Source organism: Lacerta agilis, chromosome 1, assembly GCF_009819535.1.
Source record: "Lacerta agilis isolate rLacAgi1 chromosome 1, rLacAgi1.pri, whole genome shotgun sequence".
NCBI lineage: Eukaryota > Metazoa > Chordata > Lepidosauria > Squamata > Lacertidae > Lacerta > Lacerta agilis.
Window position 1 is genome coordinate 10851317 of NC_046312.1, and position 144179 is coordinate 10995495.

A 144179-nucleotide genomic window follows, 5' to 3' on the forward strand; every position below is an offset into this window, starting at 1 on the left:
CTCTGGGCGGCTCCCAACAGAATATTAAAACAACAATCAAACATCAAACATAAAAAACTTCCCTAAATAGAGCTGCCTTCAGATGTTCTCTAAAAGTCAGAGAGTTGTTTATTTCATTGACATCTGATGGGAGGGCTTTCCACATGGTGGGTGCCACTACCGAGAAGGCCCTCCACCTGGTTCCCTGTAACCTCACTTCTCACAGTGAGGGAACCACCAGAAGGCCCTAGGAGCTCAGTGTCAGGGCAGAACGATGGGGGTGGAGACACTCCCTCAGGTATACTGGGCCGAGGCCATTTAGGGCTTTAAAAGTCAACAACAACACTTTGAATTGTGCTCGGAAATGTACTGGGAGCCAATGCAGGTCTTTCAAGACTGGTGTTATATGGTCTTGGCGGCCACTCCCAGTCACCAGTCTAGCTGCCGCATTCTGGATTAATTGTAGTTTCCAGGTCACCTTCAAAGGTAGCCCCACGTAGAGTGCATTGCAGTAGTCCAAGCGGGAGATAACTAGAGCATGCACCACTCTGGCGAGACACGTCTGCGGGCAGGTAGGGTCTCAGCCTGATGGAGCTGGTAAACAGCTGCCCTGGATACAGAATTAACCTGCACCTCGATGGACAGCTGTGAGTCCAAAATGACTCCCAGGCTGCACACCTGGTCCTTCAGGGGCACTGTTACCCCATTCAGGACCAGGGAGTCCTCCACACCTGCCCGCCCTCTGTCCCCCCAAAACAGTACTTTCTGTTTTTGGACGCCTCTCAAGATATCATCGCCAAACAGTCTTCATTGCCCTTTAGACACCAGGCGCCATTTTGAATCAAGATGGAAGACTGAAACGTGACTTGGGCATGACTTCACACATTTTTGTGTGTGGCAGAGATTCAACTGCCACTTGAGATATCATCACCAAGCTTGGCACAAGGGCTTTCTGTTGATGTCTGGATGCCAGGCTCCATTTTAAATCAGGATGGCAGACCAATACATGACTTTGGCGTGATGAGACCAAACTCACAAATTGCTTTATCCATTTAAACAAAACAACAACAACAACAACAACAACAACAACCAAACACCATTATTCTTTGGTTTCTTAAAAAAAAAATCCTGGGAAGAGCTGGTTGCTACTTATGAATGTTAATATCATATTATTAAAAATATTGTGAATAATTGTTCCTTAATTTCAATTAAGATTTAAGTGGATTTTCTTAAGGATCCCTGCCTGAATACTGATCCAGCTGAACATTCCCATTGAAATAAATGAGGAAATTCTGCAGCTACCCTGAAGTTGAGCCTTTTTCAACCTGGTTCATAGAATCATAGAGTTGGAAGAGACCACAAGGGCCATCCAGTCCAACCCCCTGCCAAGCAGGAAACACCACCAAAGCATTCCTGACAAATGGCTGTCAAGCCTCCGCTTAAAGACCTCCAAAGGAGACTCCACCACACTCCTTGGCAGCAAATTCCATTGTTGAACAGCTCTTACTGTCAGGAAGTTCTTCCTAATGTTTAGGTGGAATCTTCTTTCTTGTAGTTTGAATCCAAGTTTGGTTTGCGGAGGTAAAGGCTAGCAATGGCCCCTATCCACGATTCCGGCCCTCTGCCTCCACATTCAAAGGCAGCAATGCTTTTGAATGCCAGCTGCTGGGAATCACCAGTGGCGAGAGGGCTTTTGTTCTCGAATCCTGCTCCCTGGTTTCCCCCAGGCACCTGGTCGGCCACTGCAAGAACAGGATGCTGGGCTCGATGTGCCGCCGTTGGCCTGATCCTGCAGATCTCTTCTTCTCAATAGTGCCTCCTCTTTCAAATAACATTGCAAACAGAAGAGGGCAGCAAAGATAAGGAAATGGAGAAAAGTAAGCTAACTAGGTCAGTAGTTTTCCAACATGACGGCTTGGGGATCCCTTTTTGTATTGATGTCTGCCAAGGGTCTGCTGTGGCCCCTTGTGGATTGTGGAAGTCTGTAGGTAACAGTGTGTTGGGTATTTATCTTCCCCTGATTTTATGGGCTATTTGATTACTGTATTATTATTTTTGGTTTTTAATGATTTTCCTAGTTTACAAAAGCACGTGCATTGTCTCTTTCTTCAGGCTGTGTTTTCTACAGATCAGTTACATTTGTTGTGAGACATTGGTGTTATATGCAGCATAGTTTTGGGAAGAAAAGAGAGGGGGAGACGAGAGGGCTGTGTGGGGCAATAAAGCTTATGTTCTTTTACTTAGTGTATGCGTGGGGTTTTTTTTTGTGTCAGCGTCACTTGGGTAGGTTCTCTTTCTATTCATGGGCTATTTGTCTCCTGCAGGACAGCCGGACAGTTGTGTTCCATTTTACACTTTTGCAACTTGGTACAGGATCTCTTGCAACAAGGGCAGGGCCTCAAATCCCATAAACAAAACAAGACTTTTCAGTTACTCTTCAGGCAAATGTTAAGAACGATCAGGAAAGCCGCGCCTTCGAAGACGTGATGGCTGAGGATTTTTTAAATGCCATGATGTAAACGTCGTTCCCTGGTGTCGTAATTCTGCAGCATCTTCGGTTAAGTCTGGGAGTGCTGCAGCCACTCAGTGTGTAGACAATACTGGGTGAGAGATAGACCAAACAAACATTGTATATATATACCATTGTAATAGCATTATAATACAATTAATCATGAGAACAGTCCCTGCCCTCACACCTTTAAGACGCCGTAGATTATTTCATGGCCGAAGGCCTGAGTAAAGAGGAATGTTTTTGCCTGTCGTGATGGCACCAGGTGAGCCCCTCTGGGGAGAGCATTCCACAGTCCGGGAGCCACCACACAAAAGGCCCGTTCTCATGTTGTTGTTGTTGTTGTTGTTGTTGTTGTTGTTGTTGTTTTAAATAATATTTATTAAGATTTTATAACATAACAAAAAGAAAACAAACAACAACATAACAACTATAACAACAACATACATTAACAAAAAAGAAAAAAACACAACAAAATAGCATCTTATTAATTCAATTTTTCTCTCATCTTAGTGGGACTTCCTCCTATCTCCTTCTTCTGCGTCCCTTGTATACCCTTTTTCGTAACTTCCAAAATCTACAAAATTCTAATCTATTTTCTAACACCAACTTCTCCCTTGATAAATCTTATTTCATTGATTTGTATTATATCCTTCTCTAGTTCCTAGTTACTTGTATCTATCTCTTATCTTATCCTCATCTTAAATATAAAACATCTAATTACTACTCTACAACCTATCTCGTCATCAAAATATCTATTTTTTAATCTTACAATGCTCTTTTAAATACAATTTAAATTTTCCCCATTCTTTTTCCACCGCGTCGTCTCTCTGGTCACGGATTTTCCCAGTCATTTCTGCAAGCTCCATATAGTCCATCATTTTCATCTGCCATTCGTCAATTGTTGGTAATTCATCTGTCTTCCAGTTCTTGGCCCGTTCTCATGTTGTTACCCTCCGAACTTTTCTGGGAGCAGGGACATAGAGAAGGGCCTCAGGTGACAAGCACAGTATTGAGGTCCTGAGCAGTGTAAGCCTTTATGAGTTAACCTATTCAGCCACATTCATGGTTCTGCTGTGAACTTGATACAGTATGTAGATGAACTTTATAGCAGCCCGTTCTGCAGTGGTACCTGCCCTGTAGAAGACCTGCCCCCCGCACAACCTGAGAGGCATCAACTGTGACATGTTTTAGGCCCCCATTCAAGGCTTGTTTCTTTCAGACTTTTCCTGACTCTTAATGTTTTGAGACTCTCCGCTGCTCTGCATTTGGAGTCTGGGTTTTTACTGGCAGCAAGCATTTTCGTTTTGTTTGCGTCCTGGTCTCGATTTTATTGGGTTTCGTGCAGGAGTCTCTCTGCGTCTCTCACTCTCTCCCAGCCCCACCCAGAGATGCTGAACGCGGAGCCTTCTTAATTGGCATTCATTTACTTATTAAATTTGTATACTGCCCTTCACCTGAGAATCTCAGGGCGGTTCGCAGCATAAACATACATAATAAAAACACAAAACGCAAAATAAAAACAAGAACAAACCGGTAACCGTTGCCCTCCCACAAACGCATTTAAAATGACATCGAATGCTAGTCAGTCAGAGGCCTGGTTGGAGAGGAACGTATAATGTATAATGAAGGTGCCAGGTGAGCCTTTTTGGGGAGTGCATTCCACAAACGGATGGAAGGCACTCTGTGCCACTGAGGTCACCTGAGTCTCAATTAACAAAGGATCCAGAAATACCCGCAAAGTGCGTACTTGCCGTTTCAGATGGCATGTAGAATCATAGAATCCTAAAGTTGGAAGAGACCACAAGGGCCATCCAGTCCAACCCCCTGCCAAGCAGGAAACACCATCAAAGCATTCCTGACAGATGGCTGTCAAGCCTCTGCTTAAAGACATCCAAAGAAGGAGACTCCACCACACTCCTTGGCAGCAAATTCCACTGCCGAACAGCTCTTACTGTCAGGAAGTTCTTCCTAATGTTTAGGTGGCATCTTCTTTCTTGTAGTTTGAATCCGTTGCCCTGTGTCCGCTTCTCTGGAGCAGCAGAAAACCCCTTCTGTAACCCCTTCTGTCTGCAAAGCAGATGCTCTACTGCTAAGCCATCTCTCCCCTTCGTCCAAATCACATGCGGCAGACAGATGGAACATCTGTGGGTGGAGCTATCAGGGGGTGGAGCCTTTGGTGGGTGGAGTCCAGGGAAGGCGTGGTGCAAGTGGTTTAGCAGGATGCCAGGACTCCACCTTTTACGTGCAACTCCTGCGCTGTCTTTCTGCAGCCACAATGCATGCCTTTTTATATAGTGGGCCTCAGGGGCGGTGGGCAGGGAGGGGTGCTGGCCTGATGTCAGCCACATCACTGTCCTTGCCAGGAGAAAGAGGAGAGAGGAGGGCTCTGGTGGTGGGAAGGCCAGCATGACGTGACAACAGTGGCAGTGGTGCACTGCACTGATATTTATACCACAGCACCCTTCTCCAGTTAGCACAGCAACACAGCAGATGGGAAGCCTGGGGTCCAGGGAGGCCTCTCTTCGCTGCCCACCCCTGAAGAAGGCCTCCCTTTGTGTTTGGCAATGGGGCACCACAGCAACAACCGCAGCAGGGTGCATGCACAGTGTTCCCATGGCCATGCAAACGTGGGGAGGCACTTGCTCCTGTACAGCTGAAAAAACCTTCTGCCGTTTCCCACATTTGATCAGCCGGCTCAAATGAATGGCATGTGCCGCTGTGAGAAACTTCAAGCGTCCACATTGTTGGCGTTCTTGTTTCCCAGTCGGATTTGCCAGCGTTCAAATTCCAAGCCGGCGACCAGACCCGTCTCCACTTACCGTGTGTGCACAAAATACGTCTCACGGTTTTACTACAGAGGCTTTGCATCCCTGAGCGTCCTATCGGCTTTCTTAGACCCTCCAACCAGGACACTCTCTGCCTAATCTGGGTAGGTGCCAAACTGCAGAAGACTACTGAGGAAACAAGACGCTGAAGACACAGGAATAGGCGCATTCTGGACATTCATTTGTGCACCATTTAACCCTGGAATAGTTCTGTGTCAACTGTGATGTGTGCATTTTTAAAATAAATAAATAAATTTGCAATGCAACGAGCCAGACAGACATTGAAGCTGAGTCCCAGGCATTGTCTTCAGACTATGAGAGAGATCCTCCATCCATAGAGTCTATTGCAGGGCAGACTTGAGGGTAAACCATACGCGGAACGAGTCTGCCCCCGCAGCTTGATGGAGGTAGAAATTGTTTCTCATGCCCTGTTACGCTGCCCTTTCTACGGGGATATACGCTCGGTATTTATTACCCCTGCTATGCAAAAATCCCCAAATGAATCCAAACTTCAATGCCTAAAAGGATCCTGAGATCACGTTAAATGTAGCCAAATTCTGTGTGATTGCCATAAAACTTAGGGAACAAGCTGTGTTATCATAATGATTAAGGCCTTAAATGATAAATTTAGGTTATATATATATATATATAAAACTATATCTGTATTTTCCCTGTTATTGTTGTTGTTCAGTCGTGTCCGACTCTTCGTGACCCCATGGACCAGAGCACGCCAGGCACGCCTATCTTTCACTGCCTCCCGCAGTTTGGCCAAACTCATGCTAGTAGCTTTGAGAACACTGTCCAACCATCTCATCCTCTGTCGTCCCCTTCTCCTTGTGCCCTCCATCTTTCCCAACATCAGGGTCTTTTCCAGGGAGTCTTCTCTTCTCATGAGGTGGCCAAAGTACTGGAGCCTCAACTTCAGGATCTGTCCTTCTAGTGAGCACTCAGGGCTGATTTCTTTGAGAACGGATAGGTTTGATCTTCTTGCAGTCCATGGGACTCTCAAGAGTCTCCTCCAGCACCATAATTCAAAAGCATCAATTATCCCTATTGTGTTTTATGACTTCCTTGATATTGTATGTGAGCTGGAACTGGTCTGTGACCGAAATAATAAAATTCAAAATTCGAGAGTCTGTTTGAACCATTTTGTATCTTCTTCCTTTTTTGCACCTGTCACCTCCACAACCTGTTATTGCTGCCCTCTCTATACTGTATTAGTTTCTTTCCATTGCTAACACCACAACGCCTTCCACATGCAGTGCATCAGAGAGATTTGGGACATCACATGGCAGGACAGAGTCTCAAACAAAGATGTGCTCTCCCAGGCCCACATTCCCAGCATGTTTGCACTCCCATCTCAGCGACGTCTACACTGGCTTGGTCATATTCCACAGAATGGAAGATGGTAGGATTCCCAAGGATGTGCTCTATGGAGAGCTGGCTTCAGGCACACAACTCTGTGTCACAAATATGTCTGCAAAAGTGACATGTAGGCTGGCAAGATCAACCGTGCCATGCAGGCATCCCTTGCAGATGACCGCAGTTAGGGGTGATGCAAGTTGTAGTCCCCAAACATCTGGAGGGCCGAGTTTGCCTATGCCTGTCCTAGTTCCTCTCCAGGTTAATTATACACCTACTAGGCTGACCTTTTCAAAGTGTTTAAGCTAAGATCCGACTCCTTACAGCAAAATCCTATGCATATTTGCTCAAAAGGAAGCCCCATTGGGTTTATTGGGTCTTCTTCACTAGTAAGTGTGTTTTCAATTCCAGCTTCTACTTTTAAAAAAAATTAACAGTCTCAAGTCTACCAAAAAGCTCTATTTGGGTAAGCAGAGTCTACAAATGATCTCCTTATGTGTCATTTCTGTAAGTTTCTTTAAAAAACAACAACATGCAAGTGATATGCAATTCATAAAATGCAAGGGGAATAAAATAGCATTTTATTTATTCATTTCTGGGTGTGACAACATGCAAGTGACATGCAATTCATATAATGCAAGGGGAATAAAATAGCATTTTATTTATTCATTTCTGGGTGCTACTTTAGGTTCTATTTCTGGCAGAGGATGCAGCCAAAACATGCTATAGCTAAACAAAAGGACATTTAGTTGCAAGGGTAAAATAAATCCTACTTAAAAATAAAAATAAACTCACATTGTTATTGAACTAATTTAATGATGATGAAAAAAACAGCTTCCTAATTTGGGAAGGGGCGTTAATATTTCAATAAAATATACCCACATGAAAGATATCCAGATTGTTATTATATATATATATGCGGATGATGTGATTCCAACATGGAAAACATTCCTAGGGTGAAACATTGTTTAGAACCCGAGGGTCGCTTTGGAATGTCGGCAGCCAAGACCTAAAATTCTTTGTGTCGGAATAATAACAACAGGAAGCTTAAACAATGGCTCTGATCTGAAACAAGAAAATGTTTCCTCTCTTGCTTTTTAAAGTGGAATTGCACTGCATGGCTGGTCAAGAGGAATGGGGGAGAAATTCAGTTCCACTGGCATTTAAATGTGAATCTACCAACTTCAGAATTCCTGAAACTATACGCACGAACTAAAACACAGCCTTCTTCCTAAATTCATACTACCCCAGATTTGCAGTGCAGCTTCTTCAGCCAAGTATTGTGTAGAAGGTTGCGTTGAATGGGGTAAAGTGTGCATTTTAAAATGCACATTTAGTGAAAATAACATACAAACATGTATTATTTTAAGGGTTCATAATTTTATTTTATTTGGGGGGGGGAGATGCATCCTAGGCAACATTGTTTACAAAGTTGTACATAGTGTGAAAATTCACATTAAAATGCGGGTGAATTTTCACAAGGACTTAAAAATAATATTCGCAAACTGGTGTGGAGAACGGAACTGAAGATCGGAAAAAATAGGAAGCAGAGAGAACAGTGTGGGTGCAGCAGCTACGCTGTCTTGAAAACCGGACCATTTCCCAACCCATCTTGCACACTTCTTCGACAATGGAATTTGCTACCACAAGATGGTGATGGCAAACACAGATGGTTTTAAAAGGGGCATAGAAAATTCATGGAGGCTAAGGGAATCGGTGGCTGCTATTCCTGGTGGCTATTTATTACCTTCCTTGTCAGAGGCAGCATGTCTCTGAAATCTCTTGCTGGGGGTCACAAGCAGGAGAAAGTTGCTGTTTATTATGAGCTTCTCATAAGTATCTGGCTGGCCAGTGTAAGAAAGAAGAAGAAGAAGAAGAAGAAGAAGAAGAAGAAGAAGAAGAAGAGTTTGGATTTGATATCCCGCTTTATCACTACCCGAAGGAGTCTCAAAGCGGCTCACATTCTCCTTTCCCTTCCTCCCCCACAACAAACACTCTGTGAGGTGAGTGGGGCTGAGAGACTTCAAAGAAGTGTGACTAGCCCAAGGTCACCCAGCAGCTGCATGTGGAGGAGCAGAGACCCGAACCCGGTTCCCCAGATTACGAGTCCACTGCTCTTAACCGCTACACCACACTGGCTCCTAAAGAGGATGTTAGAGAAGACAGTCCTTTGGTCTGATCCAGAAAGGTTCCATTATGGTCTCATCAGCCGGTTGGCCCTGCGCCCTGGGGAATCCCTGTACCCAGCCATTGACCAGTCTGTAGGCAGGCCTGCAGTCCTCCCCAATCAGGCTCCAGATTGCTGACATGAGGCCGTGGCCAAGCCACAATGCTGCCTCACCGTTTAAAGTAAGCAGACCAACGTATTTCCTTAGGATGTTATAAGCACTGCTTTTGCTGTCATAGGTACTGTACATGCAGGTCCTGCTCTCCACCTGCTCGTCATGCAAAAATTCAGTTATGCAAGCATAAAGAATGATGCCCAAACCTCACTTTACACTTTGCAGATTCAGATATCTGAACAGTGGCGTAGGGAGCCGCTTTGCCGCCCGGAGTGGCAAATGCGGGCGCACCCCCTGGGGGCGGGGCGCCGCTCCCTAGCACGCGCACGCCCTGACGTCACGAGGCATGCGCAGTCCACCCAAGATGCCGGGCGCAAGCGGCTGGCACCCCGTCCGTGCAGGCGCAGCGGCGGCAACTTTTAAGGCTGCAGCATGTGAGCAGCAGCAGAGACGTCTGTGCTGCTGCTCACATGCCGCATCCTTAAAAGTTGCTGCCACTGGATGGAAGGGGTGCCGGGCAGTGGCTTGGGAGTGGGAGTGTCACCCTCCCCCCAGGCTGGCACCTGGGGCGCTCCGCCCCAATCGCCCCCCCCCCCTCGGTATGCCACTGTATCTGAACAGCCAGAATTTCCCCACTTCCTCACTTGCTTGTGCTTTGCTGGTTGGTGGCAGCCATTTTCAGGCAGAAACTATGTGGGGAGGTGAAGGAGGGAGATCAGACAAATCAGAGAGCAGGAAAGATCAGGAGAAAAAAAAGTTTCCCCATTGCCTCCCTTTTGCTGGTTGGCTGAAGCCATTTCAAGAAGAAGCCATGGAGGAAGCGGAGAGAGAGATGAGACAAAGGACAGGTTAGAAAAGTTCCCATGGGAATCAATGGAAATTGTGGGACTTCTTATGTGATCACTTACCTAATGAACACTTTCCAGGGAACGCATTGTGTTTGTTAAGTGGGACCTACATGCATATAGGAAGAGCCCTGTAGCTGAATCAGTTCAACAGAACTCCTCACCCTCTGCACACACATGTGCGCACACACACACACACACACACACACACTTCTGATTCCCAGCAACTGCCTCCAAACCGTAGAGGTAGATCATAGCCACCATGACAAGCCGCCATAAGATCAATAACAAGCAAGCCAACCTCTGCCTACAGTCCTATAATCTAAAAGACAAGACGCAGGCTTCATTCTGTGCACATTCAAAGGTGAATCTGCCAGGTTCACATTTCCCGAAACAATACGCCAGCTGAAACGCAGCCCATCTTTCAAAAAATCAACCTCCTACAAGTTTTGCAGCGCGGTTTTCTGGTCAAGCAACGTACACAAAAATGCATATATTCATGAAAATAACATTCAAGAAATTCATTACATCGGAGGAAAAAAGAAAACATGTCTATTACGCAAAACTGCATACGAATGTATACGTTAGGAGATATGTTGCACGCAAACGCTGGTGAATTTGCACAATGACTTCTTGTTGCTTTTTAACTGCAAGCGGATGTGGAGATGAGGAGAGCTGGACTTGAGGCCAGGAGAAATGAGAAACAGATAAACCGAAACTGGCGGATTCACCCGTCCCTATGTACGTATGGCCGTGTAGCTGATGTACATGTTACAAACTGCAATGTGTGGGGTTGGGTAAGCCTGTGTGCTTGAGCCCCACTCCATTTACAGCTTTCCTCCATCCCCGACTGTGTGAACCAAGCCTTATTATCTCATTGCAATCCTTGAGAAAACGGGGTCCTCCCCAGGCTCTCCCGGAGCCAGTATCAATTCAATCGCCAGCAGTGACAAGCCTGAGGGCGCTATTCATGAGACCATAATGCTTGGGCGCAGGCCTGATAAGCAATATCAGCTTTCCCAGCAACCCAGCCTAACCTTATGAAACTGCAGAACAATAAATTTATTGAAGGCTGCCCTAAAATAGCAGGAAATTATTACTCATTTGGATTATGTTCACGTTAAGGTCAATCCGCTCCCCCCCTCCCCTCTCCCGGACTCTGATTGTTAATATTAGATGAAAGGACATTTCCTTTACATTGTATTTGGCCCAGCCACCGCTCCAAGAAACGGGAGAGACACATACATTACACCCCAGAAAACAGTTCTGGGCTGAATATTGTTTCGCACTTCGGCCGTTAAGTCATTTTTTTCCTCTGACCTTTACACTAATAATGTCAGGTTTCTATAAATGACAGGTAACAAATGGAGGAACCGAGGCACAAGGAGACAGGGCGTTTTTGGACATAATCACACAGGAAAACCGAGATGGAGCCAGAGAACGTCGTGGGGGGGGGGCAACGAAGCAAGATGCCCAGCTAATCAAATGCATTTGGAATGATTTGGGGGCACCAAGGAAAAGCAATGTCACAGACTCTTGGAAGGAAGGCTGGCTCCTTCTGCCACAATACTAGAACTCATCCAATCAAGATGGATGTTGAAAGGTTTGGGGCAGATGAGGGAAAGGACTTCTCCACATAGTTAAATTATGGAATTTACTCTACAAGACGGAGAGTTGGGTGCCAACTTTGATGGCTTTAAAAGTGGATTAGACAAATTCATGGAGGATAAGGCAGTGAGAGATTTTACTTTCTTGGGCTCCATGATCGCTGCAGGTGGTGACAGCAGTCACGAAATTAAAAGATGCCTGCTTCCTGGGAGGAAAGCAATGACAAACCTAGACAGCATCTTAAAAAGCAGAGACATCACCTTGCCGACAAAGGTCCGTATAGTTAAAGCTATGGTTTTCCCAGTAGTAATGTATGGAAGTGAGAGCTGGACCATAAAGAAGGCTGATCGCCGAAGAATTGATGCTTTTGAATTATGGTGCTGGAGGAGACTCTTGAGAGTCCCATGGACTGCAAAAAGATCAAACTTATCCATCCTTAAAGAAATCAGCCCTGACTGCTCGCTGGAAGGGCAGATCCTGAAGTTGAGGCTCCAATACTTTGGCCACCTCATGAGAAGAGAAGACTCCCTGGAAAAGACCTTGATGTTGGGAAAGATGGAGGGCACAAGGAGAAGGGGACGACAGAGGATGAGATGGTTGGACAGTGTTCTTGAAGCGACTATCATGAGTTTGGCCAAACTGTGGGAGGCAGTGGAGGATAGGGGTGCCTGGTGTGCTCTGGTCCATGGAGTCACAAAGAGTCGGACACGACTGAACGACTGAACAACAACAACAAAAGGCTATTGGTGGCTATTTGCCATGATAGCTACTGTATGTTGCAAGTCCACCATTGGAGGCAGTGTGCCTCTGAATACATTTCGCTGGGAACCACGGGTGGGGAGAGTACTTTTGCATCCAGGTCCCGCTTTCGGGCTTCCCATAGCATCTGGTTGGCCATTATGAGTACCAGAAGCTGGACTAGATGGGCCATTGGCCTCACCCAGCAGGCAGGCTCTTCTTTATAGAATTACAGAATCATGGAACTGTAGCGTTGTAAGAAACCCTGTGGATCCTCTAGTCCAACCCCTGCAATGCGGGAATATGCAGCTGCCCCATGCAGGGATCAAACCGGCCACCTTGGCATTATCAGCACCATGCTCTAACCAACTGAGCTACGTTCTAATAATTTTGGTATGGCCCTAGGGATAGTTTGGAAGCAGTATTTTTGGATTCGGTGCAAACATACCTTGAACATTCTGCTACATTTTTGATTCATGGATCAGAAGTGTCGACTCCGGAGCACCTGCAAGAGAAATAAATGCAGATATTGCCCAACTAAGATAAACTCGGAATTCTAGAATCTTATGCTGCAAGACATGGATCTCTTCTGGATATTGCATACCTGCTACTTTTCCAAAATAAAATTTTTAAAATGCACATTGAAATCTCCCTGATTGAGATCTGGGGTGTGGGGAATTAGCTGAAGGCAATATTAACAGCAGACGTTAACAGTGCACAGTGCCAGTTGCATAGTACCCATGCCGTCACCAAGACCCCTTCCAGGCCAACCCCCAGAGCTGTTTTGCAACTGCTCTCCCACCCCAAAAAGTTCTTCTTCTTCTTCTTCTTCTTCTTCTTCTTCTTCTTCTTCTTCTTCTTCCTCTTCCTCTTCTTCTTCTTCTTTTAAAGGCAGCTCGGTATATATGATAATTATTGAAAGAAATTGGACAACCTACCTGGCACAAGACAAACAGGTGACTCAGCATCATTGATTGTACAACCATTCAGCAAACTGTTACATTGGGAGGAAGCCACAGGGAAGTCTCTTTAAATTTAACCTTTGTCTCCAATGTAGCATTTCAGAAAGCAACATTAGCCGGATGCTGTTGAAGAGTTTTGTCAAAAACTGTAGAGAGCCTGGGAAAAAAGAATCACCAGAGAGGAGAAAATTAGGCACAGCCTTGCTAAGCGACATAACATCTATGTTTTCCCTTTATATTTCAGTTGCAATTATGCAAGGCTGTTTTCAAGCTGTGAAACATGTTCAAAAGATGATAATATCACCTTGATAACTTCCCAAGTGTTTGCATTAACATGTCTCCAAATCCCGCCCCGGGGTCCCCTCTCATCTGAATTAGCCACACATTCTTTCCTTGACTCATCTTCTGTAATGAAAAATTGCGCTTTTTAAAAAAAATCTATTCAGAAAAAGGTCTCCACTAAACCTTGTGTTTAGTACATGCAGGCTTCTCATTTATTTTTTAGAAAACAAAAGTCTGCTTGTGCATACAGATAAGCCCTCTTCAGATATTCTTAAAATTTAGTTGGGGGAGGGCAGAGGAGCACCAAAGGAAGTTCCTGCCCATCCACCCCAAGCACATTGAATTAATTCATTTAACCATTGCATTTATATCAAGGTTATTGATGGAATCCTCTAAACAAAGACACTCCTACCTTCTGTTCCCGAAGTGCCGACACATACCTTGGTTTGTATTTCCTTGGAATGAAAGTCACTGGACTAGGTGGTGCCTTTATATATACACATTTTAACGTACACACATTTACAGGTTGAGCATAAGTTGCAAAGGCCCACCAACATTAATACCGATCTTGCCCCCCAGTTAGGTTTCTATGGGGATCCCCAAAACAATAACTTTGGGTTAAGCACAGGGAGCTAGCCAGATCTCTTTGTCTCTTCGCAGTTCAAGACAAGATCTCTCACACTCACCTTCAACCAGGGATAAGAGAAGGTATGACCCCCTCCCTTTAGCCCACTTTTTGGAAGCAACTCCAGAACTCCAAAAGCAACCTTTTGTGGTACCTATACATTATTATTATTATTATTATTATTATTATTATTATTATTATTACCCTACCCATCTGGCTGGGGAAACCCACTCTGGGTGGCTCCCAAGAGAATATTACAAACACAATAAAAGATCAAACATTAAAAACATCCCTAAACAGGGCAGCCTTCAGATGTCTTCTAAAAGTCAGAGAGTTGTTCATTTCCTTGACAACTGATGGGAGGGTGTTCCACAGGGCGGGTTCCACCACCGAGAAGGCCCTCTTCCTGGTTCCTTGTAACCTCACTTCTCGCAGTGAGGGAACCGCCAGAAGGCCCTCGGAGCTGGACCTCAGTGTCCAGGCCGGATGATGGGGGTGGAGACACTCCTTCAGGTATACTGGGCTGAGGAAGTTTAGGGCTTTAAATTGAATTGTGCTCGGAAATGTACTGGGAGCCAAAGCAGGTCTTTCTAGTTTTGCAAAGAAGTGTTTTCCAGATTTGGCTAGACCCTGTTAAGTTAAATGTCCCTTTTCCTACATAATCCCACCAAACCAATAGGAAAACACAGCCTTGAAGGGGATCCCAAAATGGCATCCAGGCCCATCCCTCAATCCTATAACAATATGCTCTACCCTGAGTATTCTACTCCCTAACTGGAGCAGTGCTTGGTGGCAAAGAAGGAAGCAGAGCGCAAGAGAGCCACCATGCCTCCTGCCTTGCCCAGAGACAGGGAAGGATCTACTATGAAAATGATCAAGCTTAAGCTTCAGAGGCCTTCATCCCAGCCCCAGAAGTGACTTTAGTTCACATTGCTTTAAAAAAAATGGGTCTAGTAAATGTAATTTGAGTCGCATTGATATGAGCCAAATTGGTTAATTTTTCATTGTATATATTTCAACAATCTCAAAGCTTGAGATGTTGTGAAGGTGTGGTGATCTGTCATGGAACAACCTTATTGAAGAAGATAACAGTGGTTGTCCGGGCCTTGTTGCTGGTTGTGAAGGGCCCCTCCTGACAGTTTAAGCTTTACGGTCCAAAAAATGCAGGTCCGCCACTGCCCACAGAACACCCCAAAGACTCCTGCAGTATCACAGAGGTGTGGTGTGAACCCCCCATTTCCCAGTCAGAAGAACCTTGGAGGAAGCATAGGACAACTCATTTGTCCTCATTTCAGCGCTGCTGGTACCAACGAGGCTAAGAAGAATGTGAGAGAGTCATGGTCCACTTCCTCCAACAGAGGAACAAAGGAAGCTGTCTCATACTGAGTCAGACCACTGGCCCATGGAGCTCAGTAGTGTCTATATAAGGGTGGGGAAGTGGACCAGACTGTTATCTTCCCCACACCTGCCAGGCCAAATTGGACAGGGAGGAGGAGGCCTCCACCTGTCTGTCACCTGACATCACAATGACATCAAGGGATTTATTTATTTTTGTCTACAGGGGTCTTCAGAAGCACCTCTCCAAACAATATCAACCAGCTCATCGTTGGCTCTTCAGAAGCCCTGTCCAAAGCGATGTGCAGCATCTTATCCTGTACCTTGCAAGGGGCTTCGCAAGCACTGAGTAGTGGTGGTGCCCACAAAGCTCCTTTTGGCTGTACCTTCCCACACCTTGCATAATATACGACATCAGGTAGAAGGTAGGTGGGCATAGCTGGGCTGGAACGGCCTCGTAGGCCAAATGGGGAGGCCTAACAGGTCTAACTAAGCCCATGGGCTGGTGGTGGCCCTCCAAGGTTATACAGGCAGGGGACATTCTCATCCCATGCTCTCCCCCTTTCAGCTTCAGTCCTTCCTATGAAGACAGCTGAAATTGGAGGAGGTCCAGAGAGTCTTTCGCCCAAAGGCTAAGAAGCAAAACAACGCAAAGCAAAAACCAAACTGGCCCTGCAAGGATATTGATTTAGGTGCTAAGCGGCCAGCACCCAGGTAAGACTAGAAACCCAGCCTGTCTGTCCAAAGTCTTAACTGTACACCTATCAGTCCAGACTACCATCCACCAATTGTTAATTCCATTTTGCAATCTGTCCCAATAAATCCCACGTTTCTTTTGTGTCAGGAGATTCTTTCTTTCCCTCCCCTCGCCCGAGACTTGTTTAAAATACCCTGCCCTCTGACCCCGCTGCCCTTCCTCTTGTATGTTGAGAGGCGTAAAGAATTCGCCAGAGTGACTTTGACTAGATCCAGGGAAGGGAAACGAAGGAGGAACAGCTGGGTGGGGAGAGGGGGGAGGTGGGGGGTCAGGTTGCATGTGTCTCATCAGGAAGAGCCACAGGTCTGACCTGCAGGAATGAGGAGGACAGCTGACTGGTTGTGGTGAGAGGGGGAGAGAGAGCTATTTAAAGGGTCGAGAGACCATATTCCCCAAAAATGTTAAAATGAGGTGGGCTTGATGTACAGAGGAAGCAAAGCGTGGTTTATATTTATGGACCTGAGGGCTCAGACAGAAGGTCCATTTAGTCTAGCATCCAGCCAACACATGAACATTCAATGAAGCTGGATGTTGAAAGATTCACAGCAGGTAAAAGAAAGTCCTTCTTCACATAGTGCCTAGTTAAAGTATGGAACATGCTCCCACAGGAGACAACTTGGATGGATTTACAATAGAATCATAAAGTCATAGATATGTGGAGCTGGAAGGGACCCTGAGGATCAACTCTCTGCCACACAAGGAATATGCAGGTGTCCCACGTGGGGATCGAACCCACAACCTTGACATTGTCAGCACCATGCTCTAACCAACTACGCTCTCCAGGCTGGCTCAGGATTGGAGAACTTCATGGAGGATAAGGCTGCCAGTGCCGTGATGTCTATGCTCTGTGTCCACAGTCAGAAGCAGCCACACATCTGAATACCAGCTGTTGGAAGCCAATGGAGGTGGGGCACGTAGGGGCTCGTGCTCAGGTCTTGCTAGAGGGTTTCACACAGACATCTGGTTGGCCACTGTGATAACAGGATGCTGGGCTAGATGGGCCATTGCAAACAGAAATAGGAGTGGAAAGGTCAACAATTTGCATGTTTGTCTGAGGTCAGGAATGAAAATTTTGCAAGTGAATATGAGCAGCTTTTGCCATCTTGTCTGCAAAGTTTATGCAAATAATTTTTGCATTGTTTTTTATTGTTTTTCCTTCCGCATTGAAATTGATTGTGTAAATAATATCTTTTGGAGTGGCGAGACTACAGTGCCATCGCCAGCCTCTACAACATTTGTCATGCTGCACAACATTTATCATACCCCCTGTGGCAACTCTCATGTTGCAGACTGGCGAGACTATATTAATCACATCTACGCTTAACTTTTGTGTGCCTTGGGACCTTTATCTGTACTATGTGGATCTCGTGATACGTATTGACATTTGATGCCATAGAATTTTCGGTTGAATATTTGTACCTATGTATAATTATGTTCTAGTTCTATATTATATCTGTTTATATGTAAAAACGATGCAAAATTGAGACTACTTTATCAGCCGGTTTCGACCCTTACAACCCCATACCGATAATAGAATGAGGGTTGCCTTTTATAACTGTGATTGTGTCAAGCCCAGGATAGCCCTCAACCAAATGACAGAGATCAAGTTCCTTTTTGTGATTTTCAATTTTATACATTTCAATAATTTTACAATCATTTTAACATTTCAAAACTTGACTTCCTTCCCCCTTTCTGCGATTCATTAAATTTACTTTTTTAAATATTTTCTGCATATCCAAAATTAACTTAATTGACTCATTTATTCATCTGCTTCAAATCTATACTTTTATAAAACTGCAGGTTATTACAATAATCCTGCCAATGTTCTAATCTGTTTACAGTTTGTTTGTTTGTTTGTTTGTTTGTTTGTTTCAGATGAAGTTCTTCAATCACCTCTAACTTCAGTAGCTGCCAACCACAGGAAAGGTGTCCGAAGGCCCTTTACTGGCGAAAACAACAACAGGGGTTTGTACAGGCATGGTGACCTCAAATAACTTTTTACCTGGCCCACCATGGAGAATAGTTAGGAATCTTCCATTCCCAAAGTAAAGATCATTCAAAGAGAGAGGCAAGACGAGACAAGCTTCGGAGATAGCTGAAGACTGGCATTCTCCGATGCTTCCTTGAGGTTCTTTTTCCTGTTTCGGGAGTCTGCCTGAATCGCTGTAGGGAGGGCACAGCAGGATATCTTCGAGCAACAGACTCGTGGCACGTCGTCTTACTCATGCAAATCAAAGATGGAGAAGAGCTTGTGAGGTCCGTGCTGGGGCTGCAAAGGCAGCTTCAGGCAAGACCGAGGCTTGATCTGCCACCGATAGGATTCTGCTCATATAGCGAAGTGAGCTGAGTGAGTCAGATGCACAACAGTCGTTCCAGATGCTGCTCTGTTGGTTTGGAATGGTTACAGAGGCAACAGTTGTGAGCTGGAGCTGGGACATTCACAAATCTGAACCATTGTTTTTTGAAGGGCAATAGGACCTGAACCAGCAGTTGGTACTTCCAGGAAGCTCAGGAATGATGATGATGATGATGATAATAATAATAATAATAATAATAATAATAATAATAATAATAATAATAATATATAGCCCACCCATCTGGCTGGGTTTTCCCAGCCGCTCTGGGCAGCTTACAGTACATATAAAACATCAAACATTAAAAAATTTCCTGGTACAGGGCTGCCTTCAGATGTTTTCTAAAAGTTGTATGGTTCTTTTATCTCCATGACATCTGACGGGAGGGCATTCCACAGGGTAGGTAGGCACCGCTACCAAGAAGGCCCTCTGTTTGGTTCCATGTAACTTCGCTTCTTGCAGTAAGGGAACAGCCAGAAGACCCTCAAAGGAGGACCTCAGAGTCCGGGCAGAACGATGAGGGTGGAGACACTCCTTCAGGTATACTGGGCTGAGGAAGAAACTTTTGTACTTAAGCCTAGGTTGGGTTTTCTTTCTTCTGTAGTACTGAATTCAGTCTGTTTGCTAAATTATTTTGAATTTACTGACATGTTCTGTATTTTGCATATTTGAATTTCCAGCGCTCTCTGTTTTGGTGTTTTGAATGTTTGTTCTAAGCCGCTTTGGGCACAACTCCTGATGGAAAAGCTGTAGATAAGTACAGTCAACTCCCTGTTTGCACAGGGTTTGCATTCTGGGTCATTACACATGTCAGGGGTCGAGTGTAAGGCTGTTCCGCACCTTGAGACTCAACTCCCTGCTAAGTTAGTAAAAAAAACAAAAACCCACACACCTCTCTGGATAACCTTGGGTGAATCTCTGTCGCTTGGCCTGGCCCACCTGACAGGGCTGGTGTCAAGCTAAAATGAAGCAATTCTATCCACGCTACTTCAAGTTACTTAGAGTACGAATAGAGTGCAAATGTAATAAATAGGCAATCTTCGTGGCTTTTTTGCCCCAGGCCTCAGCAAACCTCTGGGCGTCCCTGACAAAAGGATGTTTACAAAGGGTTTCGGTGCCCTCGGGCAAGCTCATTCTGTCAGAGTGAGTCACCACGTCCCAATTCACAAGCAATAAATTCCCCCCATATATCAACGAAGAAGAAAGGGGCAAAAACATAAAGAGATCAACCAGATGTCCAACTCTAGTTTTATATAACCACAGCAGCATGCAACACCCTCACTGTAACTGAAACTTCCTAATCAAATATACTAAAACTCCTCCCAGGTCTCATCCAGCAGCTGTGCCTTCTCTGCTTTTGTGAGGCTGTATAATTCCAACCGGTTGCACAAAGAGCCGAGTAACCACAGCCAAACGTCGAATATAGCAAGGTTTAGGATCTGAATATAGAATTGCAGAGTTGGAAGAGGCCATGAGGGTCATCTAGTCCAACCCCCTGCAATGCAGGGATCTTTTGCGCAACACGGGACTTGAACCCGCAACCCTGAGGTTAGGAGTATCATGATCTACATTGGATGAGACCAAAGGCCTCTCTAGTGCAGCATCTTGGTTCCCATAGTGACGGACCAGATGACCCACATGCAGGACACAAAGGGCTGCATAGTGTTTTAGTGGTTCCATCAGCCCTTGCTAGAGGAGTTCAGCTGGAGAAGACTGATCTAGAATATCAGTATGCCGGAAGACCTGCAGTTGTGCCTAATAAACCTTTGTCCAAATGACTCAACTTTTCTTCCTGTCTGGAGCCTGACTGGTTCTCGGAGTTTTTGTTTCCCCTTTATTCAGAAGAAGGACACACTTATATTGCAGGAGCCAGGGAACACCTGCTTGCTGCTAGTGATGTGATTTATTTTTGGGGTGTCTCCCCCTCCAGCTCCAGTGTTGGCTGGTTGTCTTGTAACAGAGGAGGAGGAGGAAGAAGAAGAGTTTGGATTTGATATCCCGCTTTTCACTACCCGAAGGAGTCTCAAAGCGGCTGACATTCTCCTTTCCCTTCCTCCCCCAAAACAAAAACTCTGTGAGGTGAGTGGGGCTGAAAGACTTCAGAGAAGTGTGACTAGCCCAAGGTCACCCAGCAGCTACATGTGGAGGAGTGGAGACGCAAATCCGGTTCACCAGATTACGAGTCTACCACTCTTAAAAACTACACATTAGTGGTACCTTGAAGTGATGGGGCTTTCAGGATTGTTTCCATGTGCATTGCAGAGGGAAAGCATGTTCAGATGGAGATGGGAGCTCTGCGTGGCTCAGAGGTGTAGGAAAAGTAAACGGGTGGGGTGTTCTCTCCTGCCGGGGAAAGGATATCCCAGGGGGAAGGAGAAAACAGATTGGTTTCAAGGGTCTCAAAGGAAAGATGAATGGGAGGATCTGCTGGGGTGGTTCAATGTTTGCATTCTTGTCTGCCTCATTCATTTGCATTTACAGTGCCAGCATTTTGCTTTAATATTTCCTTTACATCACCCTGGTTGCCCTCCTCTGGACAGTCTCCAGTTTGTCAATGTCCGTCTTCAAATGCGGCACCCATCTCTGGAAACAGTAAAAAGGTTCTTTGTTGGTGAAAGTTAACGAGGGGCAGATAAGCAGGAGAGGACACAGACTTCCACGCCTACTTTTTAAATACATGATTTATATTTGTTTTAGTTTTCACCTAGGCTTATCTGTCGTCTTTCTGTGCTGTGGTAGTGCACGGTTTCAGTAGCGGCATTAAATGAGAAGTCAGGGCAGTGACATTCACTTTATTACTAAATTTATAAATCCATGTCACGGGAAATAGAAGCACAGAAGAAATTCTGTTCAACAGGAGGCAACTCTTTCTATGGCTGATCTCAAAATAGCTGCTGACTAGTTTTCGGTTATCTACTGGTGTTCCCCGGTACTTGTTCCCTCCATGCCCCAACTCAGGTAACACCTTAGTACCTATTACAACTCCCTTTTGTAGAAAAGATGCTTCTCGGAACCTATCTACTAGATTTTCTTTTTAAACTCCACTTTGCAGGGAACCGGGCAGAGGGCCTTCTTGGTGGTGGCGCCTGCCCTGTGGAACACCCTCCCATCAGATGTCAAGGAAATAAACAACTATCTGACTTTTAGAAGACATCTGAAGGCAGCCCTGTTTAGGGAAGTTTTTAATGTTTGATGTTTTATTCTGTTTTTAATCTGTTGGGAGCCGCCCAGAGTGGCTGGGGAAACCCAGCCAGATGGGCGGGATACAAACAAACAAACAAACAAACAATAATAATAAGGCAACAGGGAAGCTCAACAGAGCTGGCCATTGCCCCGTGATAAGCTTACTGACACCCCAGAAAATGCTTCCCAAGTCCTCTGCAACACCCTGGGGCATCATGATAAATGTGCAGGGAATCTTATACAGAATAACTGGTGTGGAGAGAGCCAGTGTGGTGTAGTGGTTAAGAGCGGTGGACTCGTAATCTGGTGAACCAGGTTCGTGTCTCCACTCCTCCACATGCAGCTGCTGGGTGACCTTGGGCTAGTCACACTTCTCTGAAGTCTCTCAGCCCCACTCACCTCACAGAGTGTTTGTTGTGGGGGAGGAAGGGAAAGGAGAATTTTAGCCGCTTTGAGACTCCTTCGGGTAGTGATAAAGCGGGATATCAAATCCAAACTCCTCCTCCTCCCCCTCCTCTTCTTCTTCTCTAGGGAAAGAAAAACTGAAAACCCTTTCCCTAGATGGAGACCCCGGTGAGGTTTGCATCCAGGTAAGTGCACGTTGTTGCATAGCCTCGCATCCTGCCTTCCTATCTGTCCCCACCCCGTCCTTTACAAAAGTATCCCACCCACCCCCGGCCAGGCAGATCATATTCCCTTCCCTTTTGTCCGAGTACAAATTTACAAAGCTTGTTTGCACGCTGTGCCCTGGATTTTAATCAAGTTCACAGTGAAAAGAGATAATGGTTTAAGAAGAAAAGGAGACCCGCGATTACTTCACAGCCGACTTGACCGAAAGAAAGGAGCTTCTCCCAAAGACAGATGGTTGGTGGTGCTTCTCCCTCCGCAGCCACCCGCGAGGCTGCATAATCACAAGGAGGTGTGCGCACAAACCGCAGTCCTTGATTTTCTACATGTCTTATCTGCCGTCATGTTTTATGCATTGGGGGAATCAGATCGCACATCATTTTTTATTCAGCAGAGGGGTGGGAGAAAGGTAAAGCACAATATGGATACTTTCTAGGTACTGTTAAGAGTTTGTTGGACAAGGTGGAACAAGCTAAAGAAGTTATAGGAATTTAAACAGGCAACTTCAAGTTGTATGTGGATTCCTACCTCCACCCCCCAAGGAAGGTCCGATTCTATGAAGGGGCTTATTTCACCACCTGAACTGATTGGGGGAGTTGAATCACCTCAGAACACAAGGCCGCGGCTAACATTTCAAAATCATTTTTTAATAACTTTTAACCAGGGCTTTTTTTCCAGTAAGAAGTCACCGGAACTCAGTTCTGACACCTACCAGTATTATGGTAGCTAGGCAGGAAACGCAAAACTACAAGAAGTCTAAGGGGATGACTGTAGCTCTCTGGTACAGCATCTATTTTGCATGCAGAAGGTCCCAGGTTCAAATCCTGGCATTTCCAGGTAGGACTGAGAATATCTTCCTGCCTGAAACTCTGGAGAGCTGCTGCCAGTCAGTGCAGGCCAAGTGTGGGGAACTCTTGGCCCTCCAGATGTTGCTGAACAACAACTTTCATCATCCCTGTCTATTGGCCATCCTCGCTGGGGCTGTTGGTTGTTGTGGTTCTGCAATATCTGGAGGGCTAATGGTTCCTCACAACTGGCATCTTCTTCAATGGTGATCACTCATAGCCGAGTAAGATTGTCTTCCATAAACAAGGTTTTAACTAGGAGTCCGTAAGTGACTGTGGAGGCCAATTCTAGACCCACATGTCCTTCCACAGTGGGGGCATTGGTTTCTGGGCAGGAGTTGATCACGGTGTGGAGTTGCCAAGCGTGCCTTCTAAGTGCACATTTCTCACTTGCGTCCTGAGTTCGAGTGTCTTCAAAGACCATAGTTCTAGTTAGAGGTAGGTAGGTAGGTAGCCATGCTGGTCTGCCATAGTCGAAACAAAACAAAACAAAAAATTCCTTCCAGTAGCACCTTAGAGACCAACTAAGTTTGTTATTGGTATGAGCTTTTGTGACTTCTGTTTCAGTGTATCTGAAGAAGTGTGCATGCACACGAAAGCTCATACCAATAACAAACTTTTAAAAAAAGATTTGCCTTGAGGCAGTCTTTAAACCTCTTTTGTTGACCACCAGCATTACGCTTTCCATTTTAAAGTTCGGAATAGAGTAGTTGCTTTGGAAGACGATCATCAGTCATCCGCACAACATGACCAGTCCAATGAAGTTGATGTTGAAGAACCATTGCTTCAACACTGGTGATCTTTGCTTCATCCAGTACACTGATATTAGTTCGCCTGTCTTCCTAAGTGATGTGTAAGATTTTTCGGAGACACCGTTGATGGAATCTTTCGAGGAGTTGGAGATGGCGTTTATAAGTGGTCCATGTTTCACAAGCATATAGTAAGGTTGGCATGGACAATACTGGTCAATGGTCTAATTTTGTGCAAGCCAACCTCGATGTTCCTAAGAATCCAGAGGTCATTGGTGCAACAAATGCAGAGAAATGAGCAAAGCGACTAACAAATAGCTAGAAGCTAAAGATGCAAAGATTATTTTACTGAAACCTGGGACCATCTTATCATCCGCTGCAATAAAAAAGACAATATACAACCACCAGTGACTCATAGCAAAGTCTGGTCGGATATCCTAGGATGACACAGATTGCTTACCTCTTGCAAAATAGAAACTAGCACATCAAAGGAAATGGCCTATATTGGAAAAATAAATTCTGTACCTCCTCACTGCTTTTTGTTCATTGTTGAAGGTTTCTATGTTTATACAATGGAAATGATGGACATGTGCTTTAAGAAGGAATGCACCAAACTGTGCCCTGCGACCTCCAGTGTTACAGTTCCCTCACATCACAACTTCCCCAGACACCCACTCCCCTTCCCCACAGAACCAAGCTGAATTTGTATTCGGTTCTAGGCACCGCACTTGAAGAAGGATGTAGACCAATGCAACAGTTCAGAGGAGAGCAATAAAAGATAGCCAATGGTGTGGGAAACAAGTCCTATGCAGAAGGAACTGGGTATATCTAGCCTGGAGAACAGAAGGCTGGCAAGGAGTATCATTGCAGCGTCCTCTGAAAATGTGAAGGGCGATCTCATTGGAAAGGACAAGACTAGCTCTAAGCTAGGAGGGTTAGATTTCAGTTAAGCATTGGGAGAACTGTCTCGAGAGGAAGAGCAGTTTGACTATGGAACCAGTTACTTAGAAGAGGCATAGGGAGCCTCCAGCCCATGGCTCAGCTTGGGCCCAGCAGAGGTACTAATTTGGCCTGTGAGGCTGTTTCCTCCAAACCACATCCACCTAACAATGTAAGAAGAGTCTGCTGGATCAGGCCAATGGCCCATCTAGCCCAGTATCCCGTTCTCATTGTGACCAAAAAGTTGCCTGTGGGAAACCAAGCAGCAGGAGCGAATCACATGAGCTGTCATTGCATCCTGGGGCAGCAGGTTCCATCATCTAACTAAGCGCTGCATGAAGAAGTATTTTCTTTTATCTGCCCTGAATCTTCCAACAAGCTTTGCAGTGGCGTGTGTTTGCTGCTGAACGTTCAGTTTGGCTCCCAGCTATTATGATTGCTTTCCTAAAGTCTTCACGAAAGCAGGAGTGGGACGCTATCGATGCCTCGGAGGGAACGGCCGCATCCGGTAACTCGGAAATCCAAGAAGCACCTTGTAACTTAGCCATATGGAATGACAAGTCTTCTGCGATGCATTATTGATGTGCAACCAGATTACCTGCAGGACGGCCGGGCGCATGGAGGTGTGCTGCCGCCACATGCACACAAAACAAGCCGTTCACTGCACGCCAAAGTCTTTTATTTGCCATCCATTCAATATGTAAATAGCCAAGCCGGTTCAGCAGCTGTAACTAAGGAAGAAATAGCCTCACGTTCCACTTACTTGCATTTCGCAACCTCTCTGGTTAAAATTTAAAGCTTAAAAGTGCCACTGATTCCAGGAACTTTAAAGGCTTTCACGCCTGCCATTGCGTAGCCAAATAACCACATTTGCTTGCTTGGAAATGTGTTGCTTCTATAAATGGGCCCCCGCCTTCTGCACTGTTGATTTAACGTTATCGTTAGATTGTTTTATTCCATTGAATCATTGAATCATAGAGTTGGAAGGTACCCCAAGGATCTTCTAGTCTAATCCCCTGCAATGCAGGAATATGCAGCTGCCCCGTATGGGAATCGAACTGGCAACCTTGGTGTTATCAGCACCATGCTTTAACCGAGCTATCCAGGCCCTGATTATAAAGGTATATTTGGGATATAGGTAGGTGTATGAAGCCAGTGTGGTATAGTGGTTAAGAGCAGTGGACTCGTAATCTGGGGAACTGGGTTCGTGTCTCCGCTCCTCCACATGCAGCTGCTGGGTGACCTTGGGCTAGTCACACTTCTCTGAAGTCTCTCAGCCCCACTCACCTCACATAGTGTTTGTTGTGGGGGAGGAAGGGAAAGGAGAATGTGAGCCGCTTTGAGACTCCTTTGGGTAGTGAAAAGCAGGATATCAAATCCAAACTCTTCTTCTTCTTCTAGCAGGATGCCCACCCAATGGGAAGATGGCAGAGAGGCCAGGAACCAACGCAAATGCTGTGCAGCTAGAATGGGGCAAGCCTGTTTCACTGGCTGCTGTTCAGTTGGCTCAGATACTTTTATTGTTCATTTTAGACATTCAGCGATATTATTAGTATTCGTATTTGAGATGCATTGCTGTTAGTTGCCCGGGGAACCTGCCCGTTGGCAGGATAAACATTTTACAATAAAGGAATGAGTAAACGGACGACCCGGAGAAGGGCCTAAGGAAAAGGTACGGTTCGCGGTGAAGCTTAGCTGCGGTCGACAGGGCAAGAAGTCTAAATGAGTTGCAACCCAACCCACAGACGAGATAAAGAGTGCTGCTGCAACGTGGCAGACCGTACTGGCAGGGGATTGACACCAAAGGGCACAACTTCTTTAGATCTGCCCTTTGGGGTTGCCCATGAGGACAATGTTCCCTTCCCCTTTAAGTTTGCATTGTTGGATTTATCATCTGGTAGGCAAAAGTGAAGAGGAAGCAAGCCACGCGTTATTGAGTAGTAACGGGAATCATGTTTGGTTTGGGTTTTGTTTGTTTGTTTGCTGCCCAGAGTAAGAGGCCGGGTGGCAAGGTTGCTGTGGTGTTATGAAGTTGCTGAACACCGTTCGGTGTGAGATGCTGAACCAGCATAGAGCAAAACGCTACCAGGTGGGCAACGAACAGGAAGTGGTGACTGTGTTCATAGAATCCTAGAATCCTTGAGTTGGAAGAGACCACAAGGGCCATCCAGTCCAACCCCCTGCCAAGCAGGAAACACCATCAAAGCATTCCTGACAGATGGCTGTCAAGCCTCCGCTTAAAGACCTCCAAAGAAGGAGACTCCACCACACTCCTTGGCAGCAAATTCCACTGTCAAACAGCTCTCACTGTCAGGAAGTTCTTCCTAATGTTAGGTGGAATCTTCTTTCTTGTTGGTGTTCATGCTGCAGTGTATTGTTCTAGATGGAAGTGGGTGGATGGATGAGTATTAATTTTTAAACACAAGGATTCTTTGAAGTCCATACACTCACTTTGTGGCAAATGGTTAGCTAGGGATTGACTCTGTTATAGGTATTATTGGTGGGAATGCTTGGGAGGGAGTGTATGTGAGATGCTGAGTGTCTATTCGGGAGATGTTACTGTGGAGCAAATTTATAAAAACAAACAAACAAACAAATAATAAAAGCTGAAGATTACTAAAATAGGGGAAAACTGGTTAAATTGGAAGACATTGGAACCTTTTGGAGGTGCAGAAGGGAAAAAAGGAAGTATTTTGCTTTTAGTGGCAATGGGGTTCCTGTTTTGCAGCCAAGCCCTCCCTTTTGGGGGGGGGGGAACTGATCTCCATTAAATCTGGAGTTATCACACAGAGAATCATGCTCGGAGGCCTCTGTTGATCTAGCATCATGCTGCTGCATTTTGGCAAAATTGTGTGAACTTGCTTTCCACCTACATGCTGGGGCAGGGTGGATTTTGCTGATAACGCTGTGCAATTCTTCTTGCTTCCATAAATATGCCAACTTTTAATTTATTTTTCTGGGTTTGTGTGTTTTGAGAAAGGGATGCAACACTAATGAAGGAAAGAAGAATTTCCCCCTATTAAATGTCACTTTGGTACATAATAGGGAAAGACAACTAAAAGGTAAAGGGTTAAACACCCCCCCCCACCCACACCTTCCAGGTTTCTCATTCAGCCCACCAGCCCAGCCCTGATTCCAAACCTCCTGTTAGTCTTCATTTCCTAGGCAGCGTGAGACCGCTGCCTCAGCTCAGGGTAGGTGAGAAATTCAGTTCAGTTCACATTTAGCTTCCTAAATCGCAGTCCCCCCCCCCAAAAAAAAATGAGAAACCAAATCAGTGCCATCCTTCGAAATTCACACTTCTCCAAATTTTGGCAGGTGAAGTACTGTATACACAAATGCATCCTGTTGGAGGGAAATGCTATGCAAAAAAAGTGAAAAATGTATATATTGGACAAAATTGTATACAGACTTGTATATGGAGATAATACAATGGAGATGAAATTTCAAGATGACTTCTTTGTTCAACGCAAACTGCTGCGGAAATGTGAAGAAGTGAACATAGAAGCCACATAGCACCCCGATTAGGGAAGCAGTTCTTCTAGAGCAGAGGTAGGGATCCCCCCTGCCTGTGTTCCTAATTAGGCCAGACAAGGGTCATAATTTGGCCCAGGGGGGCAGTTTTTGCGCACCCCTCCCAAGAGCTGACGTCGTATGTGACTCCAGGCCCTGCGGGAAATAGGTGATCTCAGTGGGGCTTGAAGTTACTGCCAAAGAGTTGATCGGAACTGTTGCCAGCCCCTGCTTGGATTGGCTGGTATCTTCACACTGCAGAGGGGAAATGACATCATGGCGATTTCAGCACCCCCCACCACCTGTCAAAGTGGTCTGCCAAAGATGGGGGAGCTGAGAATCTAGCCCACCAGGCAGAATAGGTCCCCATCCTCCCTCCCGAGGTTTGTCCCAACTTCTGTAGCCAGTGGGAGAATTGTATTTTTCTTTAGAGCCTTGGACGCTGAACTGTGAACTGTCCGGCACAGTGACAAACTGGCAGATGGATGAAATATTATTATCCCTAAATATTATTATTAGCCCTAAACGGCCTCGGTCCCATATACCTGAAGGAGCGTCTCCACCCCCATCGTTCAGCCCGGACACTGAGATCCAGCGCGGAGGGCCTTCTGGCGGTTCCCTCATTGCGAGATGTGAGGTTACAGGGAACCAGGCAGAGGGCCTTTTCGGTAGTGGCGTCCACCCTGTGGAACACGCTTCCATCAGATGTCAAAGAAATAAGCAGCTATCCTATTTTTAAGAGACATCTGAAGGCAGCCCTGTTTAGGGACGTTTTTAATATCTAACGCTGTATTGTTTTAACATTCGTTTGGGAGCCGCCCAGAGTGGCTTCCCAGCCAGATGGGTGGGGTACAAATAATATATTATCATTATTATTATTATCATCATCATCATCATCATCATCATCATCATTATTATTACTGCTGCTGCTGTTGTTGTTGTTGTTGTTGTTGTTATGTTTCACCATTTGCTATTGTACTTCATTGTTCACTGATATTTTCTGTGCCCTATTGCTGTAACCCACCCTCGGGTCTAACGTTAAAATAAAATTATATAACCATCCGATTGTTAACATTGCATCATGACATCAGTATGGGTTCCCTGCTTATGTAGGAACGTCCAAGTAATTAATTGAGCAAGGGAGAAGCACTTGCCAGACCGGAATAATAATAACAAACAAAACTAGAAAGAAGTAAATATTTCTACAGTCTAACTAGGTGGACTACTTGGCAGAATCACTACTGACCTGAACAAAAATGGACAGCATTAAACAGTGCCCTCCAGTTACAATCAAATCATATAAAATCAATACAAATTAAACCGAAGTTTCAAGGTGGATTATAGTTTAGCTCTTGGGATAATTTTTTTTTCCTAGGCTGGGGCAAAGCTTATTTGCCAGATGATGTATAATGCAGAACAGTTCACAACCTGAAATTAAAACTACAGTATATTGTTTGACTAATGGGGGGGGGACAAGTTGATTTATTGCAGGACTGGCAGCTAATGACACCAGTGGTATATTACCCAGAGATTACTGATGCCAGGGGTGGAATAGAGAATAACACACAAAAGTGAAGAGAGTGCAGAAGACAAATTGAATTCCAGTGTATGCTAAGCAGGAACAATAGGCAGCTGTTCAGTCCTGAGTGAAGCTGAGAAAGAACACCTATGGGCTGATCGAAGCCTCAAAGGAAGACCACGACGATGCAGAAAAAGAAGGAAAGAATGCTGCGACAACCATGCTCTCTCATACTCTTTTGCAAAACACAAATTAGATGCATTCATCATGCTCCCTGCTCTCATGATTAATTGAAAAACTGTCAATCTTCCCACGGTTGCTTGGGTAACTGCATGTCAGCAGGTATTCTGGTTGAGTCCTATTTGCATTAGATATCATGGGACCATCGCGAAGAAGGAACCGGTGCCATGGTGGCACAGCTAAAAGAAAGAATATTTGGGGTTATAGACTCTGCACAGCAGGGCCGGTCTATCTCCCCCCCCCCCCATGAGCATGTTGGGATTTTTGAGAGAGTGCTAGGAAACCTGCCCCTTCCAGTCAGTTCTCTCCCCTGGATAAGCCCATGCCCTAAGAGGCAGAAGAGGAATTAACCTGAGCTTTGCAAAGCACATAGAGATGGAAGTGGAAGTGGGAAAGAGGGGCAATCTTTCAACTTCCTCCTTCAGCTCTATGTACTTTCAAGGGAGGGGGAAAGCTAAACATCAATACCACCTCCAGACCCTCCAAGTGCCCCTCTTTTCCAGGGACGTCCCTGATTTAGAGAAGTCATCCCGGTTTCTGATTTGATCCCAGAATGTCCCCCTTTTCCTTAGGATGTCCCTACTTTCATTGGAGGGATGCGGGTGGCGCTGTGGGTTAAACCACAGAGCCTAGGGCTTGCCAATCAGAAGGTCAGCGGCCTGAATCCCCGCGATGGGGTGAGCTCCCGTTGCTCGGTCCCAGCTCCTGCCCACCAAGCAGTTCGAAAGCATGTCATAGTGCAAGTAGATAAATAGGTACCACTCCAGCGGGAAGGTAAACAGCGTTTCCGTGCGCTGCTCTGGTTCGCCAGAAGTGGCTTTGTCATGCTGGTCACATGACCCGGAAGCTGTATGCCGGCTCTCTCGGCCAGTAACACAAGATGAGCGCCGCAACCCCAGAGTTGGACACGACTGGATCTAATGGTCAGGGGTCCCTTTACCTTTACTTTCATTGGGAAAATGTTGGAGGGTATGGTAGGATGTCCCTGTTTTCATTGGAGAAAAGTTGGAGGTTATGGAGTTATCCGAACCCCAAGTCGTCTGAAGGCAAGCCTGTATAGGGAAGTTTTTGTTACTGTTTAATGTTTTAGTATGTTTTATATACGTTGGAAGCTGCCCAGAGTGGCTGGGGCAACCTGGTAAGAAGTGTGGGGTATAAATAGCAAAATTATCATTATGGAATGGGATGTCCCTATTTTCATTGGAGAAATGTTGGGAGGGTATGCACCTCATGACCAAGGGAGCAGTCCTTGGAGGTGCAATTGTCTCCACCATGCTGGTGAAGCACGTTGGTTGCCACAAAGCCTCCCACGTTTCTCCGATGGAAACAGAGACACCCCAATATTTCTCCGACAAAAATAGGGACGTCCTAAGTAACTCACATATCGTCAGGCCCAGTCGTTGTGCATTTGAAGGGGAGACAAAGGCAGAATTCACCCAGCAAGATCAAATCACACCAGTGATCAAACCTAACCTGGAATTTAGCAATTGCAATAATGTTTGCAATGAGGGACCTGCTCTGCACTATTGCTGCAAGAAGGATTCCCTGGCTCCATCCAGGTCCCTCTTCTGATCAAAGCTGGGTGGCAGCAGCAGCATGCAGGGGGAATTCCTGCCTGACACCCCTTAGGTCACTGGGCTCAAGGCCTGCCAGGAGAGCGAGTGCTGACGGACACTCTGCAAGGCAGTGGATGCACACGTGAGTGGAATTGTTTGTTCCCTTCATCGGAGCTAAGAGGCAGCCTTTTGTGCGCCAGAGCACAGCACAGCTACTGGCGAAGCACAAGTAAACAAGTCTTTGTAGAATGCATACAAGGCCATCCATGAAGCAAATGGAAATGATTAATGGTGATCAAAGAAAGAAAAACACATATCGAGGCAAGTTCCAACAACCGAGCTTTCTGCAGGGAATTTGAATAAGCGCCAGTGCTCTCTTGGTGCTAATAAACCAGTCTGTGTTTGAAATTCTAGGCCAGATCCTCATCTGATATAAGTCTGCAGCATGCTTTCTTTAAGGTACTTAGAAATGTAGGTCCCACTCTAAGTGACTAGAGGTGATTCTCAGACATTCGGGAGAACAATGTGGGATATCTCTCCGCGGACTGTGGTCACATCCACCCAGTACCCTTAAAGCACATGGCTCCCCCCCCCCAAGAATCCTGGGAGCTATAGTCTATCCCTCACAGAGTTACAATTCCCGGCACCTTTAACAAACTACAGTTCCCATGGTTTTTTTTGGGGGGGGTGTTGAATGCAAGGGGTGAACGTGGCCTGTATTATATCAAACTGGAGAGGGGGTGGATTGCATAGAACACCAGCAGCTCAGAAAACTATTATTTCTCTTCATTGCTGGCCTAGTGTCAATACCCGGTAAGCATATAGTTAAGCTGATCCAGTTGGCATGAAGTACTTAGAAGCCATTTTGGCACAGAAGTGATATATAAATTAAATAAGAAGAATAATCCATAGACTTTTGTTTTTAAGCTTTCCCTCCCCAAAAACTTCTGAGTAAGTTTAGCAAACATGAGATAGAAGGACAGTCATGTTATGGATATCCGTAACAGGAACAGATGGGCACTTCCAGATTGTTCAGGGTGGGGGAAAAAAGGGGGTTGTGTGAGGAGCTCCGAAAGGATCTCTCCAAACTGGGTGGACGACAATTAAAACGGCAAACATAGCCATCGTGGCTAGTAACCATTGGCAGTCTTGTCCTCCAAGCATTTGCCTAATCCTCTTTAAAGCCACCCAAGTTGATACACATCCTGTGGGAGTGAGTTCCATAGTTTAAATACGTGCTTTTGACTCCAACCAGCCGCTTCTGCTGTGGCCAGTGATTGAGGATGATAGGAGATTTAGTCCGGCACCATCTCAAGGACCACGGCTTCCCCACCCCGCCATACTAGTTTGGAAGTAACACTTACTCAGAAGTAGGTTCCATTTTGCTGGTGGTGCTTACTCGCCAGCAAGTAGGACTCCAAGCCTTAACCCACAGAGTCCAAATTTCTCTTTAGCAATGAATGTGAGTGCATCTGTGCTTCTGCATCCACACACAAATGCTCTACGTGACGTGTAGGTGTGACTCCCAGAATTCCTCTGAGCATCTCAAGTGCATTCCTGATGATCGGCAATCAAACACAGCTTGATTAGAGATGATATGAAATGCCACTGATATCTGCTGAGTGTCGCAGTGCACAGGGTATTACACCATCAGCTGTTACCCAGCAGAGGTCACTACAGAATGGGCAATGCAGATGAAATGGTTTGCACAATAAACTGTTGTTGGGCTTTGCCCTCTTCCGACTTACAGAGTGCCTCAAACCTCTTGCCTCTAGCTCCCCTTGTAAGGTCAGTTAGTGGAAAGTTAAGTCCCACTGAGGCCAGTGGAGACTTTATCCAAGGAAACAAAGTTCAGAGCACAGCTTTGGCTATTAAAGTTAGCTCAGAGTAAATCCACACGGTTATACAGATCTTTTGAAACGTTTACAATCTGTTTAAAACTATTAGCTGAAGCAAACAAGAAACACAGCATGCGTAACGTATCACGTAACTGAACGCAAACCTTTTGTAACAAAAAGCCATATTATCTCTTTGCAATTAGAAAATATGAGCAAACTTCACCACAGTTGAGAGAGGGGGGGAGAAGTTCATAACTGGCTATTTGACCCTCAAAGGTTTCCACACTACTGCAACACAGGACTTCTCTGGGACATTGCAGATTTAAATTGAGCTAGGGAAACAGGCAGGATTCTGGGTAGATGATGATGATGATGATGATGTATCCACCACAGGCATCAGTATGGGATGGAGGAGAAATTCAATTGCATACCTGCCAAGTACCTGCCAAGCACCCCAGAAAAAAACGGATATCAAGTGTTTTCCTGGGAAATCGTGACGGCCATTTTGAATGTGTTTTCACCCTGGAAAAAAGCACATTTTCTCAGGGGGGATGCAAGGCAAGGGTCACGTGACTCACCCGGGGGGGGGGGGTCGCATAATTCCAAACCCTCCAACATTTCTCCAGTGAAAATAGGGGTGTCCTAAGGAAAAATGAGACATTCTGGGATGAAATCAGAAACCGGGACGGCTTCTGTAAATCCAGGACTTTCCCTGGAAAATAGGGACACTTGGAGGGTCTGGAAAAGCAACGGGCATGGTCAGAGTTAAGCACCCCCTTTCGCTGCTCTGCTGAAAACAACCCTCTCCCCAAAGCATTTTCTATCAAGAATAAACAGCCTTTTCTCTAGAATAAGCAACGTATATGATATGGAGTCTATCCCTCACATATTTCTCTTTCTTGGGGAATGCGCATTATGTCAGACTTTGCTCTGGCGCTACTGCGGAGCAGACACAAATTCCTAAGATTTCCTCCCCACCCCTGCAAAATCTATGCTTATTTTCCTTACCTAAAAGAGTAGAGGCTTTCGTTGAATGCCCATGCATTTGCCAGTTGAATTTGGTCAAAGGCAGAGGCCTTCATCAGAGGGATATATGTTTCCTCAGACAATAGTTCTGACAGCACGTTAAACATAAATACAGAGGTGTGTTGTTGTCCCCCCCCCCCTTCAAAATGTTGCTTCTGGTGTTGTCCTTAACTGACATGCTCAGCTGAGGGCATCAGTTACAGCCGGATCCACCCAGAACATTTTACAGCAGCAATACTGTGCATGTATCTTAAGGAAGGTTGTGAATCTAACCTAACTGCCAAGTTGCAAATGAAGTATAGAATGTAGGCTGACAATTATTGTTATTTTTGTTTTGTTTTTAGATTCCCTACCTCTTAACAGCCCAGGACGCGGGTGGCGCTGTGGTCTAAACCACAGAGCCTAGGGCTTGCCGATCAGAAGGTCGGCGGTTCGAATCCCCGCGACGGGGTGAGCTCCCGTTGCTCGGTCCCTGCTCCTGCCAACCTAGCAGTTCAAAAGCACAAAGTGCAAGTAGATAACTAGGTACCACTCCGGCAGGAAGATAAATGACGTTTCATGTACTGCTGTGGTTCGCCAGACGTGGCTTAGTCATGCTGTCCACGTGACCCGGAAGCTGTACGCTGGCTCCCTCGGCCAGTAAAGCGAGATGAACGTCACAACCCCAGAGTCATCTGCGACTGGACCTAACGGTCATGGGTCCCTTTACCTTTATCCTCTTAACAATTGCAGCGAGCGCTAGTCATCTTCAGAAGCAGACCCGTCAAAATAATCAGACTTAAGTGACCTGTCCTTTGGTTTCATTCTGAGGGCGACTTAGCTGGATATGCAATATAAACTATGGAACTCGCTGCCACAGGAGGCAGTGATGGCAAACCAACTTGAGTGGTTTTAAATGAGGATTAGACAAATTCATGGAAGACAAGGTTTCCAGTGGCTAATTGCCACAACAGCTATGATTATTCCTTCACTGTCTCTCCATACCAGTTGTCAGGATTTCACAAGGCCAGCCAGCCATGGAAGAGGTTTCTTTTTAAAATTTGCAATATTACTTGCAATTCTTTTAACAACCGGGAGTCGGAAAACCACTGCAAACTGGTCAGAGATCTACTGGGAGATCTAAAATAAAATGTAGTTTATTGTTCAGAATGTGTGTGTATGTAGTGTTGTTATTTTTTAAAAAAATGCTAGTTATGGTGAAAATGCCGAGAAGGCCTACTTGCGGATCTCGAGACACTTGACTAAAGTGGGGTATCGCCTTGGTGACCAAACAATGAGCCAATTCCATGTTCCCACAGGTCATAACCAAACACCTGCCTTTTCTTCTCAAGTGTTTCATGTTGAAATATCAAACCGGAGTTGAGACGGAGATCCTGAGAAAGGTACACTTTGGACAAAGAGAGGCATAATATCGCAAGAAAACAAAATAACACCCAGACCAAAAAAAAAAAAAAAAGCACCTCCATGGTTTTCAGATCATATTCCCAGGCCACAAAAGAGGGGAGGCGATTAATATCCAGAGACTTTCAAGAAGCCATGTGGTCCAGTGGGAGCAACATCAGCAGTGGCAGAGCTGGTTGGATGCTACAGCATGACGGAACATTGTTCTGGGCGCCTCCGGATATTGTAGAGCTGGAGAAAGGGGTAACCAAGTGGGTGGAGAGACTCCCCTATGCAGAAAGTTGGCAGCATTTGGGACTTTAGTTTGTTATGTGTAATAAGAGCTGTTAGGAGTAAAGCTGGGTCATAGAATCGCAAAGCTGGAAGGGACCCCAAGGGCCATCCAGTCCATAGCTGTTAACCTTTCCCATTTTTTTGCGGGAAACTCCCTTATTATAGCATTGGGAAACAGCAGGGAGGGTTGACAGCTATGATCCAGTCCAACCCCCTGCAATGCAGGAATCTCAGCTAAAGCATCCATGACAGATGGCCACCCAACCTCTGTTTTAATACCTCCAATGAAGGAGAGTCCATGACCTCTCCTTCTGAGATGTGACCCAAGTTTCCCATACTGATTCATGAATAAACGGCCAACGGCAGGCCTGCTTATTCATGCAGATCGCTGTCGTTGCTGTTCATGTAGACAAGCCTCGAGAGGCTTGTATGGCGTGTCAGCCTGCAAGCTGCAAGCCTACTTTGCTGTGCCCGAAAGGCTTTCTCTAAGAAATTAGTCAGGTTGATGGCACTTTTTTTTTCTACTTGAATTGCTATGATAACAAGCCCTGCTAAGAGGTAGGTTAATTATTGATTGGATTAACGGGCAGTGGAAAAAGATGCAGCCCTCGCAAACGAACGACTGCCCGCTCCGTTTCGTGTTGCCGCTGTTGTCACCCGCCAGTTACGGTGCTTGATTTGAGGGCCACCCCATGCAAAGAGTTGCTAACAACATCTTATTTCCAATTCAAATGGGCTGGTGCCGTAGCGAGGCCTTGCCTGGTGCTGACTGCGAGCAAGCTCTTCGGGGAAGCAAGCGCCGGTTTGTTCACGGACCCCGGCGTGCCTGGGTCAGCAAACGACTTTAAGAAAACATTGTTTTATTGCTGCATCCAGAGTCACCTGCGTTTGGCAAGGATGTGACCGTGTTTCGAGAATGACCTCCCTGCTAACTCCAGGCCTAATGGCCAGCAGCGTCGCGCCTCCTGCGGCAGTCAGGAAACAAGAACTTTTCTTGTTATTCACTGTATTTATTTACTTTCTAAAGGGTATGCATAAAGTTTGCAAAAAAGAAAAAAAAGAAAAAGCACAGCTGATAAAGTCAATTAAAATCAATCATAAAAACAGAAGGCTTCCTTAAAATGCCCGCTGGAATAATAAAAATAGCATGTGAACCGAAGAAGAACCTGCTGATCGGGTCACAGAGGTCATAGAGAACCATCTAGTCCAGGGTTTCCCAAACTTGAGTCTCCAGCTGTTTTTGGACTACAATTCCCATCATCCCTGACCACTGGTGCTACTAGCTAGGGATGATGGGAGTTGTAGTCCAACAACAGCTGGAGACCCAACGTTGGGAAACCCTGATCTAGTCCTGTTGTCACAGTGGCCAATGAGATGCCTAATGGGAAGCCCATAAGCAACAGCACTCTCCTTGCCTGAGATTCCCAGCAACCGGCCTTAATTGTGATAATGCCTCTCGCTTGCCTGCGTGGAGAGATGACTGTACGGGGAGTGTAAGAAGAGCAGGCTGGATCAGCATCCTGTCCTTGCAGTCTCCAAGAACACAAGAAGCTGCCTTATACTGAGTCAGAGCATTGATCAGCATTGCCTACACTGACAGCAGTTCTCCAGACCCTGCAGGCAGGTGTCTTTTTCCAGCCCCACCTGGGGTTCATATCTGGGACCTTCTGCCTACAAAGCAGGTGCTCTGCCAGGGGTGGAGTGAGGGGGAGCGTAGGGGGCAGTCCGCCCCAGGTACCGGCAGAGGGGTGATCGGCGCCACTGGCGCGCATGGGGCGCGGCAAGTTTTAAGGCTGCAGCGCATGAACAGCAGCACAGACACTGTGCTGCTGTTCGCGCACTGCAGCCTTAAAACTTGCCGCACCGCCGCACGGTCAGGAGGGGTGCCGGCCGCTCGCGCCCACCATCTTTCCACCCGGGATGCTGTGCCCTGCCCCCAGGGGGGTGCCCCTGTGTTTGCCGCCCCAGGCGGCAAAGCGGCACCCTACGCCCCTGTGCTCTGCCACTGAACTACGACCCTTCTGATCCCCGCTGGATCAGACCAAGAGACCAGCATCCCCTCCTCACCAGACAGATGCCTTTGTGAAACCCTGAAGCAGGCCTTAGGTGCAACAGTGTTTTCCCACTTACGATGATGGAAGTTACCATCTCTTGCAGCCAGTTGAATACAGAATCATAGAATCATAGAGTTGGAAGAGATCACAAGGGCCATCCAGTCGAACCACCTGCCAAGCAGGGGTCAACTGATTTCCAGGCTAGGAACTGACACATCCCAAAGGAGATGTCAAGGAAGAAGTGAGATTTGACAACCCCAGGGACAAAACCCGTGGTGGGATAGATCTTCATGAGAGAAGACTATAGTCTGCTTCTTTTTTTAAATATATTTTTATAAAAATTTTACATATATTTTCAAAACATCGCATAACATTCATTCATACTTTATATAGTGTTTTGGACTCCCATCAACCATATCAAATGATTTTCAATCTTCATCACTTATTCTTGTATTTCATTAATTGCACTATTGCTTTTAACAATCCATAACTAATTATCCTTTTCATAAATTTTCCCTATAATATTTCATGTAATCCTCCTTACAAAACTTCTTGCAGTCCTACTAATATAATCTGTTGTTTACAGTTGATTTTCAAATTTACTCCAATCTTCCAAGAACTTCTGGTCCCGTCGGTTTCGAATTCTCCCTGTCATCTTATCCAATTCTGCGTAGTCCATTACCGGTAATTTCGTCTGACACTCCTCTTTCGTCGGTAATTCTTCTTGCTTCCATTTCTGTGCCAATAATACTCTTGGCACTGCCGTGGCATATAAAAACAGCTTGTTATCTTGTCTACTAATATCCTCACCTACAATGCCAAGTAAAAATGCTTCTGGCTTTTTTTTATCAATGTATATTTCAACATCTTTTTCATCTCATTATATATCATTTCCCAGAAGCTTTTCACTTTCTTACATTCCCACCACACATGGTAAAATGATCCTTCTATACTAAAGTCTGTTTCATCCTATTTCTGGTTACAGGTAGGTAGCCGTGTTGGTCTGCCATAGTCAAAACAAAATAAAAAATAAAAAAAATCCTTCCAGTAGCACCTTAGAGACCAACTAAGTTTGTTCTTGGTATGAGCTTTCGTGTGCATGCACACTTCTTCAGATACACACGAAAGCTCATACCAAGAACAAACTTAGTTGGCTCACACGAAAGCTCATACCAAGAACAAAGTTAGTTGGTCTCTAAGGTGCTACTGGAAGGATTTTTTTTATTTTTTATTTTGTTCATCCTATTTCTGTATGGAATGTGAAGGACATATTCATATAAATACTTTAAAATCTGGGAGAGGACAGAGGCAAAAGTGGGTGAACCAGGGCCAGTAGAGGGTGTGATTGGGGAAAGCGGGGTAGCCTGGAAAAAGGTTTTTCTTCCTGTGGTAGAAGTTGTTTGCCACAGGTCAGGTTGCTGTGACCCACATTATTATTATTATGATCAACTCTTGAAACCTTTTGAAAAATGACCTTGTCTAGAAGGATGAAAACCAAAGACAGGTTTCTTGGCTTCCGTGTCATAAAGGGACTTCATAAAAGTCAAGGTTTCCTATTACAAAAAAAAGTCGATATCCAAAAAGGGGGAAATGGCCTTTGAGATCCAATTGCATGTATTATTCAGAGATTTTACCTGAATTCAGGGATGACTCAGGCTCTGTTGAGCAAGCAGTTAACTAGTTGGGAGTTCTTAATGGATGAAGGTCTCTTAAATGCAGTTAGATCCTGGTGTGATATTGGCACCCTTAGGTAAGGTAGGGCTTGATGGAAACATGTTGGTGTGGTGGTTCTTTAGCAGTATCAAAATTTTGTTAAATGAAATAAAAATGAGTGAAATTTGCAGACAGGGTTATGTGTGTTTGAAATCTTTTCTACCTGGCATAATTGTGTTTTTGGAGAAGAATATCCCGTATACTAATCAAAGCAGTCGTTTTAAAAAACTGCTAATAGCTTAGCTTTAAATGGCATGACTTTTATTAAATGCTTGCCAAATCTACTCAGACAAAGCTATTAACTCAGAACTATTAAGCCTTTTAGAGCTCTGTTTATTTTTATTTTTTATTTCATCATTTCTTATTCATGAAGTATATGTGCTTAGGGTACAGAAACTATACAAACAAACAAAAAAACAAACCAAAAGTCCGTGCCTCCAGGCTCAAAATTGAAAAAAAAATTCCAGTGAGCAGCAAAGTTCAGGGCTGTGTGCCATATTGTATTAGTCAAAATTGCACAACCCAGGAAGGAGTGAGAAATGTTACAAAGGGCTGCCACATGGAAGATGGAGCAAGCTCGTTTTCTGCTTCTTCAGAGGGTAGAACCCAAACTGATGGATCCAAATTACAAGGAAGTAGATTCCACCTAAACATCGGGAAGAACTTCCTGACGGTAAGAGCTGTCCAACAGTGGAATGGACTCCTTCGGCTGGTGGTGGACTCTCCTTCCTTGGAGGTTTTCAAGCAGAGTTTGGATGGCCATTTGACATGAATTCTTTAGCTGTGATACCTGCATTGCAGGGAGTCTAGACCCTTTAGGGTCCTTCCAACTCTGTGATTTTATGATCCAGTTCACCAACACATCCAGAGTTTTCATGGCCTCTCCTGATTCAGAATTTATTTATTTATTTTATTTCTTAAATTTCTATACAACCCTTCATCTGAATACCACAGGGTGCAACATAGTACAACATAAAAGTTGTACTAGTACAACTAGTTGTGCAACATAGTACAACATAGTTGTGCAACATAGTACAACATAAAAGTACAAAAATACATAGCACAGTAACAAACGAACCCACTTCTGTTACAAAAGGCCATAGTTTATTTAATGAACGAAGAATAGACGCAGAACATTTTTGACGCCTATACTTCAATCAACGCAGTATTCCTCACCTGGAATACTGTGTCCAGTTCTGGGCACCACAGTTCAAGAAGGATACTGACAAGCTGGAACGTGTCCAGAGGAGGGCAACCAAAATGCTCAAAGGCCTGGAAACAATGCCTTATGAGGAACGGCTTAGGGAGCTGGGTATGTTTAGCCCGGAGAAGAGAAGGTTAAGGGGGGATATGATAGCCATGTTCAAATATATAAAAGGATGTCATATAGAGGAGGGAGAAAGGTTGTTTTCTGCTGCTCCAGAGAAGCGGACACGGGGCAATGGATTCAAACTACAAGAAAGAAGATTCCACCTAAACATTAGGAAGAACTTCCTGACAGTAAGAGCTGTCCGACAGTGGAATTTGCTGCCAAGGAGTGTGGTGGAGTCTCCTTCTTTGGAGGTCTTTAAGTGGAGGCTTGACAGCCATCTGTCAGGAATGCTTTGATGATGTTTCCTGCTTGGCAGGGGGTTGGACTGGATGGCCCTTGGGGTCTCTTCCAACTCTCGGATTCTATGAACGCAACTTGCGCACAAGAATATGAGTAGACATACTTAAAGTATATTACGCTACAACATAAACATGCACATGTTTCTAACAAACCATTTCCCAGCACCTTTTTGAGGTCCACCTCCTCCCTTCCCATCTTAGTGGGGAAGGAGAGCTGAAAATAATGCCAATCTACTTCACACAACATGTATGCGTTATGGGGAAGTAGAGCTGTTTGGTTGCTGTTGTAGTGCTTTATTACTTAAACAGAAGAAGAGATGGAAATACCCCAAGAAAAGGGGCAGATGAATCATCCAAAGCTGTAAAAGTATCACCGGAAATATCCTGACCATGATGTATTTTAAAGAGAAATAATAATGAACTGATGCCATTAAAAAGAAAAAAGAAAAATCCTGTCACCTTGTTTTTTTCCTTCCTCCTGTAAACCATACAAGATGAGTAAGGCACAGTCTAGACAAATAGTAAATCATGATGAAGATCATCTTCCTTTCCGCCACTGTGAAAACAAGTGCATGGAATTGAGGGGCCTGATCCAACAGGCAGGGGTGTAGCAAGGGGGGGGGGGTGTTGGGGCTAGGCCGCCCCATGTTCCATAATGGAGGGGGTGACAAATTATCAAGGAACAATTACTGCCCCACTAGGGCGGTTCATAAAAAGCTTTAAAAAAAAAATGCCTGCTCCAACGGTCTTACTATACTAGGGATTATATAGCTATATATGAAATTTCATGCATATCGGTTAATATCTTGACCCTCCTCCACTGTTCACTTGGCTGTTTTCCTATGTCATGAAGGCTGAAATTTCAGTTCCGTGGAGCACTTACTGTTCCCAACCCTAACCCTGTGGAAAGCCATCTAATTAGACTTTAATTTGATTTTGAGATGTTTTAGGAGGTAATTTAATTATTGTTTGATTTTATACCAATGTTATGTATCTGATGTTAGCCACCCTGAGCCTGACTTCAGCCGGAGAGGGTGGGATATAAATAAAAGTTTTTTTATTATTATTACTTGTTATTATTCCTTTGTAAGAAAATATGAAATAACGCAAAACCATTTTTGCAGGGGAGGGAATCAATGGGGGGGTGACAAGAAATTGTCTGCACCGGGTACCACCTACCCTTCCTATGCCTCTGGGGGGGTGTGACAAAAAATTCTTTGCCCCCAGGTACCAATTTACCTTGCTACACCCCTGCCAACAGGGGCCTGTATCAAACTGAACATGTGTGAAAATACCGTACTTTTCAGTTTATAAGATTATGTTAGTTTAATCAGAAATCATGTCCAAAATTAGGGGGTCGTCTTATACATGGGTAGTGCACTTCGGGGCCGCGGGATTGGTTGGTGCTGCGAGTTGAATATTGTTATTGGTGGTGAGCGCAGCGCCTGCGCATCCATTAAGGCGAACTAGGCAATTGCCTAGGGCGCCAAAATGGAGGGGGCGCTGGCCAGGCTTGGGGGGGTGGGACGGGCTAGCAGCAACTTCTCCGCTGTAGCGGAGAGGGGCTGCTTGCCCCCTACACCACCCCCCATCTCCCGCTAAAGCAGGCTTTGGCGGGGGGCAGGCAGGGGTGGGCGCCAGACAGTGGTCTCGCCTAGGGCGCAAGAAACCCTAGCACCGGTCCTGGGTGAGCGTCAATGTTGGTCTGGGGAGGGTAAGTGTTTTTTGGCATTTCCCCCTAAAAAAAGCTCAACAACGCTGCCCCCCCAAAAGCTCAACAACGCTGCCCCCCCAAAAGCTCAACAACTTAGTGAAATCTCTCCCCCCCATTTTCTAAATTTTGAGTCCCCCAAAATAGGGAAAAGTACGGTAATTGAAAAATGAGTGATCTTTCTGAAGCTTGTCTCAGATTGACTTGGAAATTAGCTGAGCTTTTCTGGTGGGGATTCTTTTTCCTTTCTTTTCTTTTGATAGCTAAAATAATTTCTCTGAGCCAACCCAAGGGCTCAGGGAAATTGCATAAAAAGAGGACAGGAAAATAGTAGTAGTAGTAGTAGTAGTAGTAGTAGTAATAATAATAATAATAATAATAATAATAATAATTTGTACCCCGCCATCTGGCTGGAAAGCCGACAATGGCAAAATCCCGTGGAGGTTCCATGGAAGGTGAGCATCCTCCCCATGAGATTTTGCCCCTAAAGTATCTTCATTTTAATATCATGGAACCACATTGTTTTATCACATTCAGTAGGGAAGTGAGAGGATGGTAAAATGTGACACTGTAGCCTCCAAACTATGTACAGTCATTTCCAAACGGAATCTGTTCCGGAAGTCCATTCGACTTCCAAAAAGTTTGACATCCAAGGCGTGGGTTCTGATTGGCTGCAGGAGCTTCCTGCAGCCAATCGGAAGCCGCAGAAGCTGCGCCGGATGTTCAGCTTCTGAAAACTGTTCAAAAACCAGAACACTCACTTCTGGGTTTTGTTCTTGGTACGAGCTTTCAGGTTTTCATTGTTCAGGAGCCAAAGCATTCGACTAGCAAGGCGTTCTGGGATGCAGGTGGCGCTGTGGTCTAAACCACTGAGCCTAGGGCTTGCCAATCAGAAGGTCGGCGGTTCAAATCCCTGCGGCGGGGTGAGCTCCCGTTGTTCGGTCCCAGCTCCTGCCAACCTAGCAGTTCGAAAGCACGTCAAAAGTGCAAGTAGATAAATAGGTACCGCTCCAGCGGGAAGGTAAGCGGCGTTTCCGTGCGCTGCTCTGGTTCGCCAGAAGCGGCTGTCATGCTGGCCACATGACCCGGAAGCTGTATGCCGGCTCTCTTGGCCAGTAACACAAGATGAGCGCTGCAACCCCAGAGTCGGACATGACTGGATCTAATGGTCAGGGGTCCCTTTACCTTTACCTTTACTTTCATTGGGAAAATGTTGGAGGGTATGGTAGGATGTCCCTATTTTCATTGGAGAAAAGTTGGAGGTTATGGAGTTATCCGAACCCCAAGTCGTCTGAAGGCAAGCCTGTATAAGGAAGTTTTTGTTAATGTTTAATGTTTTAGTATGTTTTATATACATTGGAAGCTAAACCACTGAGCCTAGGGCTTGCCAATCAGAAGGTTGGCGGTTCGAATCCCTGCGGCGGGGTGAGCTCCCGTTGTTCGGTCCCAGCTCCTGCCAACCTAGCAGTCCGAAAGCACATCAAAGTGCAAGTAGATAAATAGGTACCGCTCCGGCAGGAAGGTAAACGGCGTTTCCATGTGTTGCTCTGGTTCGCCAGAAGTGGCTTAGTCATGCTGACCACATGACCTGGAAAAACTGTCTGTGGACAAATGCTAGATCCTTTGGCCAGTAAAGCGAGATGAGCGGCGCAACCCCAGAGTCATTCGCAACTGGACATAATTATCAGGGGTCCTTTACCTTTTTAGCAAGGTGTTTGGCTTCTAAGGTACGACTATATTGTGGAATTGCTTTGAGGTGCTTTCTATGGAGTGATTCATAAATGAAATAAATAAATAATACATTATATTTTTTTTTCTTTTTTGCCTTTCACACTCCCTCTCTTTGCCTTTCCCACCTACACATTCAATGAATTCAAATTTCGAAAGAAGAATCTTGATGTGGCCTCTGCAACAGCTCTTTCGCCATCAATCCCCCATTCAAAGAAGCCATGATTATGGGGGCTCAGAGAAATACATTGTTTTAAAGAAAATTGATATGTGATTCCCCCCCCCATTTTATTCCCCTCCACCCACCCTAAAAAGATGCAGCTCGACTTTCACGAAAACAATTGGCTAATAACTCAGTCAACAATATTCTTATCCCAAACAGTAGTTATCAGCCGAGACAGCTGTTATGATCTTTCACTGGGATACTTTAAAAAGCTAACAGCCCAATTCAATAACTTATTGTTTGGGTAGCCGTGTTTGTTTAGAAGTAAATCACTCATAAATGTGTAATTTCCTGCCCATACGTAATGGCGCTTGGTGACAGGAAGGCATTTGGAGCAGACTGAAAGGCCGAGATATGCCATTCTCAAAACTTACTGCCAAGCCTTGACTCCATCCTCACTGGTACAGACAGCATTTTCTCACCCAAACTTGCACCTAAAGCTGGCACGCAGACAATTTAGGTAGGCCCCTGTTTGTTTCGGGGAGGGGGCTTGGATGCTGGAGAAACATGAGATAAGCAAAGTTCCCGAGCGCAACATCAATCAGCTGCCTTTTGCAATAATGCAACAAATAAGCCTTTCTCTTCTTTTTTAATTCAAAAGTTTTAAGTGATTCCCTCCCAATGGGCAGACAATAATAAACCCCTTTGCATCACATTCCGATCCCTTCCCGAAACAAAGGCTAGCAGTAATAACAAAAATGCACGGTCAAAAATCAAACCCCCATTTCTACACTGATGTTTTAAGATGTCTGCAAATGCACGAGCATTTTCCTCTGGAACATGGACTCAGGCAAGACTGCTACTGTTGAGAAACTCTTACAGGAAGGGAAGGGAAGGTGGCAAGCAGGCCAAGTTTGCAAGACCTGTGACCTCAGGAGATAGCCCCATAAATTCTACATGCCCTTAGGAGTAGCGGTACGGAAAAGGCTCTCCCAATGCAGAGTTCAGAGCCATCCTGAGGTCAGCGGCCAGCCTACTAATCCTCACCCCCCTCTCCCTTATTTGCATACTTGAAAATTTTCAAACTCTATAAACTGGCCCAAGATGGGGTTTACAAACATTATCACCGGTTGGCGGACATATTGCTAGTTCAGATAACAATGAGCCACAAAGATAAGAGAGTTGTTGGGAATTTGGTAGGAAAAGCAATGGAGGGAATGGCTTTGCATTGCCATTTCCACATGAGTAACTGTATCCAAAGAGACAGACTTCCTTACTTTGAATCACCTTATCGTAGAATCTTAGAGCTGGAAGGGACCCAAGGGTCATCCAGTCCAACCCCCTGCAATACAGGAATCTCAGCTAAAGCACCCATGATAGATGGCCATCCAACCTCTGCTTAAACACCTCCAAAGGAGGAGAGCACTTCTGATCCTGGTATCTTTTACATTGGGAAGATACCATTATATCAGGGGTGGGGAACATCTGTGGCCCTGCAGATGTTGCTTCACTACAGTTCCCATCATCCTTGACCATTGGCTGTGCCGGTAGGGGCTGATGTGCCAGTGTGGGTGTAGTGGTAGTGTGGGTGTAGTAGGAGCCAGTGTGGTGTAGTGGTTAAGAGCGGTAGACTCGTAATCTGGGGAACCGGGTTCGTGTCTCTGCTCCTCCACATGCAGCTGCTGGGTGACCTTGGGCTAGTCACACTTCTCTGAAGTCTCTCAGCCCCACTCACCTCACAGAGTGTTTGTTGTGGGGGAGGAAGGGAAAGGGGAATGTTAGCCGCTTTGAGACTTTTTCGGGTAGTGATAAAGCGGGATATCAAATCCAAACTCTTCTTCTTCTTCTTCTGATGGAGGTTGTAGTCCAATAACATCTGGAGTTCCCCCTGCTCCCCATCCTTGTGTTATATGTTGGTAACCTGGCCTATTGGGGAACAGGGTGTTATTATTATTTATCCAAAAATTGGAAAAAACCACTAAATACATAATAAATACAAGAAGAAAAACAAACCAATAGCCCTCCACCCCACAGCACATTTAAAAAGGTAAAAAGGTAAAGGTAAAGGACCTCTGACAGTTAAGTCCAGTCGTGAACGACTCTGGGGTTGTGGCGCTCATCTCGCTTTAAGAGGCACATGAAGAAGAAGAGCCTCATATGATGATCTCATGATCGAAGTAGGTGCAAATGGGGAGAGGTGGTCCTGAGTCATTTAAGGCCTTATAGGCCAAAACTAGCACTTTGAATTGGGCCCGGAAACTAACTGGCAGCCAGGACAGTTGGGTCAGGATTGGTGTAATATGTTCAAACTGCCTTGCCCCAGTGAGCAACCTAGGTAGGATTAGATGGGTTTTTGGTTGCCTTCCTTCTAACTCTGCAATTATTACATGGAGGTTGAGGGAATCGTGCAACTGAGACGGCCGCTCTTTCCGTGCCAGCTTTTCAAACTGCGCTTCCTTTTCATATTTCCTGAGCAACTCGCGTAAAAGACAGCCCGGTTGCGGCTGTTTTTCAAACTCCCCTCTACGGCCAGGAAACCCTCTGACAACCAGAAGGAAAATAAAATATCCCGGGGCTGTGCATTTTTGTGACTTTAGTATGTTGCTGGCTGCTTAATTTGGATAAAGAATGCCAAACCTTGGCATGGCATTTGCATCATTCCACATTCCAAGTTTGGTATCTGATTTGCCTTGCAATACTGGAACACAGGTGTGTCCAGGCCCACGGCAGGCGGCCAATTGCTCCTTGCAGGTCAAAGGTGGGACATACAGGTGAGGGAAATCCCTGGTGTTTCCTCCACCCCCAAGACCTGGTAATGATGAGGCTATAGTAGCTTTTTTTCTTTTTAACTATCTGAGGGCCGCCTTCCACTCTGGGGAACCTTCTGGGGGCCACATGCAAGTCCAGAGGCAAAGTGGGAGGAGCAACTGATGCAGGCTAGCTTCTGCATATACTCAGAGATCCGTCTCTAACCTCCATCCAGGCCAGTTAGCGGAGTTCAAGGACTGAAATTCTCAAGAAGAGCATGATGCTAGGGGGGGGGGGGGTGCCCTCGGGAGAGAGGGTGTGGCTAGGGAGAGTACAAAGGGCCAGAGTGATATGCCTCGAGGGCAGAATTTGGCCCCCAAGCCTGAGGTATCCCAGCCCTGGAGTACATGAAGAAAAAGGGGTTTACAAAGATAGGAAGGTGCCTTATACCGAGTTTGACCTATCTTCCTAGTTCAGTATTGTCATAGAATCATAGAATCATAGAGTTGGAAGAGACCACAAGGGCCATCCAGTCCAACCCCCTGCCAAGCAGGAAACACCATCCAAGCATTCCTGACAGATGGCTGTCAAGCCTCTGCTTAAAGACCTCCAAAGAAGGAGACTCCACCACACTCCTTGGTAGCAAATTCCACTGCCGAACAGCTCTCACTGTCAGGAAGTTCTTCCTAATGTTTAGGTGGAATCTTCTTTCTTGTAGTTTGAATCCATTGCCCCGTGTCCGCTTCTCTGGAGCAGCAGAAAACAACCTTTCACCCTCCTCTATATGACATCTTTTTATATATTTGAACATGGCTATCATATCACCCCTTAACCTTCTCTTCTCCAGGCTAAACATACCCAGCTCCCTAAGCCGTTCCTCATAAGGCATTGTTTCCAGGCCTTTGACCATTTTGGTTGCCCTCTTCTGGACACGTTCCAGCTTGTCAGTATCCTTCTTGAACTGTGGTGCCCAGAACTGGACACAGTATTCCAGGTGAGGTCTCCACTGGCTTGGCTATAGATCTCCAAGGTTTCAGACTGGGAGATGCCAGGGTTTGAACCTATGACCTTCTGCATTCAAAGGAGACACTCTACCCCTGAGCTACTGCCCTTTCCTTAAGGCACTTGAGTTGCCCATCCAAGTTGAATAGGAATGAAGCAGAGACAGTAAGAACATACAAAGATGCTCTCAAATGAATCAGGCTGCCACCGGTCTGTCGCTTGACTCAGTGCTGTCCATTTTGTTCAGCAGTGGTCCCCCAATCCTTTTTCATGCCCCGGATCCTTAACACAGGATCTGCCACAGATTGGAAGTGGGACGTTCGTCATTCAAAGCATAGGCTCCGTCATTAAACTAAGTCTCCTCTGTTCCAGCAGAGTAGCATCCTTCAAGTGAAAACTGGAAGTGGGAGGAGTGTGTCACTATCTTTCCTTGGTTGTATGCTTTTGTACCCAGCACAACTTCCTGTCCTTGCACGTGGCAGCTTATCAGAACTTCTTATTTCCTATTTCCCTCCTTCCTCCCCATGCGTATTTTATTTGCCCATTCCCCTCCATCCTTTCCATGCGTTTCCTCTGTCCATCTGTCCTTCCTTACCAATGCTTTCCCAAATGAAAACTCCACAGGGAAATGGTGCAAATTGCAGAAAACCATGCAAATTTGGGGGGTGGGGGAACGACACACAAACGATTCTCTCACACACACACATTTTGGGGGACAGCATGGTAAACCCAGAACCCGGGCTGTCATGGCCTATAATAATCAGATCCCCTGGATGACATAGATGGCGATGATGATTTTTTTATGAGTTGCATAGTTCACATCTAAATATATCCCCTTTTTTGTCAGCACTTCCTCTCCGCTGGAGGAAGAGGAGCCTGTCTATTGATTTCCGCTTGAGTTATGCTGTTGCTAAAATTAAAAGAAAACTCCTTTTGTTTGGGAATCCAGCGCCTCCAGTTGCACTCAGGTGCAGCTCCTTCTCAAACAGAAGAATAATAAAGGAAAGGCATGACTAGTAGGCAACCTTGTCACTCAGGAGCAGAGGAACAACTACAAGGCAATCACACATTTCCTCTGTTTCCTTAAGGACAAAAAAAGGAACATCTGTCAGATTGTAGGTAACAGGATCTTGCTTATTCTCCCTCGTATTTTCTTAAAGAACAGGCTTGTTGGAATGTAGAGAAAGAGTGAAGTGGATAATTGCTTTAGTTCTAGAGTGAGTTGGGGAACCTCCACCATGTGGCTCTGAATGTGGCCCTCCACCCCTTTACATCAGGCCCTTGGAACCTCCACACTACACAACTTTAAACAGGCATTGCTTTCTCCAAGGGATCTTGGAAACTTTTAGTCTGTTAAGGGTGCTGGGAAATATAGCTCTGGGAGGGGTCTCCTAACAACTGTCAGCACCCTTATCAAACTACAGTTCCGGGTTCTTTTTGGTGGGGGTGGGGGAATGCCATGACTGCTAAAAAGTGGCATGAGAGTGCTTTTAACAGTATGCTTGGATGCCTACTTTGCTCTGAATTGGGGTAGCTTCCACGGACAGAAGCAACCTTAAGCGAACAGTAGTTTTTGCAAAAAAGCATCGCTTGGGCTGCAAACTTCACTCTTGCCTGCTCAAGTGACGACTGCGGTTAAACACCCATTATCTAACATCATTGGAAGTTTTTTGTGTGTGTGTGTGGGTTTTTTTTAACAAAATGCAGCATGCTTACTGTTGCTCCCCTACAGAGATGGGGAGCTCTGTCCACAAGCCCTCCAATGCCGTTCACAGAACTTTTCCTCTCCTATTTTGGTAAAGGAAAAAACAGTGCTGGGGGGAAAAAAATCTAAAATCCAAGGCAGAGGAGAGGTGGTAACGTAACTAGTGGGTTTTATCCCCCCCCCCATTTTACCCGCCTGATGCACGAGCCAAGAAGTCTGCTTTTTCCTTTCTTTGCGAATGAGCTAGATAAGAATTTTCTCCAACGCTACCCTCAGTTCTTTTCTCTTCCCAGGATTCTCTTTCTCTCCTCCCTGGAGAATCTTTCTGTCTTTCACACATAGGCTCCAGTTACTGCTGCACCAACCCAACCCCCCCCCCCCAAAGTTCCAGAGGTCCCGATGGGGACTCGTAAAAAACGCGTTTACTGTTAGCTGGAGGGCTGTGTTTCTGCACATAGTATGCATTTTCCAAGAAACCCCTTATTGTTTCCCGCTTAAAGAGTCTCCTGTTTACAGCACGGAGTGCGCCTAGCCCTGCGTTGAGAAATTTACAGCCTATTGTTGCAAATGCCATTGTACCGAGGAGGGAATGATGAAAGGGGCGGGGTGGCGACACGCAGCAAACCTTGGACACCAGCTTTAAACTGCTGGTGGCATAGTGGAGATGCACATGGAAGACTTGAGGCAAGGATTCGGCTGTACACCAGAAGTGACTAAATCTTTTCGGCCCACTCTTGGCTAGTCCTTGCTAGCATTGGGCATGGGCAAAATTAGGTGTGGTCACAACACACTTAAGCCCAATACAAACACACACAGACATTCAAATTTAAGTTTGCAAGGCCTTCCCTTGAGTCTCCTGTTTCATAGGGTTGCGCCTTTTTAATTGCATATATATATGTATATATATATATACACACACACACACACACACACACACACACCCCGTATATACTCGAGTATAAGTCGACCCAAATATAAGCCGAGGCACCTAATTTCCCTTCAAAAATGTGGGAAAGCTTATTGACTCAAGTATAAGCCGGTTCACCTTTGCCACTGTGGTAGAGGAGGAACGAGCAGCCCAAAGCAGCCCTTTGGGCTGCTCCTTCCTCTTCCTCCTTTGCTGCTGTGGAGCTCACCCCGTCGCAGGGTTTCGAACCGCCATTCTTCTGATCAGCAAGCCCTAGGGCTCTGTGGTTTAATCCACAGCGCAATGTTCCCTTGTGTTATACAGAGAAGGCTGGGATCCTGTCCTGTTTAAGCAGGAGCCAGGGAAAGTGAGCACCTGTGGGGTTTCAGTACTTCCTTAACTGATAGGCTTTCTGCCTTCTGGGGTCTAAAGTTTGCATTTATGTGAGCAGTTCAGGAATGGAACAAGCTGCCTGGGGAGAGTAAAGAACCACCGTTCTTGTACACTTCTTAAGGAATGATTGACTTGAGTATAAGCCGAGGGCAGCTTTTAAAGCACAAAAAGTGTGCTGAAAAACTAGGCTTATGCTCAAGTATATATGGTAATTGCATATATATATATATATGTATATATATATAATTGCATATATAATTGCATATATATACATACATATGTATGTATGTATGTATATATATGACAGCATCTTAAAAAGCAAAGACATCACCTTGCCGACAAAGGTCCGTATAGTTAAAGCTATGGTTTTCCCAGTAGTAATGTACGGAAGTGAGAGCTGGACCATAAAGAAGGTTGATCGCCGAAGAATTGATGCTTTTGAATTATGGTGCTGGAGGAGACTCTTGAGAGTCCCATGGACTGCAAGAAGATCAAACCTATCCATTCTGAAGGAAATCAGCCCTGAGTGCTCACTAGAAGGACAGATCCTGAAGTTGAGGCTCCAGTACTTTGGCCACCTCATGAGAAGAGAAGACTCCCTGGAAAAGACCCTGATGTTGGGAAAGATGGAGGGCACAAGGAGAAGGGGGCGACAGAGGATGAGATGGTTGGACAGTGTTCTCGAAGCTACTAACATGTGTTTGGCCAAACTGCGAGAGGCAGTGAAGGATAGGCGTGCCTGGCGTGCTCTGGTCCATGGGGTCACGAAGAGTCGGACACGACTGAACGACTGAACAACAACAACATATATAAATATAAATATATTTATATTTAATGATTGCGCAATTGGCTTTTATACCTGTGACACCTATTTTAGCATGAAGCATTATGTATGTAAACAAATAAACAATGCACAAGTATGATGCACATGCAGGGCACACACACAGACATACACAACCGATGCCGATCAGTTGAGGAAGGAGCTTAGCATCGCTCACTAAATGATTGATCTGATGGCTCAGGTGGGGGGTGATTTGCACCCACATGGGCACACTGGGTTCTGTACGTTTTAGTGCTTTTCCCTGTCTTTTTACCCCAGCTGCAAAAGGTGGTGAGGTCTGCCCTACTCCCCACCGACCCCCCCCCCCCCAAATATTGCTTGACATGTGGGCACATCCCAAACCAAAGCTTGACCAGCCCTCCTGTGTGCAACACACTCATCTAGCTCTGGCCAAGGGAAGGTACTGCCAAGTGACCATTCAGATGGACATCCTTCAGAGCAGGCTCATAGAAGAGTCACTGGTTGGGGAACCTGTGGCCCTCCAGGTGTGGCTGAACTCCAACTCCCATCAGCCCTGTCCAGCAGGGCCAGGGATCAGGGATGATGGGAGCTGTAGTCCAACGACACCAGGAGGACCACAAATTCCCTGTCCCTGATCTAAGCAGCTCTGGGATTTGCCAAGAGTTTGGGCCTAACACTGCCTCAGCTATGATAGACATTAGATTGTGATAGGCCTGCAAGTCTCTGAGATAGGGCTGGGTCCTAGGAGGGTTTATCTGGTGGTTGTTGGCTGCCATTTAAATTCCCCACAATGCCTTGGTGATGCTAGACTAGATGCATTGTGGGAAATTTAAATGGCAGCTCCAAGACCAGTCTTCCCAAGGAAACTGAGGAACATGGTTTGCATTGCATTTAAACTAAGAGATACCATTTCTGTTTTAATCCTTCAGAGAGAATTACTGCCCGTCTTAGCTGAAGGGAATAGCCCATTGGCCAAGCACAATTCAAGGCACTGGGGGGACGAATTCTCCTATTCTAAAATAGGAACTGAACGCATGTTAATTTTAAAGCCCCTCACTGCAACTTTTTCCAATAATTTGCCAGCAGTGAGAAGTGTGTAGGAAGAGAGATCTGGGGAATTTTCCCTGCTCTTATGTCTAATGTAACAAATTTGATGTTAGATAGCGCTGCCTTTTTATTTAAGATATCTTTGAAATTAAGAAAGGAATTAAATTTCTGAGTAATTAAAACTAAACTGTCTTTCAACTTGCCTTTCAGTCATTCCCGCATCCCACTCTTGAAAAGCTTCACATCTGCCAGCGGCTGGAGGTCTAATGTGCAATTTAATACTTTAATTATTTTGTAACTGCAAGATCAAAGGAAGCGAGTTTTTTTTATTACAGCGATATTTCAGTTTATAAATTAACCACTTAACATCAGGGTTTGTTTACTGCACTGCAGTGATTTTTAAAAATGTATCAGGCAAGTGTTGTTAAGCTGGCTGGGGGGTGGCGTTTAAAATGAGTGGTCACATTAATGAGAAATCTGTGCAGGACCTCCCAGTTTCAAGTCACTTTTTTCTCCTTTTGCTGACATGGACCATAGGTTACAGCCAACTAAGTTTTACTCAGAGTAGACACAATGAAAGCGATGAGCCAAAGTTGGGCATGTTGATTGATTTCAATAGGCCAACTCTGAGTAAACTAGATACAACCCAGATTTTTTTTGGGGGGGGGGGCGGTGGAGAATAACTCAGTTTCATTTTAACAACCAATCACTAGAGCTATAACTATCATCTTAAAGATTTGCAAAATGTTCAAGTTCATGTCTCACAAACACACACACACACACACACCACTCCCTGCACTCAGCAGCTCTCCTCCATTTGGCTTTACAGTACTTGAAAAAAGAGTGTGGCTATATTCTTATGGGAAAGGGCAGACCTCATTCTTTTATACATGAACACAATGGCAGGATACAGGAGGGACCATGGACTACCAAGGACACAATTTTAATCAAATTGCCTAGCATCAAAAATTAACTCCCATGCCAATAGTGCATGACATGTTTGTGTGTTAGTTCCCATCCACATTTTAACGAAGCAAACCAACTGTTCTCTGCGGCTGAACAGGTTTTATAGGTTTAAATCTGCATATGGGCACCAACGAGATTTTTCTCATGACACTCAATATAAATAAACTTAAACCCATGCGGCAAACTGTTGTTGCTATTATTATTATTATTATTAATACAGTATTACATTTCATTATATATTATTTATTATCTGCCCTTCACTATGAAAACACAGGGCAGGTCACAAGAATGTAAAAAGCAACGTTAAAAACAGTTTAAAGCAAATTACAATCAGACGTTGCATTACTTTACACAGAAGTTATTTAAACAAAAATGTACAGTGGGAACTATTCAGGCCACAGCTGTTAAAATACAATCCTATACACGTCTACTCAAAAGCCCTACTGAGCTCAACAGGACCTACTCCCAGGTTATGCAAAGGATTGCATCCATTGTTAGTACATTTGCAATCTACGCATCTCAAGGCATCACCAGTCCTTCTAGTAGCAAATACAGTTGATAACTCAAGCGGACCCTGTGCAAAAATAGCTTTTAAGCTCTCCACCTTGCTTGGGGGGCAAGGCTCGCTCAGCGTGCCAACTCTGGGATGCTCTTGCAAGATCTCGCAGGGACACCTGAGTTCCCACAAGACAGGAAAAGCTTCACCAGTTGGCTTCTTCCTGTCTTGCAACTGTGGCCCTCCAGATACCATTGGATTCCAACTTCCAACAGCTCCAGCCAGCTGTTGGGCCCCCAACAGCCAGAGCAATTCCCCCCTGCGGAATATGGGTTCATTTGAGGATATTAAGATGTTGGCACTGATGGCCACCAACTTGGATGGTTTTAAAAGAGAATTAGACAGATTTATGGAGGAGACTATGGTTTTCCCAGTAGTAATGTACGGAAGTGAGAGCTGGACCATAAAGAAGGCTGATCGCCGAAAAATTGATGCTTTTGAATTATGGTGCTGGAGGAGACTCTTGAGAGTCCCATGGACTGCAAGAAGATCAAACCTATCCATTCTCAAAGAAATCAGCCCTGAGTGCTCACTAGAAGGACAGATCCTGAAGTTGAGGCTCCAGTACTTTGGCCACCTCATGAGAAGAGAAGACTCCCTTGAAAAGACCCTGATGTTGGGAAAGATGGAGGGCACAAGGAGAAGGGGACGACAGAGGATGAGATGGTTGGACAGTGTTCTCGAAGCTACTAACATGAGTTTGGCCAAACTGTGAGAGGCAGTGAAGGATAGGCGTGCCTGGCGTGCTCTGGTCCATGGGGTCACGAAGAGTCGGACACGACTGAACGACTGAACAACAACAAATGGAGGAGACGGCTATCAATGGCTACTAACTACAATGGCTATCCTCTTCCTGCATGGTCGAAGGCAGTAATCCTTCTGAATACCAGCTGTTGGGGATGGCAGGGGGGGACACACTCTTGTTCCCAGGCAGCTCTGCTTGAGGGTTTTCCACAGACATCTGGGTGGCTAATATGAGAACAGGATGTTGACTAGATGGGACATTAGCCTGGCTCTTCATAGAATCATAGAGTTGGAGGAGACCACAAGGGCCATCCAGTCCAATCCCCTGCCAAGCAGGAAACACCATCAAAGCATTCCTGACAGATGGCTGTCAAGCCTCTGCTTAAAGACCTCCAAAGAAGGAGACTCCACCACACTCCTTGGCAGCAAATTCCACTGACATATTTCTTATGTTTTTATGACCTAGCTAGTTGGTTCTTTAACAAGGTTAAAAAAACAGGGGTTCCGATCTGAGTGACTGCCATGCAGGCAAAAGGTGGCATCTAACCAGGTTCTCTACTCAGAGCAGAACTAAGGAAATGACTGGGTCTAATTTAGTCTTTATCTATTCATTTCAATGTGTGGTATTTGACTAATGTGTCCCATCTTTTCATGGGTGCTTTAGCTGAGATCCCTGCATTGCAGGGGGTTGGGCTAGAGGACCCTTGGGGACCCTCCTAACTCTTCTATGATTCCAAGTCCAAGGATTTCCCCTGGTCCAATGGAACTTGCCCCCATCTCCACCCTCTCATGCGCCCAACACCCTCCCTCAATCTGCCCCAGTGGGTCAGGGGAACTCCAAGAACAGTTTGGGGGGGCATGTAGTGAGGGGGAAGGAGAGAGAGGGAAGACTCTGTTGTGCAAACAGAAACCCTTGCACGTTTGCGTCGTGCTACGTTGGATGCAACCCGGCGGGTCTCCTCTAGTGTTTGAATCTGACCCATTGAAAGCAAGAGTTTTAGGTTAGTTATAACCTGAGTCTGCTGAGTACGACCCAAAGGAGGTTGCGATCTCTGCAAAGGTTGTCCCTGTATGACTTTTGGAGTTAAACAATAAGTCCTACGGGCAATGGTGGCTGTTGTTGTTTTTACCCCTTAAGGAAGTGTGCCTTGAGCAGGAACAGGGAACGAATGATTCAGGCAGCTCTGGTGAAAAGCTGCAGTAGCGGAAGGGAGAAGCGCTGCAAGGGACATTCCTGTGTGTCCAAGGTAAACACAGGGCTGCTGCCTGAGCAGATGGGCTGGGCTGGGCAGGCAGAGGAGGAGGAGGAGGAGGAGGACTGACTCACTGGCTCCACACGCTCACACAGGTGCAGCCAGGAGTGTGTGCTCTGCCCCCCACAGCTGCCAGGCACAGGAGCAGGGCTGAGAGAAAGGGCGGCTCTCCAGCAGCCAACAGGAGTTAAAACAAACACTGCTAATCGGCAGGATGACACTCTGGCTTTGGCTGAACACAGCACTGCACAGTGGCAGCTTGTGTGTAGAGAGAGAGAGAGAGTGAGAGAGGCAATCTCAATCTTTTTGGTCGGGAGTGAGGAACCCAGGGGCCGCATTCCATTCTCGCCAACCTTCTGGGGGCCGCATCATTCCAGAGGTGTGCAGAGCAGGACACAAATCGGTCCGAGCACAGTAAATGTCACACACTTGCACACACCCTGGGTTGTAGTCACGACTGGTCCTACTCAAAGGCTCACTGAAAGGAATGGAGCTAAGTTAATCGCGTCTACTAATTTCAGGGGGGGCTGGCATGGGAAGAGTCCCAGGGGCCCCAGAGAAGTGTGGAGGGGCTGCATTTGGCCCCTGGGGCTTCTAACAAACGATTACCAGGCAATGGCCCCCACTTTCACCAGTTGCATTTTTGTTTCTCATGCAGTGGAAGGACATGCAGGTACCCCTTTGCTGGCCGGGGTGGGTGATTGTGGTAGCCCTCCCTGGAAGGAATCCAGCACAGTTAGAGAAGTCACTCAATTTTTCATTACAGTGAACACAGAGGCAAGAGTGAAACTTTGCATTGTTGGGAGCAGGGGGTGTTTCTCTTATTAAGGCGAGCCTGTGACCCTCCGTGCCAAAAGCAGCCACGTATGTTGGTGAACTATGTATGTTGGCAACCCAGCCAGATGGGCAGGGTATAAGTAATAATTTTATTATTATTATTATTATTATTATTATTATTATTATTATTATTACCACACACTGTCACCTTCTTACAACAGCAACAAAAGAGGAGATTGCCAAGCAAGCAACAACACATGGCTGGCTGTTATCATGCCTCTTGGTGAGTCACAGGTTGTGTAAATCTGTGTTAAGACTGCACAAAACCCAGATAACTCTGGGATGTAAAGACCTGCCTCACATGCCACTGAAATCCGAGAGCGAGCTGTGTTTTAACTAACCTCCATGCCTAAGCCAACCGCAAGGGCGGGTGACCCATCAACACCTTGTGTTGTTTTGCAGGACAGGGAGAATAGAAATCTCCCTGGATTGGGAGACCCTAACTTTGACCTAACCTAAACAAGAAGGAAAATAGCAAATATCTATAATTCACTGCCATACTTGAAGAAATGGGAAGAAAGAGCCAGTCTTCAGTGGCACTCCCCGCCCCATATGAGACTCGGGGAGTTTCTTTTACCTTTCCACTGACGTCCCTCTGGTTCATCCACACTGCTTCAAGGGAAAGGAAATTTGTGCAATTATGGGGAGAAGGGAAATTTTGTCAGCGTTGAATGGCAGATGCATAGTTTCACAGGGGGAACATCTTTTACAAAAAGGACTTACCATACCAGTGTTGAGTTAGACAGAGAGAGTTAAAGGTAAAGGGACCCCTGACCAATAGTTCCAGTCGCGGACGACTCTGGGGTTGCAGCGCTCATCTCATTTTATTGGCAAGGGAGCCGGCGTACAGCTTCCGGGTCATGTGACCAGCATGACTAAGCCGCTTCTGGTGAACCACAGCAGTGCACGGAAACACTGTTTACCTTCCCGCCGGAGCGGTACCTATTTATCTACTTGCACTTTGACGTGCTTCCGAAGTGCTAGGTTGGCAGGGGCAAGGACCGGGCAACGGGATTCAAACCGCTGACCTTCTGATCGGCAAGCCCTAGGGTCTGTGGTTTAACCCACAGAGCCACCCGCGTCCCATCGACAGAGAGAGTACTTTAGAGCAAACTTCAGGTCTGTGTGGGAATTCCTTCTTTAGGCTTGGGGGTGGGGCACTATGGGTGCATTCAGTTCGATCTGTGGCGAGGCCAATTTCAGGGAATTATTTAGATAATTCATTGGCAATATCACCATAACCTTGTTTCTTCAGATTGCCTTCCACTCGCCGAGCATTCAGATTTGGTCTGCAATAATAATATCTGTTTTCCAGCTCCTGGAGCTAGGCATCTATTGAAAGGACAGCCCATTCCATTCCCCCCCCCCCAAAAAAAGTCTTTTTTAGAATTCTTGCACATATCAAACACTTCAGAAGCTGTCTTAGTTATTCCTTCTATCTTTCCTGTCAGTTCTGTCACTTTTTCTTCCGAACATTTTATTGCTTCGGAAAAGTCATCTTTAATTTCTATTTTGAGATCCTGTTTTAATCAAGATATCTGTAAACTGATCGCAAAGACAACCTCTGGGCTATCTTTTGACTGCTTCTGTTTACCTGCTGCTTTGCCCCTTATATCCAACGCCCAGAGAAATTTTAAAAATCACCTGTTCTTGACTGTCTCTCAGGCCGATCCCCCGCCCCCAGGAGGTGACAGTCGAGGTCCTAGCTGATAAAGATCTCCAGATTACACACCTGTTAGCCAAATTTGCTTTGACAGCTAAGAAGCTCAGTTCTGGATATGTCAATGCTCTCTATTTTAAAAATGTTATGCTGTAAACTTTTTATAGCATATGTCGTGCAATTCTAGAGGAAAGCCTTGCCTTGCCCTCTGCTGTACATTGTAAAGGCCTTTGGCTATGAACTATAAATTGATTAATTGATTGACTGCTTCTGTATTTTGGGTGCCATTGTTAGGTCACTGTCTAAAAACTTTCTGTGAAGCAACCACAGCCCATCCGTTCTTTAGTTTAAAAATATGTATCCAGACTCCTTTATTTAGCTTTGAAACGAGTACCTTGCATGTCCTAGAACAGGTCCACTTGATTTTGCTCTATTTTCTTTTGGTTTAGCTGGTTTTATTTTATCATTCTGCTGGATCAGGAGAAGAGCTAAGGGATTAAGCTGTTATTTTAGTCAACACCAGCTCTGCTACCCTTACCAGTTAAGAGTAGACAATACTGAGGTAGACGAACGAATGGTCTGAATTGGTATAAGGCACCTTCCTAGGTTCCAATTGCCCCCATTTCTGGTTTGAGCAAGCCACAGGGTGTTGAGATGCTCAGATAGGGCTAACCACTGCTTGCCTCCAAAGAAGAATCGGAAACCACTGTTTGAATTCTTCTCGATTTCTGTTCTGGTTTGGAAGCAAAGCAAAGCCCTGTACTCAGACAACATGGCAAACTGCCGATGGTTCAAATGAGGAAAGGAGGGAGAAGGGAATCTGAGGAGGGAGAAGGTGAGCCTAAAACCCTTTCACTACATCTCTAAACTCTAAAGGGGGTTACCTTTTATCTCAGTGTAGGTAAATACCGGTAAAGCAAATACTGTGAAACAGCTATGGGTCTCCCTCTCCAGTGTTCTCTCATTCAAAGGGCACTAAATCCGGTAGCATTGCCTAAATATTTTCAGATTACTCACAATGTGAAATGCAGGGTAATTAATGTCCTTCCTACGGATTACAAAATATCCTTTTTTTTAAATAGCTCATGCTTGCAACACCTGGAACGGAAGCAGCAAACAAGAAACAACCCTGGCAAAAATGAAACGGAATTTTTTATTACAGTTCTTCTACTATTATCCTCATTTTGCTAACTTTTTTTAATAAAAAAAATCTAATCCCTTCATGTGCCTTAAAAAAAAAAAAAAACAGCCACAACCCAGAATCCCTCATCTGTAGATCGGATAGCTTGGTTGCCTTTTCCTGATACCTGGCTGCCAGTAAGGAAAATGTCTCTCTAACACTCCCTAACACTTGATAGGGCAGCAATAGATTCTCGAACAGAAGTTCCAGATTTGTCACAGTCGTTTCGTCTCTGGTTTGTATTCACTTTCTAGGCAACAGCAAGACTGATGAACACAAACGCAATTGTTTGCTAATCACTACTTAAGCGAATGTATCGATTGTACTAAAACATTATTCTGAAATTCCGGCCATCTGCTGCTTTGCCTTTTAATGTGACAGTGACATCATCTAATTGGCATTTCAGGTCTTAGTTAAAGATTCACCACCGAGATGACAAGCAAGGCACCCAGTTACCCATATATAAACATAATTATCACATGCAACAGAAGATTTAATACCTATTCTTTTCCTTTTTTAAAAGCCACCTGTGGCTTGTTAAGTTGTAGGTTAGGGCAGGGATTCTCAAACCATGGGTTACGAGAGGAGGAATACAGCATGAAATGTTAAGTCATCATGGATGCACTGACCGATTCTATGGCTCCTTTAAGCAGAAAGGCCCCGTGCGGCCACAATTCTTCTGCCCCCTGACCCGGGTGATATATGGGCAGCGATACAGTCTGGGCTTCATAGGGGAAAGGCAGCACTCTGGCTAACAGGCATGGAGGAATCTCAAAAATACCACCATTGTCCACAAAATACTGTTATAGGATTTGGGCAGTACAAGGGTGCAGCAGAATGAATGTAGCTCCCCCCCTAAACCGTGGTTTTATTTCGGCAAGGTGTGGATTTGTAGAAAGAAAAGCAGCTGAAGCAGACAAGCTAGTCTCTTTGTTAGGTTACTGGCTCTAGCCCAGCCTGTTCTGTATCCCTTTGCATGACTAAAGAGCAGAAGGAAGTGGTTGCCACGGAAACAACTAGCTGGACATGGTTCCAGAAGAGGATTCCAGTTGTGGAAACCAATCACCACCCAGGTGTGTCTAGCACTTTTGTTATGTAGTTTCTGTCATACGATGAAGAGGCACCTCTTTACACCCTGGCCTGTGACCCCTGAAAGAGATATTTTTGGGGCCCACTCATTTCTCTCGGTTGATTGTACCCCGTCAAAACTACTTTCAATATTTAAATTGCCCTGGGATCTTGCGGAAAAGGGCAGGCAAATAAATCAAACAAATAAACAAGTGATGTCGTGCAGAAGAGGAAGTTATGGGAAATGGTTAAATTTACTCAATTTAGAATCACAGAATCATAGAATTGGAAGGGATCCCGAGGGTCATCTAGTCCAACCCCCTGCAATGAAGGAATCTCAGCTGAAGCAGCCATGACAGATAGCCATCCAACCTCTGCTCAAATACCTCCAAGGGAGGATAATGGCTGCAGAACCCAGCTATTTTTGCTGCATAATTTTAAAAGAATAGAGTACACCCCGACCCCGACCATATAACTACCACATTTCTATCTCAAACACAGTAGGGCCGTGGTATCCTGGGGTGCCTTGAATGATGGTCAGGGATGCCATGGGCAACACTGGCCTCTGTCCCTCTTTCTTTCCTTCCCTCCTTCCTCCGATGCCCTGTTGCATCTCGGCCTCCCAAAGGCTTGCAGAGCTGTTCGTTGCAGCAGCCCTGGCTACAAGCTCCCCAGGCGAATGGTGCCTCTGGAGCTGGCCAGGGGGTGCTTCCCAGGCCCCTGTGGGGCAGCGTGAGGAGGCAGCTCTCTTTGGGGTGGGGGGCAGTTCAGAGACCAGGGGTTGCGGCAGCAGCAACAGCTGCCCAGAGGACTCCCAAGGAGAGGGGAGAAGAGACTGGGGGAACTCTCCTCAAGGGAGGGTGTTCGAAAAGGGATGAGGGGCTGCAGGCAAGGGGTGACCTAACTGGGCTCCTGAGCCCCACAGGGTGCCGCGGACAGAAGGCAGTTGGTCAAGGGAGCCGTGGACCCAAAAAGGTTGAAAGCCTCTGCAGACAAACAAACAACCTGTATGGTACAATATATGTACCTGTCAAACTTTGTCTGCGATATGCTCACCAGATGTTCTGAGGCTCACCTACTTGCTACCATGTGCAGCATGGAGCTAATATGCTGTCCTTATTATATTCTGTTGGGAGCCGCCCAGAGTGGCTGGGGTATAAATAACAAATTATTATTATTATTATTACTATTATTACTATTTCACGAAGGTTACCTAGAAGAGTGTTTTATGCTCTCTCAAGTTGCAAATAACTCAGCTGGGAGGAAGCCTCCCGGAGAAAACGGGGACTTGCTACACATGATGCCAAGCACTCTGATCTCTTTCTGTGATTGCGTGTGTAAGTTTGTTAAAGGTGCTGGGAACTGTAGTTTTCTCTCTGTGTGTGTATATGGGGAGGGAGGGAACCGTAGTTTCCAGGATTTGGGGCGGGGTGGAGGGAGAAGCTGTGTGCGTGATTTAAAGGTCTTATGTACACGCAGCCACGGGGTGGGTGCATATTCCAGTCAGAACATCTCCGGCATATTTATATATACATGAGAGAGGCCGCTCACCCTCTCTCCTCTCTCTCTCCCTCCTCCTCGCTCCTCTCTCGGGCTGCATCTCCGAGGCGAAGGTGCTGCTTCCTCCTCCTCGTCGTCGTCCTCCTCGCCCCCCATGGAATCCATCGAGGACTTAGCGGTGGGGCCCTGCGACCACTCCAAGTACCTGCGGTCTTTCCGCCTCCGCTACCGCCAGGTAAGCCCGGCGACGAGGGTCTGCGGCCCAGCGAGGAGGAAGCGCCGCCGGCGCTTTCTTTCCGCCTTCCCTCCGCCCGGACTAGGCCTCGCCGGCCGCCGCCTTCGACGCAAGCCCGGCGCTTCGGAAACGGAGGCTCCGGCGTGAGGGGGCGCCTTGCCTCATCCTTGGCCCCTATCTCTCCCCCGCCGCTGGAGAGGTGCCGGAGCTCAAGCCTGGCGGGGGTTACACAGTTGTCCCAGGGGGTAAGCACTTTGCACATGGGCAGAGAACGTGGGCTTTTTCGTAGAAGGGGTCCTGGTTGCCGAACGAGAGGGGCAGCAGCTCCCTCCTCCCCACACCCCCAAGATATTGTTTTATATAGATTATAAACTCGGACGTGCAAATGTGATCGGACTTAGGCTTTAATTGCGATGTTCAGCTTCATATTTCTTTAGTTGTTGCTTTGTTAACGGTGTTCTATAGGTTGTAGCGGTTTCGAGGATGATTTGCTGGGCTTTGATTCCCCCCTCCCCCGTATTATTTATGCTGCTTGTTTTTGTAGTTTATGGTTTGTAAACCGCTTTGGGGTTCACTTGAAAGAAAAGCGGCACAGAAATAGAAAAAAACCGAATCCTCTGAGTGGCTCTGGGCATGTGCAGAGTTCCGTACCTGCAAGGGGGGTGGGGGAAGGAGGCACAATTTTTGCTTTAAAAATTATTGTATGTTTATTTTCCCCTGACGGGACTCAAGGCGGCTTGCAGATAAAAATAAGAATCGCTAAAAGAATGGGGGGCAAGCACTGATAAAATTAAACACACACACACATATATATAATCTGTTGAAACCATGCCAATACAGTAATTACAAGAAGAGGAGCACAGCGCCAGCCCTTTAATTAAACGCAGTGATATAATCATAGAGTCATAGAGTTGGAAGGGACATCGGAGGGTCATTTAGTCCAACCCCCTGCAATGCAGGAATCACGTCTAATTCATATGTGACAGGTGGCCATCAGTTCCCAAAAGCTTGTCTTCACCTGCCAGCAGAAGATCGACATGGAGGGAACCGGTCCATCTTCTCTAGGGAAGGCATTTGGGAGCAGCCACCACCGAAAAGGCCCTGTCCCGTGTCTCTACCAAATAGCTAGCGATCTTGTGCATGGAGTGATTTTATTTTTGGAAAGGAAATGCTTCCCATTCTGAGACTGCCCAAGTGTGCTGTGAGCTTCCATGCCCTGAGCACACCTTTCCCTCAGCTTTCCTGCTTATGGGTGCTCAGCAATGCTGGTGGGGAGCTGTATCCTCCACCCCACAGCTGCTGGAGCCTGAGGAGCACCTTGAGGTAAAAAGGCAAGTCCTCTGCTACATACACAACAGATGCAGCCATCTGTGCACAGGCAGCATTGTGTCATCAAACACAACACACACTCCTAGCAAGAATGGCCCGGCTGGAATTTTCTGGCTGCATTCGTTTCTGGCAACTACCCTTGATGGGGACAGTGAAATTCTGACTATTATAGCCCCATTTGCACTATGCATCCAAAAGAGCATCATACCACTTTAAACAGCTGTGGGCTTGCCCCAAAGAATTCTGGGAGCTGTAGTCTGTTAACTGTACTGAGAATTATTAGGAAGACCTTTACAGAGCTACAGGTCTAGAGTTCTCTGGGAAGAGGGATTATCTGTTAAACCATTCTGAAAATTATAGCTCTGTGAGAGGAATAGAGGTTGCCTAACAATTCTCAGCAGCATTAAGAAACTAGACTTCCCAGGATTCTGGCATGCCTTTTTGTTTTGTTTTGTTTCGCCCAAAGTTGCTGAGGGTTTTTTTTTTTTTTGGTGAAATCTCAACAAGAATGGAAAAGGAGTTTTTGAGCTACTGAAATATACTCGGAGTCAAGTGTGGATTTCATGCTCTTTATTCAGCTCATAGTAGCGAGGAACGGAAGTTCCCCCAAAACGTCTGCTTTATATACATTATTTACACAATGGGCCCCATGTGATTGGCTAATTCCGGGATACTCCTGTATGCCAATAATAATAATAATAATAATTTATTATTTATACCCTGCCCATCTGGCTGGGTTTCCCCAGCCACTCTGGGCGGCTTCCAACAGAACATTAAAATGCAATAATCTATTAAACATTAAAAGCCTCCCTAAACAGGGCTGCCTTCAGATGTCTTCTAAAGGTCTGGTAGTTGTTTTTTTCTTTGACATCTGGTGGGAGGGTGTTCCACAGGGTGGGTGCCACTACCGAGAAGGCCCTCTGCCTGGTTCCCTGTAACTTGGCTTCTCATAGTGAGGGAACCGCCAGAAGACCCTCGGCACTGGACCTCAGTGTCTGGGCAGAATGATGGGGGTGGAGACACTCCTTCAGGTATCCACCTGGAGCTGGATTGGGTGGCTCCTGTGGACCAATCAGACTGCTGCATTCTGGATCCTGTTGTTCTAGGACCAATCAGACTGCTGCCTTTTGGATCCTATTCAACTCAGTACATAACAGCTACTTTAAATGAAAATCACCTAAACCTACTACCAACACAGGTTGCCATGGGTCCGGATTTTCACAAGTGCCAAAACCTGGAAGTAACCCCTTCCGGGAACTTCCGGGTTCGGTGCAGTCCGCAACCTGAAAACGTGCAACCCGCAGTGTTCCTAACCCGAGGTATGTCTGTAGATGGGGGCATTTTTTTATTTGTTATTTTTTAAAATCTGCATAGTGATTGGGAAAATGTGTTGGCGGGAAGTGAGGGGGAAGGTTGATCAAATCAAGAGGCATATCAAAAGGCCTTCACTAACACGCAGACTATAAATAAATAGGTAGACACTATTTAGATACAAAAAAGAAGTCTCATTCATCAATGAACGTGTTCTTCACTGGCAAGTACACCTTCTTTCCAATTAGACATCCCCTTTATAAATAAATAATTATCTCACTCCATGGCGGCATTGCAGATGGGAGCATGGTACTAAATTATGATTATCATTATAATCAATTTACTGTCCAGAAAGAGGACAGAATCAGCTTGGTGCCTCTGGGAAGCCCCCAAAGCAAGGCATCATCTCAGCATTTTGTGTTCAGATTCCTGCATTGCAGTGGGTTGGACTAGATGACTCTCATGGTCCCTTTCCAACTCTACAGTTCTGTGATTCTATGACTCAGAGGTCTACTGTCCCAGTACATGGAAGATCGATGGCTAACGGCACTCTTAAATGTCTTGCACAGTTTTCACAGCTATTGCAATTTCAATATAAAACACCTTTCTGCAAGGTCAGTGTTCTTGCAAATTGGAAAATAAAGCACAGTGCCGGGTTAACACTGGTGGTGGCCACCAACTTAAATGGATTTAATAATATATTGTCTTTTATTAAATGTTCCCTTCCTCTGAACTGATGAACAGTTAAGACATTTTAACAGAAACTCCCTTTTTGCTCATACAGTCTGGGTTTAAAATAGTGTTGACAAAGTTTTCCTCACATTGCTGGAAATTCAAATGTTCTCAGTTTGCTAGGCTGATGATGAGATCCTCTCTGCTGGTGTGTTTGAATGAGCCGAGCTGTCAATTGTCATTATTCCTCATTAGCTTCCAGTGGAGAATAACAGAACATTTTAATATACCGGTACATTTTTAAAGGGCTGCGGTCTTACTAGCGAACAATCCCCACTGAACTCACTTGGCGGTGTTTCCAAGTAGACAAGCATAGGATTGGGCTGCACATTTACATTACTAGCCTTGGGCCTGGGGCAGGTTTGATATTTCAGTCTCTTTCAAATATTTATAGGAAGTACGGCTCTCCATGTTTTTGGGGATCTGCCAGGAAGGAACAGGTGGATCTCATGGTTTAGGGTTGACCATTCAATGGTGAATAGTGGTCGTGTAGTGCTGCTTCGCAGCTGATTTTTGTCAAGCAGTTGTAATACTTAGACACATTTTTTTTAATAGATCCTATTTCTCAAGGTCATTTTTAAAAGGTGGTAAAAGCACAATATGCCCCCCCACCCCATTTTTCCTTTAAGAACATCAGAAGAATAGACCAAAGATGAATCTAATCAAGAACCCTCTTTTGGATGCTTCTCGTAAGCATCATCGATATCTCTTGGAAGCTAAGGCTTGAAGCATTAGCCCTCTGTGGATTGTGGATAACATCATGTGTATATGGCTACAAAAAATAGCAGCAGGGTTACATTGGATGTGAAATGGAGAAGCTGAGATATACAGATATTTTAAGGGAGGGGATCATAGCTCCTTCTTGCAGAAAGTCCCAGGCTCAATTCCTGGCCTCTCCAATTTGAAGGGTCTATGAAAGGTCCTGCTTCAAGACCTGGGAGCTGCTACTAGCCAAACGCAATGCTGAGCCAGTGGTTTCTCCTGGTATAGGGCAGCTTCATATCTTGAATTCAGAGTTTATGCTTCGCTATAAAACACAAAATAAATCAGTATATCGGTGTGCATTGTAAATTAGCACAAGGATTAAAATTAATGAAAAGCTATTTGGAGTGCTAATCTATGAGCATGTTATTATCTTAAGCTAGTCTAATGCTATCTCTCTCTCTCCCTCTGTGTGTGTGTGTGTGTGTGTGTGTGTGTGTGTGTTTTATATATGCATGCCCCAGCGTCATCAATATTCACTCTTTAGAAAGGAAATGAACCATTCTGTAATTTAAAGTCATCAGGTCCAGGCCCTGAATTGGGATCCTCTACCTTTTAAGAGTCAAGGCCTTTTTCTTCATTGCAACACCCTAATGGGAACAGACACACCTGGAAAAAGGTTGCCTTCTCAGGGTCTGGACCTGCCGGACGTTAATTTCAGTTATCTGACATATGAATATTTTTGCGTACATCTCTACGCATTCTCAAACCCTTCTTGTTTAATTTTCCTTTAAATTCCTGTACAAAATGAAAGCATTTGAGCCATATCTGAGACATACAATGCAATTTGTGCACTTTTCTTTTAAAAAAAGAACTATCTAAATTGGTGGAGTTAGGATTATACAGTACTAAAAAAAGAAAAAGAAAGGTCAGATACTGAGTGCAAATAGAGTGTATCATCCTAGCAGAGGCTTTTCAGTGCCTCTTAAGAAACAGCAAGCAGTCTGCTCAAAATCTTTACAGAGAAGGTTACCGGTAATTGTCATAGAAGTTAGCGTTCCCATCCTGAGAAATCTGAAGGAAGGCAGCTTTTCTAACAAGAGTTACAGTTTGCAAAGATCCAGTCCATGTACTTTCAGGGATCAAGGAGGAAATTTCATCAGGTGCGAGAGTATCAGCCACCATGACAGAGTTTTGATGGTTCCTAAGAACTTTAAAAAAATAGACAAGTTCCCCCAGGCTCTGGGAACTGGTAGCCTTAATTTTGTGCTTTATCCCAGGTGGAATTCCCCATTTCTATTTTACTTTTACTGGCCTTTCTCCTGTACAGTTTCAACAGATGAAACTGTTCCCACCATCTGGTCTCCACGCCAGGAAAAGTTTGGAAAAAAAGGTCTGTAAAGAGGGCGGGGGGAGCAGCAACCTACTTGCCTGAGAAGGGGACACTGAGTTTTTGCAGTGCTGTAGCAATGCATCTTAACCACCTGCCCATGTTCAATGTTCATATTTTACACTTAGCTGCTAAACATTTGCTCTGCAGTTCTGCCTTAAAGCTGCAGGTGTGCAAGAAAGTTCCGTCCAAATTGGGAGGCTTATATGCAGATTGGCTTTTCCTGATCGCTTCTCAATTAAAAAGCATCTTCTCACTGCCTTCCTCAAAGACCTTGCTTGTCCTCAATCATGTCCCTTAAACATTGACCAGGGTTTCATTAATACATTAACGCCCAAGTTTAAAGCAACTTTTAAAAGGTTACTTTCCTTCATTGGCGGGGCGCTTAATGGTACACCAAAGTCATGAGCGCAGATAGATATGACATTAATTATTTGCTTCACGTTTTCCTTGCTGGGTCAGAATCCCCTAAAACCATTTCAGATGGAGTCTGGGAGAGAATCTTGGAGCCTGGGACAGAGCAGCTGGCCTGGACATGGGCCGATGCCCCAGTTGACAGGTTGTTGGATTAGAAAGAAAATCAAAGGCAGCGAGCGAGATTAGGGATAAGTGAACATCTGACAGCAGTTTCCAGCAGGGGAGAACAATGGGAATGGGGTACTTGCTCAGGGAGAGGAGAGGTGAGAAGGCCATGGGAAAAGTGTGGCGGCAATCTCTAAAGCTCCAGGTTGCTGCACCTCATGAATAGAACAGGAAATAGGATTTGCAGGGACAGATGTGGTGAGTGGTGATGACTACATTACAGGCAAAAGAAGGACCAAACTCTGCAAGGTGAGTGGTGTCCTTTCCTTGAATCTGCTCGGTGAAACTATGGGAAAGTTTTTGCCTATCAGAAGGTAGCATTTGTGGTGCACACTGCTGCACGGAAAGAAATGACACCAGTGCTTGCTTGTTTAATTACATCAGTGAAATCCTTATACTGCTAAGAGTGTTTTTATCGGGAAGCAATAACCAAAGACGGGTAGGGAAGATTGGTGGCTTTTCATCGGTTGTAGGCTGTGCTTGTTTGCAGGTTTACGCATAAAACTGAAACAACAGCAGTGTACAGTCTGTAATAACACGAAACAAGAAAACAGCAGATAACATCTTAAAACTTGCTCAATTAATCTATTTGAGATTTCCACCTCCTGCTTTAAGTGATGCCCAGGAGGCAGATTTTTCCTTTTCTCTTTGCTATCATGGTGTTGTTGCCAAAGGAGCAGTTTCACTTAAAGGCATGAAAACTCTCTTGGAGGGCAGCAGACCTTATAGTGGCTTCTGTGCATGCTCAGATAAACACAACACAGTGGTGTGATAATCATCTACTGCTTCTGATTCATCTTGATTTGAAAAAAACCAAAACAAATGAGTTTTCTACTCATTAGTTTATAGCTTTTCTTTCCGTTTCTTACACATGTCTAAAGTACTTAACAAGAACATTATACAGCATGGGGTATGTGGATGGAGAGGCAGAGATATATACAGTTGTACCTCGGGTTACATACGCTCCGGGTTGCGTACTTTTCGGGTTACGAACTCCGCTAACCCGGAAGCGCAACCCGACGTGCGTGCGATTTGCACATGCGCAGACCGTTTTTCGCAGTTTTTTCAGGGTTTGGGGGTTTTTTCGGTCTGCGCATGTGCAGAACGAATTGTTCAGGTTACATCCTTTTTGGGTTACATACTGTAACCCGAAACGGATTAAGTACGTAAACCAGGGTACCACTGTAAATGCCATATCTTCCAAGATATCAGAGTGGGCTAGATCCTCAGCCCATATCACAGGTCTTCATGCATCAGCTTTGTGAAACGAATTTTAGGTCTGGTTAGTGCATGGCTGGGAGGCTGGAGACAGTATGTGTTCTGCCTTGAGTTCCATGGCAGAAAGGAGGAGTGTAATTGAATTAAAAACCAAACCAACACCAGAAGAGCCTGCTGGATCAGAATAGTGGTGTATGTAGCCCATTACAGTGCCGGATGAGATGTCTGCAGGAAGCCTGCAAGCCGGACGTGAGCGGTGTGAGAAACTCGGATATAAGCTTAAACCTAGGTTATGGTCACCGCAATGGAATGTCTGTTCGCCAGTGGGTTAGACTGGATGATTCTACAACTCTGTGATTTCAACTACATTGTTCGACTGTAGCTTGCTCTTAGCAACCATTTTAATTGTCCCAGTATGCAAGAAGGAGAAACCTACACAGTGGAAACAGAAATGGACTAAGGCAGAGGTTTTAAAACCGTGGTCACCAGCCTGGAGCCCAGAAATTTCCACATGGGTTCCATTGGCTGTGCGCCAGTAGCAAAACGCACCTGGCACCTGGGGAATTTCAAACACTGGATGTGAGTGCAACACCCTTGAGTGCCAGCAACAGCCAGAGGCACAATCGACATAATCCTTGGGAACTCTCTTCCCCCAGCGCCGTTCCGGGATTCTGCGGAACTGGGAATGGTTGCCACATGAAAACAAAAGTCAACTCTGTTTGCTTGCACCCTTCTTTAGACTCTATGGCACAGTGCCCTTTGCGTGCTAACAAAGATGAGGTGAAACCACTTTCTTGGAATATTCTTACTATTTTATTATTTGTTAAACCTAAAAAGGCCTCCAAGCAACACCAGAAATAAACAAGCACTGGAAGGCGTGCTTCTGTGCTCTCTCTATTATGAATTGGTTTCTAAAAGTCTTATTTTTAGCAACATCAGAGAAACCAACCCACCAATGCCGGGTTCTCAGGGGGGAAGAGGACCCATTAGACTATCTGGTGGGTTTTTTAAAGCTTATTTAGTGACGCAGTCACATAGATGACGAACTCCGTCCAAATATGATATCATCTAGTGCTGCTTTTGATTATACAAGTTTTTGACCCATTGTTTATGTCTTATCTTAGAACACTGCAGCATTGCCTCTTTTGTACAAGTTTCTTTCAATATTTTTTATCCCTTTTGTCTCCTCAACTTATACCTGCCCATACTTGATTGTTGGTTTTTTTTTCTTTTTTCCCCCCCTTGAATTGCTGGACTACTCTGTTTGTCCTATTGGTTATACCATTGATATTTTTTTAAAAAAGAAAGAAAGAAAATAAACAAGCACACATCACAAATAGCTTCTGGCCCAGCTACTGCTTCCAACCTTTTAGTGTCTGGGACCACCACATCTTTGAGGCTTCCTCTTCCCATATGGCCCCTCCCCTCAAATCAAGAATGCCCTCAAGTTTTCTGCTTTGTTTGCCATCATTGCGGGAGGTAGAGACAAGCAGCGCAAGAAGCAAGACATTCTCAGTCACTGCCCCAGGGTTGTGGGATAGTCTGCCAGAAGAAGTCTGCCGGAGCATGCACTTGCTAGCCTTCAGGAGGGGCTGCAAAACCCAGCTTTCAAGGAAGGCTTTCAGATGCAGTGGCTGAATAATGTTTCTATTGATGGCTTCTAATCTGCCTGGTGTCTTGCCCTGTTTTGTGGACTTTGTTTATTTGTTGTGAGCAGCTTCGAGCCTAGGTGGGGCTGGGTGGAAAACCCCTAAGTCTGAGTGCACTCACCAACTCCAGGTGGAAGACAAGCCCCTTAATTTCTGTTGCAAAGTGAGTCTGTCTGATTCAGGTGCATACTTGCCTTCCAACAAGCTGGGCTATCTGTGGCACTTAGCATAGGGAAAATATTGCAGTGAGTTTGTGGGTGCCAGACCCCTCTAGTCCCTGGATCAGGCAAGTGTTGGAATTTAATCAAGCCAAGCTATCTTCCCATGGTGAGCCATTAAGGGGGATTAGAATTATATAATTGTAGAGTTGGCAGGGACCTCAAGGGTTCTCTAACCCAACCCCCTGCAATACGGGAATCTCAACACTAAACATATATGTCCATCCAACCTCTGCTTTAAAACCTCTAAGGAAGAAGACTCTACAACAGACTTCCTCAAACTCGGCCCTCCAGATGTTTTTGGCCTACAACTCCCATGATCCCTAGCTAGTAGGACCAGTGGTCAGAGATGATGAGAATTGTAGTCTCAAAACATCTGGAGGGCCAAGTTTGAGGAAGCCTGCTCTACAACCCCCTAAGGGAGACTGTTCCACTGTTGAACAGCTCTTACCGTCAGAAAGTTCTTCCTGATGTTTAGTCAGAATATCTTTCTTGTAACTTGAAGCCAACAAACTGAAACTCAATCTAGATAAGACTGGGGGAGACTTTGCTTTTTGAAAAAACTTATTCCCCCCCCCCCCTATGTCACCAGCTGCCGCCTTCTTTTTTCTTTTCTTTTCTTTTCACCCTGAGCTTGTGCTTCCTCAAAGTCCATGGCACCATTGGTAAAGGCTGTTCTCCAACTGGAGCGCTTGCAGGCCAGTGTTTCCCAGTTACCAGTGCTTATGCTACCTTTTTTAGATTTGCCTTGAGAACATCTTTAAACCTCTTTTGTTGTCCACCAGTATTTTGCTTTCCATTCTTGAGTTCGGAATAGAGTACAGTGGTACCTAGGCTTCATAGCTGTCAACTTTTCCATTTTCTTGCGAGGAATCCTATTTGGAATAAGGGAATTTCCCTTAAAAAGGGGGGAAAGTTGACAGCTATGCTCGGGTTACATACGCCTCAGGTTACATACGCTTCAGGTTACATACTCCGCTAACCCAGAAATAATGCTACATGTTAAGAACTTTGCTTCAGGATAAGAACAGAAATCGTGCTCTGGCAGCACAGCAGCAGCGGGAGGTCCCATTAGCTAAAGTGGTGCTTCAGGTTAAGAACAGTTTCAGGTTAAGAACGGACATCCGGAACGAATTAGATACATAACCAGAGGTACCACTGTAGTTGCTTTGGAAGACAATAATCAGGTATCCGAACAACATGACCAGTCCAACAAAGTTGATGTTGATGAATCAACATCCCCCTATGTAACCGGCCACCACCTGAATGCAAGTACACACTTTCCCAGCTATGGCTGCCTCCACGTTAAGGTGTGGAGCCCCCCCAAAGGGCAGGACCGAGAGATGTCACTCTGGTGCCCCATTGTGTGGGACAACCCTAGATGACTGATTAAACAATCAATGCCTTTTAAACTGGGAGGTGGTGTTCTTCTTCTTGTTGGTTACTTGGTTATGTCGTGCATTTTTGTGTTTTTATATTGTAAGCTGCCCTGTGATCCTCAAATGAAGGGCAGTGTAGAAATGATGATGATGATGATGATGATGATGATGATAGGCTCAGTGCAAGATGGTAAATGGGTGGCGCCCTGTCCCTCAACAGGTAAAGCCAGAGTTTGGAGAAGAGAGTTTTTGGAGCAGTGATGTGACTGAGAAGCACAGCATAAACGAAATCTACATCGGGTGACCAGATTAAGGTTACCATATTTTTTTTCAATGAATCTGGGGACACTTTTCAACTTCAATGGATTTTGTACGGGGACTGATTTGTAAATCCGGGGACTGTCCCCGGGAAACGGGGACGTCTGGTAACCTTAGACCAAATGCATGAGAGAGAGAGAGAGAGCGCGCGCAGGGCTCCTGCATCTTTAATAAAAGTGTAGAAGAGGGAATTTCAGGAGGTGTAGTTTGCAGTGCACCTACTGAAATTCTATCTTCTGCACAACTGTTAAAGGTGCAGGAGCCCTGGCCTGTTGGCTATCTGGTACCCTTAAGCGTACAGGTGACTGGGGAGAAACTTAAACCTCTCATTTAAGCAATGCTGGAAAATGCAAATATCATTACATATGCTTTACCAATGGACTGGCTAGATCTAGCGGTTCTGTTTCTTTTAAGAATTGAAAGTGGAGTTGCCGTCTCAAATGTGGCTTTTTCTTGCATGTCACTGAAGTGATGAGAGGAACCACCAAGGATAGTTCCTCCTTCCCTGTTGCTCTTTGGGGTGGTTCAGACTGGCATGCACACCGCACGGCTCCTCAACAGCTAAATGTAGAGACATCACCTGTTCTCCAAGAATTCTCCAAGATAATAGACAAAGGCTCTGAAATTACATCCGCAAGCTCCTTTGGTACACTTGGATGCAGCTCATCAAGCCCTGGAGATTTGCTGTGCTGGTGTTTTATTGGCAGGGATCTCCTAACACCAGGAAGCATTCAAAACTGTGAGACACATGCAACACTCCTTACATTCTGAAGTGATACAGGTCATTCTACCACCCCAGCACTCTACCACCCCATTCTTCCTCAGGTGTTGAGATCTAGGTCTGAAAAACGGTGGTGTTTGAGACTGTGAACTCACATGGCATTTAATATGTGGTGGAACATTCGTGCTTCTCTGCAAATCACAGATGACAGGTCTTCTTAACAGCTGTTAGCCATGATAAAATTAATCAGAAGAAATATTATCCTTCTAAATACAAGTTGCTGGGGGTAGGGATCATATAATCATAGAACTGCAGAGTTGGAAGGGACCCTGAGGATCATCTAGTCCAACCCCTGCAATGCAGGAATATGCAGCTGTTTTCAGAGCACCTTCGCACTCTGCTTGTGACCTTCTCATATCTCAGGGTTAGGATCTTTTTTGTTTCGGATGTTTATCTCCACCTCACCCGTCAGGCCAGCTTTGACTGGTGGGTGGGGCTATACCCCTGTCAATCACCTGGTGTCAGGCGACTGATAGGTGGGAAATCCTGCCCATCTGTCAAAGTTTATCTGCAGGTTGGGGTCAGCTTCAGCAGTGCGTCCCCTGCGAGCAGCACCCTGGTGAAGCTGCACCCAGCAGGATTCAACTCCACCCATCAGGTGATGTCACCCAGTGATATCAACTGACTGGCAGGGGTGTGTGGCCTGGGGAAATCTGCCATCCCAAATCTAGCCATATCTAGTTAGCTGCTGTGGGAAAACAGGATGCTGCGGGGAAGATGGACTGTTTCAGAGTGATCTAACAGTGCTGCTCTTAAATTCTTACCTGGCCCTTAAGTGATGTGTGTGTGTGAACTGGCCTATGGTGCAGAAGTATTCTTGTCCTTCACCCAGCCACTCTATTTATCATCAATAGGTAATGAAAGTTTACCCATTAACTATTGTTGTCCTCTTTCATAGCATCCTGTCTATTCCAAATTTAACACATGCACATGGAAACACCGAAACTCGCCATCCTTTTAAGCATATGTTTCGCAGGTTCACAATTGGAGAGAGGGAGAGGGCCGCTCGCTATGTTATGTAAGACATAATTTAAAATCTGGAGCTTGGTAGCATCTGTCCATTTTGTATTGATTTTTGCAGGGGACTGGAGGGAGGTGAAAGGTCCTTGTGATTTTTGTAAGAAGGTCCTGTGAGAAAGTTTTCAGGGGAAATCTAAAGATTGTGTCTAAGCCTTGCCTTCCATTAACCCCCCGCTGCTGCTCGTCATCAAGTTATTTTAATGGCTTTCAAAGCAAGTGAGCGGAAAATGGCTTATCTGGAACTTTGAGGAGGCTGAGCTACTAAAACTGTTCTTGCTTTCAAAGTGAAACATACCAATGGGAGGATAGCTTTTTAAAAAGACTTTTGTGAATCTGTTTTAAAATACGGAGATATTTTAAATAAGACATTATAGTTGCAACTCCCACAAAAGTGAAAATCCTCACCTGCTAAATGCTCTATATTAGTGCTTCTCGTTCTGGTGGTTCCTTTTTCTTTTTTTCCTCTTTTAAAAAAGCAAGAAGGCTTTTGAGGTTGCTACAGAGGAATAATGATCTGACCTTGGCAGTTTCTGTCTTCAGGTTTCAGTGGAGAGGTTGGTTGCATATTCTTCAATTCCCCCAGGTTCCACTTTAATTCTACACTTGGGGGAAGCTCATAATGCTATGTCGTTCTTCCCTCACCAGGCTAGGGGTGCAAGAAGGCATCTCTTTCCATTTCACCCTCTATTCGTTGCACGTTTCCATTCTGCTGCAGTTCATCTTCCACCAAAAACTACATTGTTCTCCTTGCTGTCTACTGTGGCAAAATTAGGTAACTTGGTTACGTTGTCATTACTGTATTCCACCTCATTCGTTTCAGTGCAGAGGAAATGCAATGCGAACGAGGTGGGGGGGGGGCGGACATAATTACACATCATTTGCAGACTGAAATCAGCAATAGTGAATACCAACTATACGTACTAGACTGATTTCCAAATACTGTAAATAAATATCTACAATTTCTATTTCCCTCACTGTTTTTGTATGCATGCATTCTCCAACTTCCCTAACACAGGGGGTCCGGGGCAGATGTAGGGCAATGCGAGCAGTGTGGTTGCACTAGGTGCACAGCCAAGAAAGGCGCCTCCCACGGCTTTGGGAAGGAGGCGTGAGGCTCTGACAGGGTCCTAGAGTCCTCCTTCCCAAAGCTAGGCAAGCACTTACCAGGCTTTGGGAAGAAGGTAGGATGGCTCTAGGACCCTGCCAGAGCCTTGTACCTCCTTCCCCAAATCTGCCTTAAGCCAGCACTGCAAGGGCTGGTGGGAGGGCATCAAAGGGCTTTGCACAGAGCAGCATATAACCAAGGTTTGCCCTGGGGGTCTATTGAGAATGGTTCTCAGTGCTAAAGAAAATGTAAAAATCCATTGCATTTCTATTCTTCCCTTCCTCTCAGAATCTCAGTATGCCTGCTAGTGCTTCCCACGTATTTTATCCTCAAAGCAATCAGGTGCATTTGGTTAAACGAGGGGTCAGCAAACTTCTTCAGCAGGGGACCAGTCCACTGTCCCTCAGACCTTGTGGGGGGCCAGACTATATTTTGGAAAAAAATATGAATGAATTCCTATGCCCCACAAATAACCCAGAGATGCATTTTAAATAAAAGGATACATTCTACTAATGTAAAAACACGTTGATTCCTGGACCATCCGTGGGCCGCATTTAGAAGGCAATTGGGCCGCATCCGGCACCCGGGCCTTAGTTTGGGGACCCCTGGGTTAAACTGAGAGAGAGTGACTGAGAGACTAAGCTTCATAGATGGCTGGGGACTTGAACCCTAATCTTTTGGGGGCATTTTCTGACATGCTAATTCAGGGGTAGCCAAAATGATGTCCTCTGGATGTTGCCAGACTACAACTCCCATCATCCTTGACCACCAGCCATGGTGCCTGGGGTAGATGAGAGCTGTACTTGTACTACATCTAGGGGGCACATACCTAACCCCTCTCAGAGGCAGATTTTGGCAATCTTTCATAATATGGTGGTGCCCTGAGCGAGGTCAACATTCAGTGCCACCAAATGGATCTTCTCAATTTGGGATCATCTCAATTTTGCACCCCCTCAGCTCTGCACCCTGTGCAGGGGAACTTCCTGCAGCACTACTCAAAATCCCAGTGCTGCCCCCCCCCCCCAAATAGGGATTAGGCTGCAGATACAGGCCTAATGAGACCAGTACAACAAAGTCATTCTGCTGGGGTCTCTGAAAACACTGGTGTCTATCTTTTCACTGACTACTGTGGAAACGTGCTTAACAATTCCCTATGTAAAGAAAACATTGCATAATAATCAGCATCTATTCCACCCAGTGTTCGAAACACCCATTGTTCTACGCACATTTTGCAACAGAGAATTTCATTAGCGTGAGCAGTTTCTGAGCTCTGGGCGCAGTACTGCACCTAAGATTTCAAATTAAAACTGCAGAGCAAAAGGAAAGGAGGACCTTTTCCTGCCTCCCCACTTCCAGCTACTCTCTGAAGACTGGAGAAAAGACCCTCTTAAGAATATTAGGGGGGTGGGCAGGGGAAGGACTAGACCATGTGAAAAACGAACATAATATCTTAGCTGCAGTCCTTTAATTTTAGCTTGTATACTTGTCATAAAAATGTGCGTCTAGACATTCCATTATTGTGCCCATAACCTCGGTTTAAGGTGCCGTTTAGCTCCTAGCTTTCATATCTCAGTTTCTAACACTGATTCCACCTGATTGTTTCTGAGAGAGAGGCAAAAAGGTGAGGACCCCTTCCTCCGCCAACTTAACCAGGACCCACTGCAATTGGCTCCTTCTCATAACCATCACCTGCCATTCTTTATGTACCACCATTGCCTAAGAGTATAGACTCTACTTTCTCATTTTCCTCTGCCTTCCCTATAAAATATCCTCTCTCTTAGCCATTATTTTGAGTTGTGAATTGCACAGAGTGCTTTGGCGCACCACTGTAGAAAACATGGCTAAATGGTGTTTATTTTAAGGTCTCTTTCTCCGCACTACAGTCACATCGCTGCTTGCTTTCCCCTTTTCATAGAGGGAAGGGTTGGGCCACGATTGACTGTGGATGTTTTGGAAGAAAGCTGGCTCTAGCTGGAAGATTTTCCCCTTGGGAAATAGAAGTGGGGGACCCAACTCAGTGCACCCCAGTTTACCTGCAACCTCACACAATTATTTTATGGGCACCATTCAGTCTTCGTTTTGCGGCATGTACCGGTATGAAGTGTTGGACTGTTCCCAGAATGTATAGCTGGGAGCTGTCATTTTTTTATTTAAAAAATCAAATTCATTATTGAGGGAAAGGGGCCGTACCTCAGTGGTAGAGCATCCATGGTTGAATTCCTCTTCAGAAACCTTGGACAGCCACTACCAGCCAGTGTAGATGGTACTCACCTGGGTGGACCACTCTGTGTAAAGGCAGCTCCTATCTGCAATGCACTCTATGTGGGGCTGCCTTTGAAGGTGACCCGGAAACTACAATTAATCCAGAATGCGGCAGTGAGACTGGTGGCTGGGAGTGGCCGCTGAGACCACATAACACTGGTCCCGAAAGACCTACATTGGCTCCCAGTGCGTTTCCGAGCACAATTCACAGTGTTGGTGCTGACCTTTAAAGCCCTAAACGGCCTCGGCCCAGTAGACCTGAAGGAGCGTCTCCACCCCCATCATTCAGCCCAGACACTGAGATCCAGCACCAAGGGTCTTCTGGCAGTTCCCTCACTACGAGAAGCAAAGCTACAGGGAACCAGGCAGAGGGCCTTCTCGGTAGTGGCACCCGCCCTTCAGATGTCAAGGAAATAAACAAATATCTGACTTTTAAAAGAATCTGAAGGCAGCCCTGTTTAGGGAAGTTTTTAATATTTGATGGTTTTTTATTAGTATTTATTTATTTATTTATTTATTTATACCCCACCCAGCCAGATGCGTGGGGTATAAATAATAATAATAATTATTATTATTATTATTATTATTATTATTATTATTATTATTGGTGGCCACATTCCCTCAGGTGCAGCCTGTTAGGGGTTTACTTATCGAAATTGGCATTGGGATCAGAAGCTGTGGTGAATGGCAGAGGGGCCTTCTTGCTAGTGGCTCCCTCCCTGTGGAACGCCCTCCCATCAGATGTCAAGGAAATAAACAACTCTCTGACATCTGAAGGCAGCCCTGTTTAGGGAAGTTTCTAATGTTTGATGTTTTATCATTTTTTTTAAATATTCTGTTGGGAGCCACCCAGATGGGGGGTATAAATATTACAGTATTATTATTATTATTACTACTACTACTACTTATTTAAAAATGGGCCATATGACACTACTGTAAGTGGTATAATGTGCACCTTTTGGCTCTTTCTTTTACTAAAGCACCAAGTTGCTCCCCCCCCCTCGGGAATCAATTTGTGCCGGTGCCAGTTGCCTCACATCTGCATCCCAGGTTATAACCTTAAATGCAGTTGCTGACCTAGCAGTAAACTGAAGGTAGCAGGAAAAGCCGTAGCTTTGACCCGTGAACCTATCAGGTTTCCTAGTGCCGGCGACATATCCTCCCCCCTTTCAGGTATCAAGTTCAGCATACTACTGTCTGCTTGCTTGAGGGGAAAAAAATGGGCTTTATAGGCAGAATGCGATTGCAGAATGCGATGACAAAGCAATACCTACATAGAGGCATTCTGTGCCTTCCTTCTAAGGAGCTTAAGATGCCATACTTGGTTTCCTTTCTGTTTTATCCTCGCAGCAATCCCGTAAGGAAGGTGTTAAACTGAGAGATAGCGACTGGCCCAGCTTTGTGGCTGGGTGGGGGATTTGAACCCAGGTCTCCCTGGCCCAAGCCTGACGCTTTCTCTCCACTTCCACATGCTGGCAGAAATAACTCACCTATTTAAAATATGGCGGCATTGGTTGCCTCATCACAAGGTAAATCAAGGATTTATAAATCCCAAGAGTAAAAGCTGTGTCTGTTTGTGTCTACAAATCCACCTCATGATGCTGTCTTAACAATAAAGGGAAACTTTGCAGATTTTTAGCTTACCTGTCCTCGGAGCTGATGGGTTTGAAATAAACATAGTGGCCTGGCCCCCTGTATCACATGAACAGCTGGAGAAGTGAATGCACGTCTCAGATGTTTGTTTTCCCTCCTAATGGGTAAAAAACGACACCTTTTGAACAGTAAAACTATACTGCCTTCACCATCTGGATGCAGTTTCATTACAGTCTCCTGCCAAAATATAACCCTCGCTTTGAAGACTAAAATGGATACGGTTTGTAAAAATTACAGTGCGGCTTTTGGGTTGTGTACCATTCATGGGAGGGGGGGAGGAGATAGTTTCTACTCGTCCCCTGATGGGTTGGTTCAAATGTCTTTTTAGTTCAAGATAGCCAACTTACAGCTGAGATACCAACAGGATTCATTCTTGGTGCCTGAAGCAGAAAATACCAATTAAACCCTCTGTGGTAGTATAACATAAATACAATAGCAAATGAAAATAATAGTGACACAGCCTTAAATCTGTTTACCGAGGCTGGCCGCCTCACCTTGCCCAATGGTAGAGCCGGCCATGATGCTTGCCAACTCAGTGGAGGAGAGAGCTAGATACAGAGGTGGGTGGGGGTATTCTTATAGCAGCCTGATTTCATCCATTCCCCCCTGAAGTTTGGGGTTGTCCTCAAACACCTCAGAGCTCCCAATGGACACTGGGAAGCGCAGTATCACAGCTGAAGATAACAATCTCATCCAATTATTCAGTACCAACAGTCATCTGTTTACTGATCACATTTGCATCCCACTCTTCCTCCAAGGAGCTCAGGGTGGTATTTATGGGGATTATCCCATATTGCCCTCATGAAAACCCCGTGAAGTTTAGATTAGGTTGACAGGCAAGGTTGTCAAGAGAGGTAGGCAGATGTTTGAACTCGGGGCCAAGTCCAGTGCTGTATCTGCTACACCAGACTTTTCGCCCACTTCAGGGGGTGTTGGCATGCCATGCTTCTTGCAACGGGGCATAGAAAGGAGCTCAGTTCAGTTTGTTCCGTAGAAATCTGTGCAAGCCCAAACGTGCTGCCTCTGTCTTGCGATGTACAATTTATGTTGATAATTCCGATTTCACAATATCGCACGGAGAATAGACTTGTGTGTTTCCTTTCAAAATCCCCTCCTGGTTTTAAGCGGCAATTGGCACGGAAGGCGAAGCCTTGTTTTCTCTTCCTCGTTAATTCTGTTTACACGAAGGCCGTGCTCAAAGTGATGCCCTAAAACAGGGCTAATTGAAACAATGTAGGGGTGGAGGCATGCAAATGGAAATGCACACTAACGAATCGCGCCAAGTTCAGATTGACCTAGAGGTACAGAGCGTGCCAGGGCATTGCCATAGTCACTGGAGATGTTAGCTATTGGCTTGACATGACAGTAGCTGGCATTAATAATGCAGCTGGCGCAAAAAAAACCAAAAAAAAAAAAAAAACCACCAATCCAACAACCCCAAATTATGAAATCTCCCGTCATCTTTTCTTGCAGACCACATGGATGTGAAATCAATTTCCATTAAGCTAAAATGGAAAATGGATAAACAAAGTGGGAGCGAAAAGTGCAGCAGACAAGGAGATGGTTCATGTCGGTTAAGCATCTTCCTCTTGTTTTTGTGTAGCTAGCACAGCTTGGCTTAGGGAGAAAGGATGTCTGCCTTATATTGAGTCAGACCCATTGGTCCATCCAGTCCAGAATGGGGAACCTGTTGGCACTGACAGTAGTCAAAGCTTTCCCAGCCTCCCTACCCCAGAGGTTTTTAACTGGAAATGCCAGGGGTTGAATCTGGGCCCACCTGAATGAAAAGCAAGTGTTTTGCTACTGAGCTTGGAGACGGTACATGTCGCAGATCATTTTCAAATGTAGATAGCTCAGTTTGTTAGAGCCTGGTGCTGATAACACCAAGGTTGCAGGTTCAATCCCCATATGGGACAGTTCCATATTGCTGCATTGCAAAGGCTTAGGCTAGATGATCCTCAGGGTCCCTTCCAACTCTGATTCCTTTAACTAAAAACCTGAGTGCCTAGAGGGAGCACCTTCATACCTTACCTTTAAAATGACAAGATCTTTTTTCTGAGTTTATACCGGGTGGTGGTGGTGGGGAGTAGTATTTTGCAGTCTTTTCGAGTAGGATCTTCTCAGTTGTGGCATCCATGTTATGGCACACTCTCCCTAAGTAGATGCTGCTGGAGGCTACCGTCGTCTTAGCTATTTGCAGGGGGCAGGGGTTGCATGCAAAACATTGATCCACTTGATTACATCACATTTAAATGTTCAAATGCACAAACTGGTTGCAGGAAGAGAAATAAACAAGCCTGTTGTTTACTTTGCCAACCCTGAAAAGTCGAGCAGTTTCTAATGTGAGGCTACATTTTGCATCAGTGGAGGCTACTGTCACAGAGCAAGCCAGCAGTAAATCACACACTGCTCAAAGTTGGCGTTAACTCTTCATTAGCAAAAGCATGATCTTCCCAGACTCGGCTGAGTGTCAGGCCTAATGAGCACAGCTGCCCATCCCCAGTAGGTCTTCTTGCTCCATGAATCAGTTGCCGAGACTCCCCAGAACCCTTCCTCTCCAGGGCTTTTTTTCAAGCAATCAGAGACTGCACCTGCGTGCAGCCTGCCATTGCTACGCCCATTTCAGCCCTCATGATTCTGGGAGAGGGGAGCTTGTCTCAGCAGGAAGGGGAGGCCCCTGTGACTCTTACCCAGCCTGACTCATCTCTGCCTCTTGACCTCCCTCCCACTTGCCTGCTTCAGATTCTGATTCTGATTCTGGACTTCTCTCTGCCACAGACTCTCCTAGCTCACTAAACCCTGTTACCTTTTCAGCTTCCGACATTTCCTCCTCCCAGTCTGCTCCCTCTTCTCCCTCTGACCACTCGTCGTCGTCCCACCACCACTCCCCGGCCTCTGAGCCTTCATCCCTTGATGGTTCCCCAGCTGGTGCCTCCCACCGTTCCTCTGTGTCCAGCCAGTCCATAACAGCTACTGACTTGCTCCCCCATAAGTTGAGACACAAGCAAAGGGATCTTAACACTCTCGCTACCATTACTCAGTTGTGTCTCCCAAGTAGCAGGCAGAGGTTGGGATGCATAATAATGGCTGCAGTAGTTGCAGTTGTGGGGCTATGTTAGGGGCCCTACAAAACGCCCCCCCACACACACACACCAGTGATTCCCATTTGCCCATCTCTTCATCATACTATGAATATGCAGGTTTGTTGAACAGGAGAAAGATAAATCAGTGCCACAAACTTGCCCATTTCTTGATAAAAATCACCATAAGCACAGTTGGATTTATTGTTCTGCAAAGTACACAGAGTCATATAACCATTGGCAACTGTTTACCTGGAATTAATAATTAGCAGCCTTCATAGCGGACTCTTAGCAAAGAGCCAGGCATTTGGCACAATAGAAACTCGGCTGCATAGAGCCGAGTTCAAATTGCATTACACAAGGACAATGGCAGCAAATGGCAGTCATTTGAGTTTCTGCCACAGCAAACAATGGGATGCTGGACACTTTCATTTGTTTATTGCATTATTTATTTGGACAGGTGCAAGCTGGCTATGCAAAATTGAATCTTGCTCCTAGATATTCCTTTGCAAAGCTTTGTTGGACCAGTGCATAAGCGAAAACATGCATATCCTAGCAGACTCTAAATCTTTTTATGTCTTCATTACTGTAGATTAAACAGTCCACAAAAGTGGGAAGCTCTGTCACTGTAGTGTGCTACTAAATTAAACTGTTTGAGTTTTCTGGAAAACTTTCGAATTGGGAAATTTTCTGCAAATTTTTACATTACCTTATGCAAATTTGAATAGGATAATTTACATTGGAAAGCTTCCAGCTTTCTTTGGGAAATCTTCTGAAGGCCTAGCTTAGTGATCTAATCTAGCATGTATATTTTTATTGTATTTGGTAAAGAAAGATAAGAATTTGAAATTGTGCAAGGCATAAGTAACACAGCAAGCCTGCAACTTACACAGGGATTATGTTCCAGGGATCGCACCTAAGGCCAGAATCGCATATAGTGAAAACACATTGGGTTCAATGGCAGGTGGGATTGCCAGAGTCTGTATTTGCACCCAAAAGTAATCTACTTGTGTTCTCTTTGTTGCTGCATCATGGAATAATGCATGAACCAGACCTTTGGGTTTAGTAAGTAAAGCGTTTTAAACTTACTTAAGAGTGTGTTGTCTGTTCATTGGCAGAGGGATAGAGAGAGGTGGGGGCAAGAGCTTTAAAGCAGGCTAAACGGGATTTGCAAAAGAGTTTAACAACTTTTATTCCATGCTATACTGCTGCTTAATACTGAGAGTGTTTTTAACCCTGCTGGGTGCTCTCTCCCACTGGAGAGTGCAAATCCCCACATTTTGAAAGAAAAGGCACCCCCCTTACAATCACCTGAAGCCCATTTGGAAGGTTGTGGGGCTTTTGTGAACTACGTGGGATGGGGTGAATCTCTGCAGGGAGTGATCAGGCCTGAACCCCATGTTGTTTGGGAGGGACCCCCTGTCTGCCTGAGAGGGTTTTCAGGGCAGGTGGGTAGCCGTGTTGGTCTGCCATAGTCGAAACAAAATAGGAAACAAAATAGGAAATTCTTTCCAGTAGCACCTTAGAGACCAACTGAGTTTGTTCTTGGTATGAGCTTTCGTGTGCATGCACACTTCTTCAGATACACTGAAACAGAAGTCACCAGATCCTTAAATATAGTGAGGGAGTGGGGAGGGGTATTACTCAGAAGGGTGGTGGGAATGGGTGATCAGCTGATAGGTGTGGAAAACCTGTTGACGACTCTAAACGGCTGCAATTAGTCTTGCAGGGAAAGGCAAGGGGTGAGATGGCTAAAGGGTTTTCAGGGGTCACAAGTGATATCTGGGTGAAGGGGGGTGGGTGGGAAACTTTCCCTCTGAACACCCTTAACTTATCTTAGGATCCAAGCCTGCATATTTAACTAAATGCACACACGCACACACACACCATGACATCTCCTTATAGATTTGGTCAGTTTTAACTGCTTTTAGAGCTGCTTACGTTTTAGGAGAATTTCTCCTACGATGAGCAACCACTTTGTAATTGTTGTTGTTGTTCAGTCGTTCAGTCGTGTCCGACTCTTCGTGACCCCATGGACCAGAGTACGCCAGGCACGCCTATCCTTCACTGCCTCTCGCAGTTTGGCCAAACTCATGTTAGTAGCTTCAAGAACACTGTCCAACCATCTCATCCTCTGTCGTCCCCTTCTCCTTGTGCCCTCCATCTTTCCCAACATCAGGGTCTTTTCTAGGGATTCTTCTCTTCTCATGAGGTGGCCAAAGTACTGGAGCCTCAACTTCAGGATCTGTCCTTCTAGTGAGTACTCAGGGCTGATTTCTTTGAGAATGGATAGGTTTGATCTTCTTGCAGTCCACGGGACTCTCAAGAGTCTCCTCCAGCACCATAATTCAAAAGCATCAATTCTACGGCGATCAGCCTTCTTTATGGTCCAGCTCTCACTTCCATACTTTGTAATTAGCCTTGTGGAAATGTCTTATAAACCAGCCATTGGATAAACAGTCAGTGTCAACAAAAGCAAAAAGCCTAGTTAAACTTCTAGAAGTTCAGAAGCTTATTATCCAAGGCAATGTGGTAGTCGCCTAATCCCCACCAACTGTTCTGTGTTCAGTTGCCCTGACAAATTCCGTATATAAGCCTTCAGGCCTGCCTTTGTTGCGCTGCATCTTCACCCACCCAGCGACTCAGTTTCATCCTTTTTCTTTTCCCCCCCACCTGGCTTAAGGTTTTCAACATGCTGCCAAATGAGCCTTGTTCACACATTGCAACAATTCATTTATGTAAAGTATTTCTTAGCTGCTGTTCATCAAAAGATGAACCAGGGCGTTGTGCAAAAGTGTGAATGAAATTCTGCCTATGTGCAGATATGATTTTAAACCAACAAATAAACACAGCACAATGAAACAAGGAGCCTTTTGCCACCCGAGGCCCTTCTCCCCGTGCTTCCTCTGAGGGAGTTGAGCATGGTGGCAATGCAAGAATGGGCCTTTTTGGTGGTGGCTCCCCACTTGTACAGTGCTCTCTCTGGGAAAGCAAGCCTGGTGCTAAATGCTAAAATATTGCTGTACATTCAGGCCTTTGATCATTAATCTGAAGGGCAGTGAACGAGCAGGTTTCGGCCTGTTTCAGGATTTGCCTTTTTATAATTAATCTTGGATGAGCATGCTTAGCTGTTGTGCTTTATATGGGTTTTTTAAGCTTTATGCTATAAATTGCTTTGGAAAACCCCTTGGTGTGAAATGGCAAATAAATGAATGAAAACTCAAAGGCTGAAAATAGGTTGTAGCGTAATTCCAGAAAATACAGGGGTAACATGTGACATTTCCTTAGTTCTCACAAGGACTAGATGGTGAGAAATGAAGCCTAGAGTAGATGCTCAACCTTGGTGATGAGGTGTGTCTAGTGGAAATCTAGTGTGTGCACTGCCACAGGAGGAACTGCAAAATGATCACTCAGGGCTGTGACTATCTCTTAATAGACTGCAATGTTTGCTATGTGTGGCAGTGATCATGAGTCCCTACTTCTCAATTTGTACTGTATTATTTTATTCACTGTGGCTTGCAGTCTGTTTCATTGATTGTAGTTTAGAAATAATTTATTGTAATTGTTAAGAGTGGAATTCTGTTTAATTTTTATATGCTGATATTATTATTCTTTTTTTTTGAAGTATTTTCATTATTATTCTATACTATTCTAATGATTGCTGAACGTTACTTTATTTGATGTAGGTTGTTTGTTTTAAAGCTATGTTTTATTGTCACATTTTTGTGTTGCATTAGATTATTGTAAGGTGTACATTCTTTGTTTCTTCAGCTTGTAAACCGCCTTGAGTATTGTAAGATAGAAAGTCGGTATACAAATTGAAAGTGATGATGATGATGATGATGATGAGCTGTCCCTCTCATATATTCACAAATGAAATGTGCCTTGTTGATGGACATGCAAGTGTTCCCTGCAATAAACTGTGGTTTTTCTACTTCCTCATCTCCAGATAATTGCCCCACGTATGAATGAATCAGACAAGTCATAATAGAGTTGCAGATGCTTGGGTATTTCTTTGTAGTAGGTAACAACTTTCCCTGATTTGAGACCGGACCTGGCTGTGAGGTAACAAGTTTTTATTTAGCAGGAAGATTGTTGGCACCCGTCTGTCTTAAGAGACAAGGGAGCGTGCCTCTGGGCATGAAGTCAAACCGCTGTGTTAGCAGCACCGAAGTGACCTCCCTGGGGTGCAAACCTGGGCAGTGAGTATGGAGGTCCTGGGCTGCCCAGGTGACAAAACTCCTCTCAGCCTGGCTGACATGGTCCAAAGGAAAGCAGAGCAAGATGTTTGGCACTGCAGGAGTTGCCAGAAGGAGGCGTACAGGGTGCCATCCACCTGTCTTTGGGACTCTGCACTGGATTTGCATGGGACTTACTCCTTAGCCCCTTTTTTCTTCTCCCGGAGATATCCTGCAAGGCAGCAGAGGTTTGGGATCAGAGTTTTCCTTCTCCTAGATGGGCTCCCTTCCCAGGTGGATGAGCCCCACCTGCCCCTCACTTCCCTCTACAGCTCGTGCAGAAACCACCTTCTTGACTGCTGGACCCACTATTGGTCTCGCCCACTCAATCTGCCAGGGCCTGTCTTCGCATGTACTTCATGCCCAATCTCATCCCGGGTAGTATTGGAAAAGACTTCAGCCTGAGTCATTGGAGAGCTACCGGCTGCCTTGTCCGGCTAGACAGCATTGGGTCAAATGGACCACTGGTCTGACTCCATAGTTGTCATCTGCACATAAATTGCAGAAGTTTTTATTGATTCAGCCCGCCTTAGAAAACCAGCAGTTTTCTGATGCTTGATCACCATTCTCAGTAGCATCCTTGGCTGGCTTTTTCAAACCACCTTACTTGTGCTGTGTTTGTGCCTAAATATGTGAGCAGTGTGAAGAGAAGGGTTCCAGTATGTTTCACAGCTGAGTGAAAATATTATGTACATGGCGTGTTTTATGTGCAACCATGATAAGGTGCAGGAACCTTGCTCTCTCTTGCTATTGGTCATCCAGTGGGGAATTTTTAAAGGAGACCAAGAAGGTCAACAGAAGCTGGGATGGTGCTGGGATGGTGCTTCTAGACCCCGTGAAGTCCACTATCTCTCTTCCAGTGGCACCAGTCCCCCACCCCCAACATTGATTTCCCTTTACCGCCATAGTTCTTGGCAAGATATTCTAAACTGAGCAAATGTATTTATTGTAACACTATTTCTATGCCACCTCTCTGTCGGATACAAACAGCTTCCAACATAAGCTACAATAGCATTTAAACTGCACACATATATGGAACGATTGATTGATTGATTGATTGATTGATTGATTGATTGATTGTATGGGGATAAAGACTAACATGCTGTACTAATTGTTAGGGGTGGCTTTTTTGTTTTGCAGAATGGCATTTCAAAGAATTGGGATTTCATGAGGACGCATGACAGGTAAATTTTGCAGCATTTTTTTCTTTTACATATTTCTTCAACCAATCAATTTTCTCTCTCACCTTATCTATTTGTCTGTCTGTCTGTCTGTCATCTTAACAGTCATATAGCACTTCTGATTGTTCCCTTTCATCATCCTTCATATACCAAACCCTCTAAGGTGAGCCGGTTGTCCTAGAAGGTCTGGCATTGAAACTAACAGTTAGAGAGAGAGAGAAAGAAAGTATTGCTTAGGGACGTTTGGTGAATTCACAGAAGAGGCAAAATTCAAACCAGATATTTCCTGAATTATAGTTCAGTCTCTTAACCAGTCTTATTTCCTCCATGAAATCCATTTGGTTGTGTACAAACAGCAAATCTCTATGAAAGGCCTGGCACTTAGACCATCCTCTCAAAGGGGAACAGTGCATCAGGAAGGAGGTTTCAGCTTTGGGTCTGGGCTGATATGTTGGTTTTAGCCATACAGGGAAATTCAAAACATGGCTATGCATTCAAGCATACCATCCACCCCCCAATGTTCATTCTGACGCAGTATATTTTATGTATGAACCATTCCTCATTCCCCTCCTAATAATTTGAATTGGCTTTCTGGGCCAAATCAGATGTGATATTAATAGAATAATAGATTGGGGCTGCATCACACGGAGAGGGTAAGTTTAACCCTTCCCAACTACATTCCTATTGAAAACCCCCACGCTGCTGTTAGCCATATACTGTATTGAAAAAAGCTTCCCCCCCTCCCACGCATCTATTTTTAAATTTCAAAAGCCCTGACGTGTTTCCAAGTGATGCGTTTAGTGTCACGTCTAGTTTGACCCTTGGTTTAGACTCTTTGTATGCCCACAGAGGAAGGGAGTTCCAAAGTCAGGGAACACACTTCAAAAACATCACTGTTCGGCTTGGAGAAGAGAGGGCCAGTCTCCAGAGGTTTCCTTTGGGGGATTAGAGAGATCAGTGAATTGCTGGAAATGCAGTACCTCGCTACGCCTTGCTGTTCTCTAACATAATAACTTCATAAATTGTTTCTCCAGCATATAACACTTCATAAGTATTGCTGCTATGATACCTAGCAGCTTTTTAAAGGGGGGGGGGAGGGAAGAGAGAGAGAGAGAGATTACAGAGAAAAGCTCACTAAATATGTTTTCTAGAAGGGCTGGGTGGGGTTTTTTACAATTATAGTTTTTAAAGGACTTTTTCACAGGACGTTTTTAAAATAGCTGCTTGCTGTTTTACATGATTGCATAAGGTGCATGTGTCACACCAGCCATCTCTGGTCACAAAACATTTGTTGCCTTCACATGTGCAGCAGCTGTCATCCTGAAACTTTTTTTGTGACTACAGAGCACAGCATTCAACCGCATCTTGCTCTGCACTGCAGCCTTTCTACCTTCGTAGGAATACAAAGGGCTTCTTCACCCCAGGCCCCTAAGTTTGTCATCCGGAACTGCTAATGCAGAGATCAATTTTATTTTGGGGTAGAACTCTCTGTGAATGCCTCCTGCGTTGCAAGCCTCTTGCGTTCTTTTATTTATTTATTTATTTCGTGGCTCGACCAGTTTCGTAATCTGCCCTTCCTCAAACGTGCAGCACGCATGGGGGGGGGTCACCCGATTTGCTTATCCTTGCAACATACCCGGATCCTTCAACCACTCCTCATAAGACTTGGTTTCCAGACGTTTGATCATCTTGGTTGCCCTCCTCTGCACACCTTCCAACTTGTCAACATTCATCTTAAACTGTGGTGCCCGGAACTGGACGCAGTATTCCTGGTGCAGTCTGACTAAGGCAGAATAGAACTATCACTTCCTTGATCTGGATACTACTGTTGAAGGCAACCTAGAATAGCATTAGTTCCCCCCCCCAGCTGTTGCTGCATCACACTGTTGACTCGTGTTAAGCTTGTAGTCCACCAAGACTCCTAGATCCTTTTCACATGTTGAAAGCAGCCAATTCCAGGCATTGGAGGAAGGATTGTGGGTGACGGGCGAACTGTTCTGGCCTCTAATACAGATGTTCCATGCACTGAACAAGCAACATAATGCCCACATATTAACTTAACTCCCTTGCATTACAAAGCTACTGTATACATGCCACCGGCATTGAAAACTCATATTCATTTCATTGGCACTTACACAAAAGACATTGCTCCTCTCAGTCAAATTGGCTGTGGCTAATGCTGTGGCGTGCCTGGCGTGCTCTGGTCCATGGTGTCACGAAGAGTCGGACACGACTGAACGACTGAACAACAACAACAACAACAACAATGCTGTGGTCTAAACCACTGAGCCTCTTGAGCTTGCCGATCAGAAGGTCAGCGGTTCGAATCCCCGCGACGGGATGAGCTCCCGTTGCTCGGTCCCTATTCCTGCCCACCTAGCAGTTTGAAAGCACGTCAAAGTGCAAGTAGATAAATAGGTACCGCTCCAGCGGGAAGGTAAACAGCATTTTTGTGTTCTGCTCTGGCCACATGACCCAGAAGCTGTCTGCAGACAAACGCCGGCTCCCTTGGCCTATAGAGCGAGATGAGCGCCGCAACCCCAGTCGTCGGCGACTGGACCTTACGGTCGGGGTACCTTTACCTTTAATGATGTTGAGATTTGAATGACTGAAACCATTGTACTACTTTTTTTTAATAGATTCATTCATTAGTCTTTCCACATTGTTTACTCCTCTTTTCCTTCCTTTTTAACATCACAACTGGAGATCAGTCGCCTTTGCGGTCTCAATTGTGACGCAGTGCGTTAAGCTGTGGGACTCTGCTAAAAGAAAGTTTCCTTTTTTAGTAGCGATGCATTAAGATTGCAAAATAAGATATTTCGAATGCGCTCATAATATTCCAAATTTAAGTAACCACTAAAGATAACAAGATTCCAAAACTACTTGGCCTTCAGTCCCAGGTCCATGAATGTTGTAGAAACTACTAAGCATATTTTTTTAAAAAGAACCAAGCTCATTAAATTAGCCAATGTGAGCATATACTAGATCCGTCTTTCCCAAGCTGGTGCCCTACAAATGTTTTGGATGAAAACTGCCATCAGTACCAACCAGCATTGCTGTACATCTTTCAAAGGTAACATTCATAAGGTAGTTTTAAAGCACATGCCCACCTCTGAAGAATTTATATTGTAAATTGCCCCTGATGACACAACCTTGATGGCAGAAAGTGAGGAGGAAATAAAGAACCTTTTAATGAGGGTGAAAGAGGAGAGCGCAAAATATGGTCTGAAACTCAACATCAAAAAAACTAAGATCATGGCCACTGGTCCCATCACCTCCGGGGAAGAAATGGAGGCAGTGAGAGATTTTACTTTCTTGGGTTCCATGGTCACTGTAGATGGTGACAGCAGTCACGAAATTAGAAGATGCCTGCTTCTTGAGAGAAAAGCAATGATAAACGTAGACGGCATCTTAAAAAGCAGAGACATCACCTTGCCGACAAAGGTCCGTATAGTTAAAGCTATGGTTTTCCCAGTAGTGATGTATGGAAGTGAGAGCTGGACCATAAAGAAGGCTGATCGCCGAAGAATTGATGCTTTTGAATTATGGTGCTGGAGGAGACTCTTGAGAGTCCCATGGACTGAAAAAAGATCAAACCTATCCATTCTGAAGGAAATCAGCCCTGAGTGCTCACTGGAAGGACAGATCCTGAAGCTGAGGCTCCAATACTTTGGCCACCTCATGAGAAGAGAAGACTCCCTGGAAAAGACCCTGATGTTGGGAAAGATGGAGGGCACAAGGAGAAGGGGACGACAGAGGACGAGATGGTTGGACAGTGTTCTCAAAGCTACTAACATGAGTTTGGCCAAACTGCGGGAGGCAGTGAAAGACAGGAGTGCCTGGCGTGCTCTGGTCCATGGGGTCACGAAGAGTCGGACACGACTAAACAACAACAGTGTTGTTAACTGCAGTGTGTTAAGGGTGCTGGGAGTGGTAGCTCTCTGACAGAGGCTGTGTGTGCACCATAAATTTAAAGCACATGGTTATGCCCAAAGAATCCTGGGAATTGTAGTTTATCCTTTACAGAGCTACTCTTTCCCAGCACTCTTTAAATGTATGCAGATGTGTCTCAAATGCATGTTATATATGCAGCTGAAAAGAAAGAAGTCATAAGATCCTTTTACAGGTTTGGGAGGTCTGAGTCGCACTTTTTTCATGTCAGCCCTCAGGCGTAGCACCCTTAACCTTTGTGGGCTTAATGATGACGTACAGAAGAGTGCCCACAAAAACGAGAGGCAAGCCTCCGACTGAGGCAGAGTCAAAACGAGGAAAAAAACCTGTAACATGTTTCATAAAAACTTCACGCTTTAAAGTATTATTCTAGGAACCTTCCCACACCTTTCAGGAAACCTGTAAACCAGAGCTTCCCAAACTTTTTTCATGTTGGTGACACACTTTCTAGACGAGCAGTTCAGTTTTACTAGCAAACCGGAGGTTAAACTCACCCATTTCCAGCCCCGGGAGGAGCACGAGGAACGTTTGCATGGCATACCTGCACACTGTAGCCGACACACTAACATGTCGCAACACACAGTTTGGAAAGCTCAGCTGCAGACCAACATATTTTATGCATCATGTTTCTTGTTGTTATTGTTGTTTTTAATTGCAGCTTTTTGGAAGCTGCCACAAAATACCCATTTTTAACTTTTCGAGTACTAAATTTAAACAACAGCAGCACACAAAGGAAACCTTTTTTTTCTTTTTTTGTTACTGGCTGTTCTCATAGGTCTCCTGCTGTCCTACTGTAAGGTCGAAAGGTTCTGGGTGGTCTCCAAACCCTACCCAACACTCCCAATATTTGTCGAACTGTGTATTATGCAATTCACACAAGACCCTGCAAAATAGCCAGTGCATGTGATAACCCACCTGGGAACTCAATTCATGTTGAAAGCATTGAATACACTGGGCCTGCAACTTACACTCAGTTTACATATATGTGATCACTACCTTACATGGGTGGAGGAATGAATGAATAATAAAAGGAGAGCAGGGGAAGCCTACCATTCCCCATTCCCCATTGATTTATTCCCCCCCCCCCTGTGCACCCAGCAGGTTTTCCTTGTTTACCAGGCTCTGGGAAGGTAACTGGTAAGCTGCCAGAGCCCTCATGATGCCCTTCCCAGAGCCCTGTAACAACAAACCAGGCTTTTCCATCAAACATAGTGGGAGGTACCAGCCAAAGTACCTCTCCATCATCATGCAATGGGATTTGGCAGCCCGGTAATTACACGAGCCAAAATGATAAAAAGTTCGAGCGGATCTTTGAGTAACGCTAAATATTTCCAACATATTCTGAATTGGCGGGGGGGGGGGGGAGTTCAAAGGAGACCAAGCAAACATGCTGAATGAAAACCAAACAAGGGGAATTGTTACAAGAGGGAGGCTTGTTCATACTTGGGCCTCGAAGGCTTACGGGGAGACAAGAGTGCTCTTTATAAACATGTAAAGAGATCTTTAAAAACAGACAGGTATCAATTATCTTCCTTGGCCACTGAGAACAGAACAAGTAGACATCTGAAGCTGAAGACAGAACATTTCAGGTTAAACATTAAGGGAAAGCTTTTTGAACAAGCTGCGAAGGGATGTTGTGCAATCAACAGGGTTGGAAGCTGATCGAGTCTGGACTTGACACCTCTTTATCGAGGATGATGCTGGGAATAATGAATTTCATCCTGCCTTTGTAGAGAGGAATGAGCCAAAGAACCAAATATCTTTCAACTGAGATAACTATCTGATTTGTTTGTTTCTCGTGTTCATAATTGTTCTTTGGATGGGACCTTAATTGGAACATAGGGAACTGCCTTAAAATGAATCACATGCGGCTCTTGGGTCTTCTCAGCCCTTGGGCTTCCCCCAAGACATGCCTCTCCCCAGGTCACACCCCTTCTCCCTAGGCCATACCCCAGCCCTGCCCCACATGCTTCTCAAGTGTTTTTGTCTGTCTGGAATGTGCCCTTGAAACATGATGGTGCCTCTTGCTTCCCTGGATGAATCAAGGTGTGCATTTATAGAACCATCTGCTTTTTGTGTGTGGTTGAGACAATGCCTCTCGGACAATGGTAAGATTCTCATCCATTGCACCACAGGTTGGATGGAGGCTAGCAAGTAACACAGCCTGCTGAGTTGGCCCTCCTATAGTGTATAAATTTATTTTCAATTAGAGTCCAGTCCTAAAGGCCAGGTCCATTGGATTATTACACTACTAACAAATTCAGGGGGGATGGACTTTAAAGGCCAACCACTGCCAGCATGGCAAGAAAATCTGCAGAGCCATGCTGTTGTCATAGATTTGGTTGGCATCAAAGCACTCTTGGCAGATGTGGATGTGCAAAATCGTATCGTGGCACAAAAATATAGATGGACTGAAAGATAGGGCAGTGCTTCCAAATTTCCGAAAGCCGAGAAATACTCTTTTTTTCTGAATTAAAATGGGAAGCTCACTTCCCCTTACTCAAAATTCAAGTAGATGGATCAGGTAGCAGGTGATGTTAAGAGCCACTTCCAGCCAGAGTAGACAACAGAATAGACAAATGAACAAATAAGACAACTACCATGTTCCTACTTTTTCATGGCACACTAGCGTGCCTCAGTGCACAGCTTAGGAATTACTCTTAGAGAGTGTTTAGGGTGTTTCGTCAACAGACCACATGAAAATCATTTCTGCTGAGGGTGTGCAGTGGTTCTTTGTTAGCCTGCATAAGGAGGCAAACCAGGGTGAATTGAGTAATGATATCATGTTCCTTGGATTGCACCATTAACAAGATGCTGTGAGTGGGATCAGGGACCCTCTAAACTTCCAAGTCACTTCGTGGCCTTGGTTTGTCCAGAAAGTTAGCTGCACAAACTTTTCTTCCATCCCTTTTCTGAGAAATTACACCAGACTCATTGGGGGAACACTAGCGTTCAAAAGGGGAAGGAGTAAAGAGGAAAAGAATGGATCTTTTGCTTTGATGGACAGGTCTAGTTTTTATCCCCAGTGAATTATTTTCACCCAAATAACAAATCTAATTGGAACACCACAGAGCAGATCTGGAACAGACACAAGGTGAATCTTGTGTTCGCGGCACACCCTTAGTTTCTAAAAAGCTGCTTCCACATGCACTGCACAGATTGCAACCAGCAGGCAGGAGACCGGATCTTGCCATCGTGGCAACCAGTGCAAGTCATTCTGTGTGCCATCGCAGTTTTGGATTCCTTCAGGGTTAGGGTGTTAACGTAATTTATTTGGGGGGTGGGGGTGGCAAGACAGTTTTTACAAATAATCAAAGGTCATTGCAACACATGTCACAAGCAACATTCCCCAAAAAAGCTGAGTGAAGGTGTAAGCACAATAGATTTCAAATTTTATTTAAATATTCCTTGCGCCTCCGCCTTAAAATGATTTGGAACAGTGAGGTCTCCTTGTCTTGTGGATCCTGGGATGTGGGCCAAAGTATCTCACACAGAGAGACAGTATATTGTACTTTAAAATGCTGTGACTGATGCGGTGTATTGTATACAGAATGTTGGCCCGACAGCCCACTTCCCTTTTTTGTTGTTGCTTAATTTCTTACACTCTATATTTTATCCATTATTACACATGAACCCGTGTTGCTGAGCGTCTGTTTGTTTTAAAAATTTCCTTCGGCACCTCATTCTTTTATACGCTGATTAAATAAAGCGCCATAGGCAGCTCAAGCCAATGTAATAATCTGTAGCTGTGGTTTATGTTTCAAAGATAGATGCTTCTGGGATTGTTAATACACCTTAAAAATTATTGTTACTCCTCGATTCTCTTGCAAGGCTGATTGTCAAAGGAGCAGGGCTTGTTGCTTGAGGCATCACAAGGAATATCTTGCTAAAGTAACTCCCCGCCCCCCTCCAATTCGCGCTGTTGTTGTTTTAACCCTCCTATGCACAAATGACCCTGTAGGTGCATAAATACATATATATCTAAACATTTCCTTTTGTTCTTGTTAGTTCATATTTCATGCATGTTTTCTACAGTAAAGGGGTTCTGTGGTGTTTCAACACAGATACATGGACACAGACACAATGTGAATGTTTAACTAGAAGAGTTTTGGAATCATTTAGGCTTCAGTTAACGTTAATGAGGGGCAGGAAACCACTGTAATTAAAACAAAATAGGAAATTCTTTCCAGTAGCACCTTACAGACCAACTGAGTTTGTTCTTGGTATGAGCTTTCGTGTGCATGCACACTTCTTCAGATACACTGTAATTAAGTTATTGCAGGGGTTGCATTAAAAATTTGATTTGTTTTTGGCATCCGTCTGTCTCAGGAAACAATGGAAGAGTGTGCCTTCAGGGGTGAAGTCAAACAATTGGAGAGTTAAGAGTGCCTGCTTTGGGAGGAGAGACATGCTTTATTGTAGGTTATATTATAATTTTGGTTATAACGTTGCTATTCCTACTTTTATGTTGGTGCAGAATTTCAGATAAGGGGGTGTTAACGCTTCAGTATTTTTTATTCATGTGTCCAGAAGGTATTTGGTGAAATGGAAAACTGCAGGAGGAAGGTATCAGGAGTGCATGGCCCAGTCTTAAAGTGAAATGCAAACTATGCCCCCCCTTCTTTGGTGGATACAGTGATTTGATGTACAGGTATTGGTTTCTTGAGTAACTATGTTGTGCATAAACCATAGTTTCCTTTATTCAGATTAAAAAACAGGAAACCGTAGTTTGTTCTCTACAATCTGAATGGTTTAAACCAGAGTTTTCCAAACTGTGTGTCGTGACACGTTAGTGTGTCGGCTGTAGTGTGTAGGTGTGTTTCACGAACACTCCCTGCGCTTCTCCTGGGGCTGGAAAGGGGGTAGTTTAACTTCCAGTTTGTTAGTAAAACTGAATTACTGTGTCATGAAATGATGCATGTCTAAAAAGTGCGTCACCAACATGAAAAGTTTGGAAAGCTCTGGTTTAAACTTTCTCCCTTCAAGTGTGGAGAAAGAGGGCGCTTTGTTGTTCTGCTTGAATTAGGCCTCTAGTACCCCATGCGGGTGGCACTGTGGTCTAAACTACAGAGGTAGGGTTTGCCGATCAGAAGGTCGGTGGTTCGTGAAGGGGTGAGCGCCTGCTGCTTGGTCCCAGCTCTTGCCCACCTAGCAGTTCGAAAGCACGTCAAAGTGCAAGTAGATAAATAGGTACCACTCCGGTGGGAAGGTAAACAGTGTTTCTGTGCACTGCTCTGGTTCGCCAGAAGTGGCTTTGTCATGCTGGCCACATGACCTGGAATCTGTACACTGGCTCCCTCAGCCAGTAAAGTGAGATGAGCGCCACAACTCCAGAGTCGTCCGCGACTGGACCTAACAGTCAGGGGTCCCTTTACCTTACCCCATATAAATTAAGATTGAGGTCCTTAACACCCCAAATACCATCACTGTTATAAATTTACTCCTGCACAATAAGCTATAAACCTCAATATAATATAGCACTTGTGTCAAACAGGAGTCATTGCCAAATATATCTGATACTGGATGAGCCCTTTGACCACAACGTCAGGTTAGTAGTGTTTTGCATCACCGCAGAAAAGTTAAAATGTACTTGCCAAATCTACGATTGTAATGCATTTTTTAAAAAATGGACATTGCATGTTAATTTTCTTTTTGTGTGTGGGGGGGGGGTGAGCGGAGTTGCAAAAACCATTTCTTTAGGGATAGCCCTTTAGACCTAATTATCTTTCTTTTTGAGGGGGAGAGAGTCTACTTGGCTATTAGTATGAAAGGCTGAGTGTTTTTTGTCAAGAGCTTATGGCTTTGCGTCTCTGAGGGGCTGCATCTTAAGTAGCCATTTGGAATGGTATTGGCCTTTGGTGGGGGGAGCAAGATGCAGCATGATTTGAAGGAGCTCTCAGTGAGCCAACGAAAGATTGTGCAGGCGTGTCCACATTTAATCCAGGGCCTGCCTGCATTAATGGTTAAAGCTCTGGGAAAGGAAAGGGGTTGCACCAGAAAATAATCGAAAGGTGGTAGCTTTAGAAGACTGATCGCTGAAGAATTGATGCTTTTGAATTATGGTGCTGGAGGAGACTCTTGAGAGTCCCATGGACTGCAAGAAGATCAAACCTATCCATTCTGAAGGAAATCAGCCCTGAGGGCTCACTGGAAGGGCAGATCCTGAAGTTGAGGCTCCAGTACTTTGGCCACCTCATGAGAAGAGAAGACTCCCTGGAAAAGACCCTGATGTTGGGGAAGATGGAGGTCACAAGGAGAAGGGGACGACAAAGGATGAGATGGTTGGACAGTGTTCTTGAAGCGACTAGCATGAGTTTGGCCAAACTGCGGGAGGCAGTGGAGGATAGGGGTGCCTGGCGTGCTCTGGTCCATGGGGTCATGAAGAGTCGGACACGACTGAACGATTGAACAACAACAAGCTTTAGTACAACTGCCCTGGAGTTGAGCGGCTGTGTTTTCTCCTGCCTAAGCTGCTTGATCTGCCTGCCTGATTAAAAGAGGCAATGTCACTCCATTTATCACATTGTACGTTGATGGTGTGTTGTTCTTAGTAGCCTTCTTCAAAAACTGTGCATTGCTTGTAGTTGAGAAGTTAGTGAATATCTGTTTTGCTTTTTGCCAGTTCCCTTTCCCCCTGGCTTTTCTCCATTTGAGTCGCCACTCAACCAACTCGGGGTGCTTCTACGATCTCAACACTTGAGAGTTTGCATATAGGACTGTTTTAGCTCTACATCCAGTTTCATCCTAAGTGAGACGAAGGCTGTAGTCCTAACCCCACTAACCTGTGAATAAACACCATTGAATTCAGTAATACTTCTGAGTAGACGTGGTTAGGACTGTGCTGCAACTGTGTCTCCCACCACCACCACCACCAGTAATTCAGTAGCTTATAAAGATACAACTGTCTCATTCAGATTTCTTTTTCTGGAAATGGTTTCTGTTAATGAGATCCTCTGATGTTTGGGTGGAATATTCTCAAGAAGTGGGTAAGAATATGAAAGTCAATGAAGCTGTCATACATTGGGTTGCAGGTAACTCCTGCCCGCTGCGGTTGCCAAGAGCGCTTGCAAAATCAAGATCCAAGTCAAGGGAGGAAGTGGGCAAAGTTTGCAGAGTTCTAAAGTGAGAAGCACTGATTCTTCATCTGTGCTGGAAAAGAATGGAGATTAAGTCTGGGCAGCATCAGGTCAATCACAAAGGCCCATCTGAAACTTGCAGGAAGCAATGTTAAAGACTAGCTGAGGTCACTAGCTAATATGGGGGTGCAGGTGGTGCTATGGTCTAAACCATGAAGCCTCTTGGGCTTGCCAGTTGGAAGGTTGGCGGTTCGAATCCATGCAACTGGGTGAGCTCCCATTGCTCTGTCCCAGCTCCTCCTAGCAGGTCGAAAGCATACCAGTGTGAGTAGATAAATAGGTATCACTGCATCGGGAAGGTAAACAGCGTTTCGTGCGCTCTGGCACTCGTCACAGTGTTTTGTATGCCAGAAGCAGTTTAGTCATGCTGGCCACATGATCCGGAAAAGCTGTCTGCGGACAAACGCCGGCTCCCTTGGCCTGAAGCAAGATGAGCGCCGCACCCCTTAGTTGATTTCGACTGGACTTAAGCATCCAGGGATCCTTTGCCTTTACCATTACTAGCTAAAAAGGAATCTGTCCACTGAGCATCAGTGATAGGATGCAGACACATAGAGCAAGATGAAGGAAGGAGAGCCGCGCTGCGCCTCTCAGCTGATCAACCCCCAAATGTGCCTCCAAGCTGGTCAACCGAATGCGCCTTCCAAAGCTTCCTAGAGCGAGGAACAGAGAGCAGCACTGCGCCCCAAAGCCGACCCATAAACGCACCTTGGAATAGATCGCTGCGCGAGAAACCAGGAGCGTTCACGGAAGCCGGCAGAGAGGCTGTGAACATGGCCCACTGTACCAAGCCCGGAAGGAAAGGCAGCCAACATGGGGAGCGGAAGAGATCCAACAGAGGAGATCCATGAGCAAGGAAAAACTGGAGCTGGTGAGAGCGGAAAGGGGAGATCTCCCAGCTGCGTCCCATTTAAATTGAGCGGGCCACACCTCCAGACCAACCAGGTTGGTCAGCCTGGGAGTGACACAGCCGGAACCTCCCAATCACGGAGGGCTGACCACACCCCTGTGCACGTGAATGAGTCATGAATGCCTGCAACCCCACCTCCTCCTTAAGGCGGAAGTGGCTTTGCTCAGGGTAAAGTACTGCAGGCTACTCCAGAAGTGTTACCCTGCTGGGAACTGCTTGAAGCAATTGGCTGTCTCAGAGGGTGGAGCATTGCAAGGTGACAGTGCCGCCATATCACAAACCCTTGATGAGCAGCGTAGTTTATGGAGCAAAGTTCCCAGACGAGCAGTCAGTCAGGTTCAAATCTGCTGGTTCAAGCTTTGGGATCCCAGACTCAGTGACTCGGGCAATTACAGTGCTCCTCTGAGCTCTCTGGTGAGAGCACTGATCTCCTGAGTATGCAGGATTCATTGCAGGGGGGGGGGAGCTGCCCTGGCCAAAGGGATGAGCTTGGAAATATTCTCTTGACTTGAACGGGCAAGCCTTTGCAAGTGAGGGAGCACTATATGCAGATCAGAGGCACCCTCACTTCCCAAGGAGTTTTCTCTTCCCATCGGCGCTTTCTGTAGTCTCTCAGCATCCCAATGGACCCGAAACAAAGTTTTGTTGACTATATTCTCCAGGGAGGGAGTAAGAACAAAAACAAATTGTATGCATTTCTGGCATGTTTGCACATGAGACCTATTGTTCAGGGCCTTTTGATGTCAATTTCAGATTAAATTCTTGTGTATGCTTCATACATTCCAAGGAGAGTCTACTCTTTTCCTGCCCTTGTGTTCTGCCTAGGCATTCCCATAACACAACACAGTGGCCAGATCTAATCTTTCGTCCATTATGGTGCCAAATATGTTGTCACTACAATACGGGGGGAAATATAAAGTCATTTCAGTTGTTCAAATAAACCTTTTAATAACATTTGTGTGTGCACTTTCCAATAGTGAAAGCCCCCTCCTCATTATCCGAAGAAACCCAGGACAACTGGAATCCACGTAGCACCAAAATGGCTACTGTGTTGTCAAGTAAGGGTTCGACGTCCATTAAAATGCAAACATGCCTCTGCCCCCCCCCAAAACTTAGCTGTACATTATTCCTAATTGGGTGCTGCTCCCTTGGAGCGTCTCCCGCATCAAAATGACATTCACACACACACGCTTTTGCTACCTAGCCCCCCCCATGCTATTCTTCACTATCCACCCCAAGCCTCCCTCATTGGGGAGAGGTCAACAGATGCAGAGGTCTCAGTGCCAAACAAGAGATACAAAATAATAAATTATTATTATTATTATTATTATTATTATTATTATTATTATTAATACCCTACCCATCTGGCTGGGCCTCCCCGGCCACTCAGGGTGGCTCCCAACAGAATATTAAAAACACGATAAAACGTCAAACATTAAAAACTTCCCTAAACAGAGCTGCCTTCAGATGTTTTCTAAATGTCAGAGAGTTGTTTATTTCCTTGACCTCTGATGGGAGGGCATTCCACAGGGCGGGCGCCACTACCAAGAAGGCCCTCTGCCTGGTTCCCTGTAACCTCACTTCTCGCAGGGAGAGAACCACCAGAAGGCCCCCGGAGCTGGATCTGAGTGTCCGGGCTGAACGATGGGGGTTGGGTAATGGATTACACTTATCTGCTTGAACAAACCAGTTTGTATAAACCATGGTTTGAAGTTGGCCTGGAGCCAGTGGCGAAGCTGCATGCTCTGGCACTGGGGGCAGAGAGCAGGCGGGCGCATGTTTGGCGCGCCTCCCGGGGGCGTGGCGTGCGTCCTGGGGGCATGGCATGTGGTGGGGGGCTGTGCAGCGAGTTTGGGGTGCAGCCGTGGTGGTACCCCACTCCCCGATGGTGCCGGGGCGGTACGTTCCCCCCGCCCCCCCGCCCCGTTCCTCCACCAGTGCCTTGGGTTAGTGATAAGAAGCCTAGTTCTCTGAACCGCCTTAAATATCTGACAGTAAACAAACATTTCCAATTTAGAACAAGAAAACCCCTTTCATCAGTGCTCAAGGAAGCTAAACTATTAATTGAACTAACAAGTAATTTGGCTTTTTGCAGATACTTTGTTAAGTTTCACAAATCTTCTGTGTTTCAACGTTCCCTGTTGTCTCAAGATGGCACAGAAAGGAGACAGTTGTAATGAAAACACTATTCCATTGAAGTTTAATTTGATCTTGTTCCTTAACTTTGACAGCTTGGTTCTGATTGTTCCATCTGTTCTGTGTATGTCTTTAAGTGACTGAATCGGGGGGGGGGGGAGATAATAACCCATTCTTCAGTGAGTTGACACATGCTACCTCGTTTTCAAGTCATCATTATTCTCTCTCTCTGTCTCTTTGTTGGAATATAAATTCTAATTTTGTGAGCCTTTTGAAAATTTATTACTAGTGTAGTATCCATTCATTATGGCCGTGATAAAAAGCAGGAACACGTATGAAAACCCTTGAGAGGCACATAACTCCTCTGTGAGATGAGAAATGTAAAATTTCTGAAAACTATACAGCCAATGATGGGGGAGAGTATAGCCCCCCCCCAATCTTTGAGAGAAGTTGAAATCTTGGCAAGACTTCCTTTCTTCTTTTATTACTTTGTTTGCTTCCCATAATCCCAGACTGCACTCCGAGACTTAAAACCTGAGCATCTTCTGCATTCTACAATATTTGGAAATCCCTTTTCCAGCATCGCCTTAAGAGTGTTGTTTGCTTAGCCGTCCAGTCGGAAGCAGCAGCAGCAATGTTGCAAAATTTCATTTTAAAATCCTTCGTTCCTCATTCCGAAAGAGAAAATACTTCATCGGATGATTTTAACCCTCCCCTCAAAATTTCTCATTTTGCCATTTCTGGCTCATCTTAACGTGTGGAAAATATTTTTCCCTAGCTTTTTCTCAGGTTCTGTCATTTGCCTCTCACCGACCATTGGGGGCAAAATGAGACGGGATGTGCTTCTTGCCATGACAATATGCCTGACTTCCTCTCCAAATGTCCTGCATCACTGAGAGATACTACGCAAGGCTACCTGTTGTGTAGGAAAGTGACATGTTCATACGGCAGTCGCCTCTACCCCTGTTTGCAGTCTGCAGAATTCAACTAGAATCGTAAGCAAGCAAATTGTATTGCTTGTGTTGACACCTGCATTCATTCATTCTCCATAGCTTGGGGGACCTTTGGGAGACTAAATGGACTGCAGTTATCAGAGACCCTGATTCATGCATGGTCAGGTCCTTAGGCTATTACTGATTTGGCTCATAGAAAGCAATACCCCATGTCATAGTGGGGGGGGGTTAATAAGGAAAAAAACACTGGGGATTACAAAAAAATAGCCTTTGGGAAACAGATAGAAGTGGCAGAAGGGGGGGAAGCAGGGGAAATAATATCATTTAAGTGCAGTGCTATGGAGGCTGCTTTTTATTTTTATTAGGGGGTGGTTAATAATCTCAAACATAACCACATTTCACATTGTGCAAATCTCGCAGATGAAGAATTAAATCCAAGCTTTTCTCAGCACCATGGCATTGCATAACTCCTCGATAACCACCTCTCCCTTTTATATTCTCCATAACCCTTCAGTCGCCTTGAACAGATTCCTGGGTCTTTGAAACAGGGCAAAGGTATCAGTCAAAATTAATATTCGGTAGTCAACAAGTTATCCTGGGACTCTTAATATATACATCAATTAACAAATAGGCTTGACAGTTAGTTGGCATTAAATCCAGCTAGAAAAACCGGGATAAAATCTCTTCCATATAAAAAGCATGGGGGGGGGAATTTGTAAGAAGCTTTATACCTCCAAATTTCCAAAGGGAAATGAGGAAGAACAGGTTGTGAGGGTGGAATTTCCTCTGCCCTTCATTTTGTCCCATCTGTGCTTTGGGAGGAAAGTCGCTCTGGGCTCAGTGGATCTTATTTTTATGTAGAGCTTTATGACAGGGCTGGGTTTTGCATAGATCATGTCACCCTCGGATACACAATTATTTGTCTGCCTTCCAGAAACCGCCATAACTTACACTAAACCCATATTATAGGTAGAGGAAATGTGTGTGTGTGTGTTGCTCACAGCATAATATGTGTTAAATGTCGAAGGCTCCAATTCTTAGCCATTTTGCATGTGCAATGCTTTTAGGCCTTTTAGACTACTGGTGGAGAGCTTCTTGAGATTGACAAGATAATTCCAAGGCACTTAGAATTGGTTACGGGATGTTATTTAGAGTCAGTTGGGGAAATGAATTTAGAAAGACGGAGAAAAAGGAGAATATTAAGAGCTTTCTATAGCCTCAAATAGTGTATACCTCTTTGAGTTTTCTTACAATCAAGCACTGTGTACATTTTATGAAATAAGTAAGTACATTTTGATTGTTACTTATTCTTAACATGTGAGAGGGAACAATTTGATTAATAAGATGAAGCTTCTTGGTTATTCAATTCTTCGGTGATTATTTGCAAACCTTTTTGACTACAACTGCATCCGATGCTTTCTTGTCTCTGATGTAAAATAACTGCCAGAACCTCTTGCCCATCTTGATGTAAGTTTCCGTTCACTTCTGTGCATCAGAGTGACGGCACTTGCTCCAGAGAGGTTTCGCAGAAATCAGCAAAGATGGTCCCAAATGACTTACTGACATGCCAGTCATACACGCGCCATTTCTTTTGTTGATGGCAACTGCTTCAACGTGCTGAAAATGTTTCAACCAACCAAGCCTCTGTTTCATACCCTATAAGATGTACTGGTTGTATAAGAGTGGGGATCTTTATGCAGCCAAGAAACGATATCACTAGGCACGAGGGAATTGCAAGGTCTGCAGAAAAAGCATAAAAATATTTAGGAAAAAGAACCAGGGGCAGCTGCTTGGAAAAGCCGTCCCACGAGGATGGAGCATGCTCAGTGAGCATGGAATGCTGGGAGCAGGAAACAGAAAGGCGGAGTCCTGGAAGTGGGTGTGGCTGACCGGAACCCTGGACAGCAGCATGCCACACCATGACATTTTCTTGCAGTCCCACTTAGGGTCATTATAACTATCATTTCAATCTGTCCCCAGTACTGTTGCATGCCATGTGTCCAGACGACTTTACCGCTTTTTGGTGTGCCAGAGACTTATCTGTGAAATTAGATTATGAATTTAACAACTGTGTCCTTAGCTCGTGTTCTGGTGGCTTGCTCATCCTGCCACCCAAGCCCGAGCCCCTAAACCCATTAAAGCCTAGGGGTGCCTCCTTTCTTGCAAGTGCATTGATCTGCATTTCCTCCTCCCTTGTGCTTTTCTCTCCTTCCTCAGCGTGGCCATCCTGATCTTTAATACTTCTCGGCGGTGCTTTATTGTGGTGAAGCAGTTCCGTCCAGGTAATCCCCTTTCTTTGCTTTTACTTCTTACTCTGCAATGAAGCGCAGCTTTTCAGGGGCTTTAGCAGTAAAAAAAAAAAAAAAAAAAAGCAGGTGGGCCTTTGAATACCTGTGGTGTAATATTTTGTGATGGAGATGGGGGAAGATGCACTAGCCTTTATGGTGAATTGTAGAATCATAGAATTGTAGCTTTGGAAGGGAACCCCAAGGGCCATCTACTCCAACCCCCTGCAATGCTCAACGTGCGGCTTGAACCCATGACCCCAAGATTAAGAGTCCCATGCTGCACCAACTGAGCTATCCCAGGACAATAGGGTGCACTACACTTACTTACAAACATGCTTTAGACTCCCTAGTCCCAACCATTTAGGCTTCGAAATGTGTGACCCACTAAAGAAAAGCAGCTGCCTTTTGCAGAGTGCTTGATTGCTCAGTTGGTTAGCCTGGCGCTGATAATGCCAAGGTTGCAGGTTCGATCCCTGTATGGGACAGAGGCATATTCTTGCATTGCAGGCAGGGGGTTGGACTACATGATCCTCAGGTTCCCTTCCAATTCTAGGAGTTTCCTTTTGCTTTGTTTTTGTTCACCTGGGACTCCTCTCCCTCCTCCTCAGCCCCCCCTTTTTACACCAACTTTTTAAAAAGGACCCCCACTCTTGGGGCCAACTCCAATCCTTTCATGGCAGCCTATATGTAGGTGTGACCTACCCCTTATCCCCACGGCATGGCAGATTTCATCTGCTTAATTTATATATTGCCAGGCAGCCATTAAAGGCTAAGAAGCAAGGCCGATTAAAAAAAGGTGGCCTCCCTGAAACAAAGGCTGCTCATCGCAGCAGCCTGCCTTTTGGCAGTCTGCACAGCAACGTAGACCGGATCAACCGTGCAGAATCCAGCGCTTTGTGTTTCCTTTGATGGTATTACATGGCTCTTAGCATTTCCTTTAGGAGAGTATTACCGCAACAGCTGTTTCTAGATTAACGCAAAAGGTCTTTTGCAAATTCCACTCTGCAATCTGCACCGGGGGAGTGGGGGGAGGTAGTATGTGCTCAAAAAGGGGCTTTCTCAAACAAACACGCGTGCTTTTCATAACTCTGCCGAAACAGCAGCTGAGTTGACAGGCTGAAACACTCGTCATTGCGCACATGGTACATCATGTACAGCCCAAGATCCCAGCGAGTATCAGTGAATCCTGTGAAATGTTGGCTGGCAAACGGAAGTTGCCTTGAGACAGAAGTTGCTCCCAAAAGTAGAAGTTAATGCTGGAGGGGGAGGGGGAGAGAGATCTTGCAGGAATCTAACTTTGTAAATAATAATAATAATAATAATAATAATAATAATAATAATAATAATAATAATTTTATTTATACCCCGCCCTTCCCAGCCAGAAAACCGGGCTCAGGGCGGCTAACATCAATTAAAATCACAGCAAAAAAAAAAACATAAAAACGATCAATTTAAAATAACAGATTAAAATACAAATTTAAAAATTCAATTAAAACTGCAGGTCTCAATTTCAAAATAACCCACCAATAAAAGATGAAGCATAAATATTAAACAGAAACCAACCCAAAGGCCAGGTGGAACAGCTCCGTCTTGCAGGCCCTGCAGAAAGATGCCAAATCCCGCAGGGCCCTGGTCTTTTGTGATAGGCTGTTCCACCAAGTCGGGGCCAATATTGAGAAGGCCCTGGCCCTAGTTGAGGCCAACCTAGCGTCTTTGTTGCTCGGGACCTCCAAAAGATTATTATTTGAGGACCTTAAGGTCCTACATGGGACATACCAGGAGAGGCGGTCCCTTAAGTACGAGGGTCCTAAGCCACATGCAGGGTCTCCCCTGTTCTGCTAATTAGCACTAATTGGATGTCCACACACAAACTTATTTTCAAACAACGCAGCACAGTAAATGCACCAGGGACTTCTAATTGCAACTGTAATAGCATGCATCTTATAATAAATACATAGATGCCGGAGGTGTTTGATTGGTCTGATGGCTTGACTATCTTTCATTAAGGTAAGGTGAGTGCCAGAGTCTTACCTTTTACCTTTCCCCTCCCCACTCCAGCTGTCTACATGTGTGAGATGGAGCGGCTCTGCCCTCAAGTCTTCGAACGTGAAAACCAGGGGAGCTGGTGCCCTCTGCCAGGTCACTTGCCTGCTTTAACGGGAGTGACCTATGAGCTCTGCGCTGGCATTGTAGACAAGCCAGAGCTCTCTTTGGAAGAGACAGCTTGCATGGAAGTCTTGGAAGAGTGTGGGTATGAGATCCCTCCAGCCAGCCTGAAGAGAATTACTTCGTGCAGGTAAGTCGATCTGGGCTTGGTGGTTTTCGGAGAGCAGCTGGCAGGGTAGACCTTGATGATATCAGACAAGCCGAACATTACCCATTAGTGTGGGAATGTTAAGGATAGTAGGAAAGGATATATTGAATAAGTATTATCCTTCCTTCACTCAAGCTAGTAAGTGATGTAGCCGAGCAGATTCCCCTCAATTCAGCTGGAAGCTAGTTTGCAGATTCGTTTCCTGGTGTCCCCTTTGATCCCTCTTAAAAGAATAATGACACAAGAGTCTTTCTGAGTAAAGTAACAAAATGTTTACTCACATTTCAGTTCACGATTTGATCCCCGAAAGGCAGGCTTTACTTAGTAGTTACACAAAGAAATTGTGAGTTCGTCTCATGTGGAGACTGAACTCATGTGTTGCTGGCTGAGAGCCAGCAGACAGCAAAATTACATTAATAGAACAAAATGGCTGCAGGAGAGCAGCATGGCAGCAAAAGATCAACAAGCAAGTTTAGACAGAACTAGAGACTGAGAAAATGGCTGCGTGACTTGGCTCTTTTATGGAGTCAGCCAGAGCCACGCCCATCTCCCAGGTCACATGCAGGGGGAGGGTGCTCCAGACCAATGGAGGAGGAAGTTACCCTGACTGGATGTCCCCCTGCCTTAGTCCACTCTAGGGAAATAAGGAATGTAGCATTTGACTGTACCAATGGATTACATCCCACAGTTAGGTACTCTGACAACCCTTTGAGCCAGATCATGGGCTTGTGCTCTCCACCAGCATCTCTCAAAGGACTCTGGCAGAGATCTTTCCCAGCCCCATTCCTGAGCTCTTTCTCTCCCCCCTGCCCTTAATCTGGAGATTTGAAAGATTGAGCCCAAGACCTGCAGGCTAACTATGCTATGCCCCTTCTCCAGTCAGATAACAGCCACCCTAAACCCAGCTCGGTCATCAACAAGCGCCATAAAACAAACAAAGTAGAAAGCTGGAGAAGGCAATAAAAGCTTTGTCCCTTCCTCAATAGTAGCCTGACAAGGGAAGCCTTTACCTGTTGCTTCACTTCCTTGGGGGTTGAAGAGGAGGTGGATTGCACAGGAGAGATAACATCTCTTCCTGCAATTAGTTTCCGGGGAAGTCTAACCATGCCCACCTAAGTTCTGGACAAGTTATTTCCCCTTTTGTTTTGTTTTTCTTCAAAGCTGCACAGAGTTACTCAGGGCTGAACTTAAATGTTACGTTTGACATGGGCCCACCACTGGAAAGAATAGCTCCATCTTGTGTCCCCTTGTCCCACTCCCATAGAGCATGAGACTCTTAATCTCAGGGTTGCAGGTTCCAGCCCCACTCACGTTGGGCAAAAATATTCCTGCATTGCAGGGGGTTGGACTAGATGACCCCCGTGGTCCCTTCCAACTCTACAATTCTCAGTAGGTGGGGAAATGATGTGGGGGAAATGATGTGGTGGAAACTACCTGATATGGGGCATTATTATTTTTTGCACAGACACAATCACACTGTTGGATATATAACAGCTATTCTTGTCCCCTTAACATCTGGTCATTTATTCTATATTATTATTATTATTATTATTATTATTATTATTATTATTATTATTTATTAGCCCAAGACCTCTCCAGTCTTACCTCCTGTCCGAGTGGATTGGAAGAATGCAGTGCCAGATCAACAAATCATGCAGAGACACACTAGGCAGCCTCCTTAGAGAAAGTACACTGAGCGCTTAGGAGAGTTGCATTTTTAATTCATTTGTTCCACACAGCCCACCGGTGTGCCCCAGCAGATCATTTAGGAATTACTGGAGTGGATCACTTTCCAGCCCCTGGGGCATTACATGCTGATTTAAATCAAAGTTATTAGATGCAATTTGGGATACATTTTGTAATCCCAACTATTTTAGAAGGATTTTTTTTTTAAGCACATTGAAATTCCACCAGAACGAAGAGGGGAAGCCAACTGTGTGTATGCAGAATGCGTCTAGTATTTGGAATTAAGGAAATGTCAAGAATTAAATAATCTAAAATGAAAATGTGCTCAGAGCCTTCTGCCTCCCCAGATTGCAGCTTTGTGGGGGGGAAAGCATCTGTTCTCCTACTTGGAAATGCATGTCGAAATGTATGGAGAGTTGGGACTTTAAAAGAAAGGAAAACTTTATTTGCTTTTCCTCTTGACAACTCTATTGAAGTGGACACTGACATGCTTTAAGGAAGAAGAAGAAGAGGGGCGGGGGGCTGGGAATTAAATTCAGATCCACAGCTGTCAATCCTGGCAAATGTCATTTCCTGCTGGATTAAGGAGCTTTTGCTAGGGGGGAGGAGAAGAGGAACAGAGGAGCTGTCTCTTACAACTCCTCGGAGCCAGATTATGCGATTGGTTTCCCAGATGAAAAAGGTGCTTTCTTTGGTGTGAAAGACAGGCTGCAATCCTAGGCCTGCTTACTTAGGAATAATCCTCACTGGACTCAAGGGGGCTTACTTCTGAGTAAACAGCCCCCCCCCCGCCTGCATTTGTATTATTATTATTATTATTATTATTATTATTATTATTTTCATTCCGTCAGTGTTATTTGGAGGGAGGGAATAATTATGGATGCTTCTGGGTTTGCTCTTTTGAGGCAAAGAGAAGAGCAGGAGATTGGGGACAGACAGAAGAAGCAAGACTACACCAGTCACACACCCTTTTACCCGGACATTTGAGTTTTGCCTCCCGCTCTGCCAATATGTTAGGACTTGGAGGGTCATTTAAACGGCAGAGTCGATGTTGCGTGCTGCGTAGGGATGCCTGAACCGGCCACAGAATCAAAATCACGGATTTGTAGAGTTGGAAGAGGCCACAGGGGTCATCTAGTGCCCCCCCTGCAATGCAGGAATCTTTTACCCAACGTGGGACTCAAACCCACGACCCGGAGATTAAGAGTCTCATGCTCTAACGGCCGAGTTATCCCTCAGGGTCAGTTACTCATTTTTCAAATCTTAAAAGTTTTGTTTGCTGAATTTCCACATCAGTTTATTATTATTATTATTATTATTATTATTATTATTATTATTATTATTATTATTATTATTATTAGTTTTCATGGAAAGTCATCACCATTTTAGTGCAATTTCCCCTGATCTAATGTATATCTGTACACCGTTTTCACTAATATGGGGAATGGGGAGCAGAAAACAGTTTACTATCCAGAAGTTTCTTATCTAGCACATTTCCCAGTACGTTTCCAAGCCCATTTCAAAGTATTGGTGATGACTTTTAAAGCCCTAAATGGCCCAGGATACCTGAAGGAGCATCTCCACCCCTATCTTCAGCCCAGACATTGAGGTCCAGCTCCGAGGGTCTTCTGGTGGTTCCCTCACTGTGAGAAGCGAAGTTACAGAGAACCAGGCAGAGGGCCTTCTCGGCAGTGGCACCCGCCCTCTGGAAAGCCCTCAAGGAGATACACAGCTTTTAAAAGACATCTGAAGGCAGCCCTGTATTGGGAACTTTTCGATGTTTGACATTTTATTATGTTTTTATATGTGCTGGAAACTGGCCAGAGTTCCTGGGGAAACCTAGCCAGATGAGTGGGGTATTTATTATTATTATTATTATTATTATTATTATTATTATTATTATTATTGACATATGGTTTCACTTCATTTGTTTCTAATTTTGCCAATGGAGTCTTTTAATGTTTTCCCATAAAAAATACAGTATACTGGCCATACCTGGTATAGTTAATGTTGTCTCATGCTGTACTCTCCATGGTAATCTTCACATAAATACAATTTTAAACTTACTGCTGTGGTTAATGGCCCCAGTACAATGACATGCTTTGTAATTAGAGGGAATCACCTGCCAGTACACCTGTCTGCAGATAGTATAATATAATATAATTTTGTGTCGATTGCTTCTATTCTTTGTGTGTGTGTTTTTCCTTGCACCTGCTACTTATAACCTCAGAACTGTGTAAAAGTCCAAATCAATTACCTTGGGAAATTACCTTAATCGCTCATCAGCTTACCCATTGTGTGTGTGCACGGAATTGGCATGCAGTACAAAGAGCGTCGTGATTTTGGATTTGCTTATAAAAGCAGTATAATACATTCCTCAAATGCCGCATAGTGCATTTGCTTGAATTTCCTTTTATTAATGAATCGATTTCTTAATTAGACTGGGGGGGTTATGTTTAAAAGCACAGGATGATCAATAAGAGTCAATTTTTGAACATGGATTCAGAAATGTAAGAGTAGATTATTTAATAATAATAATAATAATAATAATAATAATAATAATAATAATAATAATAATATATTTATTTTTAATATTTATTTAATTTGTATACTGCCCTTCATCTAAAGATCACAGGGCAGTTCACAACATAAAAATACAAAATGAGAACACAAAATAAATGAAATAATGGTTGACAAATAAACCTATTGCAACATATATCTGGATGGATGGGGAGAGAGAGAGAGAATACCTAACTTGAAAGAATGGCAGAACTGTGATGGATTATTTAGCAGCAACATTTTGAACTGGAAACCCCAAGACTGTGTGTTATAAATATATCATTAAAAAAAATTCGTTCCAGTAGCACCTTAGAGACCAACTAAGTTTGTTCTTGATATGAGCTTTCATGGTCTCTAAGGTGCTACTGGAAGGAATTTTTTATTTTATTTTGTTTCGACTACGGCAGACCAACACGGCTACCTACCTGTAACTATAAATATATCAGTTTAGATCAGTTCAAAAGCCCATCTAGTAGCCAGTTTCAGGGAAAGGCCCACAGCAGCACCTCTGCAAATGTCACTCAACCTCTGGCTGGCAAGACTAATAATCTTTAGCAGACATTCCCTCTATGAATTTGTCCCACCCAAGCTGGTGGGGCATCGCCGCATCCAGTTACAACAAATTCCATACCTTTAAATCCTGCGTTCCTTTTGTCTGTCCTGAATCTACTTCAAATTAGTTTTGTTGGTGGACCCCAAGTATTAAGAGATAGGGAGAAGATTTTTCTCCCTTTCCTTTGACACCATGCATAAGTTTATAAAACGTTTATCATCTCCTTCTTGGGCCACCAAGAACCCGAAAATAATGTATGCATTTCCCCAGAGGGAATTTTCTCCAACCACCAGATGATTCTGGCCACCCTTCTCTGAACCAAGAAGAAACGTAGGGCTGCTCTGAGAATGGCAACCTGCCTGGGTTCTGAGATCTTCAGAGGACCTTCTCCCGGTCCCACCACCCTCAGAGGCACGTTTGTTACAGGGCCTTCTTGGTGGCTGCTCCCAAACTTTGGAACTTCCTCCCTAGAGAAGTTAGACGGGCTCCCTCCTTTCTGTCCTTCTGCTAGCAAGTGAAGACCGTTCTATTCCAACAGACCATGGTAGCCAATTCCTAGAGACCAAGGTCCCTTCGCCACCCCCCAATAAAATATTTGAGGGGGCCCCCAACTGATGGGCATTGCCATTCAAAAGATGTGGATGTGCCACATCAATCAGTTATGTTGGATGGGGCTTACCTGCCTGCCCCCCAATATTTTATTCAAGTTGGCACCCCTACAAGAGATCTTTGGGAACTGACTGTTTTTGAGGAAAGGGCTGGTGCCGTGATGTTTATATTGTTATTGTCCATGTTTTTAATGGATATTTTTATAACTATTTCAATTCTCTTAGTGTTTAATTACATTTTCATGCTTTTCTGTGTTTTAGGTTGTTCTAGTATAGCTGGGTAAGCTGGATGTAAATGTGTAAGCTGGATGATGATGATGATGATGATAATAATAATAATAATAATAATAATATAGATTACAGAAGTGCAGGGCTACCATTCAGCAACATGTTTCTCACACTGTGTCATTCTGCTCTCAGCATAGCTGTCAACTCTTCCCTTTTTTAAGGGAAATTCCCTTATTCCGAATAGGATTCCTCGCAAGAAAAGGGAAAAGTTGACAGCTATGGCTCTCAGTTGCAGAGTGCCCCTTATTTCGACAGGTGTTCATGTAAGATTTCCTTAAATACATACTGGTTTCTCCCCCATATCTCCCTCTCTCACCCCTAAAGGTCTGGTGTTGGTGTGACAGGATCAAAGCAGACCTTGTTTTACGCTGAGGTAACAGACGAGATGAAAGCCGGCGAAGGTGGAGGCCAGCCAGCAGAAGGGGAGCTGATTGAGGTGGTGGAAATACCTCTGCAGGACTGCATGAATTTTGCATTTGACGAAGCTCTCCCTAAAACCATGGGTTTCATCTTCAGCTTCATGTGGTTCCAGACCAACATTGCCCCAAAGCTGCTAGAAAAAGAATAACCATTACTGAGATTTACTGGAGGAGTGAGGTTGGGATTTTTTTATTTTATTTAAAATAGAAAGGGGGGGGGGAACCCACAGCAAACCATTTATAAGATTTTTTCCCCCTTCCTGGATGTATCTATTTCAAGAAAGAATCGCAAAAATAGGAATGGAAATTAGGAAACTGTTGCTTTCTTTCCCCCCACCCTGGGCAAAGCAGGAGCTAAGCATTTGACATCATTTGCAGCTGCAGACATAGGTTCTCCCCCACCATTGGCAATGAATCTTGACAGCCATGAGTTCATTATTGACTGGTTGAACGTAACACTGGACAGCATAGAAGCTGCTAAAACTGGGATAGCAGAATCCTAATTTGCTAGGCCAGACATGCATTTGCAGCAGCAGCTGTTTGGGGAGGGCAATTTGGAATGACAAAATGGTGAGGAAGGGAAGGATTAAACCAGGGGTAGGCAACCTAAGGCCCAGGGGCCAGATGCGGCCCATTCGCCTTCTCAATCCGGCCCACAGACAGTCCAGGAATCAGCATGTTTTTACATGAGTAGAATGTGTGCTTTGATTTAAAATGCATCTCTGGGTTATTTGTGGGGCATAGGAATTCGTTCATCCCCCCCAAAAAAAAATATAGTCTGGCCCACCACATGGCTGAAAAAGGTTGCTGACCCCTGGATGAAGCCCTTGCCTCCCCCCCCCGCCACCCCTTGACCTCTGTTTCATGTACTGCAAGAGGGTCTTTTATTTGTTTTTTTAAAGGTCCTTTGAATTACTCTACATATACGTGCATGTAATGTGTAATTACACCATGCAAACCCCGCTGGCGGGAAAAGCAGATTAAAGGATAGAGCAATAACCGCCACAGGCACCCCCTTGCACTCCAAAAGTTTGGCTTTCAGAGTAAGAATTACTAGCCTTTCAGATGACGCGTGCAAGCACACACATCTGCATAAGCCGATGATCTGGCTGTCCCTCCCGATTGGGAGGAGACCGGCGCAGAGCTGTGACTCACGCAGGGATGCAACAAACAGCCCCCACGGAGAGAAGGAATTCTGCTATGTCTCTGCAAAGGGAGGTGATTGGCTGAGCCTGCCGCACTCCAGGGAAAGATGCGATCAAATGACCCGTCCCCAGGGAAAGCTCATTGGAAGGAGGCAAGGGCGGGGCAGTCTCTGTGGGCAGGGGCCCCGGCTTCACTTTAAGGTACTGAATGTGTTTCATTTTCTCACTGATGAGCCCTGGTCCAGTTTGGGAATTGCAGAGTCAAAGTTGGCTGCTGCAGAGGGGACCAGTCAGGGGGACCAGATATGGCTGGTGGTCTCTGTTTTGGCCAAGCCACACATACCTGCCATACACCCAACTTCGTATATGGCATCAGTTAAGGACAGGGCTTTGCTAGCACCATAGATTGGCAGCACACACAGCCTCCTGGGGCTGCACTTCCTAACCAGCTGGTCGTTGGTTGCTTTGGAAGCCCACCACAAGGCTCGTAATCTGGGGAACTGGGTTCGCGTCTCCACTCCTCCACATGCAGCTGCTGGGTGACCTTGGGCTAGTCACACTTCCCTGAAGTCTCTCAGCCTCATTCACCTCACAGAGTGTTTGTTGTGGGGGAGGAAGGGAAAGGAGAATGTTAGCCGCTTTGAGACTCCTTCGGGTAGTGAAAAGCGGGATATCAAATCCAAACTCCTCTTCTTCTTCTTCTTCTTCTTCTTCTTCTTCTTCTTCTTCTTCTTCTTCTTCTTCTCCTTCTTCTCCGCAACCCCGGGACTTCTCAAGTGCCAAGCACAGAACTTGCAGGACATGCTCAGCCCTCTGCAAGTTGCTTCTCACACACCCCAAAATCAGCTGGTTTGGGGGTGCCTGGGAAACACTGCACCCTTTGAACTATGACAGGTGTCAGTCAGCTGGAGTCACAGCGACATCATTTGATTGACAGGCATGTGTTTCCTCTCACCTATCAAAGTTGGGCCCACAGGCATGGGAGAGAGAAAATCTGGCTTTTGGACCAAGAAGGTCCCCCAACCCTGCTACAGGGGATCTTCTTCTGTGCCCCTCCGGAGCCTCTCCTGGCACTTGTATTGTGTCCTCAAACCTGATTGCAAGTTGCACCGGCTTCTCCATGACTGCTCTGCCAGCTTAACTGCATGTCTGAAATGTTCCCTGCGACGAAACCTTTCTCCTACTCGTGAATCTGACTCCTTTGGGGCACATCTTTGCTTGATTCCCTCCCAACGGGGAAAAAAAAATTGTGTTCCGCTGTAAGGTTATTGTGGGGGTGGAGGGTGCATAGTTCACCTAGAAAGGGTCAGGTAGCAGGTGATAGGGAAGAAGACCCCCCTGCCAGAGACCCCTTAGGATCACTGCCAATCAGAGCAGGCAGCATTGGGTTGGATGGGCAGATCGTCGCTGATGCTCAAAGTGGCTTTGAGCCCTGCTCTGCTTTTTAACCTTTTAATGTTGTGTACTGATTTGCTGTTTTGTTGTGTCTTTTTAAAACCTTAATTGGTAAGCCTATTTGAGAATTTGATTCACATTGAATATTTCTGTTACCACGGGCTTCTAAAGCAGGTGTGGGAACCTCTGGCTTCCAGATTTATCCCTGCCCTTTGGCCATGCTTGGAGGCCCAAAGATTACCCACCTCTGTTCTCATGGGATCTAGCTTACTGATCCTGCTGCTCTTTTTAGAATTGGTCCGTATCACTGTCTAAATTTACTTTTTAATCATCATTTCAATATTTGGTCAGGGCGTTTTTAACATTGCTGCTGCTGCTGCTTTAAATTCTGTTGTAAATGGCCTCGGTAACTACCGCTGTTATTTTCATTGGTAAGACTGTGTAGAAAGACTTGGAAGTCTGTGAGCCCTCGTGCAATCACAGAAGCTGGAGATCGCTTTAAGAGGCTATTTACCATGTTGTTTTGTATATCGGTTCGCTGTTGTCTTAAATCATGTCTTTTTAAAAAAAAAAAAAATCTTAATTTGTTAGCCACTTTGAGGATCTGATTCAGAGGCGAAAGCTGTCTAATAAATAAAAGAAAAATAAAGAGCGATGAAAGCAAAGTGTTCTGGAATAGCGCATGATTCTGACAAATTAAATTGCCTTACCTGTTCTCATTTCCAAACGAAGTCGCTGGAATCCTCGTGCCGATACGTAAAGGGGTGCTTCTAATGCAGCTTTCAGTAATGCTGTGAAATGTGTCATCATTTGTGGATGGAGAGCAAATCAGCCATCCTCCGAAGAGCAGGGAATCTAAAATAGGAAATCTCCCCACCGCCACCTTAAATGTGCCATTCCTCACAGTGTTAGCATTAATTACCATGGCAATGCTATCTGTGTCAGTGGGGCGATTTAAAATGCATGTTCCAAGGCAGCTAATCTCAGGAGATGCGCACATTCTGCAGCAGTGCTGCTGATTTAAAGCCATGCGGCTGTGAACATATTTGGGGGCCGATAGTGCTGCTGCAGGCAGCTGCTTCACACAGGACTCCCATCGGAACTCACCACCGTACGCCAGATCATATCTGCACCTGCAAACCTACTATGAAAGCACTTTCTCTGTGGCGGCAAAGCTCCGGGCAACAGATCCTTATCCACAGCCCTCGCTGCTGCTGATACCCTTGTGTGCAAAGGCTTCTGCAGCGCAAACAGCATTTTGCAACCCAAGGTGACCGAGGATGATATAGTCAGGCAAGCTGGCTTCAGTGGACACAGCAATATGTTGCTCAGATTGAGGAGTTAGGCTGGAGTTGACAGCTGTAGAAGACCAGATTGCTCCTGAGGTCACCTGGTCCCTGTTGGGCTGAAAGCTGCAGTACCCCCTCTGGCCTAAGGCGGCGGCGGCGCTGCACTTAGGGAGTGAATTGCCCAGGAAGCAAAAAGGAAGCTGGACAGAGGAAGTAGCATTCAATGTGAGGTTTTTTTGGGGGGGAGGTTTATTTCATGATCTAGGGGAGCCTACCTCTAAAAATAAATCCATATGTGTATAATCAGGCCCTATAATGCCCAGGAATTTATTTAGCTCAGTTGATGTAGAGCACAGCTGTGTGTTAAATGGTTTCAGTTCAAAAAGAAGTGGGACCAGTGAATAGATTTGCTCCTTTTGTCTGAGGGGTGAATGGGAAGAATAGAGAACTATTACTATTTCCCCTTCTTCTTCTTCTTTGTCCTCTCTGCCGCCAGTCCAGCCTTCATCCAAGTCATTTATAAAGATGTTGAACAACAACAGGTCCTAGTCATTCCCTGTGGTGGCCCACTTTCCCCTTTTTTCCAGGATGGTGAAGAACCATTGGTGAGCATTATTTGGGTTCCACCAGTCAACCAGCTACAAATCCACCTAACAGTAGCATCGCGTAGCGCACATAAATTGTGTAATTTTGTTGCAGCAGACAGCAAGATGAGTTATGTACTTTTGGGCAGGAGAAGGACTGCAGCAAAACGGAAACAATACTGCATGCGAGAAAGGATGCCTTTTTACACCCTTGTTGATGGCTATTTCTGGTCCAAAGGAGACACCCGGGAATGAAGGCCAAGATAAAAACCAGCAAAAGCAATTCACATCAGCAACATTTCTAACAAGCAAATCAGGGTTGCCGATTTTGTTGGGGACGGGTAGCAAGAAACCAAGACTAGAAAATAGAGATAGAAGGTGTGATGGTTATTGCTAAATTCCAGAGACCTGTGTTTTATTAACCAAAAGTGGTGGCTTGGAAAGAGCTCATTGTTTAAGAAATCAGAGACAAATCACGTTGTGCAAGAGGCGCATAGACACCCTTGCACACCGTTGTCTCAAATTTGCATTCTTTTTGGAAAGTGTAATTAGATCTAATTAGATTTGCATCTGCTGGGTTTGGGCAGCAGACCATGATGATCAAGGAGCTCTGTGACTGCAGATCTCCAAGTCACATCTGTAAATAACTTCCCACCTTGCCTTTTCTTCCACCGGCCACACATACAGCTTCAAGCTCTGAAGGTTCTTTTAATGCAATAAACCTGTTGGGCAAAATCCTTTGGGGAGCTGGGGCACCATTGAAATGAATGGGAGCTACACCAATGGGGATATAAATGAGTGGGTTGTGCCCATTAGCTATATTCATTACTTGTTTAATTAGTTATTCGCAATCTCCACATTGCACTTTGTTTTGCATATCTAATCTGCTGATCACACGCCTGCCAGCCATCATTCTTTAATAAGGGCAAATGTTTTTCCCATTCTAATTAGCATCCTAATTGGACTCATCTTGAACTATGTTTAATATTTATGGCCTTGCCCTTGAAAATATGCATAGGTTTTTCTCCCTGGGCTATATAATCAGGAATTCGGGGTTCGATCCCAGAGCCTTATTTCCACACATAGTTCATGGATGTTGCTTCCAGGTTGACTATACAAATTTATCCAGGGTGGCCTGAGTCCTATTTTACAGATGACTGTCCTCTGTTTAGAGGGCTGTCAGCCATTGTCCTCTGTTTCAAGAGAGAAGAGGAGGAGGAGGAGGAGTTTGGATTTGATATCCCGCTTTATCACTATCCAAAGGAGTCTCAAAAGCGGCTAACATTCTCCTTTCCCTTCCTCCCCCACAACAAACACTCTGTGGGCTGAGTGAGGCTGAGAGACTTCAAAGAAGTGCGACTAGCCCAAGGTCACCCAGCAGCTGCATGTGGAGGAGCGGAGACACGAACCCGGTTCCCCAGATTACGAGTCTACTGCTCTTAACCACTACACCACACTGGCCCTTTATGTGAAAGGCAAACTGGTCCAAGACTGGTTTAAAGACAATGAACTTTCAGAGAAGAGAGCAGGAGGAGCCTTGAAGTTGCCTGTCAACAGTAAGCAGGTTCCCAGGTCACTCTTACTCACCATGATGAGATGCATGGTGTTATTTTTATTTATATTACAGGAATTGTTTTCCAAATTTCTGCATTTGCACACTAAGTGAGCCTGTGCAAATTTTGTACAAACTTTGTATAATCTCTGTGACACAAGACAATGAATTTGTGCGTGTTGCTCTAATCGCAATCAGTTGTCAACCACTCACACACAAATCATTTATTGAAATGGGCACAGGGCACTGATGTGGATTTTCCTGCAAGCAAAAGAATCCAGGAACAAAGGCTCATCACCTATGTCAGCTTTACAAGCGAAGATGAACTGAATTTGTTTCAGCTATTGAGTAGATAAGTCGCCAAAGGCAAGCATTCCCGCCCCCCCAGACTGACAATCACCTATATCTCCTCCTATATCTCCTATATCTCTCTCCTCTGTTGAGAGAGCCAGGCACCAGTGGCAGCATAATTCCTTTTCCTGCCTTAGGACAAATCAGAATCAGAACACAATATTGCAACTTGAACATATCAGTTGTGGTTACAGGTAGGTAGCCGTGTTGGTCTGCCATATTCGAATAAAAAAAAAAATCCTTCCAGTAGCACCTTAGAGACCATCTAAGTTTGTTATTGGTATGAGCTTTCGTGTGCATGCACACGAAAGCTCATACCAATAACAAACCAATAACAAATTTAGTTGGTCTCTAAGGTGCTACTGGAAAGAATTTTTTATTTTATATCAGTTGGGGAATTCTGATTTTCCTCCTATAGAGATTTTTGATATATGTAGGGGCTTCTTTCCTTCTTTTAATGAAAAAGCCACACTATTCCCCCAGGAAATTATGAACAGTAGCATACCCCGTTCATACTACAACTCCCATCAACCCTAGCTAGCAGGACCAGTGGTCAGGGATGATGGGAGTTGTAGTCCAACAACAGCTGGAGGCGCAAGGCTGAGAAACAGCGGCATAACCCAACGCAGAACTTTCAGCCATGCAAACTCGATCACCTTTACTGACACCCAGGATTCCCACAGCCTGCGCTGCAGACGTTTATGCAAGGGTCAAATGAGAAAGGTGAGGGGAGAGTGTTTGGGCCTCCTTTTGCTGTCGTGAAAAAGATGAAAAGCACAAATGTGTCTGTACATTTGAGAGCCAGTGTGGTGTAGTGGTTAAGAGCGGTAGACTCGTAATCTGGGGAACCGGGTTCGCGTCTCCCCTCCTCTGCATGCAGCTGCTGGGTGACCTTGGGCTTCTCTGAAGTCTCTCAGCCCCACTCACCTCACAGAGTGTTTGTTGTGGGGGAGGAAGGGAAAGGAGAATGTTAGCCGCTTTGAGACTCCTTCGGGTAGTGATAAAGCGGGATATCAAATCCAAACTCCTCCTCTTCTTCTTCTACATTCACGTGTGTATGTGTTTCACTGAGTATATTAGAAAGGCACATATGTTTTGCCCTGTCAAGCTTCAAGAAGCCACGATGCAAAGGGTCAACTCCCGCACAACCGTGAATACGCGCAGCACCAGAAAATAATTACAGAAATTGATTTAAACTGCAAAGAGGGCCAAAACGGCCCCTTGTAGTCGTTTTCAAATCGTTCTCCGGCAATTAGGAAGACTGAGAGCCACCTTTGCCACTCTTCGTGCCAGTCTGGTAAGTGCTGCTGGTTTCTTTAAGGGTTTTGCAAAGGTTTCCAGAGATTTAGAGGGTGTTCAGATGGTGTTCCCCACCAGACACGATTTCACATATATGTGCAGTACCTGGGAATGTAAATCCCACATAAGTGGGGAGCTTGAAAGCAAAAGGAGAGGTCTGTAGTGCAGGGCTTGGGGACCAGTGGACCTGCCTGGTGCTATTGGCCTCTGATGACTGGCCATGCTAATAATAATAATAATAAATAAATAAATAAATAAATAAATAAATAAATAAATTTCTTATTTATACCCCAGCCACTCTAGATGGCTTACAACACCTTAAAAATGGTAAAGCATTAGACCTTAAAATTTTCCCTAAACAGGGCTGCCTTTAAATGTCTTCTAAAAGTCAGGTAGTTGTTTATTTCCTTGATATCTGATGGGAGGGCGTTCCACAGGGCGGGTGCCACTACCAAGAAGGCCCTCTGCCTGGTTCCCTGCAACCTCACTTCTCGCAGTGAGGGAACCACCAGAAGGCCCTTGGAGGTAGACCTCAGGGTCCGGGCTGAACAATGGGGGTGGAGACACTCCTTGAGGTATTCTCAATGCTTTTTTCTGGGGGGGACGCAGGGGTACACGTACCCCTAAACATTTTGTGAATCTTTGTACTTTTGTCCATTTACTGTATTTAATTTTCCCAATTTGAACTATAAAATTGTGTTTTTCTTGAGTCAAAATGAGAGTACCCCTAAACATTTTTTTTAAGGAAAAAAAGCACTGGTTATACCGAATTCAGAGAAGTGTGAGAGCTGCGTTAAGGTTTGCATATTGGTCTGAGAAACGCAGATTTTGTAATTCCACACTGAAATGCAGACCAAACAAAGCTCTCCCATCTGTAGATTCAGGGCATGTCAAGAATACCACTGGGTCAGGCTCCGTGATATGGAGTTGGATGGCCACTTATAGATTGTGCATCCCTCTCCAAAAAGAAGAAGATGCAGATTTGCATGCACTGACTAATATGTAGCCTTGAAAATTTAGGCGTAATGACTATAATTTAAATAGAGATATAACACATCTCGCCATAGCAGCAAACCTGCCTCCTCGCTCAGTCTGCAGTCTAGGTGGTGACGGTTAATAGTTCTTCCTGCTCTCCTTCCTTATGGCTCAGAACAGACAGGTTTCCAAATAGGGGAAACCTTCACATAGAGTGGGCTGTCTTCTGATAACCCTTAAAGGAGAAAAGCGCCTTCTGTTAAGGAAGCCCCAGGCCACTCTGATACAGAATCGCCATTGTGGGCTATCACGCCTCCAAAAATACACCCGCGACACACCCAGCAATAAAATCTGTCGAAAACGGCACACCTGGTGCTGTCTGCAATCTTCTTCCAAACAGTTGGCAGGTGTGAATTGGCCGCTGCAAGGTCACGTTCTGCATGCCGGTTCCCTTACTTACAAGGAAGAATAAGCCAGCCTTGCTAAGATTCACAGACCACAGCTTTTCTTCTTTGCTCCCCCCCTTCCTTTTTCTAAATTACAGGACAAGGATAGAACTTCTCGCTGTGAGTCCGATGGGCCTCTCCATTGGTTGTTTTAAAAAAAAAAAATTTATGCCCTGCCTTTCCGTGCCAAATGTCATCCAGGTTTTAAAAATGGCAAAAATCAATCAATCGACAATAATAATAAATCCAAGTAAAGCAAACAGAAACAGGATCAGTTGCACAACAGAAGAGGCTTGTAGCGGGGAGAATGTAATGGGGAGATTCTCTAGTTTCTTTAAAAAAAATTAGTAGCATCTAGAAAGGGGATCAGGAACAAAATTCTTCAGGATTCCCCATTTATCCTGATTAAAATCAACCCCCTCCCCACACTTGCTATTCGCCCCATGGTGTGTGTGGGGGGGGGGTACCTTACAAATGCCCAAATGAGAGCTGTAAGCTTTGAACAGCAGTGGAAATACCAGCTGTGGTGAGGCTGTTGATTTTAATTGGAAAACACAAAATCATAGAATTGTAGAGTTGGAAGGGACCCCAAGGATCATCTAGTCCAACCCCCTGCGATGCAGGAATCTCAGCTAGATCATACATGACTGGTGGCCATCCAACCTCTGTTTGAAAACCTCCAAGGAAGGAGAGTCCACCACCTCTGTTCCACTGAGGAGCAGCTCTTACTGTTGGAAAGTTCTCCCTGATGTTTAGTCATGAATTTCCTTTCTTGCAACTTGAAGCCATTGGTTCGAGTCCTGCCCTTCTGAGCAGGAGAAAACAAGCTTGCTCCATCCGACTAAGCACCAGGAAGAGTGACTTAGCTATGGACACCTAACAGGTTCACGAGCCCTGGCCAGAGTTGACCGAGAGCTTCCTGGTCTTCTACGCTTGCTCTAGACTTCATGAAGGCTAGCTTCCTTGTGGCTGCTCCCTACTAGCAATGTTGCTTTCCTGCTGGTCTCCCTCAAAATAGGCCTGCAGTCCACTTGGCTTCTTCCTGTCCCACCCTGCCACCTTACGCACAGCGAAGGCTTCTCAGGTGGGTGGAGCCACCTGCCACCCCCAGAGCAAGCTTTGCCCCTTGAACCCCGAGCAGGTGTGCTGCCATGGCGAACGCCGCTTTTGGCACCCGAGCCCGAGCCAGTTGTGGGTTGTTTTTTTCCAGTGGGGGGGGGGAAGGGGTGCCCTTTGTCGACATCCTTCAGTTGCTTTGAACCCGAGAGCGGCTGCTGTGCCAAATTCTCCCTGGGAAAGGGAGCGTTCCAACTGACTGTCTCTCTGCAGAAGCTGCAGCTGTTCCACCTGCTCCTGTGAGGCAAGAGGGACGGGTCCTGAGCTCCAGAGCGGCCCAGAGAAATGCAGATGGACTTGGCAGAAGGACACAGCCTCGCAAGATGTAGGCAGCAACAACAACAACAACACATGCTCCAAGCTGGGGGCGATTCAAAGGCTCATCAATGGGGGAAAGAAGCCAAAGGCTCGGGCAGGCCAAGTTCCCCCCCCCCAAGCCCCGGCCAACACAAACACTTCCCGTCCCATCCCCAGACCACTCAAAATGTCCCTGTTTAGGAGTTACCAATACATCAGTCCCCCATTATTACTCCTTAACTATGAATTATAATTCATAGTACAGACACCCGACCTCTAACAATATCCATGCATCTATACATTGGTTCCTTGGTTCCCAAACGGCTTGGCTCCTGAACAAATCGGCTCCCGAACGCCGCAAACCAGGAAGTGAGTATTCCGGTTTGCAAACGTTTTTCGGAAGCCGGACGTCTGACACGGCTTCTGCGGCTTCCTCTTGAGTGCAGGAAGCTCTCGCAGCCAATCGGAAGCCGCACCTTGGTTTTCGAACGGTTCCGGGAGTTGAACGGACTCTCGGAACGGATTAAGTTCGAAAACCAAGGTACCGCTGTGGTTGCATCTGAGATGAGCAGGTAATAACTTGCGTTAGGAGACTCTTATTTATCAGGGGTTGAGCTGCAGAGTTCACTGCTAGGTAGACATGGTGTATAATCTGCTCAGTATATATTGCAGATTGTTATTTTTTCATACCCTCCAAGTGTCCCTATTTTCCAGGGACAGTCCCTGATTTACAGAAGCCGCCCTGGTTTCTGATTTGATCCAGGAATGCCCCACTTTCCCTTAGGATGTCCCTATTTTCATCAGGAAAATGTTGGAGGGTCTGGAGTTATGCGACCTCCAAGCCAAGGAGATAAGTAATTATAGAACCTTTAGAAGACATCCGAAGGCAGCCCTGTATAAGGAAGTCTATTTTAATGTTCAATGACTTCTTATGTTTTTATATGTGTTGAAAGCCACCCAGAGTGGCTGGGGCAACCCTGTCAGATGGGTAGGGTATAAATATTAAAATCACCATCGTCATGAGAAGTTGCTGAATTGCAACTCATTACCAAACTCTAAACCACGGAGAGACCTGGTCTGAACAAAGACATTGGATTCTTATCTCATTATACATGACAAAGCTATTTTTAGCCATCTCACCCCTTGCTTTTTCCTGTAAGACCAATTGCAGTCGTTAACAGTCAACAGGTTTTCCATACCCATCAGCCAATCACCCATTCCCACCACCCTTCTGAGCAATACTCCTCCCCACCATCTCACTATATATAAGGGTCTGGCGACTTCTGTTTCAGTGTATCTGAAGAAGTGTGCATGCACACGAAAGCTCATACCAAGAACAAACTTAGTTGGTCTCTAAGGTGGTCTATGAGAGCTGGACCATAAGGAAGGCTGATGGCCGAAGAATTGATGCTTTTGAATTATGGTGCTGGAGGAGACTCTTGAGAGTCCCATGGACTGCAAAAAGATCAAACTTATCCATCCTTAAAGAAATCAGCCCTGAGTGCTTACTGGAAGGGCAGATCCTGAAGTTGAGGCTCCAATACTTTGGCCACCTCATGAGAAGAGAAGACTCCCTAGAAAAGACCCTGATGTTGGGAAAGATGGAGGGCACAAGGAGAAGGGGACGACAGAGGATGAGATGGTTGGACAGTGTTCTCGAAGCGACAGGCATGAGTTTGGCCAAACTGTGGGAGGCAGTAGTGGAGGATAGGGGTGCCTGGCGTGCTCTGGTCCACGGGGTCACGAAGAGTTGGACACGACTGAACGACTGAACAACAACAAGGTGCTACTGGAAGGATTTTTTAATTTTGTCATCACCATCATCATTATGGAATAAGACGTCCCAATTTTCATCAGAGAAATGTTAGGAGGCCATGAAAGGGTGATAGACCACATGGACCTTTGGTTTGGCCCAGCCAAGCTCTTCTTATGCCCACCTGGGTACCTGACACAGCAGAGGAGGAGAGAGAACTTGGGTTGGTAACTGAAGAACCAGGTGGCACCCTTAACCCTTGACAAAAAAGTGGAAGAGCATCTTTTCAGATTGCCAATCGCTGGCCTCTACGTTTATGTCTTGCACAGTGTCTGTGGCGGGGGGAAAAGTGAACATTTGTTCTCCTATTTTATTCTCCTTTCGTTATTTCTTTTTTTAAAAAAATGCATTGTTTGGTCTGGCTCCCTTTATTGGCTCTTCGTGGCCTGGCTGCTGTTGTTTTTTTAAAAACTCCATCTTGCTTGCGTGGCTGTTGGCCTTGATTCGTAGCAACATTTATTTAATAAGTGGGGGGGAATAACAACCGGCCTGGGGAAAGAGGAGATTTAAAGCTGCCCTGCTGCCAGGTGGCGATTCGTGGCTTATCCTGGCGCCTGGCCCTTTGTCCGACCTCAAGATGGATCGGCAAAGCTTTTTAATTCAAGTCTGTAAGCGGGATGATCGGCGGTCTACTTAGCTAGCCTGTGGCTTCCACGGTAGCAGTCTGCCGTGCAGCGAGATATCATCCGAAAGGCCAAACCATCTTAGGAGAGATAAAGAAATTGAGATGCCAGCATAACCTTCTAATAGCCCTCTGAACGTCTCGCATCTCGCTGTGCATTGTGGCGTAGCCCTGGGAGTCTACTGAGTGTCGTCAGACATGGGCCGCATAGACACCATGCATTTAAAGCACACCCACATCCCATAAAACATTGTTGGGAACTGTGGTTTACCTCCCCCCAAAGAACTACAATTCCCAGCACCCTTAGCAAAGTACCATTCCCAGGATTCATTGGGGAATATGTCTGTGCGGAAAAAGCTGACAACTGGACAATGGAAATGGATTCTACAAGCCCTAACTGTGGCCAAGAGACCGATATTGATGAAATGGAAGAATAAAGATGAGGTCCCCTTTAATCAACATGAATCATAGAATCGTAGAGTTGGAAAGGATCCTGGGGGGGGGGGTCATCTAGTCCAACCCCCCCCCCCCACAATGCAGGAATCTCAAATAAAGCATCCATGACAGACCCCCACCCCACCCCCAAAAAACTTCTGCTTAAAACATGGCAATGCTCGCAACTTATGAAGCGATTGCCTATAGACGTAGACTTGTTTGGATAAATATATTGACATTTGGAACAAGTTTCTACAGAATATAGTTGGTTTCTATTAATCATATATGTATTAGGACAATAATGTTATATTGTGTTTGTAGCTGATTATACTCATTGTATTATAATTGTCTTTCTTATATTTTTTGTACTTTCTCTTCCCCCCCCCTTGTTTTCTATAACTGAAATTCTTTTAATTAAATATTAATAATAATATTAAAGGCTTCGTTGGGGTGTGGGGATATACCTTAAATGTGCTTTAATTGTGCGTACACAGTCGCTGATTGCTACTGAGCAACACCCACTCACCTGCTTCATTCCATTCAAGGAGTGTCTTCTGTCGATAAATCTGCAACCTCTCTCCTGCATTCCAGAGTGGTTTGCTCCCAAGAGTTCTTAACCCAGGATATTTCTGAATGTATAGCTCTAAGGAGCTAAAAAGGTAAAGGGACCCCTGACCGTTAGGTCCAGTTGCGGACAACACTGGAGTTGCGGCGCTCATCTCTGGGGTTGCGGCTGAGGGAGCCGGCGTACAGCTTCTGGGTCATGTGGCCAGCATGATTAAGCCGCTTCTGACGAACCAGAGCAGCGCACGGAAACACCGTTTACCTTCCTGCCGGAGCAGTACCTATTTATCTACTTGCACTGGCGTGCTTTCGAACTGCTAGGTGGGCAGGAGCAGGGACCGAGCAATGGGAGCTCACCCCGTTGTGGGGATTCGAACTGCTGACCTTCTGATCAGCAAGCCCTAGGCTCTGTGGTTTCACCCAGAGTGCCACCTGTGTCTAGGGAGCTACTTGCCTGCTAATCAATACCTGCCTGGACCCTGGCATCTTCCTCAGGGGCCCTTTGCCACATTCCCTTACCTATAACAGCAAGGTGGGTGGTTACTAAGGGGAAGCCTTTTTTGTGGTGGCACCCTGATGATGCAATGCCCTCCCATGCAAGACTCGTCTTGTGCCTTTTGGCTGCAGGAGAAGATTTTTTAAAAAAATTCTCCCAGACTATATATCACATCCAACATCAGAATACCAGAATATCACTTTTTTTGGGGGGGGGGAGCAGGGAGAGCGATGTTGTTCTCCTGTCCTTCTTGCAGGCTTCCCACAGGTATATGGTTGGCCACTTTCAGAGGAGGATGCTAGACTAGATGGACCATTGGTCTGATCCAGCAGCCAGGTTCTTCTGGGGTTCCCATTGCTGAGAGGAATGGCGGGACCTTTGTGTCTTGTCCCCCAGCTTCAAAGAGGAGGAGGAGGAGGAGGAGTTTGGATTTGCTATCCCGCTTTATCACTACCCGAAGGAGTCTCAAAGCGGCTAACATTCTCCTTTCCCTCCCTCCCCCACAACAAACACTCTGTGAGGTGAGTGGGGCTGAGAGACTTCAAAGAAGAGTGACTGGTCCAAGGTCACCCAGCAGCTGCATGTGGAGGAGCGGAGACACGAACCCGGTTCCCCGGATTATGAGCCTACCGCTCTTAACCACTACACCACATTGGCTCTCTATATATGCACCTCTCTCTCTAGCCCAAGGTCACCCAGCAGCTGCATGTGGAGGAGCGGAGGCGCGAACCTGGTTCACCAGATAACGAGCCTACCGCTCTTAACCACTACACCACACTGGCTTCATAGAATCATAGAGTTGTAGAGCTGTAAGGGACCAGCTTGCTGCAATTCACCCAACATGGGGCTTGAACCCACCACCCTGTGATTTAGAGTTTATTGCTCTACCAACTGAGCTACTGGAACCATTATCTGAAGCGCCCCACCTCTGGTGGGGATCTCTTCCCCAACGCTCCCTTCTGACCATGCCCTGTGATTCCGTTCAATGTCACGTCCAGGCCTGGAAAGTGAGTGGGAGTTCTGGGTCCTGAGCGTCCCTGCATATCATCTGCTTCGAGGTTTTAAGCACAATAATCTCATGTGTCACTTATAATTGGCTTAAGCACCATTACATTTTTCTTTTCTTTTCAACGGTCGGTGTTTTGAACAAAAGCCGCAAAGGAAAAGATAGCCGAGGCTCCTTGGCTTTGGGAAAGCCGGAGAAGGGAGCGCATCTTTGCACAAATCATTCTTTCCCCCCCCCCCTGATGTCGAAGCGCCTCTTTGTCTCTGCCTCGGTGCAGAGGTCTGCCAATAACATTGCCTATGGCTCACATCTACATATAAATTTTAAAAGGACTCCGTAACGTGACTCTGGTTCAGCAGGAATTAGAATCAATGGATGCCATCTGGGCAGGTTAAGGCTGCCTCTCTCCCTCTTTTTTGAGTCGACCCTTTTATTCGAGTTCACAAAAGTGTAACGGCCCCTTTGTAGGCAACTTGGAGGCATCCTGATCCATTGCACCTGCAGCAACAGCAGCATCTGATAAAAAGCCCTGGCTGGACCAAGGTATTCAGTATCATAAAGTGATACAGTACTTAGCGCATCCGCCAGCCATCTGTATGCAGATTAGCAAGGGCTCCTATCAGATTAGCCGTTGCAAATATCCTGTAATTTTAGCATGCTTGCATGTACACAGAAACCAGCATTTCCCAGCTGACATTGATGCACACATCGGAAATTTGAAGGTGGGATTTGGGGGTGGCGGCCGGAAATGCATTCCGTGTGAGCTGGCTGAATCAGCCCTTCTTAATTATGGGTTTTGTCTTTCATCCCAGGCTAATTTTTTTTTGCATCTCCCTTGCAGAATTAAACTGCTAAGATGCTTATGGCTTCTATCTGGTCGGCAGTAGCAATGCCGGGCTTGTTTTGCAATATTCCTTTAAAAAAAAAATCATGCCTAATCTCAATTCCCTGAAAGTTACCCTCTGCTGACTATTTAATATTTTAGTTTAAATCATCTGTGGGTGATGCGCAATGCCTTTCTTCATTCTGTCTCCCGGAGACCCGAAATGTTCAGTGCTGCATTGCTAAGCGCCAAGAGCATTTCCCATAAATGCGCCTTATTAAACCAGTCTGAATTCTGGTCCTAAGAAAGCTGCTTATCTCTTTCTTGAGGCTTAGACAACTCAAATGCCTTTTAATTATTAAAGGAACTGAATGATTGCTTGCTCCAAACCAAAATAAGTCACTGGGGGGGGGGGGCAGGCGGATGAGTGGCAGTGTCCTTGGAGCTTTTTCTTTTCGAAACAGAGTTGATGTCATAATGCTTCTCAAATACAGTAGTAAGTTGTTGCTTTCTTCTGGTTGTTCCTGTGCAGAAAGAAATGGTACTTCTTTAAAATTAATTGGGAGGCGGTGGCAGGGGGTTCCCAACCTTTTTTTGGCCCCAGGAGCTAATTTGGAAATTGGGGCGGGGGGGAGAGTATTGTGGGCACGACAAAATGCCCATTTTACAGAAGAAGAAGAAGAAGAAGAAGAAGAAGAAGAAGAAGAAGAAGAAGAAGAGGAGTTTGGATTTGATATCCCGCTTTTCACTACCCGAAGGAGTCTCAAAGCGGCTAACATTCTCCTTTCCCTTCCTCCCCCACAACAAACACTCTGTGAGGTGAGTGGGGCTGAGAGACTTCAGAGAAGTGTGACTAGCCCAAGGTCACTCAGCAGCTGCATGTGGAGGAGCGGAGACGCGAACCCGGTTCACCAGATTGCAAGTCCACTGCTCTTAACCTCTACACCACACTCAGCAAATGGAGATGCTGAGAACCTCCCGCCCCACAAGAAACAACAGAAAACATCTAGAGCAACACTCATCCAAACGCAACTCCATTCCTACAGGGTTTACTCCGGAGATTTAGGATCAGAGTTTTCCTTCTCCTAGATGGGCTACCTTCCCAGGTTGACTAGCCCCATCTGCCCCTCACTTCCCTCTACAGCACGTGCAGAAACAGCCTTCTTGACCGTTGGACCCACGATTGGTCTTGTCTGCTCAATCCGCCAGAGTCTGTCTTTGCATGCAGGGGCAGAGGGTTTGAGACCCATTGGCTTCCATCACCTGGTTTAGCCAGCAAGTCAAAGCCATTCCTGGGGTGTGGCTGTTTTCAGATGCTGCTGCCAGCTTCTAGGAGCCACAGGTGAGAGCTGACTGCAGAGCGGGGAGCAAAGGTGCACAAACTACCCCGGAAGGAGCACAACGTGTCCCCCACCAAAGGAACGACCCCCTCCCCTAAAACCCCATGCACCCGGGGAACAAGTGAGTGCAACATACATAATCAGCTAAACATTTTCACGAGAGATAGCACACACACACACACATCACCAAAGGGGAGAAACATTTTCATTCCTTGAATTAAAAATTATGTCAGCTCATCTGTCAACATACCTATGTAAATGAAGCGGTGGCATGACCTCACATGAGATGCTGTTGATGAGGAAAAGGATTTGCTTCATTCCCTCGCCCCCCAGTTTGCAGACTGAGATTTTACCCAGATTCAATCTGCTTCCCAAATCCGACCTCGTGCGCTAATGTAATCCTGAGGGATCCTGACATCCAAGGCAATCATTTCACTTACAAGCTGGCGTGTTCTTGGAGCCAAGAAGGGTTGGCCTGCCATGTAGCTCTGGGCAGCAGAAAAGAACGGAGAAAGCCCTTCTTCATTGCCATTATTACTTAGACATTAGAACTAGGTTTATCCAACCCATCTTATATAAGTTTCCTGGGTGTTCAGAACAACACAACATCTCCCTATGACTACAGGATGAGAGCCCAGAAGTCACATATTCAGTCGCCAGATTTTGCGCTGCCATGATAGATATCCGAAGAATGATCTATGCTACAATTCAATCCTAAACTGAAGGCCCATAGTGTTAGATCTACACTTCTGAAGCCCAACCCATATAGCTGTGTTAACTGATCTTTTAATTTTTCTTATAAATTTTTACTCACCCATTGTTGTTCAGTTGTTCAGTCGTGTCCGACTCTTCATGACCCCATGGACCAGAGCACGCCAGGCACGCCTGTCTTCCACTGCCTCCCGCAGTTTGGTCAGACTCATGTTGGTAGCTTCGAGAACACTGTCCAACCATCTCGTCCTCTGTCGTCCCCTTCTCCTTGTGCCCTCAATCTTTCCCAACATCAGGGTCTTTTCCAGGGAGTCTTCTCTTCTCCTGAGGTGGCCAAAGTACTGGAGCCTCAACTTCAGGATCTGTCCTTCCAGTGAGCACTCAGGGCTGATTTCCTTAAGAATGGATAGGTTTGATCCCATTATCTATGCTTAATTAAGTATTTATGTATATGTTTAAATCTACATTTGGTTCTTGTTGCTCCCATTTATTTAATAATTATTCGCTTAGATGCATACTGTTAGGCTATTTATTTAGAAGTTTTGCTTATGCTGGTCTATGACCATATTAAAGTAATAAAATAAAACTAAAGGGTTGGCTTGGGATTTCCCACCCCCCTTCATTTTATCCCCACCCCCACCCCCAGGCTAAAAACGATCCGAAGACAAGCAGGCAACTCTGAGAGGCCTTACGAGACAACCAGGCCCAGGCGGCGTTTGCTGGTGGTGGGGGGTGTTTTTCGTCACATCTGCCATCTCAAGTGCTGCGTTTGACAGGAGAAACTGTGGAAGCTCAAAAGCGAAAACCGCAAGAGAGCCTGGACTGGACTGACTTGAGTTTGTTTATTTCGAGGAGGCTGCTGCCACCACCATCAATTTCTTATTAGCCCAGAAATTTGAAGTTAGATGGAAGGGGCGAAAGGAGAGTGCAAAATATGGTCTGAAGCTCAACATATAAAAAAACCTAAGATCATGGTCACTGGTCCCATCACCTCCCGGCAAATGGAAGGGGAAGAAATGGAGGCGGTGAGAGATTTTACTTTCTTGGGATCCATTATCACTGCAGATGGTGGCAGCAGTCACGAAATTAAAAGACGCCTGCTTCTTGGGAGGAAAGCAATGACAAACCTAGACAGCATCTTAAAAAGCAGAGACATCACCTTGCTGACAAAGGTCTGTATAGTTAAAGCTATGGTTTTCCCAGTAGTGATGCATGGACCATAAAGAAGACTGATCGCCGAAGAACTGATGCTTTTGAATTATGGTGCTGAAAGAGACTCTTGAGAGTCCCATGGACTGCAAAAAGATCAAACTTATCCATCCTTAAAGAAATCAGCCTGCGTGCTCACTGGAAGGGCAGATCCAATACTTTGGCCACCTCATGAGAAGAGAAGACTCCCTAGAAAAGACCCTGATGTTGGGAAAGATGGAGGGCACAAGGAGAAGGGGACGACAGAGGATCCAGCAGTGCTTTTCTCATGTCCTTACTGTGCGCTAAGACTCTCTGGTATATCATGATTCCTGTGCCATGTGATGTTCTGTGACAAGCTATGCCCTGGCACCCTGCCACAACCGGGGCAGTTCAAAGTACTTTGATGACAGCATATCAATAAATGATCATCTTCTGCACACGGGTCATTTCTAGCTGGGGATGCAGGAGAAATTCGGTTCAGTTTGCATTTAAAGGTGAACCGACCTAATTCATGCTTTCCCAAAAAACGACACGTGAACCAAAGCACAGCTGTCCTTCAGCATCTTCAGTGTTGTGCAATGCAGTCATTTGAACAAAGATGCCCGTAAGGAGAGTAAAGTGAGTGTAAAAATGCACATATTGCTTGAAAATAACATGCAAAAAAATGCATTAGAGTAGGGGAAACTGCTTTGCAATTATTATTATTATTATTATTATTATTATTATTATTATTATCCGACAGCAGCCCTGCATAGGGAAGTATTTAATGTTTGATATTTTACCGTGCTTAATCTTTCAGTGTTTCAATTTGTTGGAAGCCACCTAGATGGGTGGGTGGCTTGCTTATTTGTTTATTTGTTTATTTATTTATTGAAAACTGCATGCAAAAATGTGCGTATTAGAATAAATTTGCTGGATTTTTAATGAACATTTTAAATCAACATCATCATCACCATCGCAGGTTGATGCGGAAATGAACTCACCTTAAAATTGGGGAAAATGAGAAAGTGAAATCGACAGATTCTCCCACTTCTACTTCCGACCCAACCTCCCTCATCACCTCTTTTAAAAGGCACGATTCCGTACTTGGAAGTTGCGGCTTGGGGGCCATTCCAGAGCTTGCGTCCCACTGTTCCTGGAAGACCAGAGCAGGCATTTCCCCTGCGTTTCTTTGAAACATTCTTACTCACCAAGAACAAGGAGCGGACATGCCTTCCACTTCCTGTTCAGACATGCCCTCCAGAAGGCACCCCTTTGCCTGCACAATCTTCCACCCCTTCACATTCCTCGCTGTGAGCGCATGCCAGGAGATGCGCGGACTGACAAGTTTTACTGTCTCCATCCATCCTCTCTAAGTCTCCTTCCTTCCTCCCTCTGCATTCTCCAGCCCTCCTGGGTGAGTCATGTGTTGCAAATGTGCTGACATCTCTCCCTCCCTACCCATCCCAGTTTGTTCTTCCTTCTCCTCCTTGCAAAGTTTTGAGGGATTCCCACCCACCCCTTGGGAAGAAGAGACCTTCACTTCTCTCCTGTGCTATGAAGATGACAGGATGATGGTCAAAATGTATAAGAGAAGGTTAAGTCTGTCCAACCAAGGTATCTAAAGAAAATTATTCTCTACTTAAAAAAAAAAAAACTAAATAAAATGAAGGACATGTTGAAAGAGTTGCAACCAGTCCCAAACTTGCTATGCTGGGAGAGAAGACCAGGGAAGCAACACACTGGCAAAGATCAGGGCAAGTAAAATCTGAGGTTGCATCCATCCATTTTTTGTTGTTGTTCAGTCGCTCAGTCGTGTCCGACTCTTCGTGACCCCATGGACCAGAGCACGCCAGACATGTTGAAAGAGTTGCAACCAGTCCCAAACTTGCTATGCTGGGAGAGAAGACCAGGGAAGCAACACACTGGCAAAGATCAGGGCAAGTAAAATCTGAGGTTGCATCCATCCATTTTTTGTTGTTGTTCAGTCGCTCAGTCGTGTCCGACTCTTCGTGACCCCATGGACCAGAGCACGCCAGGCACACCTATCCTTCACTGCCTCCCGCAGTTTGGCCAAACTCATGTTAGTAGCTTCGAGAACACTGTCCAACCATCTCATCCTCTGTCGTCCCCTTCTCCTTGTGCCCTCCATCTTTCCCAACATCAAGGTCTTTTCCAGGGAGTCTTCTCTTCTCATGAGGTGGCCAAAGTACTGGAGCCTCAACTTCAGGATCTGTCCTTCTAGTGAGCACTCAGGGCCGATTTACTTGAGAATGGATAGGTTTGATCTTCTTGCAGTCCATGGGACTCTCAAGAGTCTCCTCCAGCACCATAATTCAAAAGCATCAATTCTTCGGCGATCAGCCTTCTTGATGGTCCAGCTCTCACTTCCGTACATTACTACTGGGAAAACCATAGCTTTAACTATACGGACCTTTGTCGGCAAGGTGATATCTTTGCTTTTTAAGATGCTGTCTAGGTTTGTCATTGCTTTTCTCCCAAGAAGCAGGCGTCTTTTAATTTCGTGACTGCTGTCACCATCTGCAGTGATCATGGAACCCAAGAAAGTGAAATCTCTCACTGCCTCCATTTCTTCCCCTTCTATTTGCCAGGAGGTGATGGGACCAGTGGCCGTGATCTTAGTTTTTTTGATGTTGAGCTTCAGACCATATTTTGCGCTTTCCTCTTTCACCCTCATTAAAAGGTTCTTTAATTCCTCCTCACTTTCTGCCATCAAGGTTGTATCATCAGCATATCTGAGGTTGTTGATATTTTTTCCGGCAATCTTAATTCCGGTTTGGGATTCATCCAGTCCATCCATTTTAAGCAGATTTAAAACACATGGCTTTCCCCAAAGAGCTCTGTGTGGGGAAAGCTGAATCTGTTAACATCAAACTTAATAAGTTTATAGTACCACTGTATTCCGCTCTGGTCAGACCTCACCTGGAATACTGTGTCCAGTTCTGGGCACCACAGTTCAAGAAGGATACTGACAAGCTGGAAGGTGTCCACAGGAGGGCAACCAAAATGGTCAAAGGCCCGGAAACGATGCCTTATGAGGAACGGCTTAGGGAGTTGGGTATGTTTAGCCTGGAGAAGAGAAGGTTAAGGGGTGATACGATAGCCATGTTCAAATATATAAAAGGATGTCATATAGAGGAGGGAGAAAGGTTGTTTTCTGCTGCTCCAGAGAAGCGGACACGGAGCAATGGATTGAAACTACAAGAAAGAAGATTCCACCTAAACATTAGGAAGAACTTCCTGACAGTAAGAGCTGTTTGACAGTGGAATTTGCTGCCAAGGAGTGTGGTGGAGTCTCCTTCTTTGGAGGTCTTTAAGCGGAGGCTTGACAGCCATCTGTCAGGAATGCTTTGATGGTGTTTCCTGCTTGGCAGGGGGTTGGACTGGATGGCCCTTGTGGTCTCTTCCAACTCTATGATTCTATGATTCTAAGTCACAGTCCTGCAACTGGAAGATGTTGAGCCCAGAGGTTCTCTCTGCACTATCAATCAATCAATCAATCAAATTTATATACTGCCTTTCATCTGAACTCATAGGATGGTTTACAGTATAAAAACACAAAAATACATAACATAATTGCAAAACAATAACTCACCAGCCCAACACATTTATATTAGTTTTCTAGCAGTTTAGCTTATTATTAGTATTAATACCCCACCCATCTGGCTGGGATGCTACCATGACTTGCCCCAGAGGATGCTGGGAAGTGTAGTTTTAGTGAGAGTGCCGGGTATCCACACTGAAAGAGCCTTAGCCCTCCACTCACCAGCATTGCCAGATTCAAAGACGGGCCATTCGGCAAGGCAGAGGCAGCTGTCCCTTCGCCAGACCGCTTCCCTGAACTGATGCAAAATGACCGAGGCTCCAGATAAACCACAGCACATGGGCAGAAGCCACAGATAAAGGCTCTATGAGTTTCAGTCTAGTAACCCTACCCTGCACGGGCTTCCGGTTATCAGGAGGGTGCTCCCTCGTATGACCCGCTCCTTCATCCTGATTTGCTTGCGCAAAGCTTGCACAGAGATTAGATTACAGGTGGGTAGCCGTGTTGGTCTGCCATAGTCGAAACAAAATAGAAAATTCCTTCCAGTAGCACCTTAGAGACCAACTGAGTTTGTTCTTGGTATGAGCTTTCGTGTGCATGCACACTTCTTCAGATACCTGAAGAGTATCTGAAGAAGAAGGTATCTGAAGAAGTGTGCATGCACACGAAAGCTCATACCAAGAACAAACTCGGTTGGTCTCTAAGGTGCTACTGGAAAGAATTTTCTATTTTGTTTCGACAGAGATTAGACTATATCTGGTCTTTATGGAACATTTCTTCCGATTTGTTGGCAGGGGAGGTAAGAGCCTGCTGGATCAGGCCAACAGCCATCTAGTCCAGCATCCTGGTCTCACAGGGGCCACCCAGATACCTGTGGGAAACCCTCAAACAGAATCCAAGCACAAGAGCCCTCTCCCCTCCTGTGGTTTCCAGCAACTGGTATTTGGGTGCATCTCTGCCTCCGACTGTGGAGGCAGAACACAGCCATTGTGGTTTGTAGCCATTGATTGCCTTCTCCTCCCTCAATTTGTCCAGTCCTCTTTTAAAGCCACCCAAGATCCAAGATGGCTTTAAAAGACCATTCCAAGACAGTGGAATGGTCTCCCTCAGGAGGTTGTGGGCTCTCCTTTCTTGGGGGGGGGGGTTTAAACAGAGTTTGGATGGTCATCTGTCACACATTCTTTCTTTTCTTTAAATATATATTTTATTAAAGATTTCTTTGTTTTCTACAGATCAGTTTCATTCGTTGTGAGACATTAGTGTTGCATACAGTGTTAGGAAGAAAAGAGGGGGGAGGGGGGAATGGTGAGTGGGGTGGGGTTGGGTGGCAATGCTTCTATTCTTCTACTTAGTGTATATGTGGGGTTTTGCATCAGCGTCACTTGTGTGGGTTCTCTTACTATTCACTTGTTGTACTTCCTTAGTGGTGAGAGAGGTTGGGGGTCCCCGCAGCTTGCGCAGTTCCCTCCTTCTGGTCGAGGCAGCTGTGGTGTGTGCACGGCTTGAGTGCGCCGCTGTACTCTGTGCACCTCCTCCCTGTCTGATCCTGAATCATCGATGAGGTGCTCATGGTGGACCCTTGGTTGGGACGGCATGCTCGGCCGTGCCTCTTGCATCGACCTCTCAGCGGCTTCTGTTGCCAGGGCCTCCTCCAGAGCGACCTGGAACGTTAGATCCTTCTTGGCATAGAGGCGCCGTTGCAACTTCTCGTCCCTCAGGCCACCGACTGAGAAGTTGCAGAACCGAGCGGCTTGGCGGAGGGAGGTCACAAACCCCGTTATGGTTTCCCCAGGGGCTTGCCGCTTTGCATAGAAGGCATTTCGACGAGCCACCACCGAGGGCTGTGGCGAGAAGTGCCCCTTCAGCCATTCCACTATTGTTTTGTAAGGAACGGTAGCGACATCATCAGGCGCAAGGAGAGCCCGGGCGATTTCAAATGTCTCCTCTCCGCAGACGCTGAAGAATATCACCCTCTTCTTGGCATCATTGGTGACCCCTTTAGCTTCTAGAAGGAAGGTGAAATGGGTGGCGTACCCTTCCCAGTCTCCTGATGCTCGGTTGAACGGCGAGAAGCTGCTGTCCGTTGCCATCTTGAGTTCCTTGGGACCCGGAGCTGAAGCCTGGATACACGGTGCGAGGCAGCTGTGCGGCAGGTGGCGTTGCTGCGGTGCTGTGTGTGGCAGTCAGCTCAGCGGAATCCCATCCTCGTCGCCAGTGAAATATACTCGGAGTCCAGTGTGACTTTCATGCTCTTTATTCAGCTCATAGTAGTGAGGAATACAGTTTCCCCAAAATGTTTGCTTTATATACACTATTTACACAATGGGCCCCACGTGATTGGCTAATTCCGAGATACTCCTGTATGCCAATCGGAGTGCGGATTCACTTCCACCTGGAACTGGATTGGGTGGCTCCTGCGGACCAATCAGACTGCTGCAATCTCAATCCTATTGTTCTGGGACCAATCAGACTGCTGCAATCTCAATCCTATTGTTCTGGGACCAGTCAGACTGGTGCATTTTGGATCCTATTCAACTCAGTACATAACACCGTGGTTGGCTGTCTTTGGTTGACTGTACTGAGTTTTGTTTTTGTGTGTGAGCAGTGTGTGTGTGTGTTTGGATCAGGTTAGCCAGATTGGTTCATATGCTGTCAGCAGATTCTTTTTGTCCTGCTGGGCTATGTATGTGATAATGAGGGACCATACCAGAGTGAATGCATCTTCTTCTATTTGTCTTTAGCTGTCATATCTGCATTGCAGGGGGTTGGACTAGATGGCTCTGGGGGTCCCTTCCAACTCTACAATTCCATGAGTCAGTTGGGTGCCCTTGTCCGCTTCCTGGGGGAATGAGTTCCATAGTTTCAATATGTGCTGCGTTAAGAAGGTCTTTTATCTATCCATGCCCACAAGTCCTAGTATACTTAAGGTAAAGGTAAAGGGGACCCTTGACCATTAGGTCCAGTCGCGGAGGACTCTGGGGTTGCGGCACTCATCTCGCTTTACTTGCCGAGGGAGCCGGTGTACAGCTTCCAGGTCATGTGGCCAGCATGACTAAGCCGCTTCTGGCGAACCAGAGCAGCGCACGGAAACGCCATTTACCTTCCCGCCAGAGTGGTACTTATTTATCTACTTGCACTTTGATGTGCTTTCGGACTGCTAGGTTGGCAGGAGCTGGGACCGAACAACGGGAGCTCACCCCGTCGCAGGGATTCGAACCGCCGACCTTCTGATCGGCAAGCCCTAGGCCCTGTGGTTTAACCCACAGCGCCACCTGCATCCTTCCAGTATACTTTATCCATACCATTTATCAGCTTCTGTCATGTCACTTCATATTTGCCTTTTCCCAACTCTACAGGACTTCTCCCTCTCCCTCCCCCCGCCCACCCCTTTACAGTGGTTGGCATTTCCAAATTTATCATACCTGTTGCAGCACAAAGCGGGCAAGCTGTGAGCCCAATTGTCCTCCAGAACTAAATCAAAACCGCATGCCTTCGTTTGGTGAAAGGCCACTTGAAACACTCAAATGTTTAGCTGAGCCCAACCCATCCCCACACTCCCTGCACCAGACTGTTAGTCGATCAACTTCATTGCACCTGCTGCACAGGGCAGCCTCTGTTTGCTTAAGACCAAGGTCATGGAATGAATTGCCTTCCTGCTGCCAGGTTTGTCTGAAGGCAAGGGAGATGATGAAACGCCCTTTAAAAAAAACCAAAACCATTTATCAAAAGTGCACACCGCAACAGCATAAAAGGTCCTTATTTTCAGAAAACGCGAGTGTCTTCCACCACAAAATGAAAGCGGTTAAAAAGGAAGTTGGGTTTGTAGCATGCATTTTCCTCAACATAAGAGAAAAGTCTTTGCCCGGTGCTTAAAGACTGAGATGGCACCAGGTATGCATTTCTGGGGAGAGCATTCCACAAACGGGGCCACCACTGCAAAGGCCCCTTTTTGTGTTGCCATGCTCCAAATTTCCCATAGATGGGGTACACAAAGAAGGGCATCAGATGATGACCACAGGGTCCAGGTTGGGTCCATGTGCGGAGAGGCGGTCCCCATGGTACAGGAGTCCTGAGCCCTATAAGACTATATAGGTCAAAACCGGCACTTTGAAACTAACTGGTAGCCAGTGCAATCATACCAAAATTGGTGATGTATATTCGGACCAGCCCGCTATCCAATTCTGTGCCAGTTGTGGTTTCTGAACCGTCTTCAGATGCAGTCTGACATTGCAGTCATCCAATCCAGTGGTTATCAGAGCACAGACAACAGAAGTTAAGACAGTTGTGGCCCAGATAGGGGCGCAGCTGGGTCACTAGCCAAAGAGGATGGAAGGTGTGGGAGGCACCAAGACCACTTGGGCCTATGGTGATACGGATGGATCCAGAAGTGCTCCCATGCTACATACCTGCCCCTTCTGAGAGAGTGCAATCTCATCCAGAGCAAGCCACATCCCATCCATCCAGTCAACTGAGCCACGTACCAGCAGGGCTTCCAAGGGTTAAGTTTCAGTTCCCTGGCTCTCCTCTGGCCCAAGACATCGGTCTAGTGCAGGCATAGGCAACCTTCGGCTCTCCAGATGTTTTGGCCTACAACTCCCATGATCCCTAGCTAACAGGACCAGTGGTCAGGGATGATGGGAATTGTAGTCCAAAACATCTGGAGAGCCGAAGGTTGCTGACCCCTGGTCTAGTGCTTCTAGTGCCACACCTGCAGATTTAATGGAGGAGATCTGTACCCCAGCAGCATCTTGCTGGCAGTATACTCAAGAACTCCTGATGACCAACATCAGGAATAAAACTGAACCCTGAAGAAGCTCACATTGAAGGCTCCGTGCAGCTGGGTACCACCCTCTGAAAATGACCGTCCATCAGAAGGCAAAAGACCCTGCAGGAGAAGCAGGGAAGGGAAGATCTCTCAGGGTGGGAGGCTGGGAGGACCCACACCCTTTTGTGTGAGACAAGGGTTCAAATCTGCCTCTGATAGAGGACCTTCTCTCTCCCCCCCCTTGTTCCTCCCCTTTCCCTCCCTCCCAATGTTTTTTTCTTTTTTTTCTTTTAGATCAATCTGTTTTTATTGTCTTCTATGCTGAAAAGTTCCAATAAAAATAAAGTGAAAAATTAAAATGGCCATCCAGATACGACTGGAACAATCACAAAGCAGTGCCACCCCACCCTGCCCCAAAGTGAGGTTCCATCCCCAGCGGAATACCATGGTTGGTGGTATTTGAAAGCCCATGAGAAACCCAGGAGAATTAACAGGGACACACTCCCCCCCCCAGTCCCTCTCTCTTTCTCCCATCAAAGAGTGACCAAGGCAGTCTCCCTGCCAAAACAGAGCCTAAGCCCTGGTTGAAAACGTTCTAGGGAATCACCAAGCCCCGATATCCATATGGCTTATATCAAAACCACAATAACAATAAACCAAACCATAAAACACTCCAATGAAACTTCAGCAGTCAAAACAACACAGAGAATTAA

At 45.5% G+C, this 144179-nt stretch overlaps 1 protein-coding gene across 2 annotated transcripts; it reads left to right on the forward strand.

The window, feature by feature from the left end:
* The first annotated feature begins 63587 nt into the window (after positions 1-63587).
* NUDT14 (nudix hydrolase 14) lies at positions 63588-115908 on the forward strand. Of its 2 annotated transcripts, XM_033138184.1 has the most exons (5): positions 63588-63758; positions 89866-89909; positions 107210-107274; positions 109339-109576; positions 115613-115908. In XM_033138184.1, exons 1-5 carry the CDS (start codon positions 63678-63680, stop codon positions 115854-115856), a joined length of 672 nt encoding a protein of 223 aa, XP_032994075.1. In that variant the 5' UTR covers positions 63588-63677; the 3' UTR covers positions 115857-115908. The 2 variants fall into 2 exon arrangements, with proteins under 2 accessions (XP_032994075.1, XP_032994146.1); XM_033138255.1 differs by lacking the exons at positions 63588-63758; positions 89866-89909 and adding an exon at positions 98161-98279.
* The last annotated feature ends 28271 nt before the right edge of the window (positions 115909-144179 follow it).

What these genes read in the sequence shown, in the direction of transcription:
- NUDT14 (XM_033138184.1), top strand. Translation starts at nt 63,678, where the DNA reads ATGGAATCCATCGAGGACTTAGCGGTGGGGCCCTGCGACCACTCCAAG. An exon ending in TTCATGAGGACGCATGACAG is followed by an intron (nt 89,910 to 107,209) that starts GTAAATTTTGCA and finishes CTCCTTCCTCAG; the next exon opens with CGTGGCCATCCTGATCTTTA. An exon ending in AAGAGAATTACTTCGTGCAG is followed by an intron (nt 109,577 to 115,612) that starts GTAAGTCGATCT and finishes TCACCCCTAAAG; the next exon opens with GTCTGGTGTTGGTGTGACAG.